The sequence below is a fragment of the Triturus cristatus genome, chromosome 5_2 (assembly GCF_964204655.1).
Source record: "Triturus cristatus chromosome 5_2, aTriCri1.1, whole genome shotgun sequence".
Lineage (NCBI taxonomy): Eukaryota > Metazoa > Chordata > Amphibia > Caudata > Salamandridae > Triturus > Triturus cristatus.
The window spans coordinates 930592205-930736383 of NC_140588.1; positions in this window are offsets into that span (position 1 = coordinate 930592205).

Consider the following 144179-nt stretch of genomic DNA (forward strand, 5'->3'; position numbering starts at 1 on the left):
TGCCACATCCTCATGAACAAGCAACAATTTTCAGTTGTGGATTCAGGGCCGGACTGACTGTACCAGGCATCTGGCGTTTCCCTGGGAGGCTAGAAGGGTGGGGGACAGTTTTGCAGCGGTGGAGGCCGGGTTTGTTACTAGGGGCTGGTTTTGCAGCAAAGCTACAACATCACCCCCTGTAACAAAAGCAGCTAGCAAGCAATTCCACCCTCCCGGGGCCAGGCAGTGCTTCCCCAGAGGCTGGCCCAAGGAAATTGCCAGAGCTGCTTTGGATTCCGAGTCTGGCTCAGTGTGGATCCCTACTATAGCCACTACCTTCAGTTCTACAGGAATTCATTTTGTGATTTCGATGGAATTCCATCATTTGTCGAAGTAAGTCAGCCACATGAAATCAGGCTTATGCACATCACTAAAAAAGAAATGTCAAAATTACAAAATATAGTTTACACAAAATTCAACGTTTTAGTGGAAAAGTAAACCTATTACAGTAGACTTTCGCTTATGTCGCCGCAAACCGATAGCTAAATAAAAATAAAAAACAAAAAGGAAGATGATGCTGAAGACAGAAAAGACCAGCGAGACAAATTTAAAAGGGGAAGCGTCTAAGGATGGCGGATGCATGGATGGGGATGGGGAAAGTTGTATGGTGGGGTTTTGATACAGTGCTTAGGAAAAAATTTGAAGGGGAAGGGAAGTGCAGCAGTGAAAAGCACACTAATGGGAGAAGGAGGTAGGGAGGGTTGAGGGGAAATGTTAGATTTGGGGTCTCTAGTTGGCATAGGTGGAGAAGTGTGGCTCAATGGTTAGAGCGGCAGACCTCGATGCAGAGCACCGGTCCGGGACCAGGGTTCGGTTCCTGCCGCGGCAGGGTCTCGGGCTATAAATTCCTCGGACCGGATATTCTCGCCTCAGTGCCTATTCTAATCATGGGTCCCACGCTGCAACTCTGGGCAATAGCTTGCTTAATCTCCACAACGGCCCCAACAGCGCTGGGATGCCTGGCTTCACCATGGGGGTGCCCAGGAGTGGACACTCCACACGGAAAGTCAGGAAGGGTTCCTTCAGCGGTATGAGTACAGCGCTGAGATACCCGTAGTGGTGATCGGAGCTATATAAATACCTATACATTTACATAGGTAGGTACCCGTGACAAATAGGGACCCTTGCGTCTAGTCAGGGTAAAAGGGTACACTACTAAAATAACCCCTGTTCACCCTCTTAGTAGCTTGGCACGAGCAGACAGGCTTATCTCAGAGGCAGTGTGTAAAGCATATGTGAACACATACAGTAATCAAGTGACAACACTACAGATGGACACCACACAAGTTTTATATCAAAAATAAGTATTCTTTATATAGACTTATCACAAGACCACAAATGACAAAGATCCACAAGACTGTACTTTAAAATGGTAGAATTAGCTTATTTCCCTTAAGATGGTAAATGCGACACTCAGAGTTCAATGTACCTTAAGATGCGTAACGCAAAACGAAAGTGTTGCTAGGACGGTGATGCGTTGAAGATCTGGTGGGTGAAGTCTGTTGGCCCTGAGACTTCGGCAGGAGGCAAGCTCTTTTCCAAGCCCTTGGAGATCCTTCACAAGTTGAATAAAGTGCACACAAAGTCCTTTCTCCTTTCTTTGGCAGTCAGGCAACCACTGCAGGCCAATCCCCCAAGCAGCACTTCACCTTAGGGATAGTCCCTTCTCAGTTTCTTCTGGTTCCACTCCTCAGCAAAGGTTTCTTCTTGTTTCCCAAAGTGATCTAAAGTTCTTGGGTTTGGGTCCCAATATTTATACCCAGTTTCTCTTTGTTCTCTGAAGGCAGAGAGGCCTTTGCCTAGTCCAAACCAGTTCTGGTCAGTCCTGGAGCACTTTGTTGACAAGACTCCTTCTTTCCTTTCAGAGTGCAGGGCAGAGACATCAGCCGCACCACAGGAAGAGGAGCCAGCATTGTGGAGGGAAGGCACAGCCCTATTCAGGTCCCAGGTGCAACTCCTCTCACCCATCTCGATGCAGCTCTCTCTATTCAGCCCTGTGCTGACTCACCCTGTCTCCTGGAATTTCCACAGCTCCTGTCACTCAAACTCCAGAAAAGTAATACACAGCCTAGCAGAGGCAGGTTTGGATGGTTAGACAAGAAAATACCTACTTTCTAAAAGTTGTATTTTCAAACACAGAATGTTAAAACCAACTTCACTAAAAGATGTATTTTATCATTCTGAGTTCAGGCATACTAAACTCGAATTTCTACCATGTTCCCTGAGTCAGTTAGGATTATAGGATGTAACAATCAAACTGCCAATTCTGGCCTATGGGGAACAGGTAGCCTTGAAATAGTGAAAACCGAAAATGGCTGTAATTCTCTATTAGGACATGCCACACACATCAGGGCATGTCCTACCTTATACTTTCAATGCACCCTGCCCTTGGGCCTACCATAGGGGTGTCTGATATGAAGAAAAGGGAAGGTTTAGGGACTGGCAAGTGGGTGCACTTACCCAGTCAGCATGGCCGTACCAGACTGCACACAGGCTCTGCAATGGCAGGCCTTAGACACACTTTTACAGGCTGCTTCTGTTGGTGGCACAACCAGTGCTGCAAGCCCACCAGCAGCATTTGGATTACCAGCCCTGGGCACTCCTGGTACACTGTACTAGGGTCTGACAGGTAAACCAAACCAACCAATCATGGAATCACTAATTCATACATCAATTTACAATAGGGAGAGCATATACACTTTAGCACTGATCAGCAGTGGTAAAGTGCCCAGAGTCATAAAACAGCCAACAACAGGTCAGAAAAAATACAGGAGGAAGGCAAAAAGTTCAGGGATGACCCTGCAAAAAGGGCCAAGTCTAACAGGAAGGCTTCCCCCTGAAAAAGAAAACAAAACCAACCACAAGAAATGCATTTTTCTGTCTGAAGGACTTTCACCAAGTTAGTTTTGACAGCTTGGTGAAAGCCATTCTTGCAGAAAAAATGGACAAAAAAGATTTAATGAAACAGACTTATTCGTACCAGTTTCTTCAGGTGGGTTTTCCGTTGAAAATGCATCTAACTGGTTCCAATAGTTTACTGTCATAGCAGGTTGTCAGGTCATCAGATTTAGTAGCCCGGAAAAGACCTCAAAAACATCATGCATAGAGAGGTTGGGGAATAGGGTTGTGGAAAATACATGCATACAGGACTAGTTCTTCCAGGACACCATAGATTAGTTAAACTACACCAACATCTATTGGGTCAGCCATAGTGAGTAACTGTAGGAGGCTGACTTAGTATATGGTGCACACTTATGTAAGTGTAGCATCCTGCACTAATCAGAGAGGCAGAAGGGACAGAGACTATGCCACTCAGGAGTGACCAGGAGGCACGGAGGACGAATGCCCACCAATGTCAGGGATGCAGGAGAGTTGGCAGTGCCCTTGAAGTTGCAGCTGTATGGACCAGGCAATGCTATGGAAGACCAAGAGCCATTAATTAGCTTTCCCACATCGGATATCAAGAGCCAGGGGATCAGTGTCTGGCAGGGGGCACCAGCAAGCCTTGGCAACAGCAACCAGCATAGTAGTCAAAAAAGGTGCAGTGTCGGGGCCAGCAAGATCCAAGGTAGCAGGTAGGTCAGAGCAGGTCCTGAGCAAGCAGGTGAACCCACTGGAGCCAAACAAGATCCTCAAGAGGACCCACAGGCTGAATGCACAGGAGTCACAAGAGGACCTCGAGCATCTCACCAAAGGATGAAGGCCCACGGTGCAGAAGATGCGATGCAGGCAAAGATCTTGGCGTATGCAAGGAGGGCACTGAATGTGCCCTTCAAAGCAGTCTAGTGGTGCTGGCAAGCGCACACACCCTGTCCCAAAACACTAAGTCCTGTCTGGAAGTTGGCCACACCTCCCTGTGACAGGAAACCTATTGTCCTGCCTTCTCCTGCTCACGCTTGGCTCAGCAGTAGGAGGGCAGAATCGTGTCTCTGGTTGACAGCAGCCACAGTTTGCTGTCCGGGTCTAGAGGACTGGTCCTGGGAGCACTGAGGGCCTCCCGGAGGAGCTTTACAGTGCATGGAATCATACCTCTAACACTGTTTACTGTGTTGGGGTATGATTCCAACATGTTTGATACCAAACATGACAAGGGTTGTTACAGCCAGTTTAGAGATAGCCATTGTGTAATGATGCATGGCCACTCTATGTATCGTAATGGCTGATGCACTTACAACCCGGGAGAATGGACTTCGGGGTTGTAGCGGTGTCCTGCTCATGCAGGGGCACCCTCATATTTATTTATAACCGAGCACCCTGCCTTTAGGATTAAAAGGCCTGCCTTAGGGGTGACTTAAAGGGGTTTTAAGTGTGATTACCCCAGATACAAGGATACATATATCAGTCGTAAGTGGTGCTACCACCAGCTTACACAGGCTGCAATGGCAGGCATGTAATCACAATTTGAGAGTTTTCCCAGGGGTGGCCTGATACATGCTTCAGCCCATGGGGCACTCCTGGTGTGCCTATGCCCTGGGTAACTTAGTACCATATACTAGGGACTTACAAGGTTACCTCAGTAGCCTGTCCGGGGGTATGTAAGTGCTCACCATGTTCAATTTAGGGAAGAAGCACAGAGACTGGGGTCTTGATTAGCAGGATCCCAGTCAGACTAGTAATAAAACATAATGATACCAGCAAAAAGGGAGGTAACCATGAAAGTAGATCCTACTTTCCTACAGTAACCTTTTGAGAGCAGTACAGGCAGAGTTGTAAAAAGAGCTGCCAAGTACATAATCAGGTGTCTGTTAACTGCTGTTATTGCGACGCATTCGCTTATGCTTCAGTTCGCACCCTGCATTCCATCCCATTACCTTTATTGATTTCTGTCCCCAAGATTCCCTAAGTCCCCGTCCCTCTTGAAGTTTGATATTTGTTTGTACTATTACTGCTCTATTTCCTTGCTTTTAGGCTTCTCTGTACCTGTTCTGCAGTGTCCTTTCGTAATCATTGTTTTTTTTAGGCTGCACTCCTGTTATGCCTGAGGCCAGTCACAGTTCACTTGCACTCTGCACTGTGCACGTCAAATGCCAAATTACTTCGAACAGTTCAGTGTGGATGTTTACTGCACTTTTCCTGCTTACCGGAATCTTATCCTTTGGCAGGAAAGATGCAGTCCCTCAACTACTGTTCAAGACTCTGTGCCACCTTCATTAGTTTTGCCACTCTTGTCATTCCAGCCTGGATTTTCCAATCAGCTACCTGGTGGAATAAGTTTATCTCTCACTTTCCCTCTCACATTATTCCAGTGGCGGCCGGCACAGGTAAGAGCAGTGAGGCAAGGCGGGGCGGGGCGGGTCAGGGTGTGGTGGCGGGAAGTCAACAGATGACGTTATAGGTAAAATTAAATAAAAAAAAAATAAAACCACTTACCTTGCGCTCGCCACATTGCCGAGCCGATGATCTAGCGAGTGAAAGATAAGTGGTTTTATTATTTTTTTTATTTAATTTGACCTATCTTGTCATCCGTTGACTCCCCCCGACCCTGCTCCACTCCCCACCGCTTTTCCCGGCCACCACTGCATCATTCTCTTTTCCCCTTACACATGGGTTCACTTCTCTTTTCTGAGCTGCAGAGCAGGAGATGAGGGGATGCATGGGGAGAAAGAAGGACTGACCTCGACATTCTTCACTTGCATGCACCAATATGGTCATGACCCAGGTTCATAATGTGCAACATAAGAACTGCATATTTGTATTATTGAGTACAACTAAGAATAAGCAATCATGTCCTCACCTAAGTCGATACCTTAATTCCATACATGTCCAAAAGGAAAAATGATCAAAGTCTGTACAAGGTGATGGTCATTTTCACTACTCTTGTGGAAACAATCAGATTGGAAATGTAAGAGTCTCTAATCCTCAGAGGATTCCTCTTGAAAATAAAGTTGAGTCTTTTATTGGCTTCTAAGGACAACAACAATCTGTAAAACTTCCAACTCTGGCAGTAAGGTCCCAACTGCACCCACTTTATTTTGCAACTGCATAGTAAAGTTGCACTGGTGAATAAAAAGTTTACACTCTTGGGGCCTCATTTATGAGTTATTGCCATAGGGCAGCGCCGCAGGCCCTCATGCTGCGCTGCCCTACGGCAAAAGAAAGGTCAGAAATGCACCGTATCCATTAAATATGGCCCTTTCCTGTCCTTTTCCCCTGCTCCGGTGCACAATGGGCTGTTGTGCGCCTATGCAGGCACCTTTACATCATGGTGCAAAGATGCCTGAGTTGTGGTGATGATTATTTTTGTGCAGGAAGGAAAACCTTCCTGCACAAAAACAATCACACATAGAAAGATGAAAAACCAGGAGAAATAAAGATATTTCTCCACCACAGTACTTTGAGTGTGGCAATCGAACCGCTACAGGACCTCCACCGAGATCCAGGATCATGCGGCGGTGGTGCAGGGCACGGGAAGTAATATACTGGCGGTTCATATGCCGGCACCGCCGAGCATATTATGACTTGTCTGTCCACTGCCCTTTTCATGGCGGGGAGTCTGCAATAAAATGTGTGGCGGAGATGCAGGTAAGGGGGCCCGACAGGGCCCCTGGCTGCATCTGGACATGGGGGTGTGTGTGGAGGGCACACACTCTGCACCCTAAACATGCACCCTCATCATCCACAACATGGTGCATGGCACACTGTGCATGAATGTGCAGTAGGCTCTCCTATTAGCCTAACATACCACCACTGTGAGAAAGCCGCCGCAACGCCCATCCGCCCTGGATTCAACTCGGAATCCGGCTGGCGGGTGCACCATGGCCTTGTCGGTCCTCCGGTGTGCGCGGCGGCGAACGCCAAAGTCATACTAGGGCCCTAACTATGAATCTATTAACTAAAACAAGAAAATAACTGACATATAGATGAGCTAATAATTGTTCAATTGAATGATTATTTTTATTGTATGATTTTAATTAACTATGAATAAACATAGTTTTATATAGACAAATACATTCTATAAATACGATTATATTTGATTGACCATTATTGTCTGATCCTTTGGTGAACCTTGCACTTCAAAAATAACTTGTCCAGTCAATTAAAGTAAGATCCATATTTGGTTAACTAGTAACACATTCATGAAAAGATGTAACAACAGCACACAAATGATACATGAGCCTTTAAAGTGGTAAGTTTGCTAAACTTTTAACGTTTTTTAAAGGCGGTTTAAATAATATTACTATAGTGACGTGGGTTGTAAAGATTTGTGAATCTGCTCTCTGAATAAACATTGTTATTATCATTCAGCATATAATTGCAAGCACAATTTGCACACATGATAGTCTGGACCTTTTTGAAAATTTTAACAGTACGCGAAAAATTGCCCACTCATACAACAACATAGAGAAAAAGAAAAACCTTAAAATGGCATCACAATTAGAGTTATACGCTTGTGTTTATACTTTCATGACACTCTCCATTCATAGCAGCATATTATTGGGGTGAATAAAATCTGCCTGCCTGGAGTGCTGTGGTGACTAAAACAAGTTATACCATGAATATGAGAGAAATTTCAAGCACAGAATATAAAACAAATGGGCTAGGTAATATGGATTAATAAAACCATTTTTGAATTCGCTCATGTATGAATGAATATGTCTTTTTTTTTAGTGTATTCCAAAACAGTAGGTGTAGGCAGATGAACATCTGTATTTAAATTCTGTGCTGAGTCGTGCTCTCTCATAACAACAGTAATGCCATTGTGCTTACATAACACAAGAAAAATAATATTGATCATGTTGTTTGGAATCATTTAAATTGATAGGAGACTGACCATGTAGCTTGCAAACTATGTTGATATTCAGCCATTTACCATCATCTAGGGACAGATAATTCTTTCCAATTGTAAGAGCCATTTTGGGATTAGAAAACGATGTTTCCCCTTTGGCATAATTTTGAGATTTTGTTTTAGCTTTCACAACATTGCCAAGTTCGAAATGCATAAGCTTCCCAAGATATTTTTGACATAATACTGTTTGTGTTAGATCTAACCCGTTGACAAGACATTTAATTTCAAAACGTCTCAAATTGAACTCTGTGACTCCCTTGCCACCTTCTTCCATCGCAAGATCGCAGACATCCACAACAGCTTCGACAACCAGACACCGACGACAGACGCCTATTCCCCTGAATCAATGCCCACCAAACACACCGACATGCTGCTCTCCTGGGACAACGTCAACGACGAAGACACCATCAAAATCATGAACACCATCCATTCATGAACACCATCCATTCCGGCTCACCTTCCGACCCCTGCCCCCACCACATCTTCAACAAAGCAAGCTCCATCATCTCACCCCAACTCCGAAAGATCATCAACAGCTCCTTCAAGACCGCCACCTTTTCGGAGAGCTGGAAGCACGCCAGGATCAACGCCCTACTCAAGAAACCCAAGGCGGACCCAAAGGACCTCAAGAACTTTCGACCCATCTCCCTGCTCCCGTTTCCGGCGAAAGTCATTGAGAAGATTGCCAACAGACAATTGACCCACTTCCTGGAGGAGAACAACATCCTGGACTCCTCCCAATCCAGCTTCCGCAGCAATCACAGCACCGAAACTGCCCTCATCGCTTACACCGATGACAGCAGGACCCTGCTGGACAACGGCGAAACTGTGGCCCTCATCCTCCTGGACCTCTCTGCTGCATTCGACACAGTCTGCCACCACACCCTGCGCACTCGCCTCCACGATGCAGGGATCTGTGACAAAACCTTGAACTGGATCACCTCCTTCCTCACCGGCAGAACCCAGAGAGTCCGCCTCCCCCCATTTCGATCCGAAGCCACCACAATCACTTGCGGTGTACCCCAAGGGTCATCCCTCAGCCCGACCCTTTTCAACATCTACATGGCACCACTCGCCGACATCGTCCAAGCACACCACCTCAACATCATCTTGTATGCCGATGACACCCTGCTGATCCTCTCCCTCACCAAGGACCCGGCCACCGCCAAATCCAACCTCCACAAGGGAATGAAGGCCGTCGCAGACTGAATGAAAACCAGCCGCCTGAAACTGAACTCTGACAAGATTGAGGTCCTCATCCTCGGCTCCACCCCCTCCGCATGGGACGACTCCTGGTGGCCGGTCAGGTTGGGAGCTGCCCGACACCCACCAACCACGCACGCAACCTGGGATTCATCCTGGACTCAACGCTCTCCATGACCCAGCAAGTCAACACTGTCTCCTCCTTCTACTTCAACACCCTCTGCATGCTCCCCAAGATCTACAGATGGATCCCCAACGAAACCAGAAGGACGGTCACCCAAGTCCTTGTTAGCAGCAGGCTGGACTACGGCAACGACCTCTACGTGGGAACCACGGCCAAACTCCAGAAAAGACTTCAACGCATTCAAAACGCCTCCGCACGCCTCATCCTTGGAATCCCTCGCCACAGCCACATCACCGCCCACCTGAGAGACCTGCACTGGCTCCCGAACAACAAGAGGATCACCTTCAAACTCCTCACCCATGCTCACAAAGCACTCCACAATGCTGGACCAGCATACCTCAACGAACGCCTCACCTTCTACACCCCGAACCGCCAACTCTACTCCGCCAACCTCGCCCTCGCCACCGCCCCACGCATCTGCCGAATGACCACTGGTGGCAGATCATTCTCCCACCTTGCCGCCAAGACATAGAATTCCCTCCTCACCCACCTGCGACCAACCCAGGGCCTGCTGACCTTCAGGAGACTCCTCAAGACCTGGCTGTTCGATCAGTAGCTGCTTAATCCCCCTCCCCTTCCAGCGCCTTGAGACCCTCACGGGTGAGTAGCGCGTACTAAAATGTCTGATTGATTGATTGGGCCCACCATAGGGGGTGCCTTACATGCAAGAAAAGGGAAGGTCAAGGACTGGCAAGTGAGTGCACTTGCCAGGTCGACATGGCAGTTTAACACTGCGCACAGACACTGCAGTGGCAGGTCTGAGATACCCTTTCAGGGCTACTCATGTGGGTGGCACAATCAGTGCTGCAGGCCCACTAGTGGCATTTATTTTACAGGCCCTGGCACACTCAGTGCACTTTACAGTGGCAAAGTCCCCAAAGCCCCTACGCCATCAAAGACGAAATCCAGCACAGCATCACAAAAACAGGCGGTAGAGGCAAAAAGTCCAGGGAAACCATGCCAAAAATGCGAAGTCTAAAACCAATGATGACTGCTGGACATACTTTCTTAGCAAAAGTGTTTTGCTGGAACTTAATAACATTAACAGTGATGGCTGCACCAATACATTTCCATTTGAACCACTTTGAATAGTAATTGGTTAGGGCAACAATATATCTAAATTCAGGTTTAAGCAATGCAAACACACTTACAAAAATTAATTCCAAGCGTATCTTAAAGCTTGCAGAGAATGGTGTTAGGCACTTAAGGAGCTTCAAGTGCCCTAAGACCTTTGCAGCGTTAAAAGAGACTTAGCAAAATGAAACTAATGCATCAACATGGGTGTCCATTTTAGCCAATTCCTTTTGATTGTATTCAAATATGTATAATATGCTTACATATAGGGTTGTTCTGCCACTTCTCTTCATCCATTGGTCTTTTACTGTGTCATTCATATTTGGCTTCTGTCCACTACAGCATATAGCATGGGGCAGTGGGTGAGTCTTTCTTAAGCCACAAGTTAACTTCCCTTTGAGCGACTGCATTTTGCTGTCTCAGAAAGAGCACATCGGCACACAAGCCAGTTCCCTTCAGTGCTAGTGTTTATCTTTTAACTTTAGAATTACTTTAGTGTTGCCTTTGTGTTTAGAGCCTGATGTGATAGCAGGACTCTTCTGATGTGCATTCCATCTTTAGCAGAACCTATCTCTTGCCAATGCTGCTGTAAATTCCTTTTGCAGTATTTTGCTTTTCTGACTGCTGCTATTTCACACAATACCAGATTGTGTCTATTAGAAACTGTTCCGTATTAAATTATCCTCTGTTTTCTTTCTTTCTTTCTTTCTTTCTTTCTTTCTTTCTTTCTTTCTTTCTTTCTTTCTTTCTTTCTTTCTTTCTTTCTTTCTTTCTTTCTTTCTTTCACCTTCTTTCATTCTTTTTCCTTACTCTGTCTTTCACATTCCTTTTCTCTTTCTTTCTTTCTTTCTTTCTTTCTTTCTTTCTTTCTTTCTTTCTTTCTTTCTTTCTTTCTTTCTTTTTTCCTTCCTTCTTTCTTTTTCTTTTCTTCTTTCCTACTCTCTTTCTTCCTATCTCTTCCCTTCCTTCTTTCATTTGCACCCTTGTCTTATGTCACTTTGGCCTTTTTTATTCCATCTTCCTTTCTCTTCGCTTATCTGCTACCTTTCTTTCTTTCTTTTCTTTCCTTCCTTGCTTCCTTCCTTCCCCCTGCCTTCCTTCTTTCTTTCTTTATTCTTTTTTCCTTCCTTCCTTCCTTCTTTCTTTTTCATTCCTTCTTTCCTACTCTCTTTCTTTCTATCTATTTCCTTCTTTCTTTTGCATCCTTGTATCATTTCACTTTTGCTTTTTTTATTCTTTTTGTTTCTTTCCTTCTCTGTTACCTTCTCTTTCTTCCTCCCCTTCCTTCCCTCTCTCAATCTTAACTTCTTTCTTTTTCTTTCCTTCTCTCTTCCTTTCTATCTCTTTCCGTCTTCCTTTCTTTTGTTCCTGTGTCTTGTTTCACTCTTGTCTCTTTTCATTCCTTCTATTTTCTATTTCCTTCTCTCTTTATTTGTTCCCCTTTCCTTCTCTTTCTTTCTTTTCTTCCCTGTTTCCTTCTCCTTCTTTTTTCTTCCTTTCTTCCCTTCTCACTTCCTTTCCCTTACCTTTCTTCTTTCTTTTTTCTTTCATTCTTTTGTTTTCATTTGCTTTATTTCTTTTTTCTTTCTTCCTTTTTATCTCTTTTTCCTTCCTTCCTTCTTTCTTTTTTTCCATTCTTTCTTGTCTGCTTACTTTATCATCTTTCTTAGATGATGTCTCTCATCCCCCCTTCTTTCTTTGTTTCTTTATTTTTTGTGTTCCTTCTTTTTGTTTTCTTCTTTCTTTTGTTCCCTTATCATATTTCACTCTCGTCTTTTTTATTCCTTCTTTCTTTCATTCCTCCTTTCTATCTTTCTCGATTTCTTTCTTTTCTTCAGTTTCCTGTGCTTTCTTTTTCTTTTTCCCATCTTTCTTTCTTTTCTTTTTGCTTTTTTTCCTCTTTCTTTCTTTCTTTCTTTCTTTCTTTCTTTCTTTCTTTCTTTCTTTCTTTCTTTCTTTCTTTCTTTCTTTCTTTCCTGCTTTCTTTCTTTCTTTCTTTCTTTCTTTCTTTCTTTCCCCGAGTTAAAAGCAATATTCTTCTTATTTCATTTTTTAAACCTTTCTGTTTTGTTTAAAAAATGTTTGATACATTTGAAATAGTATTCCCAAGATGGGCATGAGTTGTTCTTTGTTTACGGTAGCAGGGGCAGCATTTATTGCATTAACCAGTTTTTTTTTTAATGGGAATTAACATGTGGGGCCCATTTTTCCAGCAGAAAAACCATCTAGAATGCTCGATTTCATGGGGTTTTGCTGCTTACATTTGCCATCTGCTCTAAGCATGTTGGAAATGTATAGGCAGGCATGTGGGTGGGGTGGCGGGTGAGGAAGAGCGGTCGGGGAGTAGGTGTAGGAGAGGTAAGATTTTTCTTCCATCAGCTTGGAGCACTGTGTGCTCCTCCCATTAGAAAAAAACACACAAGCTCCGTCTGACTCAGAATCTGGCCGGTAGCGTCTGAACTTCCTTTCAACTGAAGTATATCTTCGGGCAATCGTTTGCATATCTTATGTTGAAAGGGACTCAAAGTAGGTGGTTCCAACATGCAAACAGGACATGCCACTCGTGCAATTTCCACCTCCTATCTTTCCAGTTCTGAGTCATGTTAAGGTCATCCTTTTCCTCCTTGTAGCCCTAACTTTTTTTTATCTCTCACAAAAACATATCTTGCTAAACCACAAACTTCAGAGCTGCAGAGATCGTTTATTAATTTGCTCATAGGAAAATCAACAGCTAGCAGAAATATGTATATGGCACTTTGTTCTCATGCCTGCCGGCCTGATGTCTTTTTAGGTCTCGCCTGAGCCAGCGCTTTAGCGCTGCTCTGGCGAGAGCTATTGAAAACGGGGATTTGGAAGTGCAAACGAGTGCTTTCCAGGCCCCCAACTACAGTGCATGTGCCCCGGGCGCGCGCACCATTTGGCAGCCTGCGTGTACATTTCGCGGGCGCTTTGATGTTCTCAGTGAGCCGCGCGGCCACTGAGAACATCAAAGCGCCCGCGAAAGTGCAAACATTTGCCACCCCCCTCCCTTATCCCACTTCCTGCTTGTTTCACAATGTTTTTTTTCTTTCTCAGTATTTTCTTTGGTTCTCTCTGTAGCGCTCTCTTCTTAGCTCTTAGTCTGCCTCTCCCTGTCTCTTTCTCCCTGCCTGGCTCTGTCTTTGTTTTGCTTTCTCTCTTTGTCTGCCTCCCGTTCTCTCCCTAACTTTCTCTCATCTTTCTCTAGTTCCCTATGATTCTGTCCATAATCTGTTTCTTAGCACCCTGCCCCCTCTTCCTACTGTTCGTTTTTCACCAATCCAGACCACCTACTACCCCCCAGCTCCCGCCGGCCATATTTACAGGGTGCCCAGGAGTTTTGAACTACCCATCATCTACACCCCCCCCCCCCAAAAAAAACCCTCTTTTAAAGGTATTCGCAGTGTTTATGGGCAAAGCACTGCCAGAGAACGGGGTGTTTGTGGTGTGTTGCTGAAGGGTGCAGGCTCACACATTAAATGCAGACCTTACAGGTCGCATAGGTGCATGTTTAGTTTTCGACATGTACTCATGTCTCTGCAATCCTGTTCATTTTGGTGCTTTCGATTACATCGGAATTCGCATCTTCGCAACAGAGGTTGCAGCAGTATTTTCATGAAACAAATATGGACATAGTGTACCTTTGCCTGTGCGCATAGCAAGGGTTTCGCGGCACCTCAAGTAACGTGGGCCACCCTGCCGCCCCCCTGCCCCCAGCTGCGTAGTACAATTCAAACCATAATTGGGTGCAGAAGGCCGCTCACACTCGGGTGAACAGGTGCCCCTGCACTCTCTGCATCACTGATAGCCACGTCTTTGAGATTATTATTTACTGCATAAAGGAATAGTATGTGTGTGTGGGCGGGGGGGCATTCCCGAGTCACTCCTAGTGTCACTTCATGCTCTGGTGGGCAGACTACCTGTGACTCGCCTGCTTGTAGAAGCCCCACATGGACGGCCCTTCTGCCAACGCAATCTGCTCCCCGAGTATTTACTCTGCATTAACCGAGGTCTGGCGGTGCCTGATGTCCTAATCTGCTCTGTGATTGATGGGGCCTAGAATGTAAGGCAATACCCCCTCACAAGCAGAAACCAAACAGGCTGTTAACCACAATACTTCAAAGGCTGTTTTAATACAATCTACTTATCTTATTTGAAACTTTCTTTTTTGGGGGGTGGGGGAGAGGGGAGGGTTAGTTGCTGAAGCAGACAAGCATTTGCAATGCAATAGGTCTTGCATTTACGCAAGTTTGTGCTATCGACATTGCAAGTGACAATGCCTTATATTTATGTTTTAAAACTAAAACAAAAATAAAAGGCATTGTAATTTGCCATTGTCAATAGCTCAAACTCGCGTAAATGCGAGACCTATTGCATTGCAAATGCTTGTTCTGATTCCTGCCCATCTTCCCCATCACTGTGTCTCTTCAGTACTCCTGTGACATGGGCATGTTCTAGGAGGAATGTGAAAAGATAAGAATTCCATCATTATATTGTGGTGCATTAGATTATTTGGGAGTCAGTTGACAGCTGCATGGGCTGAGGAAGAAGGGGCACTGTATGGGTCTCTGCAATGCTGTTAAACATTGTTATCTGACTGTTATGGTATCTTGACTTCTGTCCTAGCCTGATGTAGAATGTTGTGAATCATGCAGAACGGGTTGTGTTATTAGTGCGTAGGATTGGAATGGGACAAAAATAGGCCAGTGATTCAAATCAAAAGTGTTCCCATTAGCAAACCTGATGGTTAATAAAGTGCCCCACATTTGCCTAATCAGCCCAGTTTTGAACTTGTAAAGACAGGCTGTATGGGTATTTTGCAAGTATGGGAGACTGCATGCATTTGTGTTTGCTGCATGCAATGTTTGCGGTGATATCAGAGAAATCAACAGTAAAAACCGTCCCACCAGACCATAAAACAGTCCCACAAACTGCTAAGAAAACAGCCCACGTGTTGATCTGACAGACCAGCCCATCTGACATTGCCTGATTGCCTTACAGGCAAGGTCACTGGATTTATGCATCAGAAGATGGCCAAATAATGCGTCAAGAAAAGGCAAATTATGCTGCATAATACGGCACATTTTGTAATAGAGGTTTGGCATAGCGGCCAGAGTGGCTGACTCTAGAGTGCGGGGCTTGAGGATCTATCCCCAGCACCAGCGGCAGCTCAGCTCAGCATCATGTGACTCTGGCAATAGCTCACTTAATCTCCCGTTCCGCCACCAGCGCCTTGAGACCCTTAGGGGTGATTAGGGCGCACTTTACAAATTCTGGGTTTAATAGTATTACTTTAATATTTAATCAATTTTAAACTCGGTAACACTGTGTGGGCATTGGTTACACCTCAATCTATTAGTTTTACACCCAAATATAGCAATAAGCAACAGAAGGGTGAGCAGTCCAGTTTTACAAACATATTTCCAGTGTGCAGCAACACTTGTCGCTGCATTTTTAGTAACTTTTGAACCGTTTCAGCTAGAAACAAATTCTTTTGTGGGTTAAAATCTGCATATTGTGCTGCAGATGATAGATTAAGTGACAAATGCAGCAAATATATAATTATGCGAAAATTGTCATGGTCGCACAATCACATACTTCCTGTGGCCCTGCCAGTCTGACCCTGTTAGTGTGGATGTTCTATCCCTGTCAGTTGATGTAACAGTCTGCAGCTGGGCAGGGTACATCATATCTCTTGATGGATTTCCTACAACTCTCACTTCTTCCTGAGTAAATTTACCTGTCCCTGTCTGGTTCCTCTGTCGCCTTACCAGCGCTCAACATCTAAATGTAACAGCCATGACGGGTGAATACTAAGGGGTTTAAAGGAGACCAAATTAGTGAACCATGTCACTGCCAATCTGAAGAAGGAACTTTACCAGGGACACATGAAATGGCAGCCTCAAAACAGGCCCAGCTTCTGTGTCAAGAGTGTGCATCAGGCCCAGGATCCAGCACATGGGCGTGATGAGAGAGTGTGGAAGAGAGTACTTCAGTTTACAATTCAGAGGAGGGTCCTGTGTGCTGGAAGGACTCAGAAGTGGAACTGGAGTTCAGATGAATCTTGGGCTGTGTTGGGAATAGTAAACAATGCCGAGAGAGCACAGCTCAAATCCGCCCAGGATCCCAAAGCACGTCATTTCTGGCCAGCTTCAAAGATTGGAACCTGTGTTCACCAAGCTGCAACATTTTTCCAGACTAGGCACCGTATTCACATATATATGTTATTAGCACCAAGAAGGTTAACATAGGCAGGTATGAAAACACCAAGGAAGAAGAGAATAGCACTGCTGCTCTGAAAGAAAAATGCTGCGGTTCATTCAAATTCCAGTGCTACAATACTTGGCACACACAGGCACTGTTTACGTGTGTACGAATGTGGGCCCATAAAGATGGGTGACATCAGTTTTCATTTGCTGCTGGGAACGGATTTTCATTTCCTTCACATGTGGCAATGTGTTTTTGTTTGCCAGGCTACATGTTTCAAACGGATTTTTTTCCCCATTTTATTCAACAGATGTGTTTAAAAGCCTTTCTTTTCTGCAGAGCTATTATTGCTCGATGTTTCTATTAGTTTTAGCCTAATCTTTCAATTTAATAAAAGACCGCCTTTCTCACCACCACCGATGGTATCCACTTCCTCCTCGACCAGGGGAAAACGGCATCCCTCTTCCTCCTGGACCTCTCAGCTGCCTTCGACACTGTTTCCCACCGCACCCTAGCCAACAGACTCCACAATGCCGGCATTCGTGGCAAAGCCCTCGACTGTATATGCTCATTTGACCAACTGTGTTGTGCCCCAGGGCTCCTCCCCCAGCCCCACCCTCTTCAACGTCAACATGGCCCCCTCACAACCATCGTCAGGAACCATGAGCTCAACATTGTCTCCTATGCTGATGACACCCAGCTCATCCTCTCCCTCGCCAACGAACCCAAAATCAACAAACACAACTTCCAAGAAAGGATGAAAGCCGTCGCCACCTGGATGAAGAACAGCTGACTGAAACTCAACTTGGCTCCACTCCCTCCCCATGGGACGACTTGTGGTGGCCCCAAGTGCTCGGAAATCCTCCCACCCCGATGGACCATGCATGAAACCTCAGCATCATACTAGACTCGTCGCTCACAATAAACCGCCAGGTCAACGCCGTATCCTCGACCTGCTTCAACACCCTCTACATGCTTCGAAAGACATTCAGATGTATCCCATCCGAATCCAGAAAAACTGTCATATTAGCTCTCATCAGCAGCAGAATGGACTCTGGCAACGCCCACTACACTGGAATCAGCAAAAAACTCCTTTGCAAACTCCACACCGTCCAGAACGCAACAGCTAGACTGATCCTCGACATCCCCCGTCGCAGACACACCACCCAACACTTCAGAGACCTCTACTGGCTCCCAGTCGAAAGAAGAGTAACCTTTAAACTCCTCCCCGACTGATACAAGGCCTTTCCCAACACTGGACCTATACACCTGAACAACCGCCTCTCCTTCCACGCACCCAAAAGCCACTTCCGATTAGCCAACCTCGCTCCGGATCCGTCCCTCGCATCTATAAGACCAGAACAGGAGGTAAGTAATTCTCCTACCTCGCAGACAAGACCTGAAATGACCTCCACCTCCGACAAGCCCTCACTCTGCTCTATTTCAGGAAGGACCTCAAGACCTGGCCCTTCGGGTGACCCCAGCACTCAATGGAGCCACAACCCCCCAGCGCTTTGAGACCCTTACAGGTGAGTAGTTGAGCTTTACCAACCCCTGATTGTTAGAATCCGGGTTCTCTGGTTGGCACAGGTAGGTACTTGTGTCAAGCAGGGAACCTTTCCTCTAGTCAGGGTAAGGAGTTACACTCCAACAATAACCCCTGCTCACCCTCTAGGTAGCTTGGCGCGAGCAGACAAGGCGTTATCTCAGGGCGTTTAGGTTAAGCATTTGTGAACACACACACAGTAACTCAGTGACAACCCCACAAATGGACTCCACACTGGGATATATAAAAATAGCACTTTATATATATAGTTTAGGCTTAGCAGAAGACCAAATAACGTTTAAACGGCCCACAATACGATTTATAAAAAGAGTTCTTCACTTTAGCGTAGTGTCAATGTTCTGTGCGCTTCGTTCCTTTCAGTACGCTTCGTACATGTCAAAAATAGGCTTGGGGAACGGGTCTTACACGCACTGTAGGCGCTTCGGGATGAAGCGTACACCCAACGGTGCGAACAGGCACAGTACCTTTGTCTTTGGTGAGTTCGTCACGAAGGCTGCGCGGGCATCAAGCGCGATGTACGGTGCGTTGTCCTCCTGGTGCGGTGCGTACTAAGGTACGTTGGACCTCGGGTGTGCAGGGATTCAGGGAACGGTGCGTAGGTACGGTGCTTTCAATGTTCGTCGCGGCGATCGCGCCGTACCGTGAGATCGGCAATCTTGAGTTGAAGGGCTGGACACAAGCGAACAGAACGCTCCGCACAGGAGAGACGTACGTGACTACCATACGCACCGCAGCCTTTCCAAAGCAGGGGAAAGGAGCATACGCTGGGCAGTATGGTTCGTAGAGGATGAAAGCAAGTACGGATCACAGTCCTTCCGTTACGGTGCGAGCTACGGCTCGTAGGGGCCTGTTAGTCGCGTTGCTCAGGCCGGACGATACCTTCCTTTGCGATGCGAGCTACGGCTCGTAGAGGGGCCTTAGTCACTTTGTTCGGGCTGGACAGCTGGGTGCAGGCTTCCAGGGGGGTACGCTTCGATCGTCGAGGCGTACACAGCAGTTCACTTCAAGATTACGTGGAAAACAGTCCGTTTTCCGGTGCGCTCTCACGGCGGTGAAGTCCACTGGTCCTGGGACTTCGTTCAGGGGGCAAGCTCGCTCACAAGCCCTTGGAGATCTTCAGCACAAGTCAAATAAAAGTTTCTTTGGTCTTTTCTTCCTCTTCTTCAGCAGCAAAGCAACCACTGCAGGCCAATCCCCCAGGTCAGGGACAGTACTCCTCCATGCAGCTTTCCCGGTTCCTCCTCGTCAGACAGAGGTTTCTTCTTGGCAGGACAGGATCTAGTTTCTTAGGAGCAGGGCTCCTACATTTATACCACAAATCTTTTGTTCTCTCAGGCCAGGGGGGCCCTTGCCTAGTTCAGTCCAGTTCTGGAGCACTTTGTTGATGCGATGGAGGCTTCTTCTTTCAGGGTGCAGGGCAGAATCATCAGACACTCCACAGGGGGTGGAGCCAGCATTGTGGTGGCAGAGCACAGCCCTATTCAGAGTCCAGGTGTACTCCTCCCACCCATCTATATGTCAATCTCTCTATTCACCACCAGGATACCTAGCCCTGCCCCTCTGGGCTTCCCCAGCCCTGTCACTCACACAGATAGACAGCAGATACACATGAGCGCAGAGGCGGGCTGAAATGGTTAGGCAAGCAAAGGCCATCTTTCTAAAAGTGGCGTTTGCAAACACAGAATATTAAAATAAACCTTGCTAACAGATGTATTTTATTATTCTGAATTTAGGCATACTAAACTCGATTTTCTACCATGTTCCCTTGGTCTGTTAGGATCATAGGATGTAACAATTCCAACAGCCCATTCTGGCCTATGAGAACAGCGTAGCCTTACAATAGTGATAAACGAAAATGGCTGTAATTCACTATTAGGACATGCCACACACATCAGGGCTTGTCATACCTCATGCTTACAATGCACCCTGCCCTTGGGCCTACCATAGGGGTGACTAACATGAAGTTAAGGGAAGGTTTAGGGACTGGCAAGTGGGTGCACTTGCCAGTCAGCATGACAGTACCAGACTGCACGCAGGTTCTGCAATAGCAGACGTTAGACACATTTTACCAGGCCGCTTCTGTGGGTGGAACAACCAGTGCTGCTAGCCCACCAGCGGCATTTGCATTTACAAGCCCTGGGCACTCCGGGGCAACTTTACTGGGGTCTGACAGTAAACCAAATAAGCCAATCATGGAATCCAACCAACATATACATTTTAAATAGGGAGCACTTGCACTGTGGCACTGGTTGGCAGTGGCACAGTGCTCTGAGAAGCAAACACCAGCAAAACACATGAGGCACAGCGACAAAAAGTGGAAGGGAGACTCACGCCAAGGTGCCAGGTCTAATACTGATTGATTGATTGAATGGATTTACCGTGATGGCATTGTAATTTGATGAGGGGGAAGGCGCTCATGTAAAGTGCTCTGATACCTTCGGGTCGAGTTTGCGCTTTATAAAACTCCCAGAAAAACAAACTGTGCAGTTGTTTTGCAATTGCAGGTATATGTGGACCTCAGTTTTTGCATTATTACTCTACATGTGCAAAGCCGAGTTTAGTTTATTGTGTCACAGGACCGCTTCACTTGCAGAGCTTTATGTTTGACGACAATGCTTTTTTATGTGTTCACATATTACTAGGACATTGCTGTGCATTTTCTATGTGCTGTTTGCAAATGGAGTACTGCTGTGTGCTGTGTTAATTGTGTTGTAATGCAGTGAAACTGTGCATGGTGCAGCACCAATGTGAGGCAGTACATTTGCTGGTTGTTTCTGATTTTTTACTAGGTGAACTTTGAATGCATAAGTGCTTTGTGGGAGAGCCTGTTTGGTGATAATAATGGAGAGTGTGTGGTTCATTTTCAATACACCTCGTTGCTTATTTACTTTTTCTGCTATTTCAGTAAGGGTGTGTGATGACCATTGTGCTGTATTTGGCAGATGCCTAGTCAACTGAGATGATGCCTTTGTGGTGCTTGAATTGAGGGTGCTTTCTCTACAGGGCTGATGATTACCCGTTCATTCTTTACATAAAAGGTGAGTACTCCATTTTGTATTATTTCAATGCGGACTATTGATGTTGGGGTTATTTGTTTTGTGAGTGTACAGTTATGTGCCCCGTATGGTAGGACGGGAGGTGTATTCTGCATTCTAGATTTGAGCACAGTGAAGTACAATGTATACTTGGTTTATGAGTATTTTACAATAATAGTTTTCTAGTGGTACAAGTGTTAGTTACATAGATTAAAAAACGTGTGCTCTTTTAGATTAGCCATTATCCGTTCTGTTTCGTAAGTTCGTTTTACGCCAATTAACTTTGTTGTTCTGCTGTCCTTAATGAGGGGGACAATGTATGGTACCCTGATTTCTCTCCTACCCTGATTTGGAATTTTGTGAGTTATGTGGAGTGGTTGTTGTCAACGGTGTGAGTGGTGTGAGTGGTGTATCCCTGCTGGGGCCTGAGCTGGTTACATCAGAGCTCCTGGTGAAGTTCATATTCCTGTAACTTGTTGCTGTGTACTTCCTGGCTCTCCTTACCAGTGTGCAACTTCTAACTGTAACAACCGTAGATCATAGTATCATGTTTTTGCACCTTTTCAAGACTTTTTAGAATGCACCCTCTCTATCTGCTTCATACTTTCAGTCTACCATATAAGGTGAAATCGCAGTGTGCCTTTTTTGTGGGGCACTGGACTAAAGAAACAAGAGTAAGGGGGGTCAAAGGTAGAATCTTGAGTCCTACTGTTGTTTTTTATTATCTGTGTTGGTAATACAGGTGCACTTTAGAGCAAAAGTGAAGCCGTTGCTGAGCAAGGTGCCATGGGCCCCGGTGCAAGGAAGAAAAATATGTCCTCTGGCCCTCCAGCCGAATAGTAGAGGACAACTGTGATTGGGGAGTTGTATGCTCCTCGCATACCTCAGCTATGGTGCCACTGCACCTGATGCACTTATGATAAAACCACCCATTACTAAACAGTCAAATGAAAACGAAACTTACAGACAGGATGCTGGCCCTGAAAGTCATATAACTACATTTTACCCCTGCCATATCGGTCCTTCAGGTGCTCTGGCCTGTTGTGAAACTTTGTGTTACTCATTTAGACCCGATCATCTTTCATTGCCAGTCATCAGAGCGCCAGGATATGGTTTCTGCTTGTTATACTTTAAAAGCTGGAGGGAAATGGTAGGAGGTTTGAGTGATATTCACAGAAGAGAAAGCAAGAATAAAATAGAGAGAGAATAACAGAAGAGGGGGGCTGCTGACAAGTTTTTATCTGTATACAAATCAACCTTGATCCTGTTCCAATAGGAAAAGTCCAGCCTAAACTGTCTTGCCACCTGATGGAGCAAGGACTCGTATAAAAGAGACTTGCTCGGATGCAATCCTCTCAGAATAACTTGTAATACCATAATAATTATGTTTGTAAATACTAACATGCATTACAGTTCATACATTTAAGCTGAGGGGAAGCTTGCATATGTGTCATACTAACAAATAACCAGAGTGTGACTTAAAAACGGCTGCTAGCACAGATTTATGTACTGCGCATGTGTCAACTACATCTACGTAGTAATGACGAGTCTTTGCTTGGAGGGAAATCTTAGCAGCTGCGCAATCGCTTCTAAGATGGAGGCTTGGAACTCACATGTTAAAGCGCATGCTTTTGCTGAAACTAAACCATGCAACTTTATTAAAATGCTAATGCGAAAGATTTTTATAAGTAAATGGGATTAGAGCAGAGATAAGTGGTATATAGTGAAATCATTCTATTTTGATTTCGAACATAATTCTTTTACTCTTTCTATTTAGTTCGTATTTGGGCCTCAGAGCCATACTAAAGTCTATATACCATGTGATACCCCACGCACGCGCACCCGTAACCCGCCAGGAACCATGATGATGTTCTTGAACCTCAGCCAAGGCCACAATCGCAATATGTCCTGGGAAAGCAGTAGACATCCTGAATGATGAATGAGAAAATTATTAAATGTATACTTTTTATTGATAAAAATGTGAAAAGCAGGTGGGAAATAAAGCTTGGGAAAATAAATTTAGGGGCGGGAAAGCTGAACAATAGACTAAAGAAAATTATTGAAACGTAGCATGGTGTGATGATCATCCCTCCCTTCCTGTCCAATCAGGATTAGGAGTTTCATAAATTTGAAACATTTAGGGGTGGTACATGCCATTAGAAGGGTATACTTGAGGTAGTTTAGTTAGTTAGTTATGCTCGTACTGCCGAGATGCTGAGAGACCGGGATGCTGTCCGAGAACTGAATACATGCTGAAGAAGAATCGATTTCCAGACTTAGAAATTGAGCCAATAATTAGAAGAAGATCGCGGAAGAATCGAGGAGGCACATAATAGAAGAAGATCGCGGAAGAATTAAGGAGGAAGATAGTGTCAGAGAGGGGTGCGACGCAGGCGTGGTATCTAGAAGAGGTCATCTATCCTGTCCCTGAATCCTGTCCTGAACCTTTGTCACCTAATCTGTCCCAGGGGACCCTTACCAGCTTCTTGGCCAAGGGATTGGTTTCCACACCATCCTAGGTAACTATAATTCTGTTTAGTATGTCATTGTACTGCTCTCTCTATTTTCTCCCTATTCAGATACTGTCATCGTAATAACATTGTTTAACGATATTTCTGACTTAAATTTTATTTCCTTCCTTAGAGAAAATGGTGTACGAATTATATTTGGGTTCTTGGCTCACATGAATTTAACTAAATAAACATTTAAAACTCTCCAGAGTCTGTGGTTATTTCAAGAGATTTTATCCTATGCCAATTTTTACCTACAATAGATAACTAAAAGGTCCATTGACCAGAGGAAAGTACATTCGGTCGGAAACGTTTGGTAAGAAATGATAAGGTAAATTCATCTTACAGGTATTAGTACAACAAATTGACCCCAGTGTACTTCACTAGCTCATGTGAATGTGTGTTTAATGGGCCCAGGTGAGTATGTGGTTTGTGAGTATCCCTAGCTGGTAATCCACTGGATCACACCTCCCATCTGAAAAGGAACATAAGCAACTCCAGATGGGTTGCGACCTACTTGTGTCCTTTGAGTGAGTTATAGCTAAAGGCATATGGCACAGTGAGCATGGAATCCATGTCTGGGCACCCCGATCTCACCTAGGGCATTACACTGAGGAAAGCACAAAGGTGATGGGTGAAATGCTAACAAAATCTCCCATTCCCTGGCAATTGCACAGGGACGCTTTTCCATCCCATCATTTTTCACCAACAATGCCACCCCAGACTGAGACCATTTATATGCAAATTGCCCTTGGGCCTGCGCCAATAAAACAGTCCAGCAGGAACTGTGAAGCCAGGCCTCCTCTGAATAGGTGTAAAAAGAACAATTGATGGACAGAATGTTGAACAATGTCAAACATTCACCCCAGTACAGAGATCTGGGGTAAAATTGATTATTTTTTTGCTCCCCATGCCATTCCAGTTTAAACACAGCCATATGCAAATCAGTCTTCACCCTGCTCCCCATGGGAACAGTCCAGACCGAACTGCCAGGCCAGGTCCTCCTTGGACTGGAAACATGCATCCTGGGACCGGTTTGGGGTTTCACCCCTCATAAGTCAGGCTGGCATGACTCAAGTGGCATGGAGAGCGGGCCGGACTGGCAGTAGTGGGCACTAGGCATGTCCCCGGAGGGCCAGAAGTGTGGGGGCCGGTTTTGCACCAGTGGGAGGCATTTTTGTTGCTGGGGGTCGGTTTTGCAGCAGTACTCCAAAATTGGCCCCTGGTAACAAAAGTGCAGCAGTAGTGATCCTGCCAGCCCCCGTGCCCCTCCTGCACCCCCTCCGGGGGCCGGTCAGACGCAATTGCCGGGGCTGGTTTGTAATCCCAGTCCGCCACTGACGGAGAGCACGGGACCCACGTCTGGGCATAACCATCCCACTTGAGGTGACAAATGCAAAAAGAACAATTGATGGACAGAATGTTGAACAATGCCTAACATTCACTCCAGTATAGAGATCTTGCTCACTGTGCTACTGTATTCAAGCTAGCCTGGCTGATGAGGAGTGTTACTCCGAAACCGGCCCAGTGATGCTTGTTTTCGATCCAGGAAGGACCTGGCTTAGCAGTTCAGGCTGGACTGTTCCCATGACTAGAAGGGTCAAGACTAATTTGCATATGGCTGGTTCTAAACTGGGGTGGCGTAGTGAGCAAAAGAACGATGGATTCATTCAGCATTCGGTCCATCATTTGCTGCCACAGTTACCCTCTGAATGGGAGCACAAATAACACCAGTCTGGTTTTGGTGTAGTTGGTCCTCAGTGAGTTATATCTTCAGTACTGAGGCACAGTGAGCATGGGACAGGCAGGATGTGTATTCATTACAGTAATAGTAAACATGATGGTGGAAGGTTTACAGCCCCTGCCTGCCATTCTGCCAACCAGGCATGCCAACACACACTGTTACTGCCTGTAACAGTGCTCAGAGAGCAGAGTTTGCAAGAGGGACCAGAGGTCTTCTCTTATCCACAGAGTAGGCAAGATACAGTGGCCTAGATGACAAGCACAGAATATAATGTGTGCTTTGCCCTAAATGCAGGGCAGACCAACAGTCTTCCCTGAGCTGTATGACAAGTAACGTATGCTTCTCTATACCATGAGTTTAGGCCAGAAAGAGACATCTTACTTAAACCATATCTGCGGAACCAGTCAGCAAGCTTTCCTAAACCACAAGTTTCCATTAGCAGCATATTTTAGACAGGACAGGCAAAGCAGTTTGTTAAAACAAAGGTACAGGTCAGACAGAGCAACTCCACTAAACCACAAGTGGTATTTGGACATAAATATCAAGTTGTAAGTATCAGGATAGAAAAATATCAGAGAATAAATATTGTGCTACAAAAAAATTGTGATGCAAAAATATAGTTGTCAAGAATATCGATTGTTTCAGGTTACTAAGATCAGTGTTAAGAATATCGTTTACAATAATATGGTTGTAAAACATATTGTTTTTTAATTATCTTAATGTGTTTTAGTTCATGTGACTTATGTGAATTAGGAAGGAAGGTTTACGCCTGGCAAAAGGTTTATTTTGCCTGGTCGAAATAGCAGTTTAAAACTGTTCTACAGGCTGCAATGGCAGGCATATGACATGTTTTAGGGAGCTAGTTTAGGGGTTGACATAATGAGTGCTTTAGCCAACAAGAGCACATTTCCAGCACCACTCTACTTGAATTAGGCCCCAGCGGATCTGATTCAACACTCTTGGCGCAAATGTCTAGTTAATACTGGTCTAAACACACTTCAATTTCCAATTAGATAGATTTGTAAGGTACTGTGCTTGAATCCTGATTGAATTGTGAAGTCTGTCAAACGTCAAAATCATATTTTACCAAATCTGCCAGATTTTTTACCTGTTCCATTTTAGCTGCTTAAACACTGTCCATCCTGAGTAAAATGCAATACCTCATCCAATCTTTCGCCAAACGTTTCATTCACTTTCACCTACGAGCTGGTCCATCTATTCATAAGTGTCTCTTACATATCAATGGCCACCCAGGTCTCCCACCTTTCACCCCAGTCTAACCTGTCTGCATCCGAATCTATAGTGATTCAGTGGCCGACATGCCATTCTTCGATGTCTTTGAACCATGAGAGCAACTCCTTCTGTGTTTCCTGTGGCAGGGTATTGACAGCAAAGCAGGAAAGACCTTTGGAAAGATGTAGGGCTTTAACTTTTGAAAATCACTTTAGTACAGAGATGAGGGGCAAACTGTGTGGGGGCGGGAGACAGGGCACACCCCCCGCCAAGAGGACACCACCAACACTAAAGTATAAAAGGTCTTAAAATAGCACACTCACTCATACACAACCAATTTTTCGGTAGCAAAGAAATAGCTTGACACAGAGTCCATAATGACCTAAGAGACAAAGATATCCTCTTCACCAATGTGACTGCATTCAAAAGTGGATCTGTGGCTGTGGATGCATTAAAGTCTGTGGTTGCGTGGGGACATTACTGTGTTGCCTTATTTCATCGTGTCAGTGGCTCACCGGACTGAAATAGTGGCCCATTCCATAGATGCGTGCAACCCTTGTCTTGCAAGCCAAGAATCCTTCTGGGCTTCAAGCTCTTGTCTTGAGGGGCAGCCTAAAGTGGCTGAATGAAGCCTTGCAACATCCCAGCAAGTTAGCTAGGAAACTCAGAATAAATACATCTCCCCAGCTCGAGCCAATATACATGGCTAATTGGGAGAAGAGGAGTGGAATGAGTTGGGTCTATGTTGGACTTGGCCCTTCTGGCAAGTTCACCCCTAGAACTTTTTGCATTATCCTAGCCTTTTTCCTATGTTGTACTAGTGGTTTTAGGCCTCTAGGCGCTTTCACACTGTGTCCCAGTGGGAAGTGCGTGCGCTCTGTGTATGTTTTAGTGAGACTGACCGGCCGTCCCATAGGAATGCATGGGGGATCTGAGTGACCGTGTTAAGTCCTGATGTGAGAGGAGTGCAGGGTCGAGTTTGGTATGTGCGAACTCGTGAGAGTGATTGCTGCGCAATGATGTGTGCAGCGTTACGGTGTCTCGTGTAGAAGTGCAACTTCTAGAAGCTGGCCTGTCTGTGTAATAAATGTGCAGTGACTGTCTGGCTTGCGATTGGCTGGTGTGTCTGTCTCCAGGAGTTAGGATGGGTCTGCCCCGGTGGTGAGTGGAGAGTGCTGCATGTTGATGGCAGGGAGGAGTACACCTGGGACCTGAATAGGGCTGGGCTTTCCCTACACAATGCTGGCTCCACCCCCTGTGGTGCGTCTAATGTCCCTGGCCTGTCCTGTGAATAGGGAGAGGGGCTGAGCAAAACAAAGTGCTCAGGAACCAGTTGCATCTGGTTCGCCCCTTCCCTGCACCTTTGGAGACAAAGGATTGTGTGTATAAAAGAGGGGCTGTGACCCCATGAAAATGTTCTTGTTTTGTGTACTCGAATCTACCAGGGGCGTGCTGCTGCTGGGGCTCAGGGGAAGGCTTGCCTCCCTGGGCCCTGCCCAGCCCCTGGATGCCTGGAGGACTTCTGGGACCCTTCTGACTTTATTTTCTTGGCTTCCCTGACTGGCCTTGTGGACTCTGGGCTGCCCTAGCGCTTGGGGAGCGCTGTGTCTCCAATCTGCTGAGAAGCCCTTCATTTTTATGGCAGAGCGCTTCCCTGGTTTCACCGAGCGCCTCTCCCTCTGCCGCCTGCGTAGGGATTCCCCCTCATTGTGTCCTGTTGCAGGTGCCCACCCCGCTGTTTGTGTGCTTTTTGCGGGTGCCCACCCCGCGATTGGACCTCATCGCGGGTGCCTACCCCACTTTTGCATATGTAAGTAGAGGGAGCCTACCCCTCATTGCAGCCGAAAGAGAAACTCCCGGGCCGCGACTTAGCGCGACCCGGAAGACAGGCACTGTTGCCTGGTTGTGGGCGGGACATTGCGGCCGGCTGACCAATCGCAGCGCGGCCGGAAAGGAAGTGCGGCTGGGAGCGTGGCTGCATCCTTCAAGGAGGGCGGGAGCCCACCCTGCCTCCGCAAGCCAGTAGGTAAAGTCCCTGGTCCCAGGAGGGGGCCCTCGTGAAGTTGACGGTTAGTCCAGGCGGGAGCCCACCCCGCGCTGGACATGGTGAGAAGAGTCCCGGGTCACAGGAGGGGGCCCGGGTGAAGACTGCAGCGCGGGACTCCCAGGAGTGAGGGAAGCCCCACGCCGCGAGAGGAGTGGGGTCTCGCCACGACGAAGAGCCGGTGAGTGAGGGCTGACATCGGGCGGGCTGTCACCAGTTGTTTTCAAAGCCCCCGTGAGGGCTTGGGGGCATTGTCGGCACACGGAGGGTGCCGTTCAGAGCCAGTATGCTCCAACGTTGGGGGCAAGTTGGGTTCAAAAGCCCATGGCAGATTTGGCAAATTTGAGGGCCCAGTGCTAGTCTCTGAGCAGTCCCGCCGTTGCGGGCCGCTCCACCGCCTAAGAGGAAGTTTTCCTTTGGGCCCGAGGGAGCCCAGAGGGGCCCGTGGGTAACTGCAACACTAGTGGGCATAGTTGACCGCCAGAGCCCTGTGTGGCTCCACAGTACTGGGGGATATGTTTGTTTCAAGAGCCAGGTGGCTCCCATGTTTTCGCATTGGTTGTTCCAGAGCCTAGAGGGCTCCAAGGATTGGCGCAGTTTGTTCTGGAGGGCTAGTGAGAGCCCCCCTGCCACAGTTTGACTTCCACAGCTGTGCAGCACTTAGTGCCAGCTGCAGCGTTTAGGCCCTGTTCTTGTCCCCAGCTGCCCAGCAAGTAGTGGGCAGCTGCTACGTTTAGGTTCTGGCGCAACCTGGACCCTAATGTGATTGAAGTACTATTGGGATTTAATGCTTATGGTGTTGGGAAATGTACTGTGTGTAGTATGTTTTGCGCACCCTGTGTTGATGCTTATGGTGTTAGGGAATGTACCGTGTGTAGTATGTTTTGCGCACCCTGGGTTAATGCTTATGGTGTTAGGAAATGTACTGTGTGTAGTATGTTGTGCGCCCCCTGGGTTTTATACCTCTAGATATGATTTCTGCATAGGAGGTTGTTTTACCTGTTTAGGTTTATGTTAGGGAGATTATACTTCCTGTGTGATATACGCCCCTAGTATAATCCTACTTAGGAGGTAAGGTCTAATGCGTTAGACTTGTGAGAAAATGCATAATGTGTTTATGCCCCTGTGATGTATGCAGGATAGGTTTTATACCTGATTCTATTATGATAATGCTGAGGTCATTATTGCACCAGTAGTTACTGGTTGTGCTCTACAGTGATAATTTGTGTTACAGTTGGTATATGTTCTACATTTACAGTTGGTGATTTGTTCTAATTCGGACAGTGGTCGAAGTGGCCCTGGCTTGTGTAAATAGTCCCCTGTAAAATTCTGCCCAGTGCCTGTTGGCACAGTGTAAATTATATGATTATCATCTAATGTGTTTATTGTAATACAAAGGCTATTTTTTATATATAACCTTGTGTGGAGTTTCTTTTGTGGTGGGCCTAGGGTGTTGTTGCTGTGTGCGCGCGCAAACGCTTTACACATTGCCTCCGGGATAAGCCTGACTGCTCGTGCCAAGCTACCAAGGGGGTGAGCAGGGGTTATCTTTGGCGTGTAACTCCCCAGCCCTGACTTAGAGTGGTGGTTTCTGCCTGGCTTTGGCGCAAGCCCTAGCCAACCAGAAATCCCATTTCTAACATTGGTGATCAGCGGTGGGATTAGGACTTGCATTTGCGCAGTACCACCGCGACGGCTGGCTGCCCTACAAAACTCTGCATTTAGTTAGTCACATGGAAAGGGATTATTGTTCTAAATTTGTTTTAAGTGTCATTTCTGTGGAAATGTGTTTCTGGATTCACCAGTAAGGGTGGGATCCAGTGGTGGCAGCAGATGTGTGTCCAGTGCATGTATTCCCATTCCCAGTTCCCGGGGTAATGGTACCTGTGTCATGTGGTGGTCAGGTTGAGGAATCAGGGGTGGTAGAAACTGTCTTACCAGTCTTGGGAGGGGTGGGGATGAATGTGTAATGCGCTGGATGAATGTGAACGTCCCATTCCCAGTTCCCGGAGTAATGGTACCTGTGTCACGTGGTGGTCAGGTTGAGAAATCAGGGGCGGTAGAAACTGTCTTACCAGTCTGGGGGGGGTGTGTGTGGATGAATGGTGTGAGTTCTCTGAAATGAGGAGCTTGCTGAATACTTTGGTGTGAGTTCTCTGAAATAAGGAGCTTGCTGAATACTTTGGTGTGAGTTCTCTGAAATAAGGAGCTTGCTGGTTGATTGGGTGTGAGTTCACTGAAATAGGGAGCTTGCATTGGGGAGTGAATCCAAAAGGAGTGGCTGAGGTGTCTTCCAGCCCAGCGTGGTGGAAGAGGTTCAGAGTAGCCCAGCTAGGTCTCGGTGTAGGGGTTCATGTCCTGACTCTGCGGAGAAGGAGTGGGTGGGACTGCGTGTCTCCAGGTGCCCGAAACCCATTCTCAGGGCCTGGATGGTTTCTTTAGGGAACATCAGGTCGGGGGTCTAGGCTGTACCAATAGGTCATTTGAGGAGGATCTCCCAGTGTCTAGAGGACGTGGAGTGTCTGTAATCAGAGCTCCAGCAGTCCTGGTGTCTGGCGGTACCGCTCCAGTTGGGAGGGTGCGGAAGTCCAGAGGGAGGGGTGAGAGGGGGAGGGAGTCCCCAGTGGGAACCAGTAGGTCAGGGACCAGCCGGGAGGGCTGAGTCGCCACTGAGTGACCGTGGTATCACCACTTCTGTCCTGGGGGGTCTGCACGCACTGCCAGATGGACAGGAGGTCATGAGATCAGCACCAGGCAGACTGTCACACGACCCATTAGTTATGTGTCAGCCTCAGTAAGTCCTGGTTCACCAGGCATCTGACCAAAGGGTACGTCCCTCGGTTGGGGAGCCAGTAGTCGGTGTTTCCGGATCTGGACGTAAGGGCAGCTGTAGTCCTGAGGGCAGGTGGGGCTCATCTTAAGTGAAGAGACCCTGCTCTACAGTGGAAGGCGGTGCAGAGGGAGGGAATCCTCGCCTCTGACCCCGGTGGATCCCAGGTGGTAGACCAGTTGATGGAGAGAGGTCCTGAACTGGTGGGAGAGTTGTGTTCTGGAGGGTGCTTCTCCTGGGAGGGTGCAGAACCCCAGAAGTTACGGTAGGGTGGGGCATTCTTGCCCGTGACCTCTGGTCAGCCTGAGGGTGCGGACCCCAGGTTGAAGGATCAGTGGTAGTTTGGAACTACACTGAGAGGGAGAGTGGAGAATGGCTTGTATGCCAGGGGTTACTACCCCCCACTCTGGGTTTGGCAAGGACCAGTGGTATCTGGGGGCCTAGGGCCTGGTCCTGGCCGTGGACAACTAGGTAGTACCAGTGGGGTAGCCTAGTTGGACCTGAGTTTTATTCGGTTGTTTTTTCTTTCAGATGGAACCACGTTGATTCAGAATGGCGTAGAACCGGAGGGTGTCCCTGCAGTGCGGGCCTGCGTCCATGTTCTATCGCCCCAAGCAGGGAAGACCATCACGGTGGTGATTGGTCTGCCCTGCGTTTTGGCTGGAAGGGGGTAGTGTTGGACTTGGCCCTACTGGCAAGTTCACCCCTAGAACTTTTTGCATTATCCTAGCCTTTTTCCTATGTTGTACTAGTGGTTTTAGGCCTCTAGGCGCTTTCACACTGTGTCCCAGTGGAAAGTGCGTGCGCTCTGTGTATGTTTTAGTGAGACTGACCTGCCCTCCCATAGGAATGCATGTGGGATCAGAGTGACCGTGTTAAGTCCTGATGTGAGAGGAGTGCAGGGTCGAGTTTGGTATGTGCGAACGCGTGAGAGTGAATGCTGCGCAATGATGTGTGCGGCGTTACGGTGTCTCGTGTAGAAGTGCCACTTCTAGAAGCTGACCTGTCTGTGTAATAAATGTACAGTGACTGTCTGGCTTGCGATTGGCTGGTGTGTCTGTCTCCAGGAGTCAGGATGGGTCTGCCCCGGTGGTGAGTGGAGAGAGCTGCATGTTGATGGCAGGGAGGAGTACACCTGGGACCTGAATAGGGCTGGGCTTTCCCTACACAATGCTGGCTCCACTCCCTGTGGTGCGTCTAATGTCCCTGGCCTGTCCTGTGAATAGGGAGAGGGGCTGAGCAAAACAAAGTGCTCAGGAATCAGTTGCATCTGGTTCGCTCCTTCCCTGCACCTTTGGAGACAAAGGATTCTGTGTATAAAAGAGGGGCTGTGACCCCATGAAAATGTTCTTGTTTTGTGGACTCGAATCTACCCGGGGCGTGCTGCTGCTGGGGCTCAGGGGAAGGCTTGCCTCCCTGGGTCCTGCCCAGCCCTGGATGCCTGGAGGACTTCTGGGACCCTTCTGACTTTATTTCCTTGGCTTCCCTGACTGGCCTTGTGGACTCTGGGCTGCCCTAGCGCTTGGGGAGCGCTGTGTCTCCAATCTGCTGAGAAGCGCTTTATTTTTATGGCAGAGCGCTTCCCTGGTTTCGCCGAGCGCCTCTCCCTCTGCCGCCTGCAGCGCTGGGCGGCGATCTCCTTAGAGGGAATCCCCAGTGTAGGGATTAACCCTCATTGTGTCCTGTTGCGGGTGCCCACCCCGCTGTTTGTGTGCTTTTTGCGGGTGCCCACCCTGCGTTTGGACCTCATCGCGGGTGCTTACCCCGCTTTCGCATATGTAAGTAGAGGGAGCCTACCCCTCATTGCAGCCGAAAGAGAAACTCCCGGGCCGCGACTTAGCGCCACCCGGAAGACAGGCACCGTTGCCTGGTTGTGGGCGAGACATTGCGGCCGGCTGACCAATCGCAGCGCGGCTGGAAAGGAAGTGCGGCCGGGAGCGTGGATGCATCCTTCAAGGAGGGCGGGAGCCCACCCCGCCTCCGCGAGCTGATAGGTAAAGTCTCTGGTCCTAGGAGGGGGCCCGGGTGAAGTCGACGGAGAGTCCTGGTGGGAGCCCACCCAGCGCTGGACATGGTGAGATGAGTCCCGGGTCCCAGGAGGGGGCCCGGGTGAAGACTGCAGCACGGGGCTCCCAGGAGTGAGGGAAGCCCTGCGCCGCGAGAGGAGAGGGGTCTCGCCATGACGAAGAGCCGGTGAGTGAGGGCTGACATCGGGCGGGCTGCCACCAGTTGTTTTCAAAGCCCCTGTGAGGTCTTGGGGGCATTGTCGGCACACGGAGGGTGCCGTTCAGAGCCAGTATGCTCCAACGTTGGGGGCAAGTTGGGTTCAAAAGCCCATGGCAGATTTGGCAAATTTGAGGGCCCAGTGCTAGTCCCTGAGCGGTCCCGCCATTGCGGGCCTCTCCACTGCCTAATAGGAAGTTTTCCTTTGGGCCCGAGGGAGCCCAGAGGGGCCCGTGGGTAACTGCAACACTAGTGGGCATAGTTGACCGCCAGAGCCCTGTGTGGCTCCACAGTACTGGGGGACATGTTTGTTTCAAGAGCCAGATGGCTCCCACGTTTTCGCATTGGTTGTTCCAGAGCCTAGAGGGCTCCAAGGATTGGCGCAGTTTGTTCTGGAGGGCTAGTGAGAGCCCCCCTGCCACAGTTTGACTTCCACAGATGCGCAGCACTTAGTGCCATCTGCAGCGTTTAGGCCCTGTTCTTGTCCCATGCTCCCAGCAAGTAGTGGGCAGCTGCTACGTTTAGGTTCTGGCGCAACCTGGACCCTAATATGATTGAAGTACTATTGGGATTTAATGCTTATGGTGTTAGGAAATGTACTGTGTGTAGTATGTTTTGCGCACCCTGTGTTGATGCTTATGGTGTTAGGGAATGTACCGTGTGTAGTATGTTTTGCGCACCCTGGGTTAATGCTTATGGTGTTAGGAAATGTACTGTGTGTAGTATGTTGTGCGCACCCTGGGTTTTATACCTCTAGATATGATTTCTGCATAGGAGGTTGTTTTACCTGTTTAGGTTTATGTTAGGGAGATTATACTTCCCTGTGTGATATACGCCCCTAGTATAATTCTACTTAGGAGGTAAGGTCTAATGCGTTAGGCTTATGAGAAATTGCATAATGTGTTTATGCCCCTGTGATGTATGCAGGATAGGATTTATACATGATTCTATTATGATAATGCTGAGGTCATTATTGCGCCAGTAGTTAATGGTTGTGCTCTACAGTGCTAATTTGTGTTACAGTTGGTATATTTTCTACATTTACAATTGGTGATTTGTGCTAATTCGGACAGTGGTCCATGTGGCCCTGGCTTGTGTAAATAGTCCCCTGTAAAATTCTGCCCAGTGCCTGTTGGCACAGTGTAAATTATGTGATTATCATCTAATGTGTTTATTGTAATACAAAGGCTATTTTTTATATATAACCTTGTGTGGAGTTTCTTTTGTGGTGTGCCTGGGGTGTTGTTGCTGTGTGCGCGCGCAAACGCTTTACACATTGCCTCTGGGATTAGCCTGACTGCTCGTGCCAAGCTACCAAGGGGGTGAGCAGGGGTTATCTTTGGCGTGTAACTCCCCAGCCCTGACTTAGAGTGGTGGTTTCTGCCTGGCTTTGGCGCAAGCCCTAGCCAACCAGAAATCCCATTTCTAACAGTCTATTAGAAAACACAAGAATACAACATACTGAGGCACCATTAAGGTACAATACATGGAATATTGTACAGACTCTAGTTGCTGAAGAACTGAAATGGCTAAGATAGAGCTACTGAGGCAAGGCTGCTCTTTTTGAGCTGGGAGAGGTTGTTGTTTAGATAAATGATCATGTCTGTGTCTATTGATTTGAAAGACCACAGACCACACAATATTTTGCATAAAACACACAGATTTCAGTACCATTAAATTAAACAAAAATACGCCCGACGTTGCAGTCTCAGTAAGGACTCTACATATCATAATTCAGAAAAAACATAATTTCAAGTGATGCAAAGCGCTAATAATTATGTGTTAACCTTCAAGAATGCATTTGCAATATATCATGGATATTTTTCAATTTGCAGATTGCATTTATGATTCTCCGCGCCGTATTTCTAAAGAAGCGTTTGACCTTTCAGTGCTTCGGTGATGTTGCTGCCAGCCAATGATGCAACTTTGGGAGGTTAGGTTTGAACACTCTGCCAATTTTTTAATTGAACTGGTTTACTGTAATCCAAAATATTATAAAAGGTGATGTGCAATTTGAGCACTTTTAATTTAGGGATGGTTTCATTCCTGAAATGACTCGCAGAAAATAAATATTGCTGGGAGGTGAGCAAAGTTAAATCACTTCCAAGGCTAAATGTTCAAAATCAGTTCACTTCTATGTACTGGAAAGTGTGCTTGTAATTATAATTATGAATGCGGCCTCACTTCCTCCCTCTTGCTCCTGTAATAGATTACAATTTCAAATATGTACTGAGCTCCAACCATTTGTGTAGTGTGTTTACACGTGTAGGAGGAAGTCCCCAAAAAGGGGACTGAAGTGCACATGTACATGGTTTGCAAGTGGTGCTTTATTTGTAAAATAAAAATAGGTGGCATACAAAGTGCACATGTCCCCCCTCTCACCATTCTCCACTCTCTCATATAGACACCTGAGTCAGCTTTGGTCTTCACAGTGTGTACGTTTATTATATTACCTTTCTGGCCAATTACTCCATTGGCCTCTCTTATTTATTTGTAAAATCTTTTAAAACACTTTTCTTATAAACACCACAGCATTCAAATAAATCTCAAAATTATACATTGTCATTATATTTACAACCCGCTCTCCAAGGGGCCTTTGCTTGACCTTCGGGCTGTGCCAGCAGGCCACAACCAAGATAGGCAAAGGCAGCGCATTGCATTGCGCTGCCTTTGCGTCAGCAGCACTGTTGGTACTTCTGAGCCTGTGCTTTGCTGATAACCTGCTAAATCTTCTTGAAATGGGCTCCCCAAACAGGGTGTTAGGGCAGGCACCTCACTAATTGCACAAGCCCTTTACAATGCAATAATGCTTTATGGATTCATGATTGCCGAAGGAAATGGCACTTGCTCGTGAGGTATTAGGAGGAAAGGCGATCCTCCGTGTTCAGGGAGTTATTCAGGGAGGACCTTAGCGCTGGTGGCTCCTGGAGCAATAATCAGTTGTGGCGCCCCATCTCCAAGGGTTCCCTCACTGCCACCCTCCAATGGTGCCCCCCAACTCTTCATGACCCTTCTCTCACATTCACTCAGTTTTGCTTGCAGCGCTCGTCCCAATGTAGTGCTGTCAAGGCGCTTTACATCCCACCAAAGTATTGCACAGAAACCTTGAATCATATGTGTGCAAATCAGTGAATAGGAAGCGGTACCTATGATTGCTACAATATGTAGGAGTCACATGCCCTCCACACTGGGAGACATGTTAAGCATGCTTGCTCTGGATAAACACGAGCTCAGGGTTTGAAATGTAAGACAGTGGTTGGGGTTGCCAATACAAATAAGAATGTATTATCCCCTGAACATTGCTGGGTACACAGAGATTCCTGCAGGTGCTGCTGCCTTGCTTGTCAGGCCTGACCGGTCGGCTCTGTCCTGTTCTCCCATCAGAGCACGATCGCCCCCCAAGCCTGGCACCTGCTGGGGGGGCAGCAGTCACATTGCTCTGAAGCCAGCCATGCACTCATTTGCTTTGTGCGCTCTGCATAATGCTTGTTTCCAAACCACATTTGACTAGTAAATTGAGATGCCTTTTTTAGGTCTCGCCTGAGACAGCGCTTTAGCGCTGCTCTGGCGAGACCTAGTAAGCGAGTTTTGGAAGTGCAAACGAGTGCTTTCAGGCCTCCAAATACAGTGCATGTGCGCTGGGCGCGCGCACCATTTGGCAGCCTGAAAGCACTCGTTTGCTTTCACTTTCGCGGCCGCTTTGATGTGATCGCGATGTAAATAAAGCTTTTCACCAGCCGGGCCTGCATGACAATGCCTTCCGGTTTCCAATCTCCTGACGCTCGCACAGAACATAATATCAAACTTCCTCATGCTTAACTACGGCAAAAGGAGGCAATTTGTTAAAATATCAAAGCCCCCGAGCCAGCAACAAAGCCTCCTTTAACTGGGTATTAAGCGTGAGCAGACTTTTCAGCGAGGCGTAGACGAAGCAGACACTCGACATCTTCAAACAGCAACCTGCACGCCCGGTTCCCTGACAGTAAAACTGAGTGTTTTCTTACCTCAGAGAACAAAGCGGCAAGTTAGCGTGGAAAGCAGCTTCGATGTAATATTGTTTAAATGTTTTTACTTTGAAGTTCACTGTGGTCTATGCAAACTAGACTTGCATACATCGATCACATTTTCCTAAAACGCCCCTTGTTCTAAGACGTTTTAGTTGGGATTCAAAATGCCAGGCCGACGTATTGGCTTCGGCAATGCTTGCTTGAAACGGAGTTCCACCCCAGTGTCTGTGACGTCACCATGCCCCTGTGTGCTTAAGCCAGTCACTTCAAAGATGGGGGCGCTTTCTGTATTTGATCACATGCTACCACCAGTCAGGCCCCTTTCTCATTGTCTTCACGCTGAGTGAATAACCCACGTGTGATTAACAAAAGTAGTACCACAGGGGGCCTCACTTCACCCACATTGCCTCCGCCCCAACACCAAAAGAAAGGAGGCGCAGGCATTTTGAACAATAATTGAGAAGGAACATTCGCGCCTAAACTCAAGACATTAGATTACACAGTTGGTGCATTTACGACTATCCACAATAAGCAGACCCACAGGCAGACACAATGACAGACACTCAGAGAGCCAGACACACACTCATACACAGATACAGACTCGCATCTAGACACACAGACACACAAGCAGACACATTTACAGACACTCAGAGAGGCAGACACACGCACCACGCATACACCCAAACACAATTACACACTCGCACCTAGACACACAGACACACGTACAGACACATACAAACACACATACAGACACGCACGGAGGTACACACACAGACGCACTCACACAGTTACCAGGGCCCGTATTACATAATGGGTGCACTGTTCCCCTCTGTCCCAGGGCACAGCTTTCAACAGGTGTCCTGGACTCACGCAAGGTCAGTGCAGCCTATTACAAGTAATGTGCTGCCCCCAAGGCAGCAGCAAACTCGCGCTGGTAATAGTAAACGAACGATCTGTGTTGTTGCTGAGGACTCCCTGCTCTGTTCTGCTTGTCTTGAAGAATGTGCTTCCTTGAGATAAGCACAAGTTTTATGGGGTCCCTTTGCTCGAATTCATTGTCTTTGCTTTTGAAGTGTAGTGGGGGCGGGGGGTTTATGACCCCTTTATCCCTTTGCTTAGCAAACTTTTTGCAGGCATGAGCTGCATCTGGTGTCGCGTTAGAAGTTCTAGAGCCCAGATATTTGCTCTTTGCGATAAAAAAACAAGCATTTGCAATGCAATAGGTCTCGCATTTATACGAGTTTGAGCTATTGGCATTGTACATGACAATGCTTTTTATTTAAGTTTTTTTTTTTTAAAACATAAATAAAAGGCACTGTCATTTACAATGCCAATAGCTCAAACTCGAATAAATGCGAGACCTATTGCATTGCAAATGCTTGTTTAGATCATTTTGTCTCCCTTTCACAAAGGTGTTTGGACACCCAAGTATATCTCAGTAGCACATTGAAAGCCATTTCCAATCTGAAGTTTAGGAGACTGAGACAAAGTATTGGGATTATTAGGATGGTCATTGTCACGGCGAAGTCAGCCAGTATGGTGGATTTCCAGAATTGTTTAAGGTCAGAAAGGCAGTACTGCAGAGAGGGCTAACAATGCATAATGCAGTGAAGGGACACAAATATGTAAGTTTGTGGGTATTCACAAATGTTTTTCAGGTAGGTTCGAGTTCTGCAATGGATTGTAAATCTTCTCCAGCTAAGTACAAGTGTAAAAGGGTGAGAAAGGGAGCCACTTGATACCGCACGGGGTGCAAGGGAGGTAGTCCCTTCTAGGGAGTGTAAAATACTGCTATATGTTCAAATGCACATTTACACATTACTTACAAAAAAGATGATTAAACGTGAAAAAATATAGTTACAAATATTTTATGTTACATATCAATGCAAATTTAATGTTATATAATTAGCTTAAGTGTGGAACGAAATAAACCGCAGCTCTATTAACTTAATCACCTCAATTCTGAATTAAGTATTTAAATAATGTATAGTAACTCAAATTAACATTATGTTTATGAGATCTATTAAAACAATAGCTGACGTAAAGTGAAATGTTTACATTGATTTATTATGTATTAAAAATTGGTATGTATAGAATTATTTAAAAGTAATTTAATTATATTGAATAAAAATACACATATTACTTATTAAATTAAAAAGAGGTTATTAGCATTTTGAAAATAAAAATAATAAATATGTTTTCTTTTTGGATTGTTTAACCTTTAAATGTAATGTATTTATATTTTAAGCCAGTTTTAATAACTTAATTTAATTTAATTTAACAGTATTTGCTATTTTATTTTGAGAATTAAAAATGATACCTCGGGATGGAAATGTGTTGTTTGAGAATTAAAAATGATACCTCGGAATGGAAATGTGTTATGACTAGAGTGGAAAGTGTGTAGGGACCCTGGCATGTTGATCAGCTTCCCAATCTGCAATCTTAAATTGAATAAAAAATAATATTACGAGAACAGAAGGGACAGGCTATCACATGATCACCTCACTCGATGGCCTTACTATACTTATGCTTTCCATATATCCTGTAAGCTAACACAGCATCGACACCAGATACTACACACACTGACAGATGTTGCTAAGTAGAACATATTCTTACCACAGTGTTTGAGGCTTTCCTAACATCCCAGTGGGAGTCACCGGGTTACTGCTCATTCCACGCACCTCCAGGTACTTACTTACAAAATAAGGATCGAAAGTAACAAGTAGGCACAAGTGAGGAAACAGGTACCAATCTCTTTACTGAGAAGTCTTCCTTATATTTCCTGCTCATATTACTCCTTCCTGCAGGAAGTCTCAGTTTCAACTATTCTGTGCAGCATGCGCAGTATCATCGCAACACAAGGAAATGGATCCGCCACACTAGCTTCTCTCCAAACCACAGTATTTATACAGAGACCTGGGTGCATTGGAGTGCTGGCAGATCCTCAGACACTGAGATGAAGGCAGAGGCCCTCGCCGAGGTTGTCTTACTTTGTATATTCAAGCACAGGGAAAGAGCCACAGAATGCTAACCTCTTGCTACCAAGGCAAAGATCAACAAGCAATGCAGAGTAGGGCGTGGCTCTATTGATACCAGTAGGGCCAAAGGTGGTCGCCACAAGGTGCTGAGATCTGGAAGATTTCCTAAATCTTGTACTTTAAGATCTACGGCCTCATCTGAAAATGATAGACAGTGCAGCACAGCCTTCTCAGGAAGGCCTTCTTACACCACCTCCACCATATGTTTGAGTTATGTCATCTGTCACATAGGCTCACCCCATATTCCCACTCACCAGTCGTCCAAAGCAGACAAGATGGGCACCCAAACCTACCATCACATATAGTCACCCCCTGATGTAAATGATCCTTTATATATTGCAAATCTATTTATAAATAAAGCCACAGCTTTTGTACTATATGCCTTATATTCTAGACTTTCATATTTCCTTGATCCACCTGAATATAATTCAATTATTTCTCCTGTGTGCAGTCCAGTAGTTAATAGTGTACAAAATAGGAAGCTAATCTATTGTAGAGCTTGTTTGACCTCTGGGTGATGTTCCCACGTCCTGGTAAGGAGGCGAGGAGAGGGAGGAAATGTAGATGCTCCTTCAGGCATAATAGCACCCAGATCATGGCTGAAGACACATTCAGGTTGGTAGAACAATACCTACAAATTCACCAAGCTTCTTGATTTCATATAGTTGTGCTGAGCTAGACTAAGCAGATAGCTTCCTTTTGGAAGAGGAAAAATGCACATACAACCATTCATAAAACTTTCACGAAGCTCATGCTATTATACTAAGTTAGAAAATGTAATTCAAAGTTAAATCAATTAATCAATTAGCATGCCTAAAAAACAGGGGTCCTGCACCTGTTGTGAGCAATGACCAACATGTGTATGGTGGTCAAAAGAGCAATCAACATCCTAACAACAAATGAATATATTAGCGTCGATGGCTTGGTAAAATCATTGAAGCAGAATGTAATACGGCAATCAACTTGATACAGATAATTAAACACATTGAGTAACAGTAATTAAACATTCTTTGGGGGTGACTTAGTGGCAAACTGTGAATTTTACAAGTAAGGTCATTTTGATAGAATTTAAAGACTAATTAACAGCAATCCTTGGCTTTCCTCAGGAATTTTGCAACATTAATGACACATTGTGAATTTTGCCGGAGTTTGGGCTGGAAAACAGGGCTAAATTGATTGGATGTAAAGAAAACTGTACGAGTGAGCGGGTGGCTTCTACCACATATGTTTGGTACATCGAGTGACAAATGGTGCCATTAGGACTGTAAATCAGGGGCGCCGTCAAACACCCTCCCGCTCCCACTTTAGCAACTACAGGGCGGGTGGGGGTCCTGATGGCTCTCCGCTGTCTGCAGCTCGGAAGACAAAGCTGAATATTTAACGTGGAAGGATGGGAGGGTGAGTGAATGAAAGAGTGGATGGATAGATGCATGGATGATTGACTGAGAGGGCAAATGGATGGAAGGATGAGTGAAAGAATGGATGGATGGATGTTGTGGGAAAGAATGGATGGATGAATGACAGGGTAAATGAATGGATGAGTGGGTGGATGGATAAATGGATGAATGGACTAAAAGGCAGGATGAATAGAGGAAGTAAAAGTGTGACTGAATAGATGAGCAAAAGGATGGATAGTGTAAGGATGGATGAATGAAAGAATGGATGGATGAGTGAAAGGGATGGCAGTTGGATGGCTGGATGAAAGGGTGGATGGATGGATTATTGAAAGAGTTAAGGGATGGATGGATGAGTGAGTGAAAGAATGGGTGGCTGACTGACTGGAAGGGTAGATGGATGGTTGGTGAGTAAAATGGAGGATAGATGGAATGAAAGGTTTGATGAATTGAGTGAAGGGAGGATGGATGAGCAAAAGGATGGATGGATGAGTGAAAGAACGATGGATGGATGGATGAAAGGAGGATGGATAACTGAAAGGATGATGACTGGGTGAAAGGGTACATGAATTGGTGGATGGGTGAATAGGTTTGATGGATAGATTTGAAGATAGGTGGATAGATTTGGATATGGATGGGCGGAATTGTGATAGACTGAGTGACTGATTAAACATTGAATGGATGACAGAATTTAAAGGTGAAATAGTGAATATCAGTGGGTAGATGGAAATATGAAAGGATGAATGGAAAGATGCTTGGATCAAGAAAACAAGCAAGCTCCTCTGGCGAGTGTCTTGATGATTTGCATCGTATGCTTGGTGCCATAAGAGCTTTCATTCAAAGTGAGGCATATTTTAATTTTCTATCTACTCCCTTGAATGTAATTCTGATGCTAGCCTATTTGGATTTAAATATTAATTTACCAGGACATGTTCCAGAATTCCCCAAAGGGACTTTTGAGAAGGTTAGTTGCATATTGCACATTTAAAGCACATTATTGGTAAAATGCAGTAGAATGCTAAATCAAGAAGAAAAGTATGAAATTGTATTCTCTTACTCTGGAAAAATTGGTATGGAAAGGATAATAAATGTTGCTTTATACAGGGTAGATGGGTACTGCCCAATGATTCTTGAGGGGTTCTGTGGCAAAAAGGGTCTTATAGAAAAACTGTGCAGTAACATTGTGTGAACCTGGTATAAGTTAAGACCACTGAAGAGCAAAGGCATACTTTTCAACTTTTCACATGGCATATTTGATCAGATTTCAGAGTGAAATCTTCCTCATTTGCATATTCCATAATGGTCCTGGATAAATCTGCTGGCAAGGTCCACTATTTCCGAGATCCCAGTAAAGAGTGAAATTCTATTTATCCATCCGGGACGTGGGTCCTACAGCCGAGTAGCACGAATAGGATCAGCTTTATAAGCCGCACGCAATTCACTTTGAGTGTTGGGGAAATAATTACACAAATGACCAAGATGCAACATTTAGGAGGACCCTTACTTTCTCTCTCGCCATAGCCCTCCAATGGGGTAGTTGCTAAAATGTTATTACCAGTGAAAGCCTGAGAGGAACCCAGGCCAATCCATCAGTAGCATTAACTCAACAGGAGAACTGGGCGTACCATTATAGTGGAGAACATGAGGGGGTACCAGCGGTCCTTTACAAGGCCGACTCTAAAGTCTGGGCCAAGATCTAAATACACGTTTTTAATGCAGCCTGCTCCTGTGGATTCCCCTCGTCATGAGCACAGGCGGTCATCATCCCCATTTTTAAAAAGGGCGCCCGGGATGACCCGGCATGTAATAGACCGATTTCACTCTTAGATTCCGCCTGCTAAAATCATGTGGAAAGTAATACTGGATCGCCTAACAGTCTGGCTTGCTCACTTTAACATTATTTCTGATCTCCAGTATGGATTTAGACAGGGGAAAGGGACACTGGACCAATGCCTCAACCTCCACTTATAGTAATTGGGAAGTATACTGTTGCCAAGACGCGAGTCTTACATCTGGCCTTCATGGATCTAACCTCAGCTTTTGACTATGTAAATAGGTCTAAGCTGTGGTTGATCCTACGTGATATGGGGCTAGATATAGAACTGGTCTCTTTCCTGCACACTGCCCACGTAAACACCATGGCTGCGGTAAGGTTCAATGAAGATGGCAGCCTGACAGATTCTTGGGTAGTAAGAATGGGGGTTCGGCAGGGGTGCATTCTGGCCCCCTTGCTGTTTACGCTATACATTAACAAATTGGGAGACTCTCTCCTAATTTCCAGTTGTAAAGACATACCCAGAGCTGGTGCTAAGATGATTTCCACACTCCTGTACGCTGATGATGCGGTTTTACTGGCCAGAACCGCAATGGGCCTGCAACAAATTTTTAAATAGTTTATAGATTTGATAGATTCACTAGATTTAACAAAAAATTTTAAGAAGTCACATGCTATGACCATAGGTCCTCAAAAGGCGGCCAAGGCCAAATTTTACTGTGAGGGGGCCGAACTTACCAAAGTGTCCACGTTCCCATACCTAGGGGTACTTTTTGATGAACAAGGTACTTGGTGCACGCAACAAACACTTAAAAAGAACGTTTTAGCTAGAGCTGCAGGGGCCACCCTGGAGTTTGCAAAAAGATTGGGGTTAAAGCCCCTTCCCGCACTATTGAAGGTTTATAATGCAAAATGTATTCCCATGGCTAAGTTTGGATGTGATATCTGGGGCTACAAGGATGTGAAGGGAATTCAGGGGGCCGAGAATAATTTTATTCGTAAACTCCTTGCGGTCCCTACTGCTACCCCTGTTTTTAATTTACATGAAGAATTGGCGGGTTACATCCCGGATCAGATTGCGGTCGCCCCCCTGTTGCATTGGCTGAGAATCTGGGCTCATCCGATCCCACATTTAAACCAATTTATAATCTCTGACTGCACCGCACTGGAGGGGGCCTTACTCATTCCCTGGTTGAAATACATAAAGGAACAGACAAGATGTATTGGTCGTCCCGATCTGTTCCTCTAAGCAAGACTGCCATTAGAAATCTTAAACAGCAGTTTATGGACAGGTGGCAGGGGCTTATGGAGGAGACAGAACTAGCCAATCCCTCAGTGAGAAGGTTTGTCACACTGTGCCTGGGTCCACAGATACAACCATATTTATCCTATGTCAACAAAGCATATCACCGCTTTGTTTTGACCAGATTTTATGTGAATATGGTTTCCTGGCTATTGGCAGTTCCCCAAGGTTACTCGAAACCTGAATCACTAAAACCCTGCCCCTGCGACAATTTCTCGGAGCAGGACACCCTCCATTTAATGTTTTTCTGCGCCTACTACGATCCCTTGCACATAAAACTTATTTTTCCATTACTCAGAGATTGTCATTTCGTCCAAGTCAGGCCAGCTTTGCTTTATCTTCAAATGCTATCCACTCCCAAGGTCTGTTTTGGGGTGGCAGGTTTTCTAATAGGGGCCATCAGACATAAGACCAAGCTGCTGCTGCAGTAGCTACTTTGCGTTATTAGTCAGTGAAAATATATTTTCCCCAAACAATGCAATGTGCTTTTAATGAGACAATATTTATGGACTTTGGCCCATGGTTTAGCACTGTTGCACTTTATATGATGTACCCTTTCTAGGTTTTTATGTGACCACTGAAACAGTAATGTTGGATGCCTTTTATCGCCTTGTAACGATACATTTCATTTTTTTATGCAACCCAAGTTTAATGGATAATATGCATTCTGATTAAATGTTCTTTTTTTAAAAACTGTTTGCTTTTATGGCTCTTGGCTGCGGAATAAAGTACTTTTGACTTGACTTGATTACCTTGTTCGCACTCTAGAGTTTCCATAAAGTCCTAGTTGGCACACTTCTGTAACTGTTGCTGTAGTTAACACAATGCATGTTGTTTTCCCTGCCCTGAATATTTCATCCCTGGTGCATGACATAAAAGGACTTCACAGGTAAATATATCTGATATAGTCATGCATTCTATGCATACTACCGCCTGGTCTGCCTGAACATGAAAGGGCATCAGCACTGGCATGACATGGGCACTTGGGAAGGTCTAGGAACAGGTCTGATAGGCATCTTTGTTTCTTTCAGCCGCATCCTCTCTCAGATGTGCTACTTCTCAGTAGCCATCTGAACCTGTCCTAACAGGAAGCTTGTAGCTCCTTTTCAGTCATTAAAAAGGATGCAACCTTAGACCACAGGATTCTGAAACTTTGTGATTCAGTCTGCCTATCCCCTGGAAAACCAGGGCCAGGAGAGTAACCACACAGAAAGCAACCAACCAGGAAAGCTACCATCATTCCCTTCAAAAGAAAAACAAAATACTTGCAGTGTAGCATTGACAACAAATGCCACATGGGATAGATTGTCTAGCAGACAACTTTCAGTTTTTTTATTCATATCTTTGTTCAATCAATCAATCAATCAATCAATCAATCAATCAATCAATCAATCAATCAATCAATCAATCAATCAATCGATCAAGGTTCTTATAAAGCAAGACTAGTCACCAATGAGGGTCTCAAGGCAGTGAGGTGGGGGTGGATCTGCGATTCAGTGGATCAACCAGGTCTTGAGGTCCGTCCTGAATTGCAGCAGCAATGGCGATTGCCTGAGGTGCAGAGGCAGGAAGTTTCAGGTCTTTGCAGTGAGGTAGTAGATGGATCTCCCTCCAGCCGTGGTCTTGAGGATCTGTGAGATGGTGGCCAGGACCAGCTGGGCAGAGTGCAGATCCCTGGAGGGAGTGTAGAAGGAGAGGCGGTGGTTGAGGTATGGGTGTCCAGCATTGTGGAAGGCTTTGTAGGCGTCCGTGAGAAGCTTGAAGGTAATTCTTTAGTTTATAGATAGCCAGTAAAGGTCTCTCAAGTGGCCGGTGTTGTGGCTGTGGCATGGGATGTTCAGGATGAGTTTGGCCGTGGCATTCTGGATGTTCGGCAGTTTCTTTTGAAGTTTCTGGGTGGTGCCGGCATAGAGTACATTGCCGTAGTCAAGTCTGCTGCTGACGAGCGCATGGCTGACAGTTTTGCTGGACTCAGTGGGGATCCACTTGAAGATTTTACGAAGAAGGCGGAGCGTGTGAAAGTAGGAGGATGAAACAGCATTGATTTGGCGGTTCATTGATAGCGAGGAGTCCAGGATGATGCAAAGGTTTTGTGCATTGTCCGTGGGAATAATGGGGATTCCGAGCGCTGTGGACCTCCCTGAGTCGTCAAAGGTGGCCAGGATGAGGACTTCGGTCTTGTCTGAGTTAAACTTGAGGCAGCTGTATGTAGTAAGGTGACTTTTCCTCTTCTTTCTGTGCTCCCTCTTTCCTCTTGTTGTTCAGCCTGAGTATGTGTGGAATGTTGATTAGGTCATGGAATGTTGGGTGCTTGATGTGAGTCAGTTGGTGTCAACAGGCTGAGCAGCTAGGAGGCTGCTCCTGGTGGGGTGTATATACAGGCCTACTTACCATCTTGGCTATACTTAAAGCTTTGTAACTACAATCTGAATAAAGTTACTACTTGGAACTACAACTTGGTCTCCTGTGGACTTTCATACTACAACACTGTCCTTCATCCCGGTGCCTTCATCCCATTGTGGAAGTTGCTCTTAACAACTGTGGGTTCGTCTGTGAGTTAGAGAATCAGCTGAGTGTCGTCTGCACAGGAGACAATGTTGAGTTTGTGGCTTCTGACGATGGCTGCAAATGGGGCCATGTAGGTGTTGAAGAGGGTTGGGATCAGGGAGGATCTCTGAGGCACTCTGCAGCTGATCTCTGTGGGTTCTGAGTTGAACGGTGGAAGTCTGACTCTCTGAGTTCTGCGGTGAGGAAGTAGGGCATTTAAAAAACTGCAATATGCTAACGCTACATTGATCATCAGAGTACCCATGTCCACACAGTTTTGCAAATATCAACAGTATGTAAGAACCAATTACACTTAATGATTACCACAATCCCATGTTATCTAGCAAACACATGTACCCATGGTTGTAGTAGCCAGGCCCCTATGTGAGGTTGACTGTCAGCCTGCATGGGTGGGTCTTTTCGGTCCAGATCTATGTAGGCTTATGTGCCCTATTGTGTAGCTTCAAAACAGGGGGCATGTGTCTTAAGTATAAGGGACTCTGAGTTAAAGCCAAAGATATGATTGATTTGGGAAAAATGAGACCTCAAAAAAACATTGACAAATATTCATAAACAAACCTAATAAAGAAAATGTCTCTGGGAGCTGAACCCTGGGTGTCTCAGCAAAGTATGCCGAGAGGGTGACAAGCAACTTTTTAAGATGCCGTAAGCAACATGCTGCTCACAAGTGACACACAGTGCACCACTGCTGTAAGAGGACATAGTAAAAACTGGCTTTGTTCAGGTGTCAGTTGCCCACAAACTGTGCCTTCCTTGCTATCATGAGTATTGCAACATTTCTGGGCCTGGGTGTGGGCTTCCAAGTGACATATGTCTTTATCCAAGCAACATCCGTGGGTATTCCAAAATTCTGGTTTTGTTTACAAGTTCATTCTCGTGATTTTCTTCTCAACAGACAGTTTGTTCAGAGTAAATTTCTTTAAGGTAAATTGCTAAACAAATGGCACCTGCCTACACAGCGTGGTTCAATTCCATTCGCCTCCTTCACCGCGGTTTTACAAGCTTCGCTGTCCAAGTGGGCTTTGTTGGATTCAGATGCAGCTGACAGAACTAGGGGGTACATAACTGGCTGCTTTGTCTCTTGCTCCCCTGCTTGCACCCCCCTCCCCCTCTCCCCTGTCTCCCTCTACGATTTTCTAAGGAAATTGGCCCCATTGTTCAGTACCTAGGAAAAACTGCATTAATTGCTTTCTAAAACTCGGGAGCAATTATAAGGTAATTCAGACTTGTGTGGGCTTATTTACTTTGCATGGTTCGGTGCTCAGCAGCAGCGATTAAAACAATAAATGGCTGGAACACTCTGCTGTTCCCAATTTATATCCACTTATGCACACTGGCATAAAATGTGCTTGTTTTGTAGCCTTGCTCTTTATTTAGAATGAATTTGTTTACTTGCTGCCTCTCTCCTTTTATCTCGCCCTCTCTCTTTGTAATCATTTTAAGTCATGCTGGAGTCAAAACTTTAAGGTGTTTCCATTCATCCATGACTGTATGATTAACATCTTCAAGCTAAAAGGTAATGTGGCATGGAAATACCAATCAGACGCTAACAGGATGAGTCTTTAAAACCTCTCCCGCTCTGTAAGTTACCCATTCAGCTCATAGGGCCTGGCGGGAAGACGAGCACTTTGAAAATTGACTTATCAATCCATTTTAATCACTAGATGCTCAGCGAGCTCAGAATTCTGAGAGATAAAATGAAAACTCTGTGCTAAGGTGCCAACTGCAGATTATGCAGAAGAGTGAATCGTCTTATGGGTGATGAGCCCAGCTGGGGTATTTCCAAACAAAATCCACGGTCTAGTAGGACTTTCAAAATATTTAAATATGTGATGTAATGCAGAAAGAAGTTTGAGAAAGGGTTAGGACTTCCAAATTGTGATTCAATCAAGGAATGTTTGAAACTATGGTCAAGTTGCTATTGTCTTCCCATTCAGTATCCCTTTCTCCAAGGCTCAAAAGATCTCCGATCTACTCTTTTCAGAAAGTTCCAGAAGTAACATATCTTCAAGAGGTAAGCAATGTTATGTACTTGTCGCCAAGATAGCTGGATCAATGCAGTCTCATTGGCGCTGGTTGGTGTGACCCTCACCCTAAAAAATATCATAGACCGCAAAAGAACATTGACAATTTCTACTATATTCCCCATTAGCAGTCATGCTCACAGTTGAAATCAGAGCAATGTATTATTTTATATATGAATGGTTGTAAATATGTGTTGTAGTTAGTAGCTTTCCTGGGTCAGAGTTTCCATTGAAAACACGCTTTCTTTTCATAATAACTTTGGCTTTGTTTGGCGGATCTGCACCAAATTTTGCAGGAAAAAAGTTAATCAGATTTGCATTTCACAGGGCAAACTTTGTGTAGATCCGTCAAGAGAAAAGAGGTCAAAAAAGTGATTGTTTTTCCTTTTTAAACTCAAATAAGAATCTTTCCTTCCTGATACTGGAAAAATATGATATGTGGAATTATACCAACGGTGGCATGAAAGTAGAACTTTTCCAAAAGAAATGCCTCTGCCTGGGTCGGTGTAAATCCATTTGGTAATCTTTGTAAAATTTGCGCGTAAAAATGTTTCAGACTGGATTCAAAGGGGTTAAAAAGTAAACATTTTTGCCTTGGAGGAGTTAGACTTACTATTCCCACTCCAATGTAAGCAACAGTATGGACAGTGTTGGACTTTGGATTGCGAATGATAATCTCATACAGATTGTTAGATAACCACTGCTCACCCCATTGGTAGCTTGGCACGAGCAGTCAGGCTTATCTCATAGGCAATGTGTAAAGCATTTGTACATAAAACACATAGTAACACAGTGAAAACACTACAAATGGACACCACACCAGTTTAGAAAAAGAAACACTCTTTATCTAAACCAAACAAGATCAGAACGATCAACATACAGGACCAAATGCATCAAAATCCAAGACAAAAAACAGCTGCAAAGGAAAAACACATCAGAAAACACAATGATCTGTCGATTCTTGAGTCCCAGGCGAATGTAGGCATCTGTTCTGCTGCACGCAGGATAAGTGTTGCGCCGATTTCTTACTGCTAGGAGAAGCAATACGCCAAAACCAGAAAGTGGGTCCTCTCTGCTGGATGATGCCCTGGAAAATTGGTGCACAGGTGCGATGCATGGTAAATCCGAACGCTCTGGGGTCAATGTTCCTAGCCATCAACAGGCGCTGCGTAGATCCTTCGGCTGCAGCACAGCAATGTTTAGCCACACAGTCTTAGTCGGAGCAAGTGTCTCAGATGTCGGAGACACAGTGCTTGGGACACGGGCTGTGGTAAACTTGGAACCACGCGAACTGGTGCAGCGTCAAAACTCCCAGCCGCGAACAGGGGCTGCGTCAATCCGTCAGTTGCAGAGTGCAGATGCGTTGGTTTTTCAACTGCATGGCAAACTTGGGGTGGGAAAACCCATCACGGAAGGTCGCCACATGGATTTTCTTCTTTATCCTGCAGCAAAGCCTCCTCCAAGGGTCCAAAACGGGAGTTGGCACCACTTGGCATGTCAGAACTCCCAGCAGAGGACTCCAGGAGCTGCAGGTGAAGTCTTTGATGGCCCTGAGACTTCTTAACAAGAGGCAAGCACACACAAGCCCTTAGAGAATCTTCTCAAGCAGGAAAGCCCAGTCCTTTTCCTCCCCAAGACAGAAGCAGCAACTTCAGGCCAACCCAGCAAAGCAACACAGGAAAGGGGCAGTACTAATTCTGACAACTCTCCAGCTCATCCTCATGGCAGAGCCTCTTCTTGATCCAGCAGTGTTCTAAAAATGTGGGGTTATAGATTCAATACTTATACCCCTTTTTGCCTTTGAAGTAGGCATACTTCAAAGGATAATCTTTGTAGCATACAGATCCTACCTTCTCCTGACCTGGCTCCAGGAACACTACAGGGGTGGAGACAGCATTGTGAGAGGACAGGCACAGCCCTATTCAGGTGTCAGTGACAACTCCTTCCACCACTCTAGCGCAGGAAGGCCTATCAGCCTGGTGATGGGCAATCAGGATATGCATGGTACACCTCAGCTCCCTTTGTGTGACTGTCTAGAGTAAATTCTCAAACATCCCGATTGTCACTCTACACCAGAGTTGGATTCCACAGGCAGGCAGAGGCACAGGATGGTAAAGCAAGAAAATGTCCACTTTCTAAACGTGGCATTGTCAAATACACAATTTAAACAACACCTTCACAGAAAGATGTGTCTTTAAACACTGAGTTCATGGAACTCAAACTCCAAATCTCTATCGCTTCCCAATTGAAACTTACACTTTTAAGATGGTAAGTGGGTGCACTTTCAGGGTCAACTTGGCAGTTTAAAACTGAACTTGCAGACACTGCAGTGGCAGACCTGAGACATGTTTGCAGGCCTACTCATGTTGGTGGCACAATCAGTGCTGCAGGCCCCTAGTAGCATTTTATTTACAGGCCCTGGGCACACACTGTGGACTTTACTAGGGATTTACCAGTAAATCAAATATTCCAATCATGGATAACCAATTACCAATACAATGCACGCTGTTCCCCCGGCCCCAGGCAAACCTTTTTAAACGGATTAGTCGGGCGGCGCGGTGCACCAGTAAGGCTGGGCTCTTCCGATTATCTGTGAAAATTGTATTGTTGTGACTATTTCCGACTGTTTGCTTTTAATTGAGGGAAATCAAGGGGGGCTGCAATTTTATTCAGGATCTTGCACTGGGGGACCTGGTGGGAAAATAATCCGCTTACAGCGAATGACAGGGGGAAGCTGTGAGGGCATTTTGCTGTGGCCATCTTGAGTGCGACGCGCGTTTTGCGCGGTCAGCACTCTAGTTGTTGCACGCTGTTCCCCCGGCCCCAGGCAAACCTTTTTAAACGGATTAGTCGGGCGGCGCGGTGCACCAGTAAGGCTGGGCTCTTCCGATTATATGTGAAAATTGTATTGTTGTGACTATTTCCGACTGTTTGCTTTTAATTGAGGGAAATCAAGGGGGGCTGCAATTTTATTCAGGATCTTGCACTGGGGGACCTGGTGGGAAAATAATCCGCTTACAGCGAATGACAGGGGGAAGCTGTGAGGGCATTTTGCTGTGGCCATCTTGAGTGCGACGCGCGTTTTGCGCGGTCAGCACTCTAGTTGTTGCACGCTGTTCCCCCGGCCCCAGGCAAACCTTTTTAAATGGATTAGTCGGGCGGCGCGGTGCACCAGTAAGGCTGGGCTCTTCCGATTATCTGTGAAAATTGTATTGTTGTGACTATTTCCGACTGTTTGCTTTTAATTGAGGGAAATCAAGGGGGGCTGCAATTTTATTCAGGATCTTGCACTGGGGGACCTGGTGGGAAAATAATCCGCTTACAGCGAATGACAGGGGGAAGCTGTGAGGGCATTTTGCTGTGGCCATCTTGAGTGCGACGCGCGTTTTGCACGGTCAGCACTCTAGTTGTTGCACGCTGTTCCCCCGGGCCCATCCACGCATGTTAAATAGGATGTCTGTCAGGAAGCGCAGCGGACGAGCGCAGCGGGCGCGCCGAGAGCGCGCCGAAGGCGCGCTTAAGGCAAGCCCGTCTGCGCCCGTCAGCGCACTGTCAGGGCATAGGGCATGCCACTCTGCCCGTTCCACCAGCCCAGTGTCTCTGTCGTCGGCGTGGCTCAAATCCTTACAGCCACCCCGGTGCCCTATGGATAAGGTCTGCTCCGTCCTCCCCTCCTCAGACTATGTCTGTGACAGCTGTGCTTTTCACTTTTTACCTGAGCTCACTGCATCTGACTCAGCGGATAGTACTTTTAGTGCAGTTACCATCTGCGCCTGCCTCATTAATGCAAGATCTGTGAACAAACATTATTTGGATGTGTTTGACCTAATTACTGATAACAAACTGGATATCCTGTTTGTGACCGAGACTTGGCTTGATGCCTTTTCTAATCCCTTAGTCCATATGGCTACTCCTCCGGGATTTAAAGTCCACCGGGTGGATCGCTGCTCTGGCAGAGGGGGTGGCCTGGCCATCTGGTATAGAGACAATTGGACTTTACGGAGTGAAACTTCTACTCTCTGGAGCAATTGTGAGGTCTTGCATTTTAATCTCCAACTATCGGCCCATTTCACTCTTGGGGGCTCTTTGATATATCGCCCCCCCGGTTCTGCGGCGAACTTTTTAGCTGCCTTTGGCGAGGCTTTGGCTGAGCGCGCTTTGAGGTTCTCTAAGTTTATTCTCCTGGGGGATGTTAATATCCACCTTGATTGTTGCGAAGAGGCAGATTCGGTCGCTTTTCTTGACGCGCTTCATCTCGTAAACCTCTCCCAATTGGTCCTGTCTCCAACTCATCAGGGTGGTCACACTCTTGATATGATAGGCACTAATTTTCCTACCTCGGTCATGAAGCTGCACCCTGTGGCATGGTCGGATCATTTCCCTATTCTCTTTTCCTGGCCTTTACAAGACTCCTGGAAACCGACTATTAGCAAACGCCCGCCCCTCTCAAAGAAGGTGGTTTCTACTCAGCTCAGCCTCGCACTTGATGCCTCTCGGCCCTCCTTTGGCACAGATATGGAAGTCAATGTCACTCTATTTGATGAGTGGATCTTAGGTGCTGTGGCGTCGGTGTCGGCAGCGGGGCCGGTTAAACTGAGAAGAGAGGCCCCTTCCAAGCCATGGTTTACGCCCTTGTTGAGGAATCTTAAGCACACCTGCAAAGTGGCAGAGAGGGCTTGGCGTATCGGTGGATATCTACACCCTGATAAAGTGCTTCTTAGATCCAAACAAAAACTCTACTACAGTGCGGTTAGGGAGGCCAAGGGCTTGTACTATGCTGCACGTATTGAACGTGCAAATAACAACTCTAGAGAGATCTTTTCTATAGTGCAGAGCTTCCTAGCTCCTAGTGCCCAGGTAGCTGTGGCCCCCGTCTCTGATACATGGTGCAACACTCTGGCTTCGTTCTTCAAGGACAAAATTATTAGTATTCAAGAGACATTTCGACATTCAAGGAAGTCGGCTAGTCCTGAGCTAGTCCCCACCCTACTTAGGGCTTTTCCGTTCAGCAGCTTCTCAGAGTTCTGTCCAATAGATTTGTCCAGCTCCCTTAAAATTCTTAAAGCCCTTAAGTCTGGATCACCGAATGATCCGTGCGCGGCCAGATTACTCTCGGACGTGGCAGATACCGTCAATACTGAGGTTAATTTCTTGATCAACCATTCACTCAGGGTAGCACATGTACCCAGGGCATGGAAACATGCTTTAATTCTGCCTCTTCTTAAAAAGCCATCCCTTGATCCGCAGCTCCCTGAAAACTATCGTCCTATCTCGCTTTTGCCTAGTTTGGCCAAAGTGTGTGAGAAGGCGGTCACGTTCCAACTGACCAATTTTGTTGAGGTGGCTGGTGTTCTTCATCCCGCGCAGTCTGGCTTCCGTGCCTCCTACAGTACGGAATCCGCTCTGTTGGAGGTTTCGGAATCCATTCGAGAGTGCCTGGACGCCGGCGGGAGAGCAGCATTAATACTGCTTGATCTCTCGGCGGCGTTCGACACGGTGCCTCACGCCATGCTCCTCGACCGCCTCTCTGACATTGGACTATCTGGGAAAGCTCTGCTCTGGATTAGCTCTTTTTTGGAGGGCAGGGTGCAGCAGGTTTGGATTCCCCCATGTGTCTCGGTCCCTTTGAGTGTTACCACAGGGGTGCCGCAGGGGTCATCACTTAGCCCTCTGCTTTTCAACATCTATATGACTCCGCTGGTCTTTCTGGCGGAGTCTCTGGGGGCTAAAGTGATGGCCTACGCGGATGATACCCAATTGTTGTTCACTTGGAATAAGGTGGACGACTCGGTGGTTAGACCTCATCAATGCCTATCTTCCGTTTTCCAGTGGCTGGCCAACGCACAGTTGAAATGTAATGAGGCAAAGTCGGAAGTCCTGCTTTTTGGCTCTTTCTCTTCTGAATTTAGAGCGGGACTCTGGCCTTCCGGCTACCCCTGTCCTCCGGCGTTCAATGGAGCGGTCAAAAATCTTGGCGTCTGGTTCGACGAAAACCTGAACTTTGCCTCACACATAAAAAAACTTGCTGGCACTTGCTTTGGGCTTCTGAGGAGTCTTAAGAAGTTTCTTCCCTTGCTCCCAGTTAGGGACAGAGAAACGGTTGTGCGTGCTCTGCTTCTTTCCCGCCTCGATTACGCCAATGCCCTCCTGGTAGGCTGCCCGGGCTACCTTGTAACGAAACTGCAGGTGGTCCAAAATTCGGCAGCCAGACTCCTGGGCGGTCTGTCCCCCTGGTAAAGCGCTCGGGCTCAACTTCGGACACTCCATTGGCTCCCCGTGGAATCTCGCCTTAAATTCAAAATGCTCTCCATTGTTCAACAGGCCCTTCATGGTCGGGGCCCCAAGTATCTGCAGGATAGATTCTCCTTCTATATCCCTAGGAGACAGCTGAGGTCATCTTCGTTGTTGCTCATGGAGACCCCTAAATTTAGGCTTGTTCGCATGGGGGGCAATTCATTTGCCCGCAGAGCCTGCATCGCTTGGAACTCTCTTCCCTTGTCTTTGAGGGCTATCTGTGATCCGCACTTGTTTCGTAAATCCCTGAAGACATTACTATTTTGATAGATATCTGTAGTTTGGCCGCCTTATCTGTTGTTAGCGCCGGGACACTTCCGAGTAGCTGTGCGCTCAATAAATTAAAAATAACATAACATAACATAACATAACAGAGAGCATATGCACGATAGCACTGAACAGCAGTGGAAAAGTGCAAGAGTCCTAGAGCCAACAAAAAAATTTCAGAAAAAAATAGGTAGCTACTTAACCACACATACTATTTTTGAAGTGCTTGCTGATAATGCTTACATATTAATGACTTTCTTAATGGGAGGTACACTATGTCTCACATATAATGCTACTTAAATAGGACCTACCATACTTCATTTTATTTGTATACTAAGATGCTATATTAGTGGTTCAAGATTATGAAAATACATTTCTTACGCAATACCGGCATTAACTTTGCCCTGAGGCAGTCACAGTTACACACACAACAGTACTACCGAATTCCCAAATTGTTTTTTTACAATAAGAATATTAGGGCCAATTGATCAACTTTCTGCACATTGCCTCTTAGATTTTATCTACACTAACCTCACCTTTATGGATCAATTATTTTGAATAAACTGACATGGACAGCGCTCACTATGGAGGATGATACTCTACCAGAGAAAAAAGATACATTTTTGTTTACATGTCAAAATAACATTAACTCATGATAGTAGGTAACACAGACATATACTCACTACATTCAGTTTAAGGTCGCTGTCCCCGGCTGCCAAACATGATACTCTTGAAGGTTCTACTGAATGCCTACACAGTTTGTGGGTTGATTCTGTCTTTATCACAATTTCCTATTAAGTGTCACATTTTGCATGAAGATCCTAAGAGGTGTGAAGTTTTAGACGTTACAATACTTTCATACAACAAGGAGTAAAAACTCCCAGCTTTAGTCTTGATGGAGCACTGTAAAGGATACTTGAGTACTACTGGAGTCCCTGCGTTCTAGGTGATGGGAGTCACATAACTATATGAGGCCATAACTGTATGTAACAGTAGAATTATTGTACTGCCTACATGTATTTTCCCTAGCACTGATGAAGTCATTGGATTACATCTGCATGACAAAGCACATGTTGTCTGCCTAGAACTTATTAAATCATTAAGAAGCACAGAATATAAGAAGACTGTTAAATTGAAAGATGTCTCGTAGACAGGTCGTGTAGAAAACAAGTTATTGATTTATTCATCAGGTTACAGGTTCCAATATAAGTTACAGGACGATGGTAAGATCCATAATATGCCCCACCAGGAGCAGCCTCCTTGCCGCTCAGCCCATCTGCTCCAACTGACAGCTCCTCAAGCACCAACACACTGAACATTCCAAATGACATCACCATTGGCTGAGCAGCAAGGGAGAGAACAAGAATAGGGAGGATGCATTAACCAACAAGTAGGTTATAACAAGACTTACATAAAGGACTCTTGATAATTTATTATTCTGAGTGGTGTGCAAGCATCAGTTTTCATGGTGTACCAAGTGGTTGAAGTGCTGAAGCAGCGCTATTTTACCACCTGAGAAAGCGGTTGATTGTCACAGGAACTTGCAAGGCATGTGCTGCTTTTGCCTGAAAATGTAGCAGGTTTGTTGACATATCTAAAGTAAACAACATAACATAGCTCCATTGCATACACAAAATAATGTAACAACACAATTAAAACATAACAAGTCACATCACAACAAAACAGCAGAAACCGAACACAGCAACAGTAAAACTATTCTAATGCCCCCCCTCGCCATCGGAGAAGTCTCCCATGACAAGGGGAGCATTACTTTTTTCTTTTAAAAAAGAAAATCCTTTTGAAAAGAAAACAAGAATGCTGTTTGCTGCAGGGCTGAGTCCTTCTGACGCAGCCCTGCAGCAAACAGTAAAAAGAATTGACAGGAGTCGCCATGATGGCGTTTCCTGACAATGCCTTTATAAATTACCGTCTGCTTGGTGGTCATTTATAAATTAGGTGGCCAGTCTCTCCACCATGAGGACGGAGTGATTTACTCGATCCCCATGGCGGAATGATGGGCCACCACCTAAATATAAATCAGGTTGATAGTTTCAGAATCAGTATTGAGCTGACTTATGTCTGAAGTAGTTAAAGAGTACTATGTTACCACCTAATACATTGGTAAATGTTTGCTTGTCACAGGAACTTATAAGGCATGTGCTGTTTTTGGCTAAAAATGTATTAGTATTTGTTGACATATCTAAAGTAAACAACAAAACATAACACAATAGCATAAACAGTCAAAACAGAACACAACACCTGCAATACAATACAACAAAATAACATTGAAATAATGCAGCACACATTTACAGCAACACAATAAACAACAGAACTCACCATCCCAACAACAAAATGACTCTAAACAAATATGCTCAAACATTCTTGTCAGACATCACTACCAGAATCCTGTTTTCATAATACAGAGATGAAAGGTGTTTGATGTAAGCACTGCCTTAACCTACCACAAAGGACATGAAAGAGCATTAGTTAGAAATGTTTTGTGGTCCGGTCCGTCTTGTTAAAAATAGTTGAAGAACTTAATTAGAGATATGATCCTACTTAAGGTAGTGGTAAATGGGGAGTGTTAAGGGGCTGGTGGGGTTTCTGAGGGCCCTTCATTACAATATTTTCCCCATATGGCATCAAGGGTGTGTTCTTGACCTAATACTCTTTCTATTGTATGTAAGTTAGTTAGAGGGTGCACTGAAGGCTAAAGTTGAGGAACTACCCTATTCCCACCCTAACATACACGGATAATGCAGTACTACTTGCCAGAATGCTTAAGGGACTAAAAGTGATCATAGAGGGTTATATCAATTTTATTGGCTCTTTGGGCTGCTAGTAAACCCTACCAAGACTTTTTTAATGGTCTGGGGCCCAAAGAATATTTAAATGTGGCCTCTGGCCATTGGCGATAAACCCATAGCAAGAACCAATGAATTCTCTTACTTAAGGGCTACTATTGATTTACAAGGCTCCTGGTCTGTGTGTCTAGCCAGGGCAAGACTAGCTTTTCTTAATTGTGTTGGGTTTATCTTCAGTTTAACCTCTATTATTGGTAAAAAGCAAATTGCCCCTTTTTAGAAATCTATAGAAGGAAATGTCTCATGGTCTTAACTTATGGATCAAGCATTTGGGACTATAAAAAAGTGACTAGTCTCCAAGCCGAAGAAAACAGAGTCTGCAGAAGGCTTTTAGGCCTCCCGCCAAGTATCCCAAACTTTAAATTGCATTAAGAGCTTGGCTTGGAGCATTCTGAGGAGCAATATGGAGCAATGCTCATGCCTCTCTTAACAGGAAGGTTATGGAGGACTGCTTGTCTTGTGATTTGGTTCTCTAAATTCCTTGGCTGGGTTATGTAAAGCGGTTGTGAGGCGCACTGGGTAGGCAGAATATCTTCCTCAGAACGGGTAGGATGTGCAAGGAGGACAGCTCCTGGCTAAATAAAAACATTTTTGGATGTGGAAGAATTATCTAGGACCCAGAGCAAGCATTATATTTTAATTCAAACCACTTCAGGGTTGGAGCCATATTTGGATTTTGTGATCAGGATAGGGCCCTTTTAACTAGGTTTAGGCTTGCATATGTTAGATGGCAGCTATGCTTCCCACCTGGGCAATATGATTCTTTCTTCATTCTTATTTGCCCTTGTGACGGGAAGATCTTCACACAGTTTGTTGCATGTCGTTTTCTTCTGTAGATTTTACTTAAGTCTTACAAGGTGTTCTTTAATCCAAGTCTTGAGGGGCTCTGGGCTGACTAAGTGTAAACTAGCCTGGTTTTATTTACAGATGCTAAATTGACCAAAGATCTGTTTTAGTGTCAGCTCATTTCTTAAAAATGCTCTTTGTGTTAGGAACCATAAGGTCTTCTGAATCAAAGATGAAATAGGCCCAAGATCTTAAAGTATTTTTTTATTGTTGGTGATTTTATGCAATATTTTTACGCTTTTATTGGAATGTGTATTTTTAAAATATATCTGCTTTCATGATCATTATTTAATTTTAGCATAAAGCTACTTAGGTTGATTGTTTGGTTGGTACACTAGACCTTTAAAGGAATATGCTGCTTTTGGCTATAAATGTAGAAACATATATAGAAGCATTTCCAAAATGATATACTTGATACCCATGTTCACATGGATATTCGTGTTAGTCTTGCAAATTATGAACACTACACCACCCAAAATGATTATAGCGCACAACAGAATACAGAATAATAAGATAACACAAAGCAAAATAACAACACCACAAAAATGAAACAGGGCACAACACAGCAAAACGGTCAAAAGAGAATTCAACCCAAGACCCACAGTCCCTTACAAAAACAACACAATTCAGTAATGCTGCCCAAAACACAACAGCACGCAAATACCGGAGTGTCTTAGCACTAAGCAAACCTCTGAATTGGCTGGAGAAAAGCAACTAACTTACTTGACAGTGAGAGAAAACAGCTAAGTTTTTAAAGATTCCCTAAAAAGGATGAGGCTCTGTTGGGATCTTAAAGATAAGGGCAGAACGTTCTGCAATTTGCTGCAGAGATAAGAGAAGCTCCTATTACCCCCCTCCCCCCCACCACCACCACCTAAATTTTTTTAATTTTGGGAGCGATCACCATGTAAGAAAGAGAGGACCTTAATAATTGCTGTGGAGAGTATCAATTAACAATTTTCGGAAGATAAAGGGGGCCAGGACCATGCAAGGCTGTATGTATCGTGCAAAGCGCCTTGAACTTGACCCTTTCAGTAACTAGCAGCCAATGCAGTTCCTGAATTTTCTTAGAAACAGAGCAGAAGTTTAGCAACTTTAGAAGAAGATGTGCCACCGCATTTTTCAAAGATTGTAGCTTAGATTGAGAGCGTTTATTTGTCCCTCAATAGAGGGCATTACAGTAGTCGATCTTCGAAGGGATAAAGGCAACCACAGCCATCTTTTGCAGTTCAGTAGGAATAAAAGGACATTTGTAATGCAATCGGTCTCGCCTTCGGGACCTTATATGTATTTAGCTATGCAGCACATAGCCTGGGTGCTGAAACTTCTACTGTTCTTTAACATGGAGGGAAAGTAAGCACCAAACTGCGTGACACACGATATTTGATAACACATGGAGAGAAATATTGCCTTTCAGCTGGAAATGGTATAGTCCAAAGCTCTGTAATATAAAATCAGGGCTTCGGTGGTCATATCACTGAAAATACAAGATCTGAAAAAAATATTTTGTCTACGGACTGGAATCTAGAGAATGCTAAAGTGATTCTGGCATTTTACTGACCTCTGCTGGTCGTTTTCTATCAAGACAGTTAAATAGAGGCAGTTGAACAAGCAGAAAGCAATTTTGGTATTTTACTGACCTCTACTGGTTATTTCCATCTAGACGGTTAAATAGAGGCAGTTGAACAGAAAAAAAGTCCCTAAGCGGAAGCAGACAAGTCCTAGGGCTAATCTCCAGAGCCCAAAAAGTACATACACATATAAGTATATACTAAAGTATATACAAGAGGTCTCGAATGCTCGACCTAAAAAACCTTAAGGCTTTCTGCTAGACTACTTTCTGCACAGTAAGCCACTTAAGATATTTTCTTGGTCAGTTCACAGGCTTCGAATTGTGGAGGTAATTGATGAGCCTAGTAGAATGATTCTGGACCATCTCAAACTTTTCTAACATGTTCACAAAGAAGTGGCAAGTAAATTATATTGATAGAGATCAGGGTGTATATAATATCCCTACTTCCACAGATAGAGTAATCTCACAGTAACACGCACATACATTCTTCATACACTAGGGCCCATTTCACTAACATACGCTCAAATACTCTACCAGCAATAACCTGTGGAAAGAAAAACTCCTAAACACCCTGCATCAATATCGGGGTCGATAAGATCTGGTTATTGAGACTGCCCTTAAACATAATCTAAACAATCCATACAATAATAATCAAAATAGGATACTCAATAATTGACAAGAAATAATAACCAACACCATATTCAAAGTTATATTGCTTTATCTAAAATTAGTCAAAGGAAATCAATCAGAATAAATCATTTTTCTCATAGTTACCTATTCTAGCTAAATGTCAGAACGGGTCAGGACAAGTCTCTCGGTAAAGTCTCTCAAGACGAAGTCCCCTCAGCAACGATCCTCACCAACGCAGATTCGGAACGCGGCAAAAGGCAAATGGCAAGTGGCAAAGCCCTCTCTAGGCTAACAATTCTAATAGCTAATCGAACAAAGGAAAATATAATTTGTATTAACTTCTTCCGTCAAACCTCTGAGCAAAGCGAGAAGGAAAGGATGTAGCATCGCTACATTTAAAAATCTCCGCTCAGGAAAAATCACAAAATAAACATAACGGAACAGGAACCAAAAAAATACATTTGTATCTTATAACTTCCACGTCTCCTCGGCAATGAGATCACAGTTCAGAGTCTTTCTTTAAAGCTCCTTTGTTTCCCAAAGCTGCCAAGGACGCTTCATTTCATTTGGAGATCGCCCAAAACTGCTGCTGTCCTCACGGAAAATTTCAATCAGGCAAAGCAAGGACTGTGGTCAGCTGACTTCAGGACCATATTCAGCAAGGCTCTCTCTCGTCACCGATTCTACTCGAGGCCAAGTTTTGCAAATCGGCCATCTTTGTCTAGGCCACAATAGGCCACAATAGACCATCTTAATTAAAAGAGACAAAACAACGTTACCACAGCATAGTGATTGAACAGTGTTAACCCCACTAATACCCTTATGTGTATGCAATTATCTAGCTCTTGCAACATAGAAAAGCATTAATTCGAAAAGCGTTTCGTGCTTAAAAATAAACAGCACTCAGCAACGTTTAAACATGAAAACATGCACATTATTGTTAAATAGCACACTTATGCATTCCCACGTGTAATTCTCTCTTGTTAAAACAAACGAGTTGATTAGTAAGTATAAACACTTACACCAGACAAATAATTAATAATTAATAATTAGTAAATTAATATAACAAATAGACATGCCAGAGCTTCAAAACCCAGTTATTTTTCAAACTGAAAACTCTGCTCTAGCAATCCCCCCTTTGGTGATTTTATCACCAAATAAACCCAAAAAAAAAAAAATTGTGAAAATTTAGTCCCATTTTAGGAGAAATCGGAAATGTCTTTTTTCTCATTACACAACACTACACACCAGTCACTCTTTCATCATCCCTCTTTGTTTCCAAATAAACACTCTCCCTCAATTCTTCTAATTCAATTTCTTGTGGTTCTCTTTTCAACCTTTTGTTTTTCTTCTCTTTATCCAATTTCTTCCCTCCCCTGTTTTTACAACACACACACACACTAATCTCAGTATCAATAAAGCAATAATTATGCAAGTTAAAGGAAACAATATTCTACCTATAATAGTACTACCTATTTTTGCAATAAAATCTTTAACAGCTATCACTTTATTAGCTATTTTAGTCCATAAACTCTCAGCTTCAAGTGGTACTAATTCTTCATGCAAATCAGTAATATTTTTGATATAGACCTTCAGGTCTTTGCTTTCATCTGGAATGTAAGTGCAACAATGTTGAACTTTCAGCATTCCACAAACTCCACCCTCCTTGGCCAATAAAATATCAAGGGCAAGTCGATTTTGCATTGACATGGCACGTACGGCACTTAATTCCGTATTCACTAAAAGAAACCCCCCAGCGGTATTTGTCGATAAGCGATCCACCACTGTTGACAGTTTCCGAATTCCATAAGCATTTAAAGAAATTCCCACTGCTGGAATTAAAACCCCAAAAATATCACCCACAATTTCAGACCAGGTTTCTCTCTTGAAACGCATTAGTAAATTAATATGTTCTACATCTGTTATTTTATCTATATGAAAAATCTTTGGAAAGACTAGACCCACATAACACGTGCCATACCAATGGTCAGGCAACTTGTAATAAGCCTTATTCCCACAAACATAATACACTCCAGGGAAAACTGTATCTTCTCCACCTCTGAAACCCCAACCTGTTGCAATGAAGTATGTATCATGGCACTCACTAGTCCCAACAAAATATGTATCATATTGGGATTTCCTTCTTGTAATGCATAGTTTACCCTTTTGTGGTACATCTAGAGCTAAAGTTGGACTAGCCCCATTTCTCAATTCTTTTCCCATCTCAATGTCCCAAATTGTTTCACTCACTTCATATTTCCCTGCTTTCTCATGCATGTTCAATCTCCTTTCCTCTACCATATCCAGGAAAGCTTTCTCCTCTCCTTTCAGACTGCAAGTTAAATTATTCTTAAAAATGTAATCTAATGTTAATCCTTTTTCTTCAATAAAAATTTCACCAAAAGTGTTAGCTTCTTTAGCTGGATTCAGCTCTTTGTTCATTGGCAAATGCCCAAAAATACTATCTCTGTTAGACATCTTATAATCTACTTTCCCTAACAAATAAAAAACACTACTTAATATACTACATGAAATACCATATGTAGCTGGCAAATGATGATAAGTAACACCCTCTGAAACGGATGCAGGTAATTGCATACAAACGTAGCAATCCCTTACTTCCATTGTTTTCACATATTCGTACAACAACTTCGAAAAAACATTACTAGAAAAATTATTTATTGACCTATCTTTGTGTATGTAAGTATTACTAATTCTATTCAAAACTACTTTTTGCGAATTCTTCTCTATATCTGTCATATTTTCTGTATGCATCTCAAATATAACTTTAAAAGTAACTAATAAAACTAAAACTCCCCATAGTAGCATTAATAATCCAGTACAGCAGCAGCACATTCTACACCATCTTTTAAAGAAGGCACATCTACTTTGATTATCCTCTATGTTAGCCATTTTATTACTTTGACCTTGTCTTTTGACTTAGCCTCTACTACTCCACTACTATTATGCTTTGGATTACTTCAGACAACTGAATTTCAGACTTTCTCTTTTCACTTTTCCTCCAAGTGATTTTTCAGTTCACTCAATTTGGATATTCATCAGTTTTCACTCCTTCTTCTTCAGCAACATCAAATTGTATCAGATCATCAACAACATCTTGTGCATCTGACTCTTCTCCAATGTCAGTCAGAATAACTTTTAAGATTCCTTCTTTTTCCTCAACCACTTTTCTCAAGATCCCCTCCGGATTATCTCGAGTCACTGTTTCTTCTTCTCCTTCTTCAGACAGTGCCACATAAGACCATTCCGGTGATCTGTACTTTTGGTTGGGTCTTCTTATTCTTTTTATTTCCTCAGGTTCTCCTGATTCTTCTTGCTCCTTTCTTTTTACTTCATTTTGACTCGATACTTCATTCACTTGTTCAGCATTTGATGAATTTGTTCTTATTACTCTGTATCTCAATCTCTTTACTCTGTTGTTAGGCCAACGATCTCCTTTTATCACCTTCTTCGGCCTAATTTCTTTATTGTCTCTTTCTCCAATCCAAGTTCTCTTTCTCAGAACTCGACCCTCTGTTTGTTCATTCTCACTCTCATCCAATTCTGTTTCAAGTGCCTTCTGTTTTCTTTTTCTAGCAGTTTTCTTTTCCTCCACAGTTTCTTTCACCACTATTTGAGACTTCCCTACTCCTGTCCCTCCTCGGGTCTCCGACACGCAATCTTCTTGCTGTCTACTTGTCCCTTCACCTAGCTTATTAGAAGAGTTCCCTACACCTCCTCGGGGGTCTTCCGCAATCTGTCCCTCTCTATCTTCTTCTGACCCTGCTTCTTCAAGTATAATCTCAAGTGGTTCTTCAGTCTCTTCCTCTTCTGATTCAGGAGTAATCTCTGTGGAATTGCTCTTTTCTTTTCTTTTTTCTTCACTGCTTTTTGAAATTTCAGGCTCTCTTACAGAATCTGATCTCCTTTCTGAGACTCCCAATGGTTCTCTTGGAGTTTTTTCTGCTTCTTTTCTTACTGGTTCTGGGTCTTCATCATCACTGGAATCTGATTCTTCAAAATACTCTTTACCAGTTCCCTCTTTTGGGTTTGGAACTCTCAGAGTATGACTCGCATGCACCCAGTTTTTCACACCAGCACACTTCACTGCAGTTGTCGTTGTTAGAATGACTTGTCTCGGTCTTCCCCACCTTGGAACTAAGCAATTTCTTCTTCTGTGCACCTTAATCCTCACCCAGTCTCCTGGACTCAGATCATGAGCTTGCTTCTTCTCAAGTGTGGTAGCTTCTTCTCCAACCTGGTGAAACACAGAATGAACTGCGTCAGCCAGGCCTTTACAGTAATCCAAAATCATGTCATCAGTTATTGTCATCAACTTATTGACAGGTACAAATGCATGGCGCATTGCACGTCCCATGATTATCTCGTGCGGACTTAAACCAGTAGTTCTATCTGGAGTAGATCTAATAGTCATTAGCACTAGAGGCAAGACGTCCGGCCATTTCATGCCAGTGGCTAAGCACATTTTACCAATCCTGTTCTTGATTGTGCCGTTTATCTGCTCAACCACACCAGAAGCCTCTGGTCTGTATGCACAATGTAGCTTCTGCTGTATGCTTAATGCTTCACAAATCAAACTCATGAGTTCATTATAGAAGTGTCCACCTCTATCAGACTCAATCGTCACTGGAAACCCGTACCTAGGAATCAACTCCCTTAACAGTAATTTTGCCACTGTCACTCCATCATTTCTCCTAGTCGGATAGGCCTCAACCCATCTTGAAAACAAACAGACTACAACTAGTACATATCTCAGTCTGTTCACTTGGGGCATTTCAATGAAATCAATCTGCATTCTTGTAAAAGGACCTCCTTCTCTGCCTATTGTTCCCAGACTCACCACTGTCTTTTTCCCAGTGTTAAATTGCTGACAAATCAAACACCTTTGACAGATGCTCTCTGCAATTGTCCTGAACTTTGCATTGTACCAGGTCTGCTTGAACGACCTTATCATCGCATCCCTCCCCAAATGTCCCTGGCCATGATACATCCTTGCCATTGACGACAAAATGGAGTTGGGCATTACTGGTCTGCCATCCCTATAGACCCAAACATGGTCTTTTTCTCTTGGGGCACATCCTGCCTTAATCCAATCTTTTTTCTCTTCCTCTCCTGCCTCATCCTGCAACTGCTTCACTTCATCCCATGTCTCTAAGGCATTAGTAAACATCACAGAGTAAAAAGACATTTCCCCCTCTCGTTCCCTATTAATTGACTGATTCGATTTTGCACAGTATTGAGCAATGTCATTTGCATACCGGTTTCCAACCGTGATAAAATCCTCCCCTTGTCCATGAGCAGCACACTTTACAACTGCTAACTCCTTAGGCAGCTGTATCGCCTCAAGTAATTTCCCAATTGCTTCAGCATTTTTTATTGGAGTTCCACTCGATGTCAAGAACCCTCTTTGTAGCCAAAGCTGGCCAAAATCATGCACCACTCCAAATCCATACTGACTATCAGTCATCACAGTCGTCCTCAAATCTTTCCCAATTTCACAAGCTCTTGTCAATGCCACCAATTCAGCAACCTGTGCAGATTTCACTCCTTTCAATGGTGATGCTTCCATAACCTCTGAAACTTTACACACCGCATATGCTGCACATAGCACACCATCATCATTTCTCAGGCATGAACCATCCACAAACAACACATGATCACTTTCATGTAAGGGAAGATCCCTTATGTCTGGTCTCGGTTTTGTACAGTACTCAAGCACATCCAAACAATCATGATCATCTTCTGTTTTCACACCCACATTTTCAATATCCGGCAAAAGTGTCGCTGGATTCACATTTACACATCTCTCAAGAGTCACATTTGATGCTCCTAGAATCACTTTCTCATATTTAGTCAACCGACTATGTGACATATACTGAGTTCTGCTTCTTGTCAAAAGAATTGCCACATTGTGAGGTACGAATACCCTTACAGGATATCCCATTATGATTCCCTCACTCTGTTCCAGACTCCTGCATGTTGCAGCCACAGATTTTAGACAACCTGGTAAACCCACAGCTACAGGGTCAAGTGTCGATGAGAAGTACGCAATAGGCCTTCTCAGTAATCCATGCTTCTGAATTAACACTGAAAGTGCACATCCATTTCTCTCACTGCAGTACAATTCAAACTCCTTTTCGTAATCAGGCATACCCAAAGCTGGAGCCTCACACATTTTATTTTTAAGCTCTTCAAATGCTGCCATTTGTTCCCCATCTAGTTCCAATGGGTCTGTCATCTCACTTTTTGTCAGTTTAATCAGTGGCTTTGCTATCAGCGAAAAATTAATTATCCACTGACGACAATAACCCACCATCCCCAGAAACATCCTCACTTCTCTCTGGGTCTTTGGAGCTTTCATTTCCCTGATGATTCTGATTCTGTCATCAGTCACTTTTCTCAGACCTTTTTCAATATTATGTCCAAGATAATGCACCTCTTTCTTGCAAAATTGCAATTTGGCTGGAGATACCTTTAACCCTCCATCTGCCAAATGATTCAGTAAAGCTATGGTATCTACTTCACAAGCTTCTCGTGTCTTTGATGCCACAAGTAGGTCATCAATATACTGCACTAGTACTGAACTTTCAGGCATGATCAAACTCTCCAACAATTTTTTCAACAACTGATTAAATATTGAAGGACTCTCTGTATACCCCTGTGGGATTCGACACCATGCTAAAATACGCTGGCCAAACCTAAATGCAAAAATCGGCTGGCTGTCATGATGTAATGGAATTGAAAAGAACGCATGACACAAATCAATCACTGTATACCACTCAGCATCATGTGGAATCTGATACAGGATCACTGATGGATTTGGCACAATAGGACAACATGCCACCACAATTTGATTAACTTTCCTCAGATCCTGTACGATCCTAAATTTCCCATTAGGCTTCTTTAGCCCCATTATCGGTGAATTACACGGACTACTCAGTAGTTCTCTCAGGACTCCCTGCTGAATCATTTTCTCAATTATAGGAGTTATTCCCTCAATTATTTCTGGTGTCATTTTGTACTGAGGAATGTTAGGATATGTAATTCCCTCTTTCACTGCAATTTTCACTGGATCTACATTATTCATCAATCCCACATCCTCTCCAGTAAAATCCCAAACTGTCCTTTTCACTGTGTCCCTCAGCTCTCGAGGCAAATCCTCTGGATCAAACACAGCAAATGCACCAATTAACTCACTTTCCCTGTTTTCTAGAGTCACTCGGTACAAAACATCCTCATCTGGTGTTTCAAAAGCTATTCCATCCGGTGTACAGAAAATTGTGCAATTCATCTTGCATAACAGATCCCTACCTAACAGATTCACTGGACTCGTGTCACAGACAATAAATCTGTGCATGTCTGAAAATTTCCCTATCTGTACTCTTACTGGTTCCGTAAGACGTGTTCTGATTTGTGTATTGGCTACACCAACTACTTGGATTGCTTCATCCGAGAGAGGAAGATTTCTAATATCTGTTGACCTGACAGTTGATCTTGTCGCACCTGTGTCTACTAAAAAAGTAACACCTTCTTCATTTATTTTCCCATCCACAAATGGTCCTGCCTGGTCTATTTCTAGAGTTGCACCAAGTATGCACTCTTCCTCCTCTCTTCGGCACCGTCAATAATCACCCTCAGATTCACTCCCTTCATTCTTTAACAAGTACTGTTGTACCTGATTAGAACGCCTTGGTTTGTTTACCTGCTCATCATTGTAGAATCCCGAATCCTGATTATACTTTTGTGCTCCTCTATTCTGCGGCAAGGGCGGTTTTGGCTCTTGACTCTGCTGTCTCACAACTTTCTGCTGTTGCTGCTGTTGATTATTCCCCTCGTTCTGCACCTGTTTATTTAAGGTTTTACCCTCATTATTCACTAATGGTGGATTCGTACAATCATTCCTCCAATGTCCCAATTGGCCACAGTTGTGACAAGGAAACTTTTTTTTCGCTTCCTCAAGATTCCCCTTTCCTTTCCCTGCATATCTAGGTCTATTCCCTGCATTATTTCCTGGATTATTCGCCTGTTCCATCAACTGTGCTTCCTGTCTTTCTGCAACTTTCACTTGTGCCCACATTGCTTTCTCTTTCAGCTTTCTTTGTTTTGCTTCAATTTCATCACTGAAGTATTTAGCATGTCTCAGAATTTCATCTATTTTCTTACTCTGCCAATCCACTGTATGCTCACGAATTCTCTCACCAATCTCAGGTCTGAGACCATATACAAATCTGTATACAAAATGACTCAAATCTTTGTCACCCAGGTGTTCATCTCCACTGAATTGTTTAAACGCCAGTATCAGCCTCTCGTAAAAAGCATGAACTGATTATTTTGCTTCCTGTTGTGTTCTATCTATTTTTACCCAATCTGTCTCTTTTGCAGGTACTTTACTCTTCAGGTATACCATCACCTGATCATACTTTCTCATTACCTCTGGATCTGGTGCTCCTGTTCTTGGATCTCTTGGATATTCCTCAGTAGGCCAACTCACAACTATTTTACACTCGGTCCACAAATCTGCTGGAACAATTATATCAAACAGACTATTCAGGTCAATCCACAGCACTTTTGACAATTTCACAAACCTATCTACCTGCCTATACCACTCGACGGGCTTTTCTCTCAATCAAGGGAAATCATTTGTAAATGATAAAATATCCTGTCTGGTCCATGGAACATGTACATATCCTCCTCCAGGTATTTCTCTCATAGGATAATTATCCACTGATTTCTCTTTTTCTCTCACTGGAAAAGCTGAATAAGTTGTTCTATCTTCAGATTCCTCTCTTTTCTTATACCACCTATCCTTCCATTTTTCTACATCTCCCCATCTTCGTAATAATGCAACCATTTCTTTAATCTGTCCTGTTCTACCAGTTGCATTCAAATTTTCAATGTCCTTTTCTGAAAAATCCATCCTGTAGGTTTTTTGCAAAGCTTTAACCTTATCAATGTCAACTCCCTGCTCATTCGCTATTGCTCTTAACCTGTCATGTGTATTTCTCGCTCTCCAGGTAATATTTTTGCACATGAACATTAGTTCACCATCATGATGACTTTTAAGAATTTCTGTTGGAACTGTCCCTGTAACAAGCTCTTCTAATTCTACCCGTAACCTAGCCACATCAATTGCTTGCGAATCTTTATCCTTTTTCTGAAGAACTTTCATCCAATCATTCAAATCTTCAGCTGTTATTGCAGTAGTTTTCCTCACTGGAACCACTCTCTTTTGCGGTTCTAAAATTGGCATCCCTGAACAACTAGCTTCACTAGCATCTAATATTTCACTACATGTATCATGTCTGGACTGTCTCAGGTCACTATTTGCTGTCCTTTTTCCTGAATCTCCTGAAGGACCAACTGAACTTATCAAATTATTCCCAACATATGGAATCACCAAACCATTTTCACCTATTCTCTGCTTGTCAAACACAGGCATAACCGGACCTATTGTTACAGGCACCGTAACAGCTTCTAGATTTTTCGTTAACTCCCTAATCTTCTCAGTCAGCTCTGTTGTAGTTCTAGCTAACTCTCTTGCATTTTCATCACCACTTCGATTTACTTTTTCCCTGAAAGAATTACCATTTCTTGATTCAGGTGTCACATTTTCTGTCTCAATGATACAAACTGTATCTCTTATTGGAGAAACAACTGGTGTACTCTCTTCTGGTTCTGGTCTATATGGAGGTGGTCTTTTGTAAATCATGTCATTCAAGACTTCATCCTCATATTCATTAACTCTATATCTTCTCATTTCTGACTCTGGAACCCTCTCTGCTCCTTCTTCAATTGTTCTCATTGGATATAATCCCTCTGACATACTAACATCTCGCCACCTTTTCATTCGATCATGATGAGTCTCACGATCATGTCTCCTCCCAAACATGTACCTGTACTGTCCTCCAGATCTCTGTTTTTCTCGCTCATGTACTTCCTCTTCCCATTCCACTAAAGCCTCAAACTGTGTAGGTCTTGGTTTCGGGTCAAGACATAACATCTTTTCCCGTAAATTTCTCAACACGGCCAAATTAAATGAACCATGTTCTGGAAATGCTAGAACACCATCCTCTTTAGTATACCTAACCCAATTCTCCAACCATATACAGGTATGATACCCATATCTTGCAGCCATATAGGATGCAGGTGTTTTCGGTGGAGGTAACAATTCACCCTCTCTCGTCTTAACATCTTTATCCTTGTTAAACCACTTTTTAATTTTTCCAAAGAATGTTTTCTTCTTTTTCTCTTCTTGGTAATACATTTTAGTTTTTACCAAAGCTCTCTACTCTTTTCCGTATTATAAATATACAATACAGATTTTCAACCAATAATAGCGCAACTCACACTAACGCACCAATCCTGGAGCGTCTACGTCACTAGAATAGCTCTTCCAATCCTTGCGCGGCTCACACCAACACACCAATCCCAGCGCGAACACTATTCTGATCTATTATCCAATCAGAGCGCGGTCTTCCTGACGTCAGCAGTCGCTGCAGTCGCTTGTCTCCTGTCTCCTGTCACTCGTCTACCCCTCCTTTACAAAATCTTTTCAGTAGACTTCGTGTCAAAATTTCTACAAAATCTATTAGTTACGACATATAAACATCTCCATTGTCTGCTTCGCTAACCTCAGAATAGTAAAAGAAATCTATTTCACAAGAACCTCTCGTTGACACAGTAGCACTTCCCTCTAGTCTGCCCTTCTAACATACATTCATTAACTGTTTCCTCTAGGACTTATCCAAAGAGTCTTACAATCAACTAAATGTATATGCATTCACGCACATTCATACAAGAAAATATATTACATACACACAGAATCCTGCTTCCCGAGAACAGCAAACAATCTGCTCCACTACAGAATTATAACACACGTTAACCAAGCAGTTTACCCTGCCCAGTTCCTCAAACAAGCTCAGAGAATACCTATTACTCCTCCCGCGATAAGCTTTAACGGTAAACCTTACGGATCCCTGGGACTTAAGACCAGAGTTTCACAGATACCCTTCACTACCATACACACTCCTTATATACCAGAAATATATATTCTAATAGTAACATACAATAATGTCACTGATTCCGAACCCAGACAATGTGAATTTTCCTGCATACATACAGGACCAACAATCCCGTCTTTCCCGAGAGCAGCATATACTTCCCTCTGCCCTACTACGGAACTGCTACCAGCTTCCAAATTCCAGAAGCACTACATATAACTCAACATGACAACTTCAACATATAGTATTAGTACATATACCAACATCAATAATCAATAATCAATATGTAATCTAATCAGATCAAGACAATCATCAATAACCATCCTACTCTGCTACCAGGAAATTGATAGAGATCAGGGTGTATATAATATCCCTACTTCCACAGATAGAGTAATCTCACAGTAACACGCACATACATTCTTCATACACTAGGGCCCATTTCACTAACATACGCTCAAATACTCTACCAGCAATAACCTGTGGAAAGAAAAACTCCTAAACACCCTGCATCAATATCGGGGTCGATAAGATCTGGTTATTGAGACTGCCCTTAAACATAATCTAAACAATCCATACAATAATAATCAAAATAGGATACTCAATAATTGACAAGAAATAATAACCAACACCATATTCAAAGTTATATTGCTTTATCTAAAATTAGTCAAAGGAAATCAATCAGAATAAATCATTTTTCTCATAGTTACCTATTCTAGCTAAATGTCAGAACGGGTCAGGACAAGTCTCTCGGTAAAGTCTCTCAAGACGAAGTCCCCTCAGCAACGATCCTCACCAACGCAGATTCGGAACACGGCAAAAGGCAAATGGCAAGTGGCAAAGCCCTCTCTAGGCTAACAATTCTTATAGCAAATCGAACAAAGGAAAATATAATTTGTATTAACTTCTTCCGTCAAACCTCTGAGCAAAGCGAGAAGGAAAGGATGTAGCATCGCTACATTTAAAAATCTCCGCTCAGGAAAAATCACAAAATAAACATAACGGAACAGGAACCAAAAAAATACATTTGTATCTTATAACTTCCACGTCTCCTCGGCAATGAGATCACAGTTCAGAGTCTTTCTTTAAAGCTCCTTTGTTTCCCAAAGCTGCCAAGGACGCTTCATTTCATTTGGAGATCGCCCAAAACTGCTGCTGTCCTCACGGAAAATTTCAATCAGGCAAAGCAAGGACTGTGGTCAGCTGACTTCAGGACCATATTCAGCAAGGCTCTCTCTCGTCACCGATTCTACTCGAGGCCAAGTTTTGCAAATCGGCCATCTTTGTCTAGGCCACAATAGGCCACAATAGACCATCTTAATTAAAAGAGACAAAACAACGTTACCACAGCATAGTGATTGAACAGTGTTAACCCCACTAATACCCTTATGTGTATGCAATTATCTAGCTCTTGCAACATAGAAAAGCATTAATTCGAAAAGCGTTTCGTGCTTAAAAATAAACAGCACTCAGCAACGTTTAAACATGAAAACATGCACATTATTGTTAAATAGCACACTTATGCATTCCCACGTGTAATTCTCTCTTGTTAAAACAAACGAGTTGATTAGTAAGTATAAACACTTACACCAGACAAATAATTAATAATTAATAATTAGTAAATTAATATAACAAATAGACATGCCAGAGCTTCAAAATCCAGTTATTTTTCAAACTGAAAACTCTGCTCTAGCAATATCACCACGGACACAGAGAGCAGCACTCACTGGTCTGTTTCCATCTCCACTCTTCCTCTTTCCAAACATTTATTTTCCTGAAAAGGCATAACAGCAACACATTTTTGCTCTGAAACATGTAAAGAATGAGTTGTTTCATTAGCTGCTTTTTGATGACACTACGATGCTCAATAACATATGATTTCAATTTTCTGATTGTTGTGCCAACATAAGCTGGTCCCCACATTCACAGCTTCGTAGATGGAGAGCAAAATTAGCGTGGCAGGTAATGAAAGTAGTACTCTTGAATTACTTAACTTTACCTGAGGCATCCGCATGCTACACTGTCGTTCACTGTACATTTAAACACTGTTATCTAGCAATCTAGCTTTTGATACTAATTGTCCCTTTTCTGATGTAGTTAAAATGTGCCTTGATTGAAAGCAATACGTTTGTGGCCTGTTGCAGGGAATCTAAGAGAAGATACAATAGGGGTGACCAACAAACTGTGTAAAAAGCACATTCATTTTCAGAAAATTCTTGCTCTTTAAATGATAGCCACTAGGAACACTACCAAGCCCAGATTATTTGTTTGCAACAGCCTCCATATTTACTAGTGCAGTCCAATTTCTACTGCACAGTTATTATACTGTATTTTAAATCTGGCACATGTACTCTGACATGTTTTCTACTAACACATAATGTGGAAATATTTTAGAGATGTAGCAAAGAATGTTATGAAACGTAATCAGAAACATAAAGCAAACATAAAGCAATGCTTAACCCCTTCTGTGCCACGCCCTTTCCCCCTCCTGTGCCGGGCGTTGTATTAGTGGGTGGGGTTCATGACGAGATAGTCTCGTCATGGGCACAGCGCGACCGTGCTCCATGACGAGACTATCTCGTCATGGGCACTGAAGAGGTTAAGAGCATGTGTCGTACATCTCAAAACCCAAGAAGACATCATCAAACAGAGCACCACACTAGATTGCCGATTGTTGGCGATTGTTACAGATGCAGGATTAGCTAAAGAGAACTTCTCTACACTAGATGGTTCCTTTAATAAAAGAAAGGGTATATGGTGCCAGGGAGGAACTCTGGAGGACCTCACACATATGCCGGTAAGGTATTTGTGCAGCCTTCAGATCCAGCCACTCCTTAAAAAAGCTAAAACACCTATTTCAGGACTTTCTCACTACTAATCAGGTCATTGTCCTAGCTCGTGTGGACTATGTCAACACCATTCTCCCAGGCATTAACAAATCCTCTTTCTGCATTCTGCAGCTGGAACGTATGGCAGCATGTTGCTCATATTAAAAGAACCTGGGGGCAGATTCATGTGGGACTTGCGCCCCTTTTACGCCGCCGTTGCGTCACTTTTGTGACGCAGCGGTGGCGTAAACCCTGCGCCACGTTGCGCCCCATTTACATCGTGATGCATCTCTGGAGATGCGTCACGGTGTAAAGCCCTGCGCCACGTGAAACCTGCGTCAGGTTTCACGTGGGCATTTCGACACAGGGGGGAACGTTCCATCGCAGGAACGCCCCTGAAAAGTGACTCAGTGAAATCTATAAGATTTCACTGAGTCCCTTTCCCAACGCTGATGCGTCAAAACCCTGCGCCTGCTTGAAGCAGGCGTAAGGTTTGACGCACCATGTTAGGGATAGGGTAGGTTGGAACAGTGCTGGAGTTGAGTCACGCTTGCGACGCAACTTCAGCACTGCGCCAACCTTACGCCGGCAGATGCGTCACGTATCTGCTTGTCCTTGCGCCACGATGCACCGCATTGTAAATGCGGCACATCTGCGGTGGCGCAAGGGCAAACTTGCGTGACGCATCTTCCCTGGCGCATCCATGCTGATTTGCAGGGATGCGCCAGGGAACATAAATCTGCCCCCTGGAGGCCAGGATAACATTCAAGCCTGCATTCATCACTTTGAAGGCCATTCACAGCCAACACCTGGAATACATCAGGACATCTCGCAAACACTCAGGAGCCATCAAGGTTGTAAAAAGCGTTCCTAAGCTAGGACTGGAAACCATAAAATTTAAATCTTGCAGAGCCGTCAAACAATGTTTCTCCGGAGGAAGCCCATCCATCGGGAACTCGCTACCAGTTGAGCTGAGATGGTCGAAGGACATTCTTCAATTGCACAAATCTCTATAAACCTACCTGCGTTAGTCTCCATAGCTCACCTTCAGTATCCCCAGTTCTAGTACTAAGTTACCTCTCACTTTTGCCTTCCTCCTCTCCCTTGAGCCCACTGAGCTCTCCCACCTTCTGATTAAACTCTGTCATGACTAGTCACCATTTTCTTTGTTCAACCATTTCTGTACACCATCTCCTCTTTTGTTTCCCTGGTGCCCTTCTAACGGGCATATTAGCAAGGGCTGGCGATATAATTATCGCCGCTTTAGCGTCCGTTTTTGGGCGAAAAGAGGCGATAATTATATCGCAATATCATCAAGGACATGCTAGTGCGTGTTTCCTTGATGTAGAGCCCGTTTTTTCACAGCCTCGCCTCGCATCGCTAATGAGATGCAAAGAAGGCGTGGCTGTGAAAACAACACATGTTAATATCGTGAAGACAGCTTCGCGATATTAACAAGGAGGTGCAGCAATAAAAAAAATCGTGCTACCTCAGCCTTAACTCAGGAATTTAACGTCCGTTAAATTCCTGACTAAGGCATACTTTTAATGGGAGATGGATTATGCTGATAGGACCACAGGGTCCTATCAGCAATGTTATTGCTGTTTTCAATGGAACATCGCTGGAAAACCAGCGATGTTCCATTGAAAACACCGCGATCGCTGAAATATTATCGCCATAGCGCTATGTGTTGTAAATATAGCGTTATCATGGCGATAATATTCAGCGATAGCCAGCGATAATATTTCTATCGATATGTACGGCCAGCGATAATTATCGCTGGCCGTTGATAATATGCCCCTTGGTCCTTCTAACTCTGTCTCTCACTTCACCTCACACTTGCTATACTTTCACCCTCTCTCTTTAATTCAAGGTTCATAGCTGTAATTTTCTGGCTTTCCCTTTCCGATCACTATCACTCTTAGGGCCAAATTACGAGAATTTGGGGGAGCGGTGGTGTGGCGGTGCAAAGTGCCACGCCACTGCTCTGCCAAAGCTCACGCTGCCCACCTGCCAGATTACAATTTATTTGTAGTCTGGAGGGCAGGTGGCGTGGTGGTCCTACCAAGCATAGGAAAAGCGGTTCCCTGGCAAAGCCGGTGTTCCTAGTGTGGCCCAATTATCCAAGTTGTAATTGGGCAGTCGGATCATGGGTGCGGGGTGGCACCGACGTGCCACCATGAGTTTGGCGGTCCAAGGACTACCAGACTCGTAATCTGACCCTAATTGTCTTATTTTCCCATATGCTGTGCAGAACTTGCCTTTAGCATAATTATACTCTAAATTCTATTCTGCACTGATTCTGTTTAGAGAATGATGAAACATTAACAGTTTCTATATTCAGTAGACTACAGTGGGTTTAGGATGGGTTGTTTGAAAGAGGTTGCATGAGACTCCAAGTTATTCCATTGTACAAGGTGCTGTCACCATCCAAGCTGAGTTGAGCTTTATTAAAATGTGAATTGAATAAATAAATTGGCAGTAAATGAGCATGTGGGCACATTTCAAGTGGCTGAGAGCTCCACTAGCCTAAGCCAGCTGTGGGAAATTCTATTCTCTCCAGTACTTTGAGCTGAGGCCTGCTAATAGAACACTACACACTACGGTGCATATTCTCAAAAATCTATTGCTGAGTTATCGGCACTTTATTGCAGCCAAAGTTGCGATTAATTTATCGCCCCATTCACAAGCTGGTCCTAACAGCCGATATCACCAGTTTACCTGCGATAGCATCCGCAAAAACATTGCCACAGATGAGCCCGGCAACTATCGCTATTGAGATGCAGAGTAGGCGTTCCCAAGCAAAGAGCTGCGACAACACCACACCGCAACATTCTCAACGACTAGCCAGATCGGCGATACGACCACAAAACAGGCAATAAGGCACATTAGCAGCAGGAAATTAACACCTGCTCTGACCTGAAAAGGGAGCCCAGCCCACAGCCACACTGAAGAACAACAGATGCCATGGAGCTACTCATCATGGGGCGTGGCTTGGCTGCCGACGGGCATGGACGCGTGAGCAGAGAGCTCCGCATCCAGCCCAGCTAATCATCCTGTTTCACCTACAGCCCCGGTGTTCCAAACGCCTGGAGGGCAGCCTTGAGTGCTCCGGTCCATGACCGCGGCGCGGCGGAGCGGAGCGCGGCGCCAAGGGCTGGCGCCGCGCTGGGAGTAACGACGGCCGCGAGCAGCCGCCGGCCATCTTGGGCGGCCTGAGGGCAGCGGAACGGCCAGGGCCCACAGTTTCGTGGGACCCGCCCGGAAGTGAGGCGCGGACGGCTGAAGACACCGGAAGTGGCGGCCCCGGCGGGGCGGAGGCCGAACCGGGTCGGAACCTACCCGAAGGGGGGGCCCAGCCGCTGCTGGCCCTTGCAGCGCTGGAGCGGACGCGACGGCCACCTGGAGGAGGAGAAGCGCTCCGACGTGCTGAGTGCGGCCTGACGGAGGTGGGGTGCCCCGAGGAGCGGAGTGCGGCCTGCAGTGGGGCGGTGACCCTGGTGACGGCGGGGCTGTGGAACCCCCGGACGCGCTGATAGCTGGTCAGGAGTGGAAGGACCGGCGCCACGCAGGTCATTGTGGAGGTGGCCGGCCGGGCCTTGGACTGCCGACCGGACCGAACGGCTGGGCGGACTTTGCCTCGGGGGCGCAGTGGGGAAATAAGACTGTGGCCGACGGGGGCACCTGCGGCTGTCGCGCCGCGCTGCGGGGACGACAGGCTTGGAGGATTGGAGGAGTGGAGCGGCCCCTCAGGGAGCAGGACATTGGCTGCTCGGGGCAGGAGGCTGTAGCGCCTCGTGGTCGGAGAAGAGACCTGCCGTGACCACTGGGCTAAGGCCTTGCGCTACTTGGTGATAGCCTCGCGGCCCCCTGGCGGGCTCCCTGACCTGGGAGCATGGGCAAGCCGAGGTCCAAGCCGGGAGCGAATCCGGCGGACTCCGTGGGCGACCCGGCAGGTGGCCGGGATGGCGGGACTCACGTAGACCTTGCGGTGGGGCTCCAGCAGCGTCAAATGGAACAAATCCTGCAGGCCATAGCAGATACCCGGACGGCGCTGCAGACGGACATTGCGCAGGTGTCCTCTGATCTGGGACTGCTGCGCGCGGACCATAGGAAGCTGGTGGATAGAGTCAAGCAGACGGAGGACACGTTGGATTTGGCAGCTCCGGCGCAGAAGGCATTGGAGGCCCAGTCGGCGGACCTTCTCAGGAGGGTGGCGGCCCTAGAGAAGAGGGCAGAGGACGCGGAGGGACGCAATCGCCGCAACAACATCCGTGTGGTGGGCCTGCCTGAAAAGATTGAAGGAGGGGACATGCTGGCTTATCTGGAGACCTGGCTGAAGGAGGTGGTGGCGCCGGGAGGACTGACACAGTTTTACACCCTGGAGAGGGCGCACAGGGTCCCGGCCCGGCCCCCGGATCCGGGCCGACCTCCCAGGCCGGTGGTGGCTCGGCTGCTGCACTACAGGGACCGCGATATCATTCTCCAGAAGGCGAGATCCATGGGCCCCTATCACGTGGAGAATGTCCCAGTATCAATTTATCCGGATTATCCTATGGAGGTCCAGCGCAGGCGCTCCTCCTTTCAGGCGGTGAAAAAGGCGCTGCGGGACGAGGGCCTGCAGTACTCCTTACTGTTCCCGGCTCGCCTCAGGGTGGTACTGGACGGCAAGACATTCTTCTTTACGGATCCCGCGGCGGCCTGGGGCTGGTTCGAATCGGCCCGAACGGGAGCAGCGGCGCATGTGGACGAGGAGGGACCGTCGGGGACCCGAGCGAGGGCCCGCCGCAGCAGGCGCAACAGGACACGGACAACAGGGGTTCGATCACCAGGAGCGTCTCAGACGGCGCTGGAGCGGCGGGCCGCGTTGCAGGCGGTCTCTGTGATTTCAGGGGCCACGGCCTCCCAGCCCAGTGAGGACTCGGGCTCCAAGAGGGGCTCGGAGACCTCCCTGTCGGATGGCCCCGGAGAGAATGCGGAGCTGCTGCCGGACGTGACCCCAAGGACGGCAGATGAACTGCTGGACGCTTGAAGGAACTGGGACTTCCCCGGGTGCAGTAAGAGGCGCAGAGCGGGAGCTGTGTGTATGCGGGGTGGAGGGCCCTGAACTGGCTTTGCGGGGTTGGGAGTGTGATCGGAACTTGCTGATGCCTTGCGGTCCGGGGATAGCTGCTGGGGGGCCCCGGGATGGGGAGCTGGAGAGCGGGAGAGTTGAGGGGGCGAGGAACACCGGGGGGGATTTGCAGGGACTGGGCGCGGATGCACAGCAGGGGACAGTCGACCGGCCCGTCTGGTGCAGAGCCACCACCTCACCCTCACGGACAGTGTGAGACGCTGGTGGCTACCAGAGTGTTAGATATTGTTTGGGGTGGTATTTGGATGGGTAACTGCAGTTTAGCACCTGTTCTGGGGAGGGGAGGGCGTGTGGGGAGTTGGGGAGTTGTGGGGTTTCAGGGGAATGTCAGTGTGCCTCGGAGGGTTGGAGAAGAGTGGTTGGTACGGCGATGGGATGGGGACCCCACCTGAACTGCGAGTCCTGACCTGGAATGTGAGGGGGCTCACCTCTATGGGGAGGAGATATAAAGTCCACGCCTACCTGGTGCGGAGAGGGATCCAGGTAGCCTTCCTCCAAGAAACCCATTTAGATCGCGAGGAGGGGAAGGCGTTACAGCGGCGCTGGCGAGGCCAACTATTCTATACTACCTTCTCAAAGTTTGCCCGAGGGGCCCTGATATGGGTTAGAGCGGGAGTCCCTTTCCAGCCGCTGGCGACACTGGTGGACCCGGAGGGCAGGTTTGTAGCAGTGCAGGGGAGACTAGATGGGAGGGACATGGCCTTATGTAGTGTGTATGCCCCTAATGTAGACCAGGCCGCCTTCTTTTCCAGACTGTCGGGGCAGCTCGCGGCCTATTTGACGGGGACGGTGGTGTTGGGGGGGATTTTAACTCAGTGGTAGATGTTGAGCTGGATAGGTCCCACCCGCCCCTGGCACAATCGGTGGTCCGTAGGGTGGCTAATAGCAGGCGCGCTTGGCAGGACACATGGGGGTTGGTGGACACATGGCGGACGCATCATCCGAGGGATAGGGATTACTCCTTCTACTCAGCCCCCCACGAGTTGTATGCCAGCTTGGACAGTATATTGTGTTCCCCGGATGCCCAGACTCTGATGCGACACAGTGAGTACTTGGCTAAAACCATCTCGGACCATAACCCTTGCATGGGGGTGCTGCAGTGGTCTAGACAGCGGCAGGCGATACCCACTTGGCGCTTAAACCCCTTGTTGCTGGAGGACCCGGTTTTCCGGGCTGAGGTTAGCGGCTGCATAGAGCAGTACTTTAGAACTAACGCGGATACGGCGTCGACCCGGGCGGCGGAATGGGACGCGTTCAAGGCAGTGGTCCGGGGAGTTTGTATATCATCCACCGCTGGCGTGCGGAAGACCTTGTTGAAGGAGGTGGCGGGGGCGGAGGCCCAACTGCGGACGGCTGAGCGCGCGCATCAGGCGGGGGAGGGCGAGCTACCTGCGGTCGTGGAGGCACGGGAGGGCGTGGCGGTATGTGTAGAGAAGCTTCGCTGCTTTGATCATAAGGACTACCTTACCCGGGCGCATGCGGAACGGGATAAGGTGGGGTCTCTTTTGGCATGGTTGGCGTCCCCGACGGCCCACGGTACACCTATACTGTCTCTGGTCGAGGCAGGGGGGGTCCCGGTCTATTCTCAGGAGGAGATTAATAGGCAGTTTGCCAGTTATTACGCAAGGCTGTATGACAGCACCATGCGGGGAGAACCTGAAGGTTTAGCTGAGTTTCTGGTGGCGGCTCGCCTGCCCCGGCTGGACCCGGAGAGCGAGAAGGACCTCGGGGGTGCTATCACCCTGGGCGAGATTCGTGCAGAAATTAAGCAAATGGCCAGGTGAAAGACCCCGGGGGTGGACGGATTGCCCATCGAGTTCTATGCGGCTTGCCCAGATTTGCTCGCGCCACAGCTGCAAGTCCTTTACGGAGAGGCTTGGCGACTTGGGCGCTTACCGGCCTCCGCTCGAGAGGCTATTGTGGTGCCCCTGCTGAAACCGGGAGGGGAGGCTGGCGCGCGCACGGCGTACCGCCCGCTCTCCATGTTGACGGTGGACTACAAAATCCTGAGCAAAATTCTGGCGTCGCGCCTGTTGACTCATATGACCGCCTTGATCCATCCGGATCAGGCGGGCTTTATCCCCCGACGTAACACGGCCACGTCGGTGCGACGTTTGTTACGGGTGATGGAGCTGGACCGGGACATATATCCGGAAGCCTGCACTCTGTCGGTCGATATTGAAAAGGCCTTCGATAGTGTGGAGAGGCCCTATTTATACCGAGTGCTGCGGGCTTTTGGCCTGGGGGACGGCTTTGTACGCTGGACCACCTTGCTCTATAATGAGGCCACGGCCCGGGTGAAGACGGGGGTTATTATTTCGGCCTCCTACCCGGTGCAGAGGGGAACGAGGCAGGGTTGCTCGCTCTCCCCCTTGTTGTTCGCCCTGGCTATTGAACCGTTGGCGGCGCATGCCCGGCTGGGGCGTTCCTATGCTGGAGTTCACTTGAGGGGGGATGTTCACTATATCTCCCTGTATGCTGACGATCTGCTGATGTTTCTGGCGGATGCCGAGGGAGCACTGAGTGGGGCGACTGCCTTGTTGGAGGCCTTTGGACGCCTCTCAGGGCTCAAGGTCAACTGGGGCAAGACATGCTTGTTCCCGCTGGGACCGGGCGGCCGGGCCCCCCAGTCACTGGGACTGGTCCGATGGGAGGGGGGCTGCCTGCGGTATCTGGGGGTTAATATCTACCACACCCAGCAGGACTTGCTGGAGGGGAACATTGGCAGAGCCATTCGCGGATTGCGGGGCAGCATGAGTTTCTGGAGTACACTCCCGCTTTCGTGTGCCGGGAGGGTGGCGCTGATGAAGATGGTGGCGTTGCCACGACTCCTCTATTACTTTCGCACCCTACCTATATGGGTGCCGGCGTCGTACTTCCAACGGCTTAGGGCGATGTCCACGGGCTTCATTTGGGGCTCCGGGAGAAGGCGGGTGGCGTTGACCACCCTGCGGCGGCTGAGGGCGGAAGGGGGCCTGGCAGTCCCGGACTTCGAGTGGTACTATCTGGCGGCCCAACTCCAGTGGCTTACGCAGGCGGTTGCCAGAGAATACCGGGGCCCGGAGGGCCCACAGGGCAGGCTGATTCCGCGACATGTGCTAGCCTTCATAGTCTTACAGCAGAGGCTGGACCTTGACCTGCTCACGTTGGAAGAGCGTACACTCCGGCTGTGTTGGAACCGATGCCAGAGGAGGGCGGCGATAACTCGCCCCTACGCCCCGGAGATTCCTTTGGGGATGTGTACGGCGTTCCCGCATGGAGGCGATTGGTCTGGGCTGGCTGTTTGGGAGGAGTTGGGTGTGCAGATGGTGGGTGACTTATTCCGGAAGGGGGTGCTGCTGCCGTTCCAGGAGTTGCAGGACTCCTATGGGCTCCCACGTGGGGACTTCTTACTTCACGCGGCCCTGGTAGCGAGCCTTCAGCGGCACTGGAATGCGGGGCTCTCGGAGCCACCGGTCGCTGTGGGTTGCCAATATGTAGTGATGGCGGCGGGGACGTCCAAGGCCATTACTTGCCTATACCGCAGGCTGTCGACGGAAGGCTTGCCGCCCCTTGCCACCTTGAGGGGCAAGTGGGAGTTGGACCTTGAGAAACCGATCCCCGAGACTACCTGGTCCACGCTGGTGCGGCGGGCCTGGAAGGGAACGCGCAATGCCCGGTTCCAGTTGGTGCAATTTTTCATGTTGCACAGGGCGTATTTGACACCGGTTAAAATATTGCAATTTTTTGGGGGGGCGCACTCACAGTGCCCGCGGTGCGGAAGAGAGGGCGCTGATTTTCGTCACATGTTTTGGTCCTGCGTCCAGCTGGGTGATTATTGGGCAGATGACATGGATTGCCTAAATCAGGTGATGGACCGAGTTATTGACCCGGACCTGGGGGCCTGTTTGCTGCTTTGGTTCCCGCACACCCGCCGGACGAAGGTCACTAGCAAGTTTTACGACTTAGGATTGATAATGGCCAAGAGGGAACTGACTATGCACTGGAAGTCCAGGACGGGGCCTAGCTTCTTGCGATGGAGGGCGGCCTTTGTGCGTTGGGCGGGGGCTGAGGGTGCGCTCCGGTTGCAATTAGCTCTTCGGCGGGATGACGAAAAGGCGTTGGCGACGGCCCGGGCGTGGGAGGCGCTGGTGGTGGAACTTCAGGGGCTGATGGCTGACAACGGGGTAGAGGGGGACACATCTGGCGGGCAGGAGGAGGTGGTGAATGGGGAGTAGAAGGGGAGTAGTAGTGATCGCTGGCAACGAGGCTGTGGCTAAGCGTAAGGGAAAGTCACGGATCTCTAGTGGAGGGCGAGTACCCATGTCTGATTTATGGCAGGGAGGGGGCACATCGGGAGCGAGGTGAAAGACAGGAGGCACACTGACATGGGGTGGGGAGGGAGGGGGGAAGGCCGGTATGGGCCGGAAGTTCATTCTCCCGGTTGTTGGCTGGTAACTTTATGTGTACTAAACATTCTTTGGCCGTGGAGGAAGCGGGTTTGTACTGTGCTGTTGCTATGAAAACAATAAAAAATGTTTCAACAAAAAAAATGGAGCTACTCATCATGCAGCTCGGAGCCTCAACAGGGCCACACACCCACCGCAACCACCCCAAGGCCCGCCCCCGACCCATCTGCCCCCACCAGACCACCACAGAGGCAGCACAGACAAAGACAGCAGACCTTCAGGAAATGCACCAGCCTCACAGACTAAACACCAGAAAATTTCATTGCCCACTACAGACTCAAAAGTACAACCATCCTCTGCATCCTGAACATCATAGCCCACATGCTGACGGTACCAATACAGCGGACAACCAACATCCCACCTCAGACAAAGCTGCTGGCTGTGCTGCCCTTGTTGGCCTCTGGGACATTCCAACCAACAACTACCAGAGTCAGAGGAGTCTCACAGCCAGCCCTATCCAAGTTCCTCACACCTGTCCTGGATGCCATCATCAGCTTGTTACCCTAGTACCTATACTTCCCCCACACTGCACAGGAACAGCTGGAGACCAAGCAAGGCTTCTATGCCATAGCTGCATTCCCACACGTGTTGGGGGCAATTGACTGCACACATGTCCTACTTGAGCCCCCTGCCGACACTGCACACAGTTACCGCAACAGAAAGCACACGCATTCCATCAATGTGCAGGCAATAGTGGACCACCGGGGACTCTTCACCAACGTCGTCGCCAACTACCCAGGTAGTGTGCATGATTCATACATCTTCCGACAGTCCATCATCAACCGGCGTTTCCAGGATGGCATCTATGGAAATGCAGTGCTCGTTGGTAAGTACCTAATGAACACACCACACACCGCAACTCCACAATCATGGAAGTCACAACTCTGGGAATGCACACGTTACATACTCACATAAAACATGCCAAACAACATGCCCACCCACCAGACACGACAGCACAATGTACTGCGGTAACCTGGGCTAGCCATGTACATGAGCCATCAACGGCATGCACCTTAACCACACAGTAACAGAATGTGGGGAGAGGTGGGAACCAGGCATGTGGGAAGGAGGCAAGTGACCCATGAATGAGAATCCAAACAATGCCAAGTGTGGGGTGGATGTGCTGGACAGACTGCAGTATTCAGACCACAGACATATCCATGTCAAAATAGACTGCGGGTGGTGGCAGTGTTGTGGACAGAAGACGCAAACATGTCACCCAAGCCAGTGGGGAAGATCTCGGAAATGTAGCTTGTTACGGCCCCCCTGTAAGCTTTTGCGGAGTGGGCTAACCCCACGTACGCCAGGCTAGCGTAGGGGTGTGTATAAAAAGCACGTAGCCCTGGGTGTGATTCTCTTCCGGAATGGCCAACATGTCTGCCAGTGCAGTGCCTCTCACCCTGCCACTAGGCCGACACCGTGAGTGGTGTTGCCTGCGATCCTGTGCGCCAACTGCACCCCAGGCCGCTGATCCCCAGACCTCATCTTGCCCGCCCCTGAACATCCAGGCCTCACTGCTCACCTGCTGACACCGGCGTGTCTCCAAGAGGACCCACCACATGCCGGTGCAAGCTCCAAGCTCCAGGCCCGTGACCATGGCAGCCTCCTCAGACCATCACGGCCTCCGCGACACAGGCCCGCAGTACTAATTTCTCGTTGATGTGCTCCAGCGGCATACACAGCGGACAAGTAGGTCACACATTTGGAACTGAGTCTTGATTACACAATGGCAGAGTACATATTTTATGGCTGAGTTTATTTTACTATAGTCCCTTTGATGTGGTGCCACCAACTCTGTGCATAGCCTCCGCACGACACCTGTCTGTGGTCCCTTGCTGACTACTGCCCTCGGCCTACACTGCGGTCAATTAGGTCACACATTTGGAACTGAGTCTTGATTCCTGTATGGCAGAGTTCATATCATTGTACACAAGGAGAGGGGTAAGAGGAAGACGTGGTTCAGTCCTGAGGAAAAAAGGATCCTCGTTACGGAGGTGATCGAACACTACCAACAACTGCTCTGGTGCCACTAACTCTGTGCATTGCATGCCAATGACACACGGCTGTGGGCCCATGCTGACCACTGCCTCCGGCCCACACTGGGGTCCTGTAGGTCACACATTTGGAACTGAGCCTTGATTTATTAATGGCAGAGTTTAAATCCTTGTACAGGCCTCATCGCAGACTGCATCCCCTTCCAGCTCTGGTGCCACTGACTCTGTGCTACGAGAGTAAGGGACACTCTCTGGTTGAACTTTGGTGGTGTCTGAGTCTATGGCCTGGGGGCTGTCTTCATCATCATGTAGCTGATACTGACATGGTGGGAAAAGGGAGACTGTAGCATTCAACTCCTTGATATTGCCTGTTTCTGCTTGCTTCTGCCCTCTGCATCATGCTCTGGATGGACACCTTCCACTGTCCCCAGTAACACTCTGCGACATTCTCCTTGGACATCAACAAGGACCCGCTCAGCTCTCGTGGCCCTATCTCAGTGCACCGCTAGTCACCGTCCCGTGCGAGTGTGCCTGTGCCGGCCACAGTGCATCTGGGGCCACTAACTCTGTGCAGCTCAAGTCATGGACCCTTGCTGTTTGTACTTTGAACTTCTGATTGTCTGATCACTGTTGTACTTGTTGCCAGCACCAACCAACCCCTGAGGGGTGGCTTACACTGCCCAACACCCATCCAGTACAGGCGTCACTGTTCGTGTGACCCTGGCAATAAAGGGTGCTGGGCGCACGTGCCCGTAGCCAGTTCTACAAATTATCTCAGTGTGTCCGTGTGGTCAATATGTATGCATGACGGCCCCGGGCCATACCACATTACATTGTGCTGTGTACAGCGGGCACAACCTTGTCACCTCAGGCAGTGGGGTAGACCTGGGACATGTAGCTGTGTCGGACCCCAACGTGAGCGTAAGAGAGTGGACCGGCGTATGGCAGTATGGCGTAGGGGTGTGGTCATTCAACACGTGACTCTGGACGTGGTTGAGTTTAGACCTTGCCAAGGAAGTTACTAATGTGTGTGTCTCTGGTGTAGTGTTGGTGCCACCCGTCACGCAATGTACAATGTTGCTATGTAGCATGCCCCTGGAGTGCGGGCTCGGCTGAGGGGTACATGAGGGTGCGCAAGCCCGCTCGGGGTCAGGGATCAGACATGCCAACTGTTGTGTGTGTTACTATTTCCGCAGCATAAGCCAGAGGTCTACCCTCAACCTCATGGCGAGTTCAGCAAGGCATGAACTCTACATCTGTGTTCGCCCTGTCCTTACCATAGGCCTACACACACGTGGCCACCCACCTTCAGCGCACAACATCACTGTGTCGTTGTCAGGCTTGTGGACATGCGCAGACAGGCATGACAATGGTGTGCCGTAGGGGTGCAAGTGATGCAACCGCGCTGCACACACTAGTGAATAGGCTTGGGGGAGGGAAGAGCAGCTGTGAGGCTACGTAATATACATTGATGCCGCTCATTTGCAACAAGCAGTACATGTCATACAGAAATCACAAAGTCACACATATCACACACCAATGAACCAGTGAGCCTGCCAACACATCATGCAGAACCAAGTATTGACTCATGTCTCTCTGCACTGTCACAGTTGACGAAGGATGTGTAACTCTACTGTTAGATGATGACACCCCTCCGAGCCCCAAACACACAGGCCCAGAGGCAGTACAATGCGCCCACAAACTCACCATGGGCATCGTGGAACGTAAATTTGGCATGTTGAAGTCACGTTTCAGGTGCCTGGACGTCACAGGTGGAAGGCTCCTGTACAGCCCAGACATCGTGTGCAAGATGATCGTTGCATGTTGTGTTTTGCACAACATATGTGTACGCAGCAATGCCCCATGGACACAAGTGCCAGATGCACCGGACGATGATGAAGATGAGGCAGGTGGACCACACCCCACTGCAGCCGCAGCAGGAATAGCCTGTAGGAACATCATCATTGACAATTTCTTCACATGAGCACGTCACATTGTGACAGTCCTTAGCAATCATGGGACAGTACAAAATGACCACTGGCACAGCATGTGCAAATAAAGGCATTCCAAAAAAACATTCCCTGAGTGCAGCGGTGTCGCGTTGATTTTAACGCGGTCATTTGACGTGTTATCATGGGACTATCGCATGGTGCCGCCGGGTTGAGAATACTACGTTAGCATGGCGTTGTTTTCCCGCGATAGACTGCGATATGTAAAGTTGCGTTAAGCTAATTTTGCGATGATTTTCACACATTCTTGAGAATATGCCCCTACGTGTTGGATGATTTTCTTTTGCTTTCAGTGCGGCCCATATTACAATGGCATTGGTTGGACATTGTGTCACAGCACTAGGTTGAGGTCAAGGGATGTTGAATATCAATATCTGAGGCACAATACAGTTACCAGCTGTAAGAAATTGGATTATTGGTTGAGGGTGAGCGGAAATAATTAGATTAACCTGTGCTTAACCCTCTTGGAGCATGGTAGAAAAGCTGTCAGGCTTGACAGCAATGTGTAAAGTAGTTAGGCAGCACACAAACAGTAATAAAGTGAAAACCCAAAACAACAAAAATTCCAAATCAATTTAGAAGCATAGTGTACATTTAAATAAATACAATGGCACCAAAACAAATCAAATTGGGTCAGTAGAACCGAAGTAATTAATCTTTTAAGTTTTAGTGAAATATAGCACCTAAAAGATCAATGCCCGAACTGAGGGCATCTTTTCGCACAAGACCAGTGATAAGTCTAAAGTTAAGGTCCACTGCGAGGGAGCATGGGCCAGATACAAGGGGTAGATTGGGGTGGTTTCGGCCCAGTCTTGGCTTACTTTCAAACTTAGAAGAAATTTCAAGAAAAGGGTCTGGAGAAGGTGTAGTCTAATTGGGGAAAGGCAGCAGGATTTAGCTGAGAGGAGGCTGTCGATAGCAGGGAGCTGCTGGACGAAGTCTCTGTGAAGCCTTCGAAGATGGTGGAATAAGATCTGGGGGGAAATAGCTGGATTTTCAGGCTGAGGAGGTCGTTGTTGTTGATGGAGTGCTGGTTGTTGTTGAGCCTGGTGAAGATTGCTGGTGAAGATTGCTACCTGATGTTTTTCGAGACAGGAGCTGCTGAACATGTTTTGGTGCTGTGGAGAAGAATGTAGTGGGAGCTGCGGCAAAGTCAATCCCACCGGCGATGTACCTTATTTGGATCGACTTGTAGGTAGGCCTCGATCTCCAGTCGGTTCTTAGAACAGTTTTTGGTGAAAAATCTTCTAAGTTCCAGATTTTGGATGCTGTTAGGAGGAGGCCACTCCAGTACCAAACGAAGGGTCCATGACCTGGGGGAACCACTCGGGGGGTTAGGGATTACTCCAGGAGTGGCACTTAATACCTCAGGAGCTTGTTATGTCCTTGTAGCTCAGACAGGAGGCCAGCCAACTAGCACTTGGAGTCACTCTGGGTTCAGGGATTAGGTTCAGTCTTCTTTCTAGAGACAGTATGGCAGCTGGGCAGTCCTTTCAGCAGAAAAACATCAGGGCAGTCCTTCTGGCTTCAGTGAGGAAGTTGCTGAAGTAGATGCGAGATCATGGGGGCTGGTAGGAGAGGGTGCCTTTGATAGTGGTGTTTACTGTCTGTTTGAAGCTTAAAGAGCATGTGTTAAATAAAAGTGTATTCGGGGTCAATGTAAGAGGTATACTTGATGGTATCTGTGTGGATGATGGCAAGCACTCCTCTCGGTATTGGGCGGTTGGTCCTGGTGTAGGATTTTCTATCCAGTAGGGATGACTGCAATGATGTCTGACTCCGATGTGGTGCTGTGCCAGGTTTCAGTGAGGAAGAGGAGGTCCGGTGCATTAGTCGATGAGGTCCCAAATCTCAATGGAGTGCTTGCAGAGTGAGCGTGTGTTGAGGAGTATACATGCGAGTGAGTAAAGTTGTGTGGGGTGGGTGTGCGTTGCTGTGCGAGTGCAGGCCTTGAGTTCTGACTTATTGAGGGGTGCAGTCTGTGTGGGTGGTGGGAGCCAGTGTGAGGCATGTGAAGTGGCAATGCAAGCAGGCAAAGGGGTCCAATGTGAACTGAGGTGTGGCTCAGCAGGAGTTGAGCAGGTGGAGTTCATCAGCGGAATAGCTGCGGGACACGTTTGGTCCAGGGTTCCTGGTGCTAGGAACGGACCAGATGCGGACGGGCGCAAACGGGCTCACCCTGCGACGTGGTCGCATGCAGGGCCTGGGACAGTGGCAGGGGCACTGGAGGCAGTTGACGTGCAATGCAAGAGTGGGAAAGTCTGTTGGGGAGAGCGGGAAAGTCTGGTGGGAGTGGCATGGTGGGAAAACACAATCGGCGGAGCAAGTCAGGGGGCAAAAACTGACAGAAGAGATGAAGTTGCAAAATGAAGCAGTAAGAGGAGAAAAAGATGCAAAAAGGGCAGTTGAGAGGAACAAGGACACAAAAAGGAGTAGCTAAACAGAGACAGGTGCAGATAGAACAAATGGTACAAAGAAAGAAGAGTAGTTACCAAGTCAGAGAGCAAATAGGAAAAACTGCAGGAGACAGACACCAACACAAATCAGAAGTGCAAGGCAACATCAAGGCCGCACTGAATCAGAAGAGTGATATCTGGGCACCTACACAATGATGTTGCTCTGTGGCCTTCATTAAGTAGAGTCTTGGAGAAGGGGAGGAGCATGGGGGTGGAGGACAGGCTCAGCAAGAACAGGTAAGTCTGGTGCGGAGAGAAGGAATGTCCAGAGGGAACAGCAAGTCGGGAAACATGTTTGGCGGAGCAAGTAAAGGCAAAAAACATTGACAGAAGAGACTGCTATGCAAAATGGAGCAGTAAGAGGACCAAAAGATGCAAAAAACAGCAGTTAAACAGAAATGGGGGGCAGACAGCACAAAAAAACAAAGAGAAGTTACCGAGTTTGGGGCAGAACAAGCAGCTTACAAGTAAAATGGCAGGAGACAGACACCAACATGAGTCAGAAGGGCAAGACGATGTCAAGGTTGAAATCCTGCTTTGATTTATGAAGGAAACCTGGAAGTGTTTTTCCAACATATAGCGTGAATATCTACTCCATGAACTTACACAAAGAACTTTGAGAAACTGTTGCATGAAATGATCCACAAGAACATTTGGTCTTGGCATTGTTTGGACAAACTACTATACCTGACTGCTATAGAGCATGCCTCTTGAATACCTGGCTATCTGGAATTTGAGAATGTTCTGTGCTAGATGGCGCATATTTACAGTGGAAAATTCCCACTTGACTGGTAAAGCACTAAGAAGGCCTGCACAGCTAGTTCCATGTGAGTGATGAGAATGATCTGCTGTGTGCTTTTCAAGCTGTTTGAGAAATTAGCTCTTCTGTGTTTAGAGGCTAAATAGGCCCTGTGAATAGATGAAGCCTGAGACCTAATAGGTAGAATCCTAGGTAACTGAAATAAAGCCTCCAGATTATTCATCTTTGCAGCACATCACCTTTTTTATGTGGTCTTCTAAGCTTTTGGACCTCTTGTCTTGTCGTCTTTGAGCACTCTGCATGAAGTGACACTGGCATTGAGTGTGGCAGTTCATGTGCTTAGCCCACAAAACATGTACTTGTTTGGCCTATTTAATTTTTCAGTAGCTCAGGAAATACACCAGTGTCTTTCAGGGGCTGCAGTGAATATTTACATTAGCCATGTGTATGACTGAAAGGAATGGCTCCAGAGAACTCGATTGTGTCTTGGCAAGGCTGCAGTTTAAAGCAATTGCTGTGACACATGGCAAGGAAACTGTTCTGCAATGTAGACAGCCTGCTTTGGTAGTCGCCACTCATAGTGTTCTCTAAACCTGCATCCCTAAGTGCCTAATGTACACATTTTGAACATAAGAAATATTGAAGACAATGATGTCTTCATAGTGCAAAGGGGGCAAAAGATGTTTATTACTGTGAAGAACAATTTAAATTTTTGATGAGCCGATCTGATTGGATATAAAAGTTGATTTTCACTTTTCATTGAGAAATCAAATTCTTTTTTTTTTTTAATGGCTAAAATATACTTTATTGTATTAATCATTTGATTGCAATAAAAAGAGAAAATGCGAACTTTGAGATAAAATAATTTCCATGGTTAAACATCATATAAAAGAACATATATAATTCATAATACAAGGTTTATACATATATATATATTGATATGTTAAAAGCAGTCTAAGTAATAATGTTTTATAGGCATGTTCTAAAAACTGAACCGTCCTTATAATTGCACTGTCCTCTTTGAGCCTGAAACAATAGCGTACAGCCTCTGCAGTTGTTCTTATTTTAGCAATATTAAAAAAGGGACGCAAGTGTATCCTCCGTATAGTCAACAGCTTCGGGCAGATGCACATTAAGTGTTAAAGAGTTTCTTTGCCGATTCCACATATCCGACATACTTGTATACCTTTAAGTGCCTGGTTCCAAGACCCTTCAAACTCCCCAATCGGAATATAGAATTGTCTAAACCTTAAGTATCTCCATTCTATGTAACCGGACAGATTCCATCCCAAGTATTCTTGAGCCTGTAAGGTATAACTGTCAATGACTAAATCCGTATGTTTATATTTCCCAGCTTGTATAAGATCTAAATCCCATTGCTTTGTTATTAGCGTATTGCGTATAAGGTTTTTCCGCGCGTCCCTAGTCATTCGTCCCATCTCCTGTATATCAGGCAGGCTATTTCCATCATTATACTATGTAATTGCAAATCTCTGACTTTTTTGCTCCGGAGTTCTTCAAATATTAGATGTTTCAGTGTGCATGAATCAGCCTTAGCACAATCAATAATATAGTCAACACAACTTCTCTTATGCAACATTTCCAGAGAATTTAGACCTAATTCCAGTCTTATCATACAATGCGGAGTGGCCTGTCTTAAATGAAGCATGGTGCGTACACATTTCATAAAACATTTCTCAAGTTCAAGGATTACTTTCTTGTTTATAACTGGAGATGTGTATAGTAAATATGGAATCATTTTCATTTGCAGTACTTTAAGTGATGGAATAATTGCATTTCCTCCAAACGTTTTCATGAATCTCAAGATTGATTTAGTAATAGCTACTGATTTTGCAGTCTTACCAACCTTATGGTTTAACCATGATAACTTTTTGTCAAAGGTTACACCGAGATAATTATATTGTTCAATTAAATTTTCTCCTAAGGTCCACTTTTTAGATTGTACAGACTGTCCAAACGTCACAATTTTTGTTTTTGACAAGTTAGCTATCAAACCATTCACTGTATTATACGTGTCTAGTTGATTCAGTTGATACTGGAGTCCTTTTAGAGTTAGGGACAAGATTACTATATCATCCACATATGCTAGATATGGTATCTTTTTGCCTCCTAGTTTAGGTGCCACGCCCAAATCTGAACTTAGCATCAAGTCTATATCTGCAATATACAAAGAAATTAACAGCGGTGCAAGGACACAGCCTTGCTTAAGAGCATTTGTGGTATCCATTTTTGGTGATAATTTATTATATCATGAGCCAATTTCACCCTAAGCCATGTTTCTGAATGCAGGCCAATGATAAAATTCAGAAGGTTCAGATCAACCTCCCATGCTGTTAATTTACTCCATAGCCTTTGCCGGTTAACCTTATCAAATGCTGTGGAATAATCCACAAAACAGGCGTATAACGTTATCTTCCGCATACTTGCCTTTTTTACTGATAGGGCCAATGAAGGGATATTATCAAGTGTCAAACACCCTGAGCGAAATCCAGTTTGAGTTATTGGTATTAGTGATTTTTCCTCCGCCCATGACCTTAGTTTATTCTGAAGGAGTTTTGCAAACAGTTACCCTTCAAAATCCAACAATGCTATTAGTCTGTAGCTGGACGGATCATCTTTAGGGCCTCGCTTATAAATTGGATGGACAATCGCTCCTTTCCAGGATGAAGGTATTATTCCATATTTGATTACCTGTGAAAACAGTTTGTAGTGATGAAGGAAGGTGGTATTTCAGGATACTTTATTCCAAGAAGATAGCATGTAGTAAGGTACAAGACATCATGTAGTTATGAAGTAGATCAGAGCCCCACCAGGAGCTGCCTGTCAGCTGCTCAGCCCATGACCAACTGTCGCTCAGTCTCTCTCAGTCCCAACATTCCGAGGCATCATCAGACTCCAACATTCTAATGAGTCAGAGCACAGGCACTGGCAGAGCAGGGCTGATAAAACACCTTACATTATAACATGCAGGATACTACATATCCCCTTTCGTTCTAACAGAAGCATTAAACCAATAAGTGAATACAAATAGCGAGAGAGAACTAAAGAAGAGATAACAAGGAAGAACAGCAGAGGAACAGAAACAACATCAAGGAAAGTAGTAAGCAAAGCAGCGCGAAGAGACAGGTGGAAGAAAACGAGGAGGAAGAAGAAGAAGAGGAAGGGAAGAGTTAAGCGAAGCCCGACAGAGATAACCCAGACTCATAGACATAGAAAAGGTGAGAGGAAAAAACAATTAACCAGAAGATGGAAACAACCAGGGGGAGAAGGACACAGACGCACCAAAGACTAACCCCCGAACGCACCCACTGGCCAGGCAGGCAGGAAGGGAAGAAAGAACAAGGCACGATGGAAAACGGACACCAGCCTCCACACAGACACAGGGAAGAGGGAGTTACGGATTTCCTCCTAAACAGGGAAGGAAAAGAACGAAAGTGCGAACAAGGGAAGGCTGGAGACAAAAGACGACAACAATGAGTATAGATCCAGAAACCAAGGATGGCAATAAGAATGACACCACAAGGAAAACTGGACGAACAAGAAAACGGAGAAGAGGCAAAGTAGATACATACAGTATAACTATTACTTCCCCCCATTTCCAATAAACCATAACAATACAATGTGAATGTAAATTTTGCGTTATACAAAACATCAAAATTACAGAATGTAAAAAGACAATTTCCGTCACTGGGACTAAAACCCATGACCGCCCTCTACTCCTGTGCAGGAATGTGAGGAGCACTGTAAATGGGACTGTAACCCATATGACGCCCTATGAAGGGAGACTGTGTAAATGTAAATGGGTAAAAGACCCATAAAATTGTGCCTTGTGTAAGGGTACTACGTAAATGTAAGATGGGACTGTGACCCATAAGACGCCCTATGTAGGGAGACTGAGTAAATGTAAGTGGGTAACAGACCCATAAAATTGTGCCTTGTGTAAGGGTACTACGTAAATGTAAGATGGGACTGTGACCCATAAGACGCCCTATGTAGGGAGACTGAGTAAATGTAAGTGGGTAACAGACCCATAAAATTGTGCCCTTTGTAAGTGTACTATGTAAATGTAAGATGGGACTGTAACCCATAACACGGTGTAATGTTGGTCGCGACTCCTGTATACTTGCCACAAGGCTAGATAATATATTTTTTAGAATAGATTGCCAGGCATTCAACCAGCCGTCTCCTGTCTTTAATAGAACAATATGTTTTTCGTTACTACATAGAATGGTTTCTTCGAGGTTGGATGCCTTCACTTTTAACATATTGTTCCAAATAAGTCTTTTTCCATTCACAGCAGTCAACCTGCCACTGTTGGCAGTTGCATGGGTATCCCAATAATCATGCTTAATGCTGATGCCATATTTTTTACATAAATGAAAATAAGCATAATGGACAAATGTAAAATCTATAATGGTAGACCCCATCGGCCCACAAAAAGTTAAAGAGGCTGGTTGATCTTCTGCTAGCCTTCCATTAAGATTTCTGTATCCTAAATCTGTCAACAAGTCATATGTGTACTTGATGGAAGCACCAATCTTTTTTGGCTTGTTGTCTAAAGGAAATACAACTTGCAGGATATTATAACCCATGTCTGGTTCATTGCTGCTTGAAGAGTTAATCGCCAAAGGCAGTAAGGTTTGATTAAAATCTCCCGTTATTATAACCAACATATGTTCATTCGCTGCCATTATTTGTTCCAATTCATCAAATGTTGTCCGATATCTGCACTTATTTTTCACCAGATGAGGTGGGAAATATATGGTGATACTCAAACACTTGGTAGAGTTTTGATGTATTAAGAGAACTGGCAATATATATATCGATAAATATAAAACAAATACTGGGCACACGTAATGGATAAACAATTGATACAATGATGAACAAATATCTTGAAGTTGACACCGGTGGTTCTGTTAAAGCAGTTTATATCAGAAATATTCGTGAGAAAAACAACAAACGCCAGCCGACACGTGTTTCGTCAGCAGGTCAATGCCTGTGACTCTTCAGGGCTGTAAATAATGTAATGTAGTACAATCATGAAAATGAAAAACAAGATAAAAAGTTTAGTGACATCACACAATCCCTATTAACAGTGGGAAACCTTTAGAAAGCCTATTGTGTGTGAGAACAAAAGGGAAGGATGGGAGGGGAAGAGAAGGGAAAAGGAGGGTTTTAATATAGTAAATTGCAGTAGGGTGTAAAATCAAATTAGCGGTGGAGATGCCAGAGAAGAGAATCATCTCAACGAGAGAAAGTCAAAATTGAAAGGACAAACACTAAATATGAAATAAAAAAAGGGGTGCGCGCACAAACAAAACGAGTGGTGTACGTCACGAATGCGGATCAGAAGGTTAAGAAAACTAAGCAAGTAAAGTGTTCCGCGTGAACAGAGTGGCAATCATCAAAACAACATGAAAGCTCTTGCCAAAAGGGCCTCCATAGATAGCACAGCATAAATAGCAATAGGAATAAAAGCGTAAGTCTGAAAACAAAGTAAACCATGTATTACTATATACATGAATGAGCTGCGTGTTTGTTACAATGGTGAGCGATATTCGAAAGAAAAGGCGATAGCAAGAGAGGAGGTGCGCGTGGAGGTCTAGACAGGCAGGGAGCTGAAATATAGACAAAGTGGAGAAACATGCACGACAGTGATTGACGTGTAGAGAAGCGCGGTAAACAGTACCTGAAAAGCGTAATGCGTCTATCTACAATGGGAGAGGAATTGAAAAATTTACTAAATTCCTGAAAATTTTCAAAGAATGGGCAGAGAACAACAAAAGGTAAAGGTAATGGTCTAGACTAGTGTCAAACTCACTGATGAACCGGTGATAATTCCGACCCGGTGTACGGGTGTGCATATGAGCCGGTGGTATAAAAAGTAGCAGCTTGGCAGAACGGGCGGGTGCGTCTGTGTGATGGCGGGGCCTATATGGGAGCACAAGTAACCCGATAAGATTACTGGTGTAGCGGGTGGGAAACTACGACTAAGAGAAAAACGCGGGTAGCGTGCGTGCCATACCTGTAAGTGCAGGAGCCAGCCTGTGCTTGTCTCGATCTAACGAAGTGGAGACTGAGTGGGAAACGGTAAGTGGTTTAAAAACCAATGTGGTGCCGAGCAACTAGAAAGCTCAATTTTGAGTTTAATGAGTTAACTAAATAATCCAACTCCAGCATTTGACCGGACGAAAATTAAGCATTAAATGACTCATCCAAGACTTCGATTTGCTCAGGTTCTGAATCAACGGTAATATCCTCATCCCCTAATATATTTGGGTGTTTACGTCCATATATCGTGTCTGTGTCCGAGTTTGTTACGTCTTTGCTTCCTACTTTGCTCTCTTGATCTATCATTGATTCCACATTCTCTTTTTCTATCAATCCACCCAAGGAAGATTGGGGCAAACTTCCTGATGTGATCAGAACATCTCCTCTGTTAGTATTTGTATTACCTCCTGGGGTGCTCTGCATGACTGGTGTGGATTGTCTATGTACTATGGATAATAAGATTTCCTTAGCTCGAATCGTCTGTAGAGGTGGAGGTGCAACTTGTAACTTGGAAATACTCCTATCACTCTCATGGCTCACTGAAACATTATCTCTAGGACCAACGTCGACCCTGCTCTCTTTTTTCCCAAGCATTTCTTAATTGACTGCTGTTTCAAGGCTGGTGAATCCGCTAAAACCGTTAGATCATATGATAGCTTTCTTGATGTATCTCTTGTATCTCTTAATCAGACTTTAGGTGGTGTATCATGGGCAAAGCTCCTTTCCGCACTTCTCTTTTTTGTTCTAACACCACTGTGTTTTCCTTGAAGAGCTGTCCCATTCAAGGCAATTGGACTTGTACCTCTTCCCGTACCTCTCCCCAAACGAGCCCCCTTGGTCATATCCTCTCTGGGGAGCCTCGCTTTCCTTTTAGTCCTTTGAGTCCTGCTACTTGTATTTTGCTTTTTGTGAACTAGAGTTTTTGCCGACCTAGTTTTTATCATCGGCTCTTCTTTGTTTTTTGTTTTTATATCAATTTGGCAATCCACCCTGACTCTACCCACTTTACCCACGTTGAGGGCCTTGAGGGCCGAAGGGCCAAAGGGCAGACAAAACTGGCAGGGCCAACAGTTGTAGATTGATACAGCAGCAGCAGCTAAAAATGGTGAAAGTATTAAAATTAAAAAAATTAAAGGTTAAAAAACTGTGGGAGGCCGCTGTAAAAACACATAAGCTAAAATAATGCAAAGGAGCAGCAGGCCAGTCAATCATAGGATAACTCAGAGAAATGGGAGGAGCACAGCAGCGGTGAGGTAAGCGGGGCTCTCAGGGCAGGAACTCAAGCTGCACCTGATCAAATCAAACCGCCTCTTCCCCGCGATTCCACAGAGGGCTGCTCCCACTGCAGCCGCTGTGCCTGCACTTACAAAAGTCCTTTTCGCTCAGGTGCTAAAAGAAATGAAAAATCCCTTAGTCCAGGGTGGTAGTTGGTGCGCGGTAATGCGGTAATGCGGTAATGCGGTGTCAGAGCGGTCGAGGTTGATGTTGAGATGGCACGGTGCTTCCACAGGTTTATTGAATTGTTTTGCGGGGGTTTTGTGGGGGTTTGATACAGAGCCCTGCCCCTTGATGGAGTAGGCCCCCTTCTCCTTATGCGTTGGCTTCAGCCTTGCCTCGCCCCAGCTACTCTGCTCCTCGGCTCCTCTCTCTCGCTCTGCCACTCTCCCTGCTCTCCCTGCTCTCCTGCTCACGCTGCTCACATAGATCACGCTGATCCGCTAACGAATTACTAGCCACCCACATCGAATTCAATACTGAAAGTTTTGTTGTGTAGTGGATACATTTTTGTTGGAAATGGATCTCTCTGCAGGGTCACCCCCAGACCTTTTGCCTTCCTCCTTCCCTTTTTGCTGCATTTGTTTTTCTTGGTCTTAGGACTCTATGCACTTTACCACTGCTAACCAGTGCTAAAGTGCTTGTGCTCACTCCACTAAACATGGTTTGGTTGGAATATACATAAATGCCATATTTAATTTACTTATAAGTCCCTTGTAGAGCGGTACACCATATACCCAGGACCTGTACATTTAATGCCACCCGTGGGCCTGCAGCACTTATTGTGCCACCCACTTGTCCCAGGCCTGCCATTGAAACTTGAATGTAGTGTTACACTTCCATTTTGACTTGGCATTTAAAACCCATTGCCAAACTTTAAACTTTTAATAACAAATAAGTTACTGCTAAGGAAGGCCCTGTGTAGCCCATAGGGAAAAGTGCTGTGTAAGTGAAAGGTTGGACATGTACTTTTAAGTTTTACATATCCTTGCAGTGAAAAACTCCCAAATTAGTTTTTCACTGCGGCGAGGCTTACCCCTCTCATAGGATTACCTTGGGGATTCCTTATTACATTTAGTAAGCTGTGATTCCTAATTGAGAGGAGATGGATCTGTTATGTTTGGTACCTATGAAATTGAAATGATAAAACCTCTTTATTAGCAAAGTCAAATTTATCATTACAACTTTGAAAATGTTGGCGTTTTCCTGCTCTTATCCCTGTGTGCCAGCCACTTGTCTCTGATTGCATGTCTGGGTTGGGTGACAACTGGGCTTTGTGTATTTCCTCTAGACAGCCACACACAATGGTATCTTAGGTGTGACTTGATGGGCCATCCTGGCAGGATGGGCGGACGGAGCAGGGCACTGTCTCAATTATGCCTGAATAGGCTGTCTCTGTCCTGCCCCCACAAACAGAACTGCATAACCCTCTGCAGTGAGTCTGGAGCCAGTGCAGGAAAGGAGGACCACTGTGCACTTCAAAGGCCTCTCTATGAAGTCTCTCCCACGTCAAAGGCACCACTTAGTATAAGAACTGGACTTCAGACCCCCCCCCCCACTAAAGTGCACTTCTGGATCTGTGGATACTCTGCCAGGAAGAAGGACTGCTGTGCAGCTGAAGGACTGACACTCTGCTGAGCTGCTGCTCTGGAAGAACTGCTCTATTGCTGCGCTGACCTGCTGCCTGCTGCCCTCCTGGTGTGTGTAAGAAGGACTGGACCTGCAGACCTTGATCACCAGAACCCAGAGTGACTTCAAGGGCTCGTTGGCTGTCCTCCTGATTTGAAGTCGTGGGGACATAAAAGACTTCCAACTATCCTACTTCTGCACCTGGATTGTTGCATCTGTGAGTCGACACTGACAAGTGGTGCCACCCCAGTCCTGGACCCTGTGAAGTGGACCTAAGGTGCTTGTTCAGCAGAACACAAGGTTCCTGAGGAGCACCAGGGTAGCTTGTGGAGGTACATGCCCACAGTAGGGAGGGACATACTCCTGACACTTAAACACAGTATGCTCCCATGAAGTCCATGCTTGTTAATAAAGTTGAGCTGACCCCTAAGAGATACACAGTTATCTACCTATGGGTAACTGTTAGACCTGGTACCATTGGCGTGGGTCTCCCTTCCATTTTTTGCTGTTGCCAGCTGTGTTTTTGCTGTGTGTTGGACTCCGTTTTGCTGGTCTAGATGCTTTGGGCACTTTGCCACTGCTGTTCAGTGCCAAAGTGCATTGCTCCCTTTGTAAATTGTTGTTATGGATTAGTGATTCCATGATTGGCATATTTGATTTACTTGTCAGACCCTAGTATACTGCACTGTGTGTGCGTAGGGCCAAATGCTGCTAGTGGGCTGCAGCACTGATTGTGCCACCCACAGAAGCAGCCTGTAAAATGTAACTCTGGCCTGCCATTGCAGAGCCTGTATGTAGTCTGGGACTGCCATGTCGACTTGGCAAGTGCACACCCTTGTCAGTCCCTAAACCTTCCCTTTTCTACATGTTAGCCACTCCTAAGGTAGGCCCATGGTACCATTGTGGGCAGGGTGCAATGTATGTGAAAGTGGTGTGTGTGGCATGTCCTGATAGTGAATTACTGCCAATTTCATTTTTCACTATTGCAAAGCTGCCTGTTCCCATAGGACAGAATGGGGAGTTTGTTTATAACATCTTATAAACATAACTGGCCCTAGGAACAAGGTAGAAACATAAAGTTTAGTATGCCTGAACTCAGAATGTTAAAATGCATCTTTTAGTGAGGGTGATTTTTACATTCTGTGTTTGAAAATGGGTATTTTCTTGCCTAACCATCCAGTGTGCCTCTGCTAGGTTTTTGTATTGCATGTCTGGCTTTTGGATGACAGGGGCTGGAGAGGGGCAGTGGCTCCAGAAGTCTGATGAGTCAGGGTGGGCTGAATAAACCTGGGCTGCATTTAGAGTAGGGGGCGGAGATTTCCTTTTACCTGAATGGGCCTGGTCTGCATTCAACAATGCTGTCTCCACCTCCTGCCAGGAAGCTGCACCAGTGAGTACAGAACTGGTTTTGGCCAGGTACAGATACTCTCTGCCTTTAGAGAATAAAGGATTTTGGTGTGTAATAAGAGGGGCCCAGACCCCAGACTTTTAGATCACTACTGGGAATTAAAAGAAACCTTTGCCATGGAGAAGACCCGGAGAAGCTGAGGAGGAATACTGCCCCTGTGCTGTTTGCTGTCTGGGATTGGCCTGCAGTGGCTGCTTGCTGCCAAGGAAAGGAGAAAAGGACTTTGCTGTTTGCTTTGTCATCTTGAGGAATATCTCCAAGGGCTTGAAACTGAGCTTGCCTCCTTTTCTGAAATCTCAGGGACACTTCACTCCTTCTGTCTCTCTGCATCTGGAACTGCTGTTTCAGCTGCCACAGAAGGAAATTGCACCTACGACTCCGACGAGCGATGCTGTAACCTGTACCAAAGCCGTGGGCACCGCACGTGAAGAGCACGATGCACCGCCCCGACTTGCGACGTAGGCCCGACGCCTGCTGGCATGTTGCATCGACATCGCACCGTTGTAAGGAACAGAGGCTTTGCCGCCATTTGTGACGTCACCTCCCCGATGCAGTAAGGAACCAATGCTTTGCCTCCCCTGCACCACAGTAGGGAACAGAGGCTTCACCTCCCCTGGGGTCGTAAGGAACAAACGCCGCTCAGTGCCAACGAAGCATCAACTCCCCAACGCCGTGCATCATCTTATTTTTCATTGTTTTCAAGGTACTGTTCTTTGTGGGTCCGACGCCCCGCACCTTGCGGTCGGCGCCATACTTTGGGATTTTCATAGGGCACAACGTAGTTATAACTCCAGATGAAGTTATTTTTTGCTACAAGCTTTATTTGAGTGAATAACCTATTTTTAAGGATATCTTGATAACTGTATAGTGGATTTTTGATGTTTGGTCTTGTTTTGGTTTAGATAAAGGTGATTTATTTTTCTAAACTGGTATGTGTCCATTTGTAGTGTTTTCACTGTATTACTGTATGTGTTCACAAATGCTTTACACACTGCCTCTGAGATAAGCCTGTCTGCTCGTGCCAAGCTACCAAGGGGGTGGGCAGGGGTTATTTTAGAAGTGTATCCCCCTTGCCCTGACTAGAAGCAAGGGTCCCTATTTGGACAAAGGTACCTACCTCTGCCAACTAGAGACCCCCATTTCTAACAGTAACCATAAATCCGTAGGACCTGGGTATAAAATAATACAACCAACAATTAGTCCTCGCAGATGATAGGGATAAGCTAACTCAATTAACATACGCTGCGACAATAGAACTATGCCTCCCCTCTCAAACAACAAGAGTGGGGTAAATGTAGAACCACCTGAGGGAAGAGTGCAAAAAGGTTACATCACACAAAACACTACAATCAAATGCAAAAAGTGTCCAAGCATATTCAAATTTCATTTAGAACCAAGCCTATCTGTACATCTTCCTACACCATGACAATTTTATTCCACTCTGTAGAGTCAATTGCTCAAATCGGCACTTCCTCTCAGTGAATAATCTGTTCCATCCAGGTTTAAATGTCATGTAGACATTTCAACCCGAAAGCTGTGGGGGGGAGGGGCAGTTAGGACCTTAAATGCGGGTCTTCATCAACATCAGGAAAGTGAAATAAGAGCAACCTGAGTTCTTGTAAACACCATTACAGCCTTTGATTTCAGAAATTTGAATACAGCAAAGGCCAGCAGGCTCCTCATGTGTGGAGAAAGGTTCCTTTTAATGCAAGTGTACAGTCAACCAAACAGGAGAGTAAATTCAGCAAAGTGACTTGTGGATTAACTTCAAGCCAGGGTCCGCACAAAGTTACAGATCAAATCAGTCAAAATCAAGGAATTTGAGCCTCTTGTGAAGGAATCACTTGATTGGCTCTCCTCAGCTACTATGTAGCAATTATTCCTTATTGGTGGCAGCCCTGAGAAATGCAGGCAGAGTTTCAGTGACAGCCACAAACTTTCCAATCAGATCTGAGTAGACTTTCTAGATTATGCCAACTGTGAGTCGACTCTGCCAAGTGGTGCAACCCCAGTCTGAGACCCTTGGAAGTGGGACTAAGGTGCTTCCTCAGCAGAACACAAGGTTCCTGAGGAGTACTGGGGTGGGGGGTTAGCTTGTGGAGGTACATGCCAATGGTAGAGAGGGCCACACTCCTGACACTAGAGATAGAAGACCAGATACAGTACGCTTCCATTAAGGCCATGCTTGTTAATACATTTGAGCTGACCCCTGAGAGATACAGGCAGAAGTTCAGGGACAGCCACAAACTTCCCAACCAGATCTGGGTAGACTTTCTAGATTATTTCAGTAAGGCATGAAAGGGCTGTGTGGGGGCAGCAAGGTAGATTATTACACTGGGTCAGTCAACCTAATTTTGAAGGAGCACATGCACAATACTTGTTTTACAGAGCTGTGCAAACACCGATTGATAGCAAGCTGACTGACCACAGGAAGCTTGCTGAGGAGGCAAACCTCTGGGTCAGCACTAGAGTTTCCAAAAAGGTACCTGGGACTGACCCTCTGAAGGGTGGTTCGGGCTCCCCCCAGAAGAGTGAGGGTGGTCAAGGGAGACCCCAAAAATTCCCAGGTTAAGGGGAAAGGAAAGGGTTGCCATGTCCCTTCTGAGAAGAAGGAGGGAGGTTCTGGTGTGTGGTGGTCCAGGGTGCCCCATTTTCAATCCTGCTGCTTTGATTCTTCCAGCTAGGACACAAGCAAGGGGACTCTGTCCGTCCAAAGAAACCACATACTGGTGGGAGCTCTACAGGAGTGGCCCATGTGGCCTTAGGGGGACATAGACCCTAGAGGCAAAAGGTAGATCTTACCCTAATCTCCCTTAATTGGGGGGTGAAATCGGAGGGTAGACTGGAGATCCCAGAGGGTTGAAGATGTCACTTGTACCAGGTCATGGTGAATGGGGTCCCTGTCACTGCTCTGAGGGACACCGGGGCCAGGCAGATCATAGTAGTGGAAAGGCTGGTTAACCCAGAGTAGAACACCTGTCAAGTGTGCAGGATAACTCAGGGTCAGGGGCAGGACGTTGTCCGTCCCATGGTCCTGGAATCCCTGGAGTGAGATGGGGAGGTGACCCAGAGAAGGGTCATAGTTAGTTCCCAGATGCCCATTGACTGTATTCTGGGGAATGAGTTGCCACCAGTGATAGAAGAGCTAGGAGAGGCAGCCGCCCAGTGCACCCTGATAGCTCAGCCATCTGGGCATACTAATCCAAACGGAGGGTACAGAAGCTTAGATGGAGGGGCAGAGGGAGGAAAGGCTTACCCCTGACTGCTGTTCAGCCTAAGGGTCCAGACCCTGGGCTGAATGACCAGTTTCAGGATAACACCCCTGAACTGGTGGGAGGGAGAGTGGAGAAAGGGTGCAAGGGACCTGGGTCTACTGCCCCCCACTTTGAGAAACCACAGAGGTCAGAGACCCCTGGCTGGTGACACTGACAGCTGTCAGTGGCCTTTGTTGGTTGTTGTCCTTATGGATAGAGTTTTTCTTGGCTTGGAGACAGTTGTCTGATCCAAGATGTGGAATGGGCCACATCACTTTGCTGTCCATGGTGGCACTGTCGGCTTACTGGGATGCATCTGTGAGCAAATTAAGATTAGTTGCTGCACAGCTGGGGTCCGCAGGTGAGGAGAAGGGTTCCCCACAGGTCAGTAGTTCAGTGGCTCAGGATTATAGACAGGGGGATCCAACTGAGTTCAGAGGGCATAGAACTGAAATCTGCCCTTACATTTAAAGGGCCATTGTCCATGTTCTATCGCCTAAGCAGGGAAGCCCATCAAGATATTGAGCAGTCTATCCTGGCTTTAGGCAGGAGGGGGTCATGTTGAAAATGTCCCTCTCAACAGGGTTACCCCCAAACTTTTTTCCTTCCTCCTCCATTTTTTGCTGAGTTCGTTTTTGTTAGCCATAGGACTCTACCATTGCTAATCAGAGCTAAAGTGCTTGTGCTCACTCCCCTAAATATGGTTTGATTGGCATATACCTAACTGAAATATTTAATTGACTTGTAAGTCACTTGTAGAGTGGTCTGTGCTGCCAGAAAGTACACTGGAATTAAAACCAGTTCTGCTGGCTGCCCTTTGCCATTGACTATAGTTAGCATCCCACTTATGTGTGAACTACTAGATTCCCAAAGGACAATGCAACCACTTCTAAGCGCAGGAGGGCTACTACAGACTCATTATCTGACCAATTAGAGGAGTAATACAATGATTGTCACAAAAATCTTCTCTTTCAAGTGGAAATCTGTAGGAAAACTTTGAGGTCCAAAAAAGTGGATAAGCAGCGGCAGCTGGCACAAGTAAGCGTGGTGGGCGGAACAGGGTAGGGCTTAGGGGAGAAGTCGACTGACAATGGAATAGGTATTATTAATTTATTTAATTATACCTATTCCGTCGTCTGTCGACTTATCCCCCTCTCACCCCGCCCCGCCCCCACCTCACCGCTAACTGTGTTTACCTGTGCCAGCCGCCACTGTGTCTAAGGGTCTGAGTTAGGATTCAGCGGACAGGTTACTCTGTCACCAATGTGACTGATTCCCCGTCCGCTGTATTACAAGTGCATTATATCCAATGGGAAGTGTAATATAGCAGATTGGATTTTCGTCTCCTTTTTAAAGGAGAAACCTGTCTGCCAAACTCGAAATCAGGCCCTAAGTCTGAATACAAATCTTAGGACCAGTTAAAGAGGTGAAGCACTTTCAGCAGCTGCGTAATTCAGCCTTGACCTACTCTGAGCTTTTGGCAGCAAGACTGAAGGCTTCAGTGGGTGTTTATGACAATATATTGATGGGTCGTAAAAGTTGAATAACGGTTGCCTCTATCAATTCTCACTGTCAAAAGAGATTTATGATAATTAATTTTTGATGGAATCATGTAAAACGGTTGCAACAAAAATGTGAAACTCCATACTCCATCGTAAAAGCATGCAAAAGTGTTTAAAACATGGAAATATGAAAACATAAACTAAGAGGAAAAAAGGATATTATTTACCTATGCATGTGATCACGTGGTTTGAGAAACTAAACTTAATTAACACTGAAAATGTGATGACGATAACTTTTGAGATGTGTCAAAATGAAACAATGTCTACATAATAAAGCACCTGAAATGATTAAAATGCCTAATTTAGCAATGACCGATAGTATGAAAGCTAGCAGCTTATTCTAGTATTGAGTGTTAAAACGTGTACTTTAGAATGGAAACATAAATAATTTTGCTTTCAAAATGGTAAACATGTAAATGATTTTTGGTAGTGCCTAATATTGACATGTAACTTCTAGAAGAAGAAGAATGATTGAATTAATTAAGAAAATTAAAACACATATTAATGTTTGCTTTACATTAATCATAATGGGGTAATAATTCAGCGAATTTTCATGTAGGCCTCAGATGCTTTGCTTTCCTTGTTCGAAAAACTAGAATCCAGCTGAAGTGTTCATTTTAACGCTGTGAGAACTTTTCATGAAGCTTCTTTCTTTTAGTCTAAAGACAAAGAACTCTTTTTTTATTCAGCAAAACTTTTGACAGAAATGTATCTAAAAATTGCAAACCCAGATAAGAGCACCTGGGAACAAACAGACAGTGAACAAAGTAAATCTTCTTACTTCAGAGGAAAGGATGGAAATATAAAATAATTGTATTTGATGTTTTTACAAAAGGATTACTTAATGCTTCCAGATATTTCAGTGAGGTTTTGATCACACCATGAATGGCCTTCTGTGGATAACCAATGAAAGTCATATGGGATGACAAGAACGGATACTTTATGGGCATAAACTAAAACGTTTGGAAGTATAATTGCCCTTTGTAGGAGGAGTCGGGCTGGCTGTCATAATCTATTTTCCTGCCTGGCATGCTGTTGGACTGAACACTGATTTCTCTTTAATGTCAAACCCATTTGAACTGAACTTTCCTGAACTGACTGGATCCTGGACTTACCGGCTGGTTTAATGTGCTGGAGGTAACCCATTCAGCTGAAGGGTTTACTCACTCTCTTCTGTGGCACGTTGAACTTTCAACTCTGCTTTATTTGGTTTGTATGATATAATGCTAAATCTTGATTTTTCCCATGTTTCTCTCTCATTTTGTTTCTAGGCAAGCAGCAAATGTTTTCCTTATTTGAAATCTGTATAACATTGTAGGGCTAGTTTACTAATTCACTGTTAAATTTGATTACGAAATGCAATTTCATGTTTCCTCACCATTCAAACTGAGGCTTTAGATAAATGATTTACATGAACAAATCTTATCAGATTTGAGTAATTTTTGGAGTGAACCTCATGATTTTATGGTTTATATTTGTTGGTAAAAAAGGTGAATTGGTACATGAAAATTAGCATCTCTTTGGCATTTCTTATTCGAGGTCCTCATAAGGAATTGCCTCATGTTCTCTGAATATCCAAGTCCCTGGTAGCTCACATAAAAGTTCAATTGGAGGACTAGTGACGGTAGTAGGTTATGCTGTGGGCCCAGTGAGTGAAAATTATCAGATTGGTAATTTAGTGGTGAAGAGAAAATCTTGCTCAGTCTTCCGCTACAACAGTTTAGTTTGACTAATTAAACTAGGATATGAAGAGACGTGATTAAAGAGTGTTGTTTTTTATGGTAGTTTAGAAATTAATAGTAGGGTTTTGACTGTTGGTGAAAGTTTGACATTGTCAAAAATTGAAATGGACTTGTGATCACAGAAATATTGTCGTATTGTGAAAATTGTATGTTTATGTTGTATTGGATTCGGTCCGTCGAGGCCTAAGTGAGTACGGGTCCGTTGAGGCCTAGGGTCCCAGGATAAGCCTACGGGCAGTCTTACTGTGGCATACACTAAGTATGTTTGTGTGCTGTTTTGTGAGTACTGTGCATGAGACATCATCGCCAGTACTGAGAAAGGGAACTTGAAGCGTGACAAGTTGGAATTGTTGAGATCTCTTCAGGAAGCGCACCGGGGGAGATCTTAAGGATTTTTACTCAAAGAGAGTGAAAACGGGCTGGTTGAGGTTTTCACTGGAAGCGAATGAAATTTTCTGAATGAGTGGGTATCTATAATTCTTTTAGTGCAGCAAAAAAAATTGTTTTATGTAAAATGATGAAGATAAAAGACGACAAACAGATTGTTAAGGGAGGGTCTGTCGCAGTGAGGAGTTAGACTGATGTCATAACAGTGCTGCACTGGTATTGGTGGTTGGTGTGAAGCTGCTCTGGTATTGGTGGACGAGGATGAACAGTGATTGGAGGTAAAAACAATAATACGGCAGAGAGTTTAGAGGTTTAAAATCGATTGAGTTAGAGCAAAGAAATCATGAAATTCTTTAAATTCACTTTAAGGTGCAAGGATGAGAAAATACCAACCAGGGAAGGAGTTCCGATGGCTCCGGAAGGTACACCTGCTTTGCAGATGTCGTTGGAGAGAGGATATCACACTTGTACTTGGTTAGAAAATTTGGTAAAATATACAGAGAAAGATGGTCCCTTAGCGTTTCCACAGTATGGGATATTTAGTGTAACAATTTAAGAAAAATTGAGAAGACAAATGAATTTTCTTTTTAGGAACCTAGTCCTACACCTATACAATATGAAGCCCTTGAGGAGTGGAAACACAATGCACTTCTGAGAGAGAAGGAGAAATGTCAGGGGAGATATAGAAATATACTGAATTACTTTGCCAGGGAAAAGTTATAGAGACAAGATGTTGCTTTGGGAGCCTGAATATATCCGGTAATGGTTGCTGAACAGGAGGAAGGAGAAAAGTGTAAAGAGAAAAGGGAACATGTTGAAGAGACAACAGATCAGGTACTTCCTGTAACAGAGGAGGGTTTAAAGGATATAGATGATGAATTATTGAACAAACTTTTATTGAATAGACCTCCACCTCATAATGAGGAACAAAATGACTCAGGGACAAATCCGTTTAAGGCCATAGGCTCCACCTGTGAATTTAAATCCAGCCTATAAAAACATTTTTCTGGATGAAGCTCAGACTCCTGAAAGAGCAGAATTTTCAAATCTAGTCATGACAAATTGTCCTGATGCATTAACAGTTCCTGTAACAATTGGTCCGGTTGTTCATCTTTATCAGACGGGACGAGGAGTTTCACAGATGTATGCAATAACAGTTCCAACAGAAACAGAAGGAGAAATTCATTCTTTACATGGAACAAGAGAAGTTGTGAGAGATCAGGGAACATTGTGTACACCAGAAAGAACTGAAGCTCATGAGAGTAGTGTAGAAAAGTGTAATAGAATGAATTCTACCATGGAATGGGGAATAGAGCCATTAATAAACATTTCAGAAAAGAGTCTTGAAACGCCCAGTAGAGGACAGCGAATAATTACGGGGAGAGTTTTGCCAATGGAAAATAAGAGAGCAGATCACAAGTAATGCAGAAAACAGGAGAAGTTGGTGGAGAATTTCAGCGATCAGAAATGAGTATTTCGATAGGGCCATCTCCAGAGGAACTTGATGATTGGATTAGAGACATAGCCCCTATTAGTAGAGTATAAAATAATGCAAAACGAGGCATGAATATAGATGTGAGTAAATTAAAAGTGGAATTAGTAGAAATGATATTGGGAATGATTAGCCCAGAGAGACTATCAAAATGTTGTGATGAGGAATTATTATTCATATGTAAGGATATAACACGGAAGGCAAGAAATATCCATGAGAGATTTGCTGAGGTAGCACAGAAATATGGGGTGGATGTAGAAAAGTCCAAAGCCTTACAGAAAACATATCGATTGGATTTTAGTGACAAAGATTTGGAGAGTTTGAATCCCTCAGGAAAAAGATTGCAGATTAAAGAGTTAATAACGACTCTGAAGCGATGGGGAGAAATAGAAAGATAGGAAGGCAGATGGGCTAAAAAGAAAGAAGATACCACAATGGTTCTGACTCTGCCCCCAATGAGGGAAAAGGAAAAGAGTGAGGCAGATGCAATGGCATATCCTATGATAGAGGTGCCAGGAGGAGGGTATGCACATGTCCCCAGGAGTAGACAAGACATATTGTCCTTTACAAATGATTTCCCGAGGTAAGGGAAAAACCAGTCAAGTGGTATAAGCAAGTTAAAAGATTTGTGAAGGTTTCAAAAGTTTTGTTGAAAGAATTAGATGCATTGTTTGATATTGTGGTGCCTACAGATTTATGGGTGGAATGTAAGATTGCTGTTGATTGGCCAGAAACAGAATATGCTAGAGATCTCAAAACAGGTGCACCATAAGCAGAGGTGAAAAAATACAATCAGGTTTTTATGTATTTGAAAGGGAAAATCTCGCCGAAAGAAACGGATTGGGTCAAAATAGATAGGACTACCCAAGAGCTAAAAGAATCAGTACATGCATATTATGAGAGACTTTTGCAGGCATTCAAACAGTATAGTGGAACTGAAAATGTGAAACAAAAAGATATAGGACATTTTGTGTATCGGTTTGTCTATGGTCTGAGGCCTGAGATTAGTACTGTGATTTAACAGCATTTGATTTGCTGCCACATGAAGTTAACAGATGAAATACTTCGTTATGCAAAGTATTGTGGGGATGATATTGAGATGCGACAAAAAAAGTTGAAGGAGAAATTGATGTTGGCGTAGAAGAGGGCAGTCAAGAAAAGATCTGTGGGTTTTGATTTGGGTTTTACAGGTATGATACAGGGAAATGGTCAGACTACAACTGGAATGAAATGGGCAATGGTAAACCCCATGCCAAATCTGATGCTTCAAGGAAGGGGATGTGGATCGAACATAGAGACATTGAAAAAGACATTCCACTTCAAGTTCAAGCATTGGAAGTACAAGTGTAAGCCTAATTTGGCTAATCAGGTGAATGGACATGCAAATGCGACTAGTGCAGATGGAATGGTACAGTCCCAGGTTATTAATGATATGTTAAATCAGACGATGTTGAAAATGTAAGGGGTCAGAATAAGAATATGCCTCAAGCTCCTATGCAGAATTTGAATGGTCAGGTACAGAAATACAATATGAATATGGGTTTCCATACCAATGACCAAGTAAATCCGAATATGCAACTGGCCTCACAATATTTATTACAGATGGATGACACTGACTAAGATACATCCCAATGATGGTGCCTGAGAAGGGAGGAGGAATGCATGCTTGGCGCATCCCTAGAGGTAAATCAGAATGGTCCGTACATAGACGGCAAGATAAATGGAACACCTATTTAATTCCTTGTAGTTACTGGTGCTACCCGATCCACTGGGAGAACTGTGGAGTTTCTGAACCTACCCCTCTCAGGAGAAACAATCCAAGTACTAGGAGTATCAAATAAATTGATTTCAACCACAGTGACAGATTGGAACATTTGAGGACATACATAAATTTGTGGTGTGTGACTCCAGTCCAGCAAACATGTTTGACGAGATGTATTGAGCAAAATGAATTGTTCCATTTATTGTACCCCAGAATGAATCGAATTTCATACCAAGGATGACGACGTAGTGTTTAAAATGGCTAGGCGAAAGACAGAAGTAAATAGTTTGTATCCCTTGCTTACTGAAAATGACAAACCTCCTGTGTTAAGAGATACAGTCTTGCCTGAAGTGTGGGATTTTTCAGGGAAAGACATTGGATTGATGAAAGGAGTAGCCCCGATCAAAAATTACAGTAAAACCAAATGCAGAATACCGAAGAACTCCAGCATATAACTTCGGTCCTGAAACTATTGCTGGAATGACTCCATTAATTGAGACTTTTTGGGCAGTCCATGGGCATGAAATATTGAATTGTTCAGGATTTGAGGAAAATGTATCAGATTGTAATACCTTGCTGCCCAATAGTACCAAATCCTGCTGTAATTCTATATCAGATTCCATGTGAAGCTGAATGGGTTTTAGTGAGTGACTCGTGTCAAGTGTTTTTCTTCATTCCCTTGCATCAAGATAGCCAATATTTGTTTGCATTCCGGTTCAGAAATCGTGTTTAGGCATGGTGCCGAGTTCCACAAGGGTATATGGAAAGCCCCTCAATTTTTAATCACATACTGAAAAGTATTGTGGAATCTTTGGAAATGCCAAATCACCACAGTACATTGATTATTTATTAGTTGCATCTGGAACCAAAGACGCTTGTGTTTATGATACTGTCGCCCTACTGAATCATTGGCAGTGAGTGGACATAAGGTGTCTTTCCAAGAGAGAGGTTCTCTATTTGGGACATCATATTGAAAAAGGAGTCAGAAAAGTGTCACAAGATCGAATCACTTCTATATTGCAGATGAATCCACTGAGCACACAAGAGGAAGTCCGTACGTTTTTGGGAATGGTTGGCTATTGCAGGCAGTGGATACCAACTTTTTCTCTGATGGCCAAGCCAAGGTTGTACACTATATGTTCTAACGCAAATGCATGGAACTGCACGCAGACCTGTTGACTATTTTTCTGCTACTTTGTATCCTGTAGCTGCTGTGTTACCTGGATGTTTGAAAGCCGTTGCTGCAACATGTATGATTTTGGAACAATGCAAAAACATTGTGATGGGTCATCCGTTGAAACTGTATGGTCCACATTCATTTGAAATTTTGTTAACACAAACTCGAACAGAGCATCTCATGAGTAGTCGATTAACAAAAAATGAGCAGGTGATTTTGGGTGCAGAGAATGTGACTGTAACGAGATGCATGAGTTGAATCCAGCTACCTTGATGGCATTGCCAGGACATTAAGTTGTGATGGAAGAAAGTGATCATGATTGTCTTGATGTGACAGAATTGTGTACCAAACCGCGTCCTGACATCCAAAACACTCCATTGCCTGAGTCAGATCATGCTCTGTTTGTAGATGGATCATGGTTGAGAGACTCTGGAGGTACCTTGCAAGCTGCATATGCAATCTGCGCTGTGGTGGGTGTAGTTTAAGCATCATGGTTGAAAGGAGTGTATTCAGCACAGGTGGCTGAATTGATTACACTTACCAGGGCTTGCAGCATCGCAGAACAAATGAGAGTAAACATATTCACAGGTTTCGGGGTGGTGCATGACTTCGGGCAGTTGTGGTCTCAGCATGGGTTTATGACCTCTTTGGGTTCACCTATACGAAACAGAGAGTGTGTAAAGAACCTATAGCTGGCACTAGACCTGTGGGCTCAGATTGCGGTGGTGAAGTGTTCCACCCACCAAACTGGACATGAATGTGTCACAATTGATATGCGGATGAGACTGCGCGTTATTGTTCCTAAATTCTTATGCATTTAATGGGGAATCTTTGAAGGAACAGTGTGATGGCACAGAATGTAGGTTGATGTTTTCAGTTGTTAAAACTTGGTAAGAAATCAGAGAATTTCAAGCTCCAGTACTGCAATAAGAGAGAGAAGAGTGGATTAAAACAGGATGTAATGCTAGACAGGAAGATGAGGTGTGGGTGTACACAGATGGGAGGCCTGTGTTGCCAGATAGCCTACTGTCTCAGACGGCAAGGATTTGCCATAGACCTGCACATGTAGGTAGAGATGCTATGCTACGTCTCTTGCGTCAAACGTGGTATAATCCACAATTTAGAGCCATTACAAAGAGTCAGAGTCAAAGATGTATAATTTGTCAACAACAAAATGCAGGAAGAAAAACAGTGGTCAGTACGAGTCACATTGGGAAATCAGGAGGTCCTTTTACCTGCATGCAATTAGATTTCATAGAGATGCCCCCTTGTAATCAATTGAAATATGTCCTTGTGATTGTGTGTCTGTTCTCTAGTTGGGTAGAGGCTTACCCCACAAGGTGTAATGATAGCCTAACAGTAACTAAACTGCTTCTTAGAGAGTTAATGCCAAGACTTGGTTTTCCAGTCTTGTTGGAATCAGATAGAGGTACTCACTTCAACAATGAAGTGATATGAATGCTTTGTGCTGCATTACAAAAAGAGCAAAGGCTACACTGAGCTTATCGACCACAGGCATCTGGAGTCATTGAACAAGTAAATGGAATGATTAAGTCCAGACTAATAAAGGTGTGTGCGTCCACCTCACTGAAATGGCCTGATGCATTACCTCTGGTGTTGATGAGTTTGTGAAGTATCCCAGACAGAAGAACTGGACTGTCCCCTCATGAGATAATAATGGGGAGGGCTATGAGGCAGCCTACAATCCCAGCAAATCAGCGTGTGAATATTTCTGATGACTTGGTCCCCTATTATTGTAAAGGACTGGCTGATGTGGTACGTTCTGTGTCTCACCAGGTTGCAGAAGTCGTAACTACCGTTCAACAGGAGCAGTGCCATGACCTGTGCCCGGGTGACTGGGTACTTATAAAGAAGCACGTGCAAAAGTCCTGTTTGGAACGTCGTTGGTGTGGGTCTTATCAAGTTATTCTTGTAACCACAACTGCTGTTAAATGTGGTGGTCTACCTAATTGGGTGAATGCAGCCCACACTCGTCGAGTCCCATGTCCTCTTGAAGCTGCGGAGTCTGTGGTGGATGAACCGGTGGTAACAGAGAAATGTTCCATTCAGACTGAGCACAAAGTAGAAAGGGCGCCAGCTACTGGGTCTCAAGACACTGTTATAAATGAGAGTCAAAGAGAGTTGACCCCGGTTGGTATCGAGGGTCAAAGTGAAGGGGATCCACTTAAGAGAAGTGTTGACTCAAATTATGTGAACAGTGTACCAGAAAAATGAGTGTGAAGAGGAGACAGTTAACCCAGAAAATCTGAAAGATTGAGACACATACTAACCGCAGGAAGAATACCTTCCACTCTGATTGAAATCTCCAGTCAATCTGCGCAAAGTGACACAGACGGAGAAGAGTCTACAGTCCGCAGAACAAAAAGAACACGAGCACCAAGTCAAAGATATGCAGCTCCAGAGTGGAAATATTTAGATGCTGCAAATGACTGGGAGAAAGAGTTCTATGCAGCTCATACAAACCGCCATGAAATAATTGTTGTGAAGAAGAATCAAGAAAAATAAAGGCCGAAAGAGAAGCAAAAGGATAAAGGTGTGACCAGACGCTGCCTTCAGGCCACCGCACAAGCCTGTTTGCTACAGACTAGTTTAATAAAAAAACATGTTTTTAAATGAATGCTTCCAATCCAGAGATGGACAATTTAAATCTATTTTCATTAAGACGTAAGCGTATATGTGCTTGCTTTCTAGCTGATTTTGTTCTAATCCTTGTCTTGTTGTTGATAATACTAAATCTTCCTCATCATGTGTATTTGAGTAAAAATTCTTATTTACATGTGACCACCACTACTGTAGTGACTAATATGCAAGAGGGAGTGGTAGTAACTAAAGATTTATCAAGTGATGATTAGCATCATGATCGTTCAATTAACAATTACTCACTAAATGTGTTTACTAAATTATTGTATGAATAGGTAAATACTATGGATGTGAGAGATTGTTATGTACATGCAATTACCTACTTCTATGTCTGAAGGGGTGACATACCATCATCTACCTTTAACATATGGTATATCTTGTAGTGTACTAACAAGTCTGTTACATGGTAAAGGGCAATTTCAATATTATTACTTGATCCATTGTAGAAATCAAAACCTGCTCAGGGGCTTCACTGATACACCTGGTCTTTTTAAACCAACAAAGAGGAGATTGGCACAGAAGCTGTAATATAAAAGACATCTTTTTATTTAACCTCTAAAGAGGGAAAAATGCGTCATACAGAATTCTCAAATCACTGTAGGAGACATTTCTAAGGAGTACAGAGAACAGGGGCATTATATACCCACACAGGGGCTGGAAAAAGGTGGTACAAGTACACATGAGAAGAGTTATGCACATAGATGGTCATACAGAAACTGCACAGTCAACAAGTAGGAGGAGTAATAAGTTGCTGACATCAGTTAGAACAGCCTCACAGTTCTATACTAGGAACAGGTGCACTCTACTAGCTAGGCCCATCTGAGCATGTGCAAGACTCTGGGAGAGAGAAACAGCAAATGTCCAGCACATAGCTAACTAAAATGGCTGCCAAGCACAAAATGGCTTTCAGCTCGTGCTAAGAGATTAATGCAATCTTCAACAGATGGTCCTTTTAGCATGAGCTAAAGACATTTCCCATAATCCAGTAGGAAATATGCATATTAATTTTTTTCATAAATTTATCAATATCCTAATTCGTTGCTTGGTGGGCATTTCTCATTCTAAATATTGTTAAGTTGGTATGTATAATGTATAAGCAGGAGTACAAAGGGAATAGAGCATTGGGTCATACAGATAGCAGGAGAGAGTAATTACTATTATCAGAAACAGAACTATTAGCATTCTAGTCCTAAGCAAATCCTAGAACCATCCAGTAAAAACATTTTCAAGGCTCCTATGTATTTCAGTGACCATCAATTTCAACTTCAAAATAGCCAACAGCACATATCTAATAAAAACATTTTCACTAGACTTTTCCAGTGTTTCCTTTATGAGGGTAAGAGTATCAATCAAGGAAAGGGTAAAGTAACATTTGTCAATTGCTCAGATGAACTTTTCTCTCGAAGAATAAACATTATTCCTAATACAATTATGAAAGCAGTCAGACATATTATTACAAAAATGATCCTGGATCCAGAGGACCAGGAGGACCACACAGGACCATGAGGATTAGGACGAAGAGCTGCAAAGGGCTGCTCCTCCTCAAAAATGGGACAACCAATGGGGTACATTTTCAACAAAAAAGAAAAAGAAGTCCTTGGGAAATTAAAGCCGCTGTACAACCAACCAGAGGGGAGTCTTCTCCCTGTGTCCTCTTGAGCCTCACAGGCAGGCTCTTGTTGTTCCCACGGTGGAGCTGCACAACTCGCAACTCAGGAATCAGGGCCCAGTTTCAAGGGAAAAGTTTATTCTTTCAGGATAGGGCAATCACCCACCAGGGCAAATGCTCTCAGCGATCCTGTCCAGTGTCTCAGTCAGTGCAACAGTTTTCTTCACTTTAATCTAACAGGCACCAGAGACACAGCACCTGTACCCTGAACTCAAGTCCTTCCCTAACTCCTGTGTTGCTCTGCTGGCACACTGCTCTTTCGTTGGGGCCATAGATTGCATTCAGTGTGCCCAGGTATCTCTTGACCAACAAAGGTGAAGACTTTACAGCCACTTTGGGACCAGGATTCAGAGACCTGATGCTAGGATCTCTGAAGCAACCCTTGTTTCAAAGGGGGTTACCTCAAGCAAAAACTTTCTCGCCTTCCTGGTCGGTCTGTGACTCTCAGCTGGGCTTCAAAAACTTGATCCACGATTTCTCCTTTCTGATTTGTGACCCCGTCTTTCGCCCAAGACAGTGGCAGGGGTACACACTTCACATCCCAGTGCTTCCGGCCTTCTACCTTCACTGAGGTACTGGTTGCCAGCAATGCCTGTGCTGGTTACCTTCACTTTGACTTCAAGCTGGACTGGTGCTGACTCTCCAAGCTGGATCTGATGTCCGCGCCCCTCTGGCAATGGTTGTAAGGCAGCAAATATCTATTGGTGGACAGAACAAAAGGTCTTTAGACAAGGCACAGAAATAATCTATCAACAGAGAGGATAGTCTCAGAATACTTCCTAGTCTAGGGACGCCCCATATATTAGCAAGGCACCCAAGAACCACTTTCATCTATGTGAGAGTAAAAAAAACAACAGCCTCGACCTATTGGCAAGTATAAAAGGAACTCTTTTGCGAACTGACAAGAGTAATACGTCACCCAATCTCAAGCAGCCAAGGAAGTCTGTGTTCATTTACTAAATTCTGAGGAAAAGAGAAAAACAATACAGACATACTCCAAATCCTTACATCTGTATATTCCTATCTTAATCATCTAAAGACCCTCAAGAAAAAAGGAAATGTTCTTCACTTTTACTCATAGACTTTGCATTACTTGTACAGGACTGCAGACACTTCTAAAATGATTTCTCTTAATAAAAGCACCCACATTGTATGCTTGGGGCCATGCTCTTATGTTATAGGAGCAACAGGAAAATCTAAAACTGCTAATTTAACAGGGATTCCTATTACATAAAGAACTAAAAACTTCAACATAATGGGTACATTTTCTCCAGCAGAACATCTTGTGACACACAGACTCCTATAAAACAATAATTTCCTCAAAAATGTTTGCTAAGGATCACATGGGCATCTTCTCTGCATTCTATTTTTCACAATCCAAACTATGCAACATCAGCTCTAGTAAGGACTATCAGTTTATTTACACAGACTAGCTAATAAAAACTAGCAATGCCCTTGCAAAACTGTATGTAGCATGAGAATAACAAACAATAGTGGTGTTATCACCTGAGAATTTTAGAACAAAAACTACCCACAGCTAGTTCCCCTTAAAGATCAAATAAGGAAACAGCAATCTAGACTACTCATCCTTTCATAATTTCATCAGACAGGATGGGCAGTAACATAGCAAATTTATTTATTCATTTTATTAATGCTAATAATGTTTAAAACAGTATTACTGAATAGCCAATTAAATGTCTCATGGCTATTTCACAGACAGTTTAGACAAGCTCAAAAGAAATTAAGAAAAAGAGAGAGAAAACATAAATTTGCCTACCCTTGATTTGTAGAGGAGCTAGCCTCCTTCCCCCATTTTTGACAGTAGGAAACCTGTAACAGGTTTCATTCTGTCAACACTATCAACCCCAATTTGTAGCAACTGGGCATAAACAAACTCTGAGGAGGTAAATAGCACATTGAGCTAGCTAAAGAACATAGGGCCATATGTAGGAAACACTTTTGCGATCGCAAACACTGCGAATCGCAAGAATCTTGGTGTTTGCGATCGCAAAACTGACTGCACCTATGTAGGAGAGGTGTCCGCATCAAAAAGTAGCGAATCGCTAATTTAGCGATTAGCAATTTAGCGTAAAGCTTAGTTTGCGAATAATTTAGCGTAATCGCAGTCTGCATGCAGTATTTGCGGAAATCGCAATTACCGACATCGCAAATTGCGAAATCGCTAAATCAGATTTTCACATAAATCGCAAATAGCGATTACTCAATATTCGCAGTTTAGCACTTCTCAATTACCACCAACTCTGAGCAGGTGGTAACCAAGTGCAACCTATTTAAACAGGCCCACAATGCCACAGGGACTTCCCACCATGGCTGGGCTGTACGTGATAGCCAGGAGGCTGCGAATCAGGGATGCCATGCAGGGAAGGAGACGCCAGGAAAGGATCTACAGAACACGCATCACCCTCTTCCAACTGACCGATGACGAGATCCATGTGAACTACAGGCTGCACCCACACAGCATCCTGGATTTAATAGAGGAGCTGACACCCATACTACAACACCCCACACGCAGGGCACACTCCATTCCCACCCATGTGCAGGTGCTGTGCTCACTGCACCTCCTGGCATCAGGGAGTTTTCAGGGGGTCATTGCCACAGCAGGTGGTGTCTCGCAAAGTGCACTGTCGCGCTTCCTCCACGCTTTCTTGGATGCAATGGTACAGAGGCTGCATCACCACATACAATTTCCTAGCACACCACAGGCACTAGATCAGACCAAGCAGGATTTCTACCAAATTGCCCAATTCCCCCATGTCATTGGCTGCGTAGATGGGACCCATGTCGCAATCTCTCCCCCATCACATAATGAGTATGTATTTCGCAACAGGAAGTCATATCATTCCCTGAACGTCCAGGTAGTGTGCAATGCCCAACATATAATCACTGATATTGTGGCCAAATACACTGGAAGCACACACGACTCATTTATGTTTCGCCACTTTGCATTACATCGAAGACTCACAAATGGTGACTTTGGAGAGGGCTACCTGCTAGGTAAATGCATGCCAAACACACACAGAGGCAGTAGAGTGATGCAGTGGCAGGACACTATTGACCCTGAATCTGCTTATGCCCCGCAGGTGACAGTGCGTATGCTGTACGAGACTACATCCTCACACCGCACCTGAATCCAGCTACTGCAGGTGAAAGGAGGTACAACAGCGCACACAGAGCCACACGCTGTGCCATTGAGAGGACCTTTGGAATCCTAAAGAGCCATTTTTGATGCCTCCATAAGAGTGGAGGAGCGCTACAGTACAGCCCTGAGACATGTTGCAAAATTGTGGTTGCCTGTGCAATGCTACACAACATCGCTACCAAAAAAGGAACCCCAGTGGACCTGACAGACTCTGAATCATCAGATGAGGATGGACCAGCACCACATCGCAGTCCGGCAGGTGGTGAGTGTGCTGCTGCCGGACACATGAGACGAGATGAGGTCACACAAAACTACTTCTAAGTGAGTAATGAGGACACAATGCGAATGATTGGTTTCTTACAGGGATGTTTATTTCCTTATCTTCAGGAATGAAGGTATCATACATTGTGACTTTATAGACCCTGCATGCACTTGTTTGTGTCACAGTGCACTAACTACCATCAGACACTGAGTCATCATGGTCTGTGTTGCGTCACACATGGCCATTACTCCCTTGTGTTCCTTCACCTCCTCCGTGCACGGCCTGTTGAGCCTCGCTGTGCCTGCGCACTGCCCTCCCTGGAGTCATCATCCACTCTGCCCTGGCGTGCACTCCGGCGTCTGTCCTGTGGAATTGGGGGAGTGATGCTGCTCCTGCTGGATTGTTCATCAGTGTCCATGGCACCAAGTGTGCCTATGCCACCTGTGGCAGTTGCGCGCATCTGGTCCACCGCATGTGTAACTTGCACCAGGACACTGCCAACGTCCCGGTAGCAGTGGGCCATCTCGTGCTGCATGCTGACACATCTTCTGGCCAGCAGGGATGTGGCGGTTGACTGGCGGTTCACTGCCCTGGTGTATAGGTCCAGCCGTGTGTGTAGGCAATGTCTCTCCCGGCGCCGGGCTGCCCTGTCCCTCACGATCTCCCTGCACAGGCCCTCCAATGCACCAGTTATGGCCATTACACCTGCGCGCAACTCGGTCATGTTGTGGTTATGTGCAGCCAGTTGCCGTTGGATTGACCGTATCCCCTTTACTTGCAGGCGCTGTTGCTTGAGCATGCTGCCCTCAAGGCCCGAGAACACCGTGTCCTCTTCACCAGGAGCAGTGCTGGTGGACGGGCGTGCCCTGAGTCTAATCCCTCTACCTACTCTGGAGTGTTCAGGGGACTGTGGTTGGTGCTGTTCTGCACGCTGCCTGTGCACTGGCTGTTGCTCCTCTGCTGTGTCTGGTACCTGTGCCTCCAACAGTGGTAGTGGTGGTACAACATTGCGGCGTCTGCATGGTGCTGTGCCTGCAGTTCTGGCTTCGCCCTGCTCCTCCTGGCCTGCCTCGTCCTCCATCTCAGCTGTTGCCTCACATTTAGCCTCACTTTCCTGTGTTGGTGGTGGTGCTGTGGATTGAATGGCACACATTAGTTCTGTGTCCTGTGTGGCATTTGTAATTCATTACTTTTACACAATAAATTCACATGGATACTATCTGTCTTTGTCACTATCTGCATGATGGAGTCCTCCCTATTCCACCTGGCCGTGTCTCACTGGCACAGTTATCAGTGCATGTGACTACGTCTCCCATAATGCATTTCTGGGTGTGCTGTGTGACATGTACTGGAGTTGCAGTCAGGTTGCCTTTTGGGGGTTGGGGGTGGGTTGGGGATGTATCAGGGGGTTTTGGCATGCATCTTACCTTGTCTGGTGTCTGTATGTTCTGAGCTGTCCAGGTCAGCCACTCCACTCACACTCTCAGGCTGCAGTGTGCTCTCCACCAGCTCCTCCAGGGGCGTTGGTTCTGTTGCAGTGGAAGGCCCCCTCTGCAAGTCTTGTGGCCACCCTCTCCTTTGACCTCTGCCGCATGTCATACCACCTTTTTCGTAGGTCCTCGACACTGCGGTGTGTGACACCAATGGCATTGACTTTCTCTTGGATGTCACTCCATATCTTGCGCTTTCTGGCCTCTGGAACTCGTAGGGAACTTTTCCCAAAAAGGAGATCATGGCTGGTAACAACCTCCTGTGTGAGGACCTCCAGCTCCCTGTCACTAAATTTATGTTTCCTCTTCCTTGCTGGTTCATCATGCTGCTTCTCAGGCCCCTGGGACTCCATTTGGCTTGTTTCCAAAAGCTGTGCAAAACTGTTCTCCTCTCCACACAGGCTCTGACACAGCTACTGGCTCAATCACAGCTGCAGGCAATCAGGTGCAGCATGGGCAGTCACACTTCCTGGTTGTGATGTCATCATCCTGCACCTGAATTGCAGATTCCCGTTTTTGCGATTCCTTATTTGCGATTTTGCAATTAAGGAATCGCTATTTGGGTAATCGCAATAATATTCTGCGATTTTTTGGGAATCGCTAAATAATAGCGAAATTATACCTACATCGGAATTTGCGATTCCGAAATTGCGATTCGCTAAAAAACGGAATTTGAGAATCGCAAATTCGGTTCTACCTACATATGGCACCTTTTCCTTTAGCAAATGTACAAATGTAACACGAGGGCACATGAATTCAAACTAAATCCTATTGCTTCCATAATTCAGCCCTAAAAGCATTAGTGCTATATATAAGGCAGAGCCATTGTCTTAATAAGAGCTCACATATACCATTATTATTCAATCTGTTCATATGAGTGAAAAAAAGCTTGCTTTTGCCAAAAAAAGTAAGCAAAACCTCTTACTGTCCCTGCCCTGCCATTTCGTCTTTCAAATGTCGAAATGTCAAAGCAAATGTTGCGCTGAGCCCTGCTTCTAAATGTAGAACTTCGACCTTTAACCTATTTGCAGCTGTCCCATCTTGCGTGCAAGGTTTTCATGCAGTTTTACCTTTACCAATTCAAAGTGACCCTGGAGACTGAGAGCGCAACAGCCCACTCCATTCCTGTCTACCAGCAATTCAGAGGTAAGCTTAATAACTTCTGCCAGTTTTTTGTACATATTTATATTTGTAAGCAGTGTGCTGAGTGCTTGTCTAGCAGTATAGATGTCAGCTATTCATTCTATACTTACATATGTGCATTTACTGGAGCCTAAGGCAGTTTAAAAGCTGCTCTCATTGGAATAACCTCATTTAAATAGTGAATTTTACTCAATTTCGACTTTGATGTTTGGGGCACTTAAAAATGAATATCCTACAATGTTTTTGCATAATAGTCATCCCCAGAATGTCCTCTACATATCCCAGAAATGTGGCATCAGAAATGTATAATGTATACCCTTATAAAAATAAGTTTTGTACGCCTGGGTAAAGTGACATTTCACATGTAAGTGACCCCCTATTGCTGTATAGCACGGCTTAAATTCAATTTGGATGCTAGGAGGTCACAGCATCATTATTAGGCATTATAAATATTAAAAAACGAATTTAATGCACCTATTTTAAATAACATTTTTTATATAATCAAAATATATATATATTTTTTAATGAATCCAATCATTTTGATGAGTCCAAATATGAAAAGCAAGCTGCATCCCTTTGCCTATCATATTTAAACACATTCATTCTTAGCCCTAAACCCAGAAGCTTAACTTGAAACATCTTAAGTCTGCGCCACTTTTAAATGAAGGACAGTCATTATTATTTAACATCAAAAACCACTGTTATCCTTATTTAAAAACGCATTAAGAAAATAAATCCCTACTGTCAATCTGTCCTCTGTTTATCCCAAAAAAATAATGAACCTGAATTCTAACTTTTAAAACAGCAGTCTGAAATGCAGGATTTTACACCATGCTTGCACTGACTTAAGGGGTAGTGACTTTAGCTGTTTTCTGTGGCCGGAGTCAGAAATACCCACGTGCTGACACAGCTGCTTGACACGTAAAGGCGTCAAATTCACATGCCTTTCAAGTCAGCCTTTCACAAATCTGTCGTTCTGTAATGTGTATTCAGGTCTGCAACAACCAACTCACTCAGATAATGTGAATGCCTGTTAATACCTAATACAGAAGGATAAATGCTGTGACATTTTGTATCTTAATTTTATCTATTGCAAAACACACAATTTCGTTTTTTGAAGCTTTTTTATTGCTATTAAATGTGGATTCTAATTTTATCTTTAACATTGTGGCAATTCGCACACATGTATAGTGTCTTACTCTGTCAATTTAATGATAGCGTACAGCTATTTAGCATATATTATATAATTAATTGCTGGATTCTTTTAAAATATACTTTATTTTAAGGATGTTTTGCATAACAGAATGATGACAAAAAAAAACATTGAGCTCATTCCAGACATTTTCAAAACGGTGTCATACACATAATACAGGGCACTTAAGGCTAGCCATTCATGCACCAAGAGCGCAATTGCTACTTACTCACACAAGTACCACTAATTACAAACCACAGACATTTAAACACACATTTAACCCACAGATCAACACTTAGGATAGAAACAAAAGACAGCCCACAGACTGTAACCAAACCATTTGTAAATACTAGTTGTAAGTCATATTCACTAGATTTTGCTGGCAGGACACCAGGAAAAAAACGCTCTGTATATCACCACTTATGAATGTTACTAAGTGCACAGACCAGGATCCTTTCTACGTACATATTTAGTTCCTCGGGGTACTAGTCACCAAGGAAGAAATACGTTTCAATACCTAAACCTAGTTAAGTATCCCCTCTAGGGGAGCCGGCTAATTCAATACAAGTTCCAAGCGTACCTACAAAACAAGGCAACACATTCTACGATGTGTGCTACGAACATTATGTATAAAAACTGGGGATTGATTCAGTAAGGGTTACAGAGGCCGGAATCAGTACATTGGCTATATAAACATGTGAATGCCTCTGAGCCCATAAATCACAATATTTCCTTGTCTTTCAGTCCTTTTTATTGACTGTAAGTATCAATTGGATTTTTCTGTTTTACACTTGATTTAAAGAGAGAAAACACTTCATCAATAGACTTGCGACTTTAAGGTGAGGTCTTGAAGCTCCAAAACGGCGTGGACGCGGAGAGAATAAGCTGAAAGTGAAGGAAAATCCGAGACCCCATGATCGAAAAAACGAGCTACTGCATGAACGCATAGAGCTGTAGATTTCACGAAATTGAACAGGCTTTCACTTCCCTACGAACCAGACTGGGACAAAGGAAGCTGCCAGCCTGAAAGAACCCGAAAAATTGAAAATGTGGCAAAAGATGTCCTATCAGAACATTAAAAAGCCCTGAAGAAGACCTCACCTTAAAGTCGCAGGTCCACACATTACAGGTCGAAACGCGTTGGCAACATACAAGCAGTGATTCAGAATATATTGGGGAAAAACAATAAAGTGTTTATGCTTCCCCTGAGTAGGAACAACAACAAATTTAAGGTTCCCTCATAAAACTATCTAAATTATTTTCTGACCCTGCTAAGGACCAAAAGAGATTGTGACGATTGAGGACCAACCAAGTTAGGGTTCCAAAAGTGTAATTAGCTGGACATTTGTGTATTGTATTGTATTGTAAATATCTTTTATGTAAGTGATTTAATTTGTGCAACAGATGCACGATTTGTTATATGTTGATGTTTAAAAGTGCAAATAAATGTACAAGACATTTGTGATTTTCATGTAAAAGATAGGTGAAAAGTCTATTGATGAAGTGTTTTCTCTCTTTAAATCAAGTGTAAAACAGAAAAATCAAATTGATACTTACAGTCAATAAAAAGGACTGAAAGACAAGGAAATATTGTGATTAATGAGCTCAGAGGCATTCACATGTTTATATAGCCAGTGTGCTAGGAACAGGCATGCCACAAATATTGCAGCATATACAATATTATACACAAAGTAGCACTTAACTCAAAGTGTGCCGTTCAAGTTTACAAAAGTTTCTCAGTACCTGCCTACATAAACTGCAGTTTACATATTTCCAAATTCCAAATATTGGCCAATTTCCATACAAACCCAAGAAGCGTCGTAACAAACGACCTTACCAAGTACAAGTTTCCAGATTCTAACTGCCAAGTTCTGAGTGACCAAACGGTCATTTTTAGAATTGTCACGCCAAAAATGTTCTCAGTCAGGAGTGGTAAGCAGTTGGAGGAGTCCAATCAGGAAGACCAGAAATATACTGGGCTGCAGAGACAGAATCTCAGTTTTAGGGTACCTTTTTACTAGAGTCCTGTTCTGTCCTCCTCAGTAGATTCCTGTCTCCCATCAGGATCACTCCCTTGGATAGCCACTTCTCTGATGAGCCTCACAGAGGGAACCAATTGTAGAAATCAAAACCTGCTCAGGGGCTTCACTGATACACCTGGTCCTTTTAAACCAACAAAGAAGAGATTGGCACAGAAGCTGTAATATAAAAGACATCTTTTTATTTAACCTCTAAAGAGGGAAAAATGCGTCATACAGAATTCTCAAATCACTGTAGGAGACATTTCTAAGGAGTACAGAGAAGAGGGGCATTATATACCCACACAGGGGCTGAAAAAAGGTGGTACAAGTACACATGAGAAGAGTTATGCACATAGATGGTCATACAGAAACTGCACAGTCAACAAGTAGGAGGAGTAATAAGTTGCTGACATCAGTTAGAACAGCCTGACAGTTCTATACTAGGAACAAGTGCACTCTACTAGCTAGGCCCATCTGAGCATGTGCAAGACTCTGGTAGAGGGAAACAGCAAATGTCCAGCACATAGCTAACTACAATGGCTGCCAAGTACAAAATGGCTTTCAGCTCATGCTAAGAGATTAATGCAATCTTCAACACCATGACCTGATTTTCTCAGAAGTTCCAATAAAGAAAAATTTGAATATAGTATGAGATGCTGAAATAATGAGAGAATTTTTCCATCCCGCATCACCTATCGATAATGTATATGCACATCAACGTAATTTAGCTTGTGCTTGGCAAAGTGTAGAAAACGAGTTTATTCATTCTATAAAAGATCATAGGGAGGAAATAAAGAAGAAATCACAGAAACAAATGAAAAAACCTCTATGGGAACATAAAAGAGGGTGGTTATAAAAAGGGACATACGCTGCAATGACTCTAGATTGGCAACACAAAGGAAAGCTTTGCATATTAAGACGAGAGACAGAATATAATAATAAGTTAATTGGATCCAGTGAGTGTGAACATACCTTCCTACTTATGGGAGGTTGGGGATTATTTTTGGCTGGTTTGGATCCAGTATTTCCAGGAGTATACTTTGGTTGTGGGAAAAATGCTTATTATAAATTGTCAAAAATTGGTACGGGTGCTGCTACATGGGCATAGTGGGCCCGATTCACAGAACTAACTTAAGACAAAATCCTAAACTTACTACCATTTTGGTATTCACAGAAGGCACTTACTCATTTTGGTATTCACAAAAGGCACTTACTCATTTCGGTATTCACAGAAGTTAGGAGTCCTAAATTTAGGACTCCTAAATGCCTTCTGTGAATACCGAAAGTCTTAAAGTTAGGATTTTTCTCAGTTTAGGAGTAGTAAAGTTAGGACTCCTAAGTTTAGGACTCCTAAATGCCTTCTGTGAATACCGAAAGTATTAAAGTTAGGATTTTTCTCAGTTTAGGAGTAGTAAAGTTAGGACTCCTAACTTTAGGACTCCTAAATACCTTCTGTGAATACCGAAAGTCTTAAAGTTAGAATTTTTCTCATTTTAGGAGTAGTAAGGTTAGGCCTCCTAACTTTACTACTCCTACAAAACCTACTTGCTTTAGAGGAACTCTCAGCAAAGAAAGGCAGAGTCAGTCACATGCTGAAGGTTCAACAATGTTGCACTTATATCCCGGACAAAAGTAAAGATGTGAAGGGATATATATAAGCATTATTACTAATTTAGGAAAAGAACTAACTGAACTAAAAGTAGATGGTGCTTCGGAGAAAATTGGGAAGGTATTTTCTTCTGTGGGAAATTGGTTTACAGCACTGGGAAAAAGCTTAGTGGGAAAAATACTAACACCGATAATAACAATTGCTGTTGGCTTATTAGTAATAAAACTAATGTACCAATATTGGGCCCGATTCACAGAACTAACTTAAGACAAAATCCTAAACTTACTACCATTTTGGTATTCACATAAGGCACTTACTCATTTTGGTATTCACTGAAGGCACTTACTCATTTTGGTATTCACAGAAGGCACTTACTCATCAATGAGTAAGTGCCTTCTGTGAATACCAAAATAAATCGGTAAGTGCCTTCTGTGAATACCAAAATGAGTAAATGGTAGTAAGTTTAGGATTTTGTCTTAAGTTAGTTCTGTGAATCGGGCTCATTGTAAACATAAAGGGGGTTCTAAAGAAACTAGAGGGCGAAAAAAAATAGAGCAGAGATTGAATTAGAAGACAGAAAAAGTGGTTTCTATGATGATATGAAAAATTTTGAACAAGTGAGGCTGAAACAAATGAAGACAACTGCATTCTAATGTGTTATCAAAATAAGGTCAGATGATAAGATAAGATTGTGTGAAGTCTTGATTCGCCATCAAAGGGGAAATTGATGGAGCGTAAAAGTTGAATAACGGTTGCCTCTATCAATTCTCACCATCAAAAGAGATTTATGATAATTAATTTTTGATGGAATCGTGTAAAATGGTTGAAAAGAAAAATGTGAGATTTCATACTGCATCATAAAAGCATGCAGAAGTGTTTAAAACATGGAAATATGAAAACATAAACAAAGAGAGAAACTGATATTATTTACCTATGCATGTAATCACGTGGTTTTAGAAACTAAATTGAATTAACACTGAAAATGTAATGACGATAACTTTTAAGAGGTGTTAAAATTTCTACATAATAAAGCACCTGAAATGATTAAAATCCTTAATTTAGCAATGACAGATAGTATTAAAGCTTGCAGCTTATTCTAGTATTGAGTGATAAAAACATAAACTTTGGAATGGAAATGTAATCATTTTGTTTTGAAAATGGTACACATGCAAATAATTTTTGGTAGTGCCTAATATTGACATGTAACTTCTAGGAGAAGAAGAAGGATTGAATTAATTAAGAAAATTGAAACACATATTAATGTGTGCTTTGTACTAATCATAATGTGGCAATTATTCCGGGAATTTTCATGTAGGCCTCAGATACTTTTCTTTCCTTGTTCAAAAAACCAGAATCTAGCAGAAGTGTTCATTTTAACGCCATGAGAACTTTTCATGAAGTTTCTTTCTTGTAGTCTAAAGACAAAGGACACTCTTTTGATTCAGCAACAGTTTTGACAGAAATGTATTGGTAAAATTGCAAACCCAGTGAGAGCGTTTGGGAACGAACAGACAGTGAACAAAGAAAATCCCCTTACTTTTGTGGAAAGGATGGAAATATAAGTTATTGAATTTGATGATTTTGCAAAAGTATTACTTAATGCTTCTGGATTTTTCAGTGAGGTATTGATCACACCATGAATGGCTCACTGTGGATAACCAATGAAATTCATATGGAATGACAAGAACGGATCCTTTTCGGCGTAAACTAAACCTTTGGAAGTATAATTGCCCAAGGAGGAGGAGTCGGGCTGGTTGACAATATCTATTTTCCTGCCATGCATGCTGTCGGACTGAACTCTGATTTCACTTTAAAGCCAAACCCATTTGAACTGAACTTTCCTGATCTGACTCGATCCTGCACTTATCGGCTGATTTAATGTGCAGGAGGTAACCCTTTCGGCTGAAGGGTTTACTGACTCTTTTCTGTGGCACGTTGAACTTTCGACTCTGCATTATTTAGTTTGCATGCTATTATGCTGAATCTTGATTTTCCCCATGTTTCTCTCTCATTTCATTTCTAGGCAACAAGCAAATGTTTTTCTTATTTGAAATCTGTATGACATTGTGTGGCTAATCTACTAATTGATTGTTATTAAATTTGATTGCAAAATGTAATTTCATGTTTCCACACCATTCAAATTAAGGTTTTAGATAAATGATTTACATGAACAAATCTTATCGGATTTGAGTCATTTTTGGAGTGAGCTTCACGATTTTATAGTTTAACTTAGTTGGTAACAAAGGTGAGTTGGTACATGAAAATTAGCATCTCTTTGGCATTTCTTATTCCAGGTTCTCATAAGGAATTGCCTCACGTTCTCTGAATAGCTGAGTCCCTGTTAGCTCACATAAAAGATCAATTGGAGGACCAGTGATGGCAGTAGGTTATGTTATGGGCCCAGTGAGAGAAAATTATCAGATTGGTAATTTAGTAGTGAAGAGAAAATTTTGCCCCGTCTTCCGCTGCAACAGTACCAACTACAAGAGACCCTCACTGGTTTTAGCACCTTACCGTTTCAGCACCCTACCATACCCCGCTGAATAGTTTTAAGAACAAGAACTGAAAGAAGGTACTAAGTTAAAAACAATAACTTCTGCGGCCTGCTAAGCTTACCTGCACCCTGCTCCTGTGTAGTTGGCCTGAAATCACACATTGGTCAAATTCTACCATACCTGTTTGTTTGTGTTTTTTCTTTCGAAACATTAAAAATAAATACCTCTGGTTTCCTTAATCTGTTTTTAATCTTTTTTGTAGCTTCTTGCATAAAAGATTCTTTGCTGATTTTTATAAATTAGTTTAGGACTTTTGCTGTATTGTTTGCTGAGCTTCAAAGTTGTTTAATACTGTTAGAACTTAGCACACATTACTCTGTGGAACAGCCTGATGCATGTTCCATAGGTACCAGTACCATCCACCTCCCTCATCAAAGAATATTTCCAACATTCACACCTAGCTACAAGTGAAGATGGTGTGTCAGAGAGATAGAGAGGATTGCCCGAAGCTTGTTAACAAACCTGAAACACAGTTTCTAATTTGCATCACACTTTGGCTGCCGATGAAAGTTATTGTTATTGCAAGAAGAATAGTGCATCCCCTTTAACCATTTGTTTTAATCACTGAACTATTACATTTACTAAGATTCCAAACAAAGGGAATATGAGTCCTATTATATGTTTTAAAGTAATAGAATTGACTGACTATTCCATTTCTTGAGCATTATTTAAATGTTTACAGTTTCTGAGTTACTATACTACAATACATATTCAAAATATAAGCATTGATTGTTCAACCTCACTATACTCCGAAAGCCAAAACCAAAAAAGGGGGTACTTGGCTGCAATTAATTCCTACTAGTATCTGTCTCCTGAGGTTTCATGACCAAAAGAAACCTCCCTGCAGTCTGCATTCTGTAGGGCCCGGCGAAATAGCTCAACACACAGTGAGCAGGGAAGATAGAAATGAATTGAAATCCAACAAATAGCCAGTGTTGTTATAGTTACCCCAAAGGATGCACATATTTGTTTGCGTGGTTTTACTTTGCAGTTTCTTGGGTACGGAAGATGCCTGAACCTGGTTAGAATGAATGGTTTCTGGAAAGGCTAATTTCTGGCAGCCCCCTGCTACTGTACTGTACTGTGCTTAGGTTGGTGAAGAGCATATACTAAATTCATTCCAACCTTGATGTTTCCTTTTACACAGGGACTGGCCTGAAATAGTGTCAGACTAACACTGAAAGACCTCAAATAAGAATAACATATATATTATGATAACAGTAACAGTTCAGAGCCAATCCCCTTTCACATGTGTTATATGGCTAGAGAGGAGGATAACTCTACCCCACATCACTTGGTCTGTGGTGGACAAAGAGCTGACATGCCAGAAAAATTTGAAGTAGAGTTTACTTGATTTGAGCTTTTCTTGCCAAACGGTTTGTAATTGTGTGTCTATGTAACTATTTCATTATACTATTGGTCCCCTCCAGACACACAGGCTACATGCCCTGTGGGTGGGCCAGTTGAGGAGGCTACTGGAAGATGCCGGGTCTTTTAAGTTATTCTCTCTTTGTTGTTGACTGCAAAGGGGGGCGTTCATAGTTGAAAGAGTGCTCTGAGGTATTGGGGAAATCGTCAATTGTGTAGAGGTATGCTGGAATGCCGCTGAAAGATTTTCACTCCCATAAGCGATCGTACCAGGAAGGGGAATACATCATCCTGTTTGAGGTCAGAGGACATGCACTGTGTGGGTCGAAATATGCCAGCAATCTAGGTCCATAAAAGCAAAAAATGGGGGAGTACACAGTAAAAAGGTTAGGAATAAAATTTGCATCTCTTGCACTTGATGGCTACTCATGTTAAATGATGAGCAGCCCTGGGAGATAGTGTTAATAGATAGGCACGTGAGACACAATCTTGCCCGGTAGCTCACTATTATTATTATTATTAACGCGTTCTTAATATAGCGCATGGCTACCCGTAGGCATCCCAGCGCTCCTAGTATATGTGAGTTTTTGATGAAATGACAGGCTATTATTTGGAAACAAAAATCTTTATTTGCCCAAACAACTTGATCTTTGAGACCAAAATGTATGGCTTTTTATAAACTATCAAGGTAACCGTGGATGAAAAATATCATTTTGTGCCAACGATTACGCAATACAGTAGAATGTATTTTCAGGAACTGTCTAACAGCATCTCTGTCCTTCGGATCACTGGGATCACATTTTCTAAGAAGCAAGCCCCTCCCCATCTCGGGGGTAACTATTGTGCGTGCTTTAGTGCCTGTTAGACCTGACATCTTCAATGTGGTTCTCCCTAACTGTTTGCCTTCAACATTTCTGTTTTGATGACTTTGTTTATGCTGGCCTTAGGACTCTTCACACTTTACCACTGCTAACTAGGCTAGCCAGTGTGGTAAATATTTCATTACCGGTACTATTTTTTATGCGGTAAAGTCTAGTAAGAATAACTCAGTAAATATAAGAGGCAGAATCCGTGGTATTAGAGGTTCTAAAAGGCTTTATTCCTCTACAAAGGAAATACAATTCGAACTGCAGGCTTCAAATTCCATCACCATAGAGGTTCAGGAAGGAAGGCAATACATTATTGACAGGTAATCATTTTTATAAGAAATGCATTACAGTGAAACAGATGCAGGAGGCGTAACAGTTGATAAGATAGATAAATTAGGCATACGTAACTAAAAAAGGCGGACATATAGGCGTAACTTAGAAAACGTCATTATACATGATGTCACAAGTGGGTGGATCCATAAGAGAATCCTGCAATGTCAGCAGAAATATTTGGCAGAGATGCGCGCGCAGCCGCATGACGTGTGATTGACGTGCAACTAGAGGGTGAAGGGGACTTGACATTTAGCTCTACATGTGGAGACAGAAGTCTGGGGGTCATGTCAACCTAATCCCAAATCATATCTAATATCTTATGTTTAAAGAACTGTATTATCCAAAAGGAAAGGTCTCTCGGACGGAATCTATTCTATACTGACTGTTAGTGCGTGTACAAGCGTCTAAGTGTCTACATGAGATGCGAGGGGGCAGGAATCTTCCATGGTAACAGGGGCTATGAATTACTTGCATGAGGACAGCGAGGCCTGGCCCTTAGCACGGTAGCTGGAAGAATGTTTACCTAAACTACTAGACAGGAATGCATCGGATGAGGAGCGGAGCAGATAATCTTGAAGGTGAAATACAGTTTTTGGCAGGCAACAGGCTGGATCAGGCACCGTTAGCCGCGCATGGAGTAGGACAAAGTTCATGGATACAGATGCAGGCTCGGACTGGAGCTTTCAGAGGCAGAAGGCAGGAAAAGGCTTGATGGCAGAATTCAGGGCCTACTCGCCTGAATCTGTAAAATGTGGAAAGTGAACCACATAAAGTCGGTGGCCTTTCATACTTAGGAATGGAATATCTGACCCATTCATGGCGGATCTGAAAGAGGACATGTTGACGGTGGACGCACATGTATTTGCGTCTTCAAAACTGGAACTGGAGGGAACATACATGTACTTATAGCATGCACATGGAGCCGTTGGGGTCTACGATAGGGGACATAACTGATCACAAAATTCATATTTCCTCATTCCCTCCTTGTCCCCTACGGACCCTCAGGTGATATCGATCTTCATCAATCCATCGATCTGTTCATATAGCATCATTTGTTCTTCTTTCTTCTTCCGGGATCTTGAACGAAAACTTGGATGCGGGATACACGATGTGGCACACAGACCACAAATCGCTGGCCCACATTGTAGACATAAGCAGCAACTGAATAGTATGAGAAAGCCAATACCTAGGAAGGATAGGATCCTCCATCCCCAGGCTGACAACACGCCCCAGAACCAACCGGACCAAGTCCAGGTGCCTGGACTCTGGTGTATCTGGCTTATAATCTTATGAAGGCGGGTTATGGCTTTATATACTGACGGCGAATTTTCTGGTATGAAAATGCAGCAACTTGATCCGATGACCCTACAAGCTCCGCCCCTATCGGCCAGGATGACGTCAAGGACAAGACGATTTTGAAGCACAACAATCCGCATAGCAGACTGCTCTTCTGTTAAATTGCCTAAGGCGGAAGTAGTCTCGTTCACTACTGCTTCAAGGGTTCTAGTTAATCTACGTATCAGCTTACTATTAGTGACTGTACCTATATAGGGAAAGAAACCTTTATTGAAATCTGTGTATTGTTCCCATGCCGTTTCAGTGTAATCGACAATCGGGAGATCTCTCTGCTGTCTATTGTGTACTAAATGGGTATTTCTGTGATAATCAGGAGGAGCTAGGAAAACAGGTGGCAGAAGGAATGCTATGTAACAGGTACCATCCCAATCTAGAGGTAGACGTATATATGCGGTCTGGCCACATATGAAGTAGGAATGACGGGAAGCTCTAAATGTAGACTTGCCTTGATCACTGAATTTTATTACAGTGGTGCATTTACTATGGCCCATGTGTATGGAACCATTCTTTCTTACACATAATTCCCCTTTAACTGGGAATACTGACATGGCGGGCAAGATTGGAGTAGCTTCAGATTCAACGTTCAGGATCATGAGGTTAAGTGTAAAATTACCTAATCCATATACTTCATTTTCTAGATCAGTTCCTGTTCTTTTGGGAAGTCCCTCCTTGTTAGGGTAGCAGACTTTAAGCAAAACTAGGTTCAGGTTTCCCCATACCCAGTTGTCTTGATAAACTACTGAATTTGAATCTAGGGAATTAATTAAACTAAACCATGCTCCACAGGAGCCATTGTGTGTGAACGGATACGGAAAGAGGGGCAAAACTCCCTTATAGTTCTGATAGGGAGGGAGTCGGCCACATATCCAACAATTGGTAGCATTGCTGGTCTGATGGGAATGATGTAACATACTAATGAATGTGTTGTTGCGCAGCGCAAATCTATAGGACAACTCATGCGGAGGTAATTCACTAAAAGAATGTTCAGCAGTAACATTGTAAGCACGCTTAGAAATAGGGTAATACATATGAAGCAGTACACTAGTTATGATGATCAGAAAACTTAGAAAAAACAAAATTAATAATGTTACTGTGCAATGACTACGAAGTGATTTACAATACGCATGCTTTTTAAGCTGCATCTGTTGATTTCTTTCTCTATTCCGGTCTAGAGGATACATGTCAGAGACAAATTCAACCGATTCACCTTGGAGAGGACTTAAACAATCAAATTGTCTGACTTGCTAGACCTTAATTTCAGTTTATAAAGTTCAGTGTTCGTTGGTTCAACCAAGGGGAGCTTTGAGTCTGTCTGTGAGGGAATGCAGGGCTGAGTGTTCACACTGGACGGTAGTCCATAAAATTTCTTGATATGACTCGAGTGCAACCACCCTTTACGTCCCTCGATCTTCACGGCTGTCCTTGTTGTTAGTAGAACGAGTTTAGGCGATTTCCACCTAGGCTCCAGTTGGGTCTTCCGGTCGAAATTCCGTACCAGAACCAGGTCACCTGGAACCACGTCATGGGGCTTCACCTCAGTGTTATCGGGAAAAGCTGCAGCTACCTGTGAACGACAAGATTGTAGTGCAGACATCAAGGAAGCCAGATAATCTGTCAGCATATTACAGTCAACATCAGTGATTTTGCGAGGTATAGGCGTCCCCCACATATTTGGTGGTCTACCGAAGATCACCTCGTACGGGGATAGCCCTGTTCGAGAATGTGCTACCATTCTCATGTAAAAGAGCGCAACTGGTAAGGCTACTATCCAATCGACACCTTTTTCTCTACATATTTTGGACAATCTAATTTTCAGAGTTTGATTATGGCGTTCCACGAGACCTGCTGCCTCGGGATGTCGGACACAGTGGAATTTCCATTGGTAACCTAACAAAAGTGAAACGTGTTTCATTAGTTCGGATGAGAATGGCTGGCCGTTATCGGAGTAGACAACACGTGGCAAGCCATATCGTGGGAAGAATTCTCGAACTAACTGTTTGGCAGTAGTCGGGGCAGTGTAATCTGAAACCGGGTAGGCTTCTGTCCAACGGGAAAGAGCACAGACAACTACGAGAACATATTTGAATCCTCGACATCGTTCCATCTGGATATAATCCATCTGGAAGACTTCAAAAGCATGATCGGGAGGTTGAAATCCACCCTGCTCTACGGGGATGCTTTTACCTGGATTAAACTGACAACATATTATACAGGTACGTACTTTCTGTTTGGCTGCTGCTCGCAAGTGTTTGTTGAACCAAATGTGTTGAATGCTGTCTAGCATAGCTTTTTCTCCTAGGTGCGCTGGACTATGTATTGTGTTAATGATGACTTGAACCATGGAGTCAGGAAGAAACCATATAGATTTTTCCTTTGTCATCCATCCTTGATCCGTTTGGATCCCTCCTAATTCAGTCCATTTCTTTATTTCTTCTGGTGTAGCATGTGTCTGTATGTCAATTATATCAAGGGCGGGATCCTTAACTGTCATGCAATGTGTTGGTGTCGGAACTATTGTCTTTGTCGCGTCAGTTGTATGAGTCTGGTTCTGAGCAGTCTGTTTAGCTGTTCTGTCAGCTAGGTCATTACCCTGAGAAATGATATTGGTAACTTTTGTATGGGCTTTGCATTTCATAATCGATATTGCAGTAGGTAGATGAATCGCATCTAATAGGGCTTGAATGAGGGGTCCGTGTTGGATGTGGGCACCGTGAGAAGTTAAATAACCTCTCTCTCGCCACAGTACGCCGAAGTCATGGACGACTCCGAATGCATAACGTGAATCTGTGTATATGTTGACTTTCTTATCTTTGGCTTGAGTACAGGCTTGTGTCAGAGCGATGAGCTCTGCTGCTTGAGCTGACAAAGTGTTAATACAATTTGTTTCAATGACTTCAGTGTCTGTTGTAACTGCGTAAGCAGCCACTAACTCTCCTGTACTTGTTCTCATACATGAACCATCTACATACAATGTCAAGTCTGGATCTGATAAAGGGATATCTGTCAAGTCTTGTCTGGGTTTCGTCGTGATAGTAATGACTTCAATACAATCATGTGCTAATGGATCTGTTCCGTTTACTGGCAAAAGTGTGGCAGGATTTAACGTATTACAACGTCTGATTTCTATGTGTGGCTGGAACAAGGTTAATTCATAACCGGTGAGTCTCGCTATAGTCAAGTGTTGTGTTTGCGTGCGGTTCAAGAGAACCTCTACTGCGTGTGGTACTTGTACTGTCAATTGATGTCCTAACACTATGGCATCGCTTTGTCTGATTGCTAAAGCTGTTGCTGCCACTGATTTCAGGCACGCAGGAAGAGCCTGAGCTACTGGATCTAATGTACTAGAGAAATAAGCACATGGTTTGTGTGATCCTGCTTGTTCCTGAGTGAGTACTGACAAGGCAGTACCGTCGCGTTCTGTAACAAAGAGTGTAAACTGTTTACTGTAACATGGTGTTGCTAAAACAGGTGCTTGGCATAAAGCTTTCTTTAAGCTTTCAAAGGCATGTGTATGTTCTTGAGTCCAAGGGAGGACAGTCGATGTGGCTGCCTCCTGTGTTGTCAACTGGATGAGTGGTTTTGCTAGAAATGCATATTGAGGGATCCACTGCCTACAGTATGAAGTGAGACCTATAAAAGCCCGCACATCCTTTTGTGTCTTGGGTGGTGGCGTGTTAGCGATTAACTGGATGCGATCAGGTGTAAGCTGTCTTCCCTCCTTGGACAGCGAGTGCCCAAGGTAAACAACTCGCTGGACACAGAATTGCAGCTTAGAAGGGGACACCTTGTGCCCCTTGTCGGCCAGAAATTTTAAAACCGTCAGTGACGCTGTTTCACATTCAGGTTCGCTTCGGGCGGTGATCAGCAGATCATCGACATATTGAAGCAAGGCAGTGTTAACTGGCATGTGGATACTGTCAAGTTCTCGTTTCAGTGCTTGGCTATAGATGCTGGGGCTTTCTGTAAATCCTTGAGGTGCGCGTGTGAATTTAAAACTTCGTCCATTTAAACTGAATCCGAACAGATATTGACTTTCCGGATCTATTGGGACGCTAAAGAAAGCATTCTTGAGATCAATTACAGTGAAGAACGTTGCTTCTGAGTCAATAGCTGTTAGTAATGAAGAGATATCTGGGACCACAGGGTATTGTGGTACAATACATTTATTTAATTCGCGCAGATCAATAACTAATCGATATACTGGTGGTGCTTTTGGATCCGTTCTTTTGAGAATCGGAATTATCGGGGAATTACATACATTGGAGTCGGTTTCGACAACCACTCCTTGTGCAATGAGCTCATCAATGATTTGCAGCAAAGCCACAACAGCATCTGGTGGCAACTTGTATTGTCGCATTCGTGGTAGTACTACTCCAGTTTTTAGTGTGACTCGATATGGTGTAATGTTCATGCAACCAACATCAGTTGGGCCTTGTGCCCACAAATGTGTAGGTAAATTCTGCAGCCGGTGATCCATGTCTCTGGACACGTAGTGACCTTTGAAGTCACGTAAAAATAGTCGTACTCCTTCCGGAGAACAACATATTATGGCTCCTAGAGCTTTCAATGTTTTTATACCTAACAAGTTTTCTGGACATGATTTAGTAAGTAATAGATCTGTAGTACGTGTCAATGGACCAACCGTAAGTGGAAGGGGTTGCGTTACTTCATTAATGATAGGCTTTCCTGAGAATCCAAGGGAAATATTCTGTGAGCCTGAGAGGGGTGCCCCTGGAACTTCACTGCGTCGTATAGTTGTTCTGCTTGCCCCTGTATCAAGTAAAAACTTTCTGTCTTCCCCTAATAGTTCACTATGTACATAAGGTCCCTCTTGGTCTACAGGAACCTCGATAAGGGGTAAGCCAACTTCCCTCTCTAGGCTATTTCATGTGTATCGCTGATAATCGGGATAATCTGCTTGTGCATACTGATACATCTGTTGCGTTGTGGCTTGTGTGGCAGCAATAGGCTGCACTTGAGGTGGTGCTACGGTCTGTTGTGGAGCTGCCTGTTGCGGAGCTAGTTGTTGCGGAGCTGACCTAGGTTGTGCATGCTGAGGTATTTGTTGTTGATTCTGATCCTGTCTAGGTGGACGTGGTCTTTCCTGGGTTCTACCTGTGGCAATATGTTTCAGGACTGGACAATCGTGTATATAATGACCTTGTTGTTTACAATAGTTGCATGTCCCTTTCGTTGGACCTGTGGAATCACCCTTTTGATGACCATCAGCTGGAACTGACTGAGCAACAAGCATTTTCATTTTTGTATCTTTCATACGTCTTTGTTCATGTTCTTGTTCTTCTCTAATTCTATTGTGGTGATATTGTAACATCTGTAACATCTGTGACGGGGTGTTACCTTGCCAGGTACTCTCAAATTTCAATACTCTATTCTTAAATTGCGGCAGGGAATTTTCAACTAATTTTGTCACAAACAGATGTGGATATGACTCGCTACTTGCTTTTATGCCACTATTAATACCAAAACATTTTTCAAATCGGGAATAGAAATCACTAGTGTCTTCATCTTGCTTTTGTTTACAGGCTGAGATTGCACCCCAGTCCTCCTTTTTCGTAGTTAATAAACGTGGCAGTACCTGCACTAGTAATCCTGGTAGTGCTGTAGTCTTTTCCCCAAGCCCTGCTCCTGCAGCTCGGGCCTTTTCTTCGTTTTCTAATGCTGTCCAATCTATCTTTTGGTCTCCCACCTCCCATTCCTTTTCTTTGAGTTTCTCGTAAACACCGGCAGGCATTAATACTTTCAGTATTTTCATAATGTCGGGGTAGGTATACTCTCCCATGAGTAACCTCCCATGAGTAACATGTCTTTTATCTCACGGTGGAAACCTGCTGGATCCTTGTCATGGCTGGGTACTACTTTCTTCATTTCTAATAATTCAATTTTAGTTATAGGCGTGTACACAAACACGCGTGTAAAGTTATTACCTTCACCTCTGATTGGGTGTACTTCGCGTAACGGATTCAGTCTATCTATGTGATACATTTTTCTTCCCATAATGGGAATTGGAACGTGTTCTGGGCACACGAAAGTTATATATTGGTTTCGAAATTCTAGAATTTCTTTAATCAAATCAGTACCTGACCCTCTCCATTTATTCGTGAGTAGTTCTGTCAATATGTCAGGTAAGGGTCCTGGATCGGAGTGTTGGTTTTTATATAATATAAGGAGGTGTTGAATCATGTATATACTAGCTAACCGCTGTTCGTCTGGGGCAAGATTCAGAAACGTGTGTGCTAGGGCATCATCACTGTATTTGCTGGGACTGTCAGCCCATTGTACTGCTGACCTGGCTAATTCTTGTTCGTCCATGGAATCGAGCATGTGGTACCCCCTTCGATCTCGGAGTAATTTATCAGCGGCTTGGAATAGGTGTTCAGGGGATCTTGTATTTAACATAGGGATTTGAAAATGTCTATTACATTCTGGACGTATCGGTCATATCGGATCATTAAAACCTCTAGCATTATTATGGGGTCTTCCTCTACCTACGTAAGCTATCGTTTCTAATTGTTCTGATTCTTGCTCCTCCTCTTCCTCTGATTCAATTCTGTCTGCTTCTCGTCTTTCTTTATGTATTCGTTCTACTTCCTTGCGGATCTTTCGATACATGGCGATTATACACGCCTGTTTATCATGTTTCTCGTCTGATATGTTCTGACCCCATTTGGCAAGTTTTTGCATGGTATCATGATCTGCCCCAGGCCTGTCTTGGTTCCTAATCACGCAATTTATGAAAAAACGTAGTAGTTGTCTTTGTACATCCACTTTCTGGTATTCCATAGCTTCGTTAATACTCTCTGGACCTCGCCCTGTTTGGACAAAGTGATATATATTGTCTAGGTGTTCAACCATTCCTGGTATCATCATTAAATACAATGTAGCTCGTCGTATACGTAGTGATGATATTAGCAATCTGTCCTGTTTACCTGGCACTGGATCATATCTACAATCCACAAGATGTTCTTTAAACATGTCGGATGTCGCTAGTTGGGGTGTACGTTGGAGTGCTAAATCTCTAAGGGTCTGTTTATTTCGCGGCGGTGTGGCAAACATGTCTGTCGTACCTCCTGTAGCACCATCTGAGGTGCTGGGCAAGAAAGGATTCGTTGGACGTAAGATAGAAATTGTAGATGCGGGAAAAACAGTAGAAACGGACGGACCTGTTGGAACTAGTGTAGGAGTTTGTTGTTGCGGGGATACAGACGGATGCTCTTGATGTTGAACACCATCGGCAAGCGGTGTGTGTGGTATGGTATTAGCATACTCGGGAGCTACGTCATCTAAATAGGAGGAAAGGAAAACGTCCTTTGCTGTTTTGGGATGTGTTTTGAGATGTGCTTTTATCGGGAGCAATGGAGGAGTCAAGTCTTTTGATATTTCCGGAGTAGCCTTAGGTAACCCTTCGGCCAGAAGAGGATACATACCATTCATAAGAGTGTTTCTTTGTCTATCTACTTGTTCTGATTTTACTCGGGTACCTTCCTCAATTAATAGATTTTCTCGGGTTTTATTCGAATTCTCCCTACCTTTCTCTTCCTGTCTGAGCGCTTTTTCTGTACGTCTATATGATTCTTTACGCCATAATTCAATGGCATCTTTCTGTGACTGTCTGGCTTTCTTTTTCCATAATTCTTCTTCTACTCTCATGATGCAATCGGCATCCCAGGTCCCCGCTGCGGGCCATCTCTGACTTTCTGGCAAATCCTTGGTGTAGTCCACCCATAAATCAAGAAATAATACGGCATCTAGGCCATGTTTATGATACATAAAGTATCCTGGGGTAT